General features: G+C 38.0%; 3 protein-coding genes across 6 annotated transcripts in view; all 3 read left to right on the top strand.

The window, feature by feature from the left end:
* LOC145990505 (voltage-dependent calcium channel gamma-7 subunit-like) overlaps positions 1-48,728 on the top strand; it is a 758,904-nt gene extending 710,176 nt beyond the window's left edge. Inside the window, exon 4 of the mRNA XM_083126201.1 lies at positions 48,079-48,728. Within this exon, the coding sequence (XP_082982327.1) occupies positions 48,079-48,728 (650 nt within the window). The remainder of the gene's footprint in view (positions 1-48,078) is intronic.
* Positions 48,729-100,757: 52,029 nt separating this feature from the next.
* Positions 100,758-142,559, top strand: LOC145989914 (U1 small nuclear ribonucleoprotein C-like). Of its 4 annotated transcripts, XM_083125420.1 has the most exons (5): positions 100,776-100,832; positions 106,641-106,703; positions 126,702-126,796; positions 135,152-135,238; positions 141,484-142,559. In XM_083125420.1, the coding sequence occupies exon 5, from the start codon at positions 141,503-141,505 to the stop codon at positions 142,031-142,033; it is 531 nt and encodes a 176-aa protein (XP_082981546.1). In that variant the 5' UTR covers positions 100,776-100,832; positions 106,641-106,703; positions 126,702-126,796; positions 135,152-135,238; positions 141,484-141,502; the 3' UTR covers positions 142,034-142,559. The 4 variants fall into 4 exon arrangements, with proteins under 4 accessions (XP_082981548.1, XP_082981544.1, XP_082981546.1 ...); XM_083125422.1 differs by lacking the exon at positions 126,702-126,796 and having other exon boundaries at positions 100,758-100,832; XM_083125419.1 differs by lacking the exon at positions 135,152-135,238.
* On the top strand, positions 100,766-113,633 carry LOC145989915 (protein cornichon-like). Its single transcript, XM_083125423.1, has 3 exons — positions 100,766-100,832; positions 106,641-106,703; positions 112,074-113,633. Exon 3 carries the CDS (start codon positions 112,131-112,133, stop codon positions 112,563-112,565), a length of 435 nt encoding a protein of 144 aa, XP_082981549.1. The 5' UTR covers positions 100,766-100,832; positions 106,641-106,703; positions 112,074-112,130; the 3' UTR covers positions 112,566-113,633.
* Positions 142,560-144,179: the final 1,620 nt, after the last annotated feature.

The raw sequence follows: 144,179 nt of genomic DNA, 5'->3' as shown, positions 1-144,179 counted from the left end.
AAGTTGGTTCTGCTCAAGCAGAGAGCCTAGTGGTTCTTGATTGGTCACCAAATAGGAGAGACCTCATTGGTTCGTCTAGTTATACCTAAAGTTGATGACCAGGTAAAAACAATGAATATTTGCAGAAAAATTACAATTTCTACGAGCGGTAGAAGAGATTCAAAGCGTAAAACATTTTCTATAACACAAGAAACACATATAAATATTAATTGAAGGCTAAAATTGGTTAACGATTTAAAAGTCAAAAAATTCAAACACCGTTTTGCACGTTAAACTATCAAATGTGCCATGCTTTATAATGTGGTAAACGTGAAAAGTGGCTGGTAGCCCTCTAAGTAGTTCAAAATGGCGTGTAAAGAGGTCGCTAGTGTGAACGTCCCTGCGGGAAGTGCCAAGCGAGGTTACTGAAATTCACAAACAATAAATTGAAAAAAAATATATTATTTCAGGGACCAAACGAGGTTTCACGTTGAGGGTGAGTGAAAATCGTAAAAGTTGTAAGTGCCAGATATGTGGAAAAACAGTCTTTTGCGATTTCCCAACACTTTCGCTTTTGGCACTTACAACGTTTACCACTTTTTGTCCTCAATTTTTCATTAAATCCTGAAAACACTGCAATTGTCGTATTACCAATATTATGCTCACTCAACATACAGTGTGTGCAGATCCTGCAGACAATGCACATCACAGATGGCACCTCATACATTTGTTAACCTTATTTGTAGGCTATATGTATTGTATTGGATTGTCAGATTCTATCCCTTCTACAAACTTTCTTCGTATTCTTCTTAAAATATATATCTACGTGCTGATTGCTCTTCTCATTTTACATAGCTATATTGTGCCCTGTTATTATTTGACTGGTGACTGACTCTTGCTCTATGAAACTTCGTTCTCATGCACAAGTATTTTCATAATTTACTTGAAACTTTTGGTATATAGCAACAACACATAAAGTCAAGAGATGAAACACTGCATCTACAATGTTTTGTTAGTCTGTGACCAGATTTTTTGTAGCTTGTTTTTCTACCAGAACAGAGTATGCAGCTGATACGCATGTATGTGATTATTCTATCGTTCTGATTTACATGTGTGCGAATTAAAGGCACTTCTCATAAGAAGGTGAACTTTCATTCTATCATATATCCAAATTGACTAATATAACAACAGAAACTAACATATTTTATGTTCTTTACATTAGTTTGCTCGAATCAGTTGAAACATATTTCATCTTCATCTTCCTTAACCTTTTTTAATTTGAAACTTTATTCTTTCTTCTGTTGTACTTCCCTCTGACCAATTCAAACTTAGCTTACTTCATCTTCACTGTGTTTTACACACTTGTTATTTCTGATTTTACTCTTTTCAAGCCATTTTGAAACGTAATTTCTCTTTGAAATGTTTATTCATTTATTCCCTTCTCTTCTGCTCTCACTTATTCAAGGAAATAAAACGTACTTCATCTTCACTTTGATACTCTTATTCCCCTCTCAAAATTACTTCACTACAAGCTATCCTCACTTTCTTTGAAACTGTTATTGTCCCTACTCTTTTAGACGATTGAAACTTACTTCATATTCACTTTCAACCTTCATTTTTCTCTACCTTTGCTTCCCTTCAAAAAGTTTGAAAGTAATTGACCTTCATTTCTTTAAAAAACTTTTATTCCCTTTTGCTTAACGCTTTTCCAAGCAATTGAAACGCTTATTCCCGCCATTCTCTTACTTTCTTTCAAATAATTGAAATATATTTTTATCTTCACTTTGAAGTCTCTTTACCTTCTTCAAGTAATTTTAACATGTTCTGTTTTCTTTGGTCCTAAACTATTATGCTTCCCTTCAATTCCCATTCCCTAGGAATGGATGATATTCAGCGAACAACTTCCCCCACAATTCATTGCGCGAAAGCACGCCCGCGGCCATGATTCCGGCAAACGTTTTGCAGCACAGACGGAACGCGTTGAAAACACGTTTGATAAGCATTGCGCTCACAGCTTTTGTGGCAGTGATTCAAGGTAGAAACATAACGATTTTAAACCAAATGTAGACTTTGACATTAGATTATACAGTATGTGGCATTAATTCTGGATACTTTTAGTAAAATGTTATTTTTTAAAAATATCGAATGTAGAAACTATATTCCGTATAGAAATATTAAACAAGTTTATATGACATCGTTCAGTAACTTCAATAATTGCATCTGAGTGCAGCATTGTAGTCTGATTATAATTGTTATTGTTATTTTCAATCAACAGAACGCTTGTGTGCGATTGTTGTATAGCAGGGCAACTTCCAACTGCTGCAAACACTGAAGCTCACACTTAACCCACAGTACAATACAGAAAGTACCAATAATCAGAGAACAATGCTGCAGTAAGATGAAATTATTGAAGCTACTGAACAATGTACAACAATGATGCTCCCAGTTGACCTACTATACAACAATCGCACACAAGCGTTCTGTTATTGAAGTTACTGAACGATGTCATTTAAACTTGATTAATATTTCTATACAGAATATTGTTTTTACATTCGAGATTGTTAACAAAATAACATTTTACTAATCGTGTCCGCAATTAATGCCACTACTGTATACCAAACGTAGACTTCAACAATGACCAGAGTATCTAAAAGGCTGCTATTTGCCACAAAACAACGTTGCATAAAGCTGTGTAACATACAAAAAAATACAGTACTATGGAGTCTGTTTCTCATGGAATCAATCGGACCTATCCGATAGTGCAGTGGCTATTGATATCCCCTCGTAATCGAAGGATCCGAAATTCGATTCCCGCTGGAGGGAATTTTAAAGAAACTTTTTAAAAAAATATTTTTATAAAAAGTGAATTAAAGACAAACTTTGTCTCCTGAAAATGATAATTTATAGAAATGTTCCGAAGTACAACATTGTGTACTATATTTATTACGGCCGTAACGTATCACTGTCACTTTTCGTATGGTATTGAGGTAGGCATAGCAGAAATGCTGAAACGTGTATACAAATATACGCATACTTCGAAAGCATTCGCTGATTGATAACCAGTATTTCCAATTTTCTGCGAACATTATTAGAGATCATACAACAACCACACGCGTTGCAAAGCATGCGGATGTAAGGAGTAGCATAAAAGTCATAACGCTAGAGTGCGCGTCAAATCTCCTGCATATGGCCTTGAACTGCTGAACAGCACCAGCGAATCACAGACGTGCGGCGTTGCCTAGTTCAGAACCTGTTTCACCTCGCCACTAAATCGTGTACCTGGCGCTCGGATATAAATATATTATTTCAAGTGTCAGTAGTTCAACAGATGGAAAGATAATGATTTTGCGAGTATGTACGAAAAACAAGCGTGATTGTAGCTTATACCGTTCCCTCTGTAGAAGCAATGTTATTATAAACGTATTGGCATTGTATCGTTTTTGTTCTCCCTTCGTTCCTGTCGCATTCCGAAACTTTCCGATTAGCGAAGGGAACAGAGCAGGTTCGTTCCCAGTGATGGTAGAAGGAGAAATTGACGAAGAGGATACCGTCACTGTTCGTTTTTCCCACGTCTTTAGTGTGTGTGTGTGTGTGTGTGTGTGTGTGTGTGTGTGCAGCATGTCGTTGAGTAAACCAAGTGGTAGTGATAGCGAGAGAAGAGAGAACAATGCAGTGTTGTACGAAGCCAGGCACGACAGGTGATTTTTTAGGTGTACAATTTTTTTAAAAAAAAAATGTTCGAGTGAAGAAGAGAGCAGTAGAATCGACTTTAAGAAGTGCCAGGCTCTAACAGCTCAAGCGTGTGGTGTGAATCAAGCTACCGTTTCTCGGATATGTTCGGGGGCAAAACAATGTGGATCGGGGCCTGCTCCAATGTTTCAATCACCTAGAAAGCACATTAACGTACCGAAAAGAACAACAAACTTAGATGACTTTGAAAAAGACGTAGTTCGTAGAACAGTCTTTGAAATTTACGATTGTGGCGAATTTTCTACTGCCAAAAAGATAACGTACTCTTCACGGGACAAAATATCTTACAAAGGCTGTACAACTTCCACCTTGAGAATATTGAAACAATTATGCAGTCCCTCTGGCATAATCAGGTATGTTCTTTTCTCCCATTAAGTTTATTATATGTTATATTATCTAATGTTCCGTGCTCTCCGTGACAAGGCGTTTCGCTCAACCACGCTGTCTCTTTTCCGTGTGAGATTTCGACATGGCACCGCTGCAGTGCGCTGCTATTGGCTATCGCCATATGCAGGAGATTTGACGCGCACTATAGCCATAAACACAGTACTTGCCTTTCAAATACGATTCATATTTCACCCCGGATTGAAAAACATCACGCCATCTTAACCACCGACGAAACTGCAAAAATATATATCATGTTCTCTCACAATTAATGCATAAAGAATGGCACACACACATACACAACGCATTAATTCACCAAAAGGAAACTTCATTTGAAAATATACAACAATAGTAATACAATTAAAAATGTTAAACTTCGGGTCATTTTCATGCACGCAGCATTTGCTTCGATTCACGCTTGCTATGGCTTGCCGGACTGAGTGCTGGAGCACGTGCGGTTTGGCCAGATTTCCCATCATGCTCTCCGCCGCTGACGTCACATTGCATATCCATTGTAACGTGTCCTATCTTCACGTCGTGTGAAAATTTCTGATCTTCTCACTTCACTTAATTTAAAGTAAAAGTATAGCTCACCATCTTCACCCTGTGTGAAATTTTATTCCCTTCTCACTTCACTTCCCTTTAAGGTTTTGTAACACGTTCTATCTTCACTCTGTGCGAGACTTTGATTCCCTTCTCATTTCACTTCCCTTAAAGGAATTGTAATGTTTTCTGTCTTTACTCTGTGTAAACGTTTAATGCCCTTCTAACTTCACTTCCCTTAAAGCAATTTTTACATGCTCTATCTTTACTCTGAGAAATGTTGCGCCTTTCTCACTTCACTTCTCTTAAAGGAATTGTAACGTGTTCTTTCTTCACTTTGTTCGAAACTTTCTTCCTCTTATTTTACTTCACTTCAAGCAATCAAAACTTCATCTTCACTTTCTTTGAAACTTTTGTTTTGCCCACATTTACTTCTCTTCAAGCAGTGGAAATTAATTTCATCTTTCACTTTCCTTAAAGCCAGATGCTACCTTGCATGTTGCATGGGTAACAAGAGTACCTCTGGAACAAGTGTTCTGAAATGAGAGAAAGTGCTCAAAGACTTGGAAGAGTTTTCTCAAATTGCACTTTACACAATTATTGATAATCCTATAAAACGCTACGATACGAGTATAGTTGGCACAATGCTCTGTACTTGAATTAATGCCGGATGCATTTGCATTAACGATTCTCCAGTTCTTCACGACGAAAGCTCAAACTGCTCAAAATGTAAATACTTTAATGCAATTTCGTGACTGGAGTTCCGAAAAGTCTTGCTGGAATCACTTTGGCACTATCCTTTCAAAAAAAGTGGGGAAGGGGTGGGGGGCGTTGCTCCCATCTCTTGTTGAAAGTTAAAGGGAACGACTAAAATTAGCAGTAATTTGACGCCTGGAGTTGAGTGTCGGGGAAAGTCCTTGCCTATTGTGCTGGAGGCATGTCTTGCGAAGTCTCCCATTCCGCCCTCAAGATTCCCAATTAACTCTAGGACTTAGGTGGTGGGGGAGAATTGGGTGGGAGGTGCTGGGATGTTGCTAGAGAAGCTGAGCATCGTTGTCTCTGCCCTTTGAGACATCGCGCTGGAGATTTTTTTCCCCTTATTCCTTCTCCATACCGATCAATAAGGTCCAGAACAGCATCCCTCCCTCTCCCTCCCCGTGTCACGTACCTCCCTTGCGCCTAAAAGGCATCGTAAAGTCTCCTGGCTATTTTTTTTATTTTTTTCTTTGCAACGTTACTTTCTCACCCCCACCAAAAATGCGTTTTGTCAGAAATGAGCAGTGCACGTAAGATGATAATTGACAGAAAACGAGTATATGGACTGTGCTAAGCACTCATTCATAAAATATGTTCCTCTTCAAGCAATGACCAGGCGATGACCCCTGTTCATATGTATTTTTTCCTGTCACTAATAACGCATTGCAGCTATAGAATTAAAGATTATGCATACTCGAGTTTGGACTACAATTATTTGGTTATTCAATTATGCGCTAATCTATATTTAGCAAATACTTATTATTACTTATTAAGCAAAGTTATATCGTCGTGAGAACAAAAAAGTGCTGTTTCTTTTTTGTTTTGTGAACGAGCCCTCTCTTTGAGATTCTATAAATAGAAAAAACTTGTGGTCCGATCATGATGGAATTTTAATATGTTCCAGGTAGAAAGGTTTCAGATACAATTCGTAATTTTCAGAGTTTTCAAGTTGGTCAAAAACCTCATCAATGTTCTGAAATAACTTTTTTCTTGGTATTGGATAGTCCTACAGATACGATCTTGGTGTTGTTTCGAAGCTCTTTGCAGCTATTTTTTAAAACTCATTACCACTGTAAACTCTCATTGCCAAACCGATTTTATACAGATTTTTATTCAACGTAGTAATGATGAACGTGGCATCACCGCACACAGCGATGTCAGTTGAATCGTGGAAACTGCGAGTCTGGTAGCGACAGTATGAAGTGGTGAAAGAGATGGTTGGACAAACACTGACGGTGTCATGTCTTTTCTTGCCCAGGATTCAAACTTAGAACCCTTGGCCACAGAGGGCGCCACCCGTAAACACACACACACACACACACACACGCATGCAAGTGAAGATACCCAAACACATTACAACATACCGTGAAGGCATAAGGGAGGGAAGGTTCAAGAGTCCCACACATTCACAATCACGGCCTTGTGCGAAAGTGGTGTGATCAGTACCACGCTCTGGTCACTTTTACCTCCCCAGGGTTCCAGGGTCTCAGGAACTGGTCTATACCAGTTTGGTATTTCAGTGAAAAACCAGGACTGCCCGGGCTAATCCCGGACGTATGCTAAGCCTAGTCATCTGTGTAGTACCAAAACTTGATCTACTAAGTCCCCTCTTCAACCCCTAGAAGTGTGTAATAGGAATTCTGAATCACCCTGTATATATGTACAGTCACGGACACTTCTGGGTTGTAATGACCTAATTCACTTTCAATGGAATCACTACAACGCAGAAGTGTCCGTGACTGTACGTAGTACGTATTTCAGGGTAACGATAAGAATCCCTGAAAACCCGGTCTTTAGCTCTCCCCCTTCCCTCCAGCGGTTCCTGAGTTAGGAACTTTTGTCATAGTTCCTGAATTGGGACGTCCTAAGTTGACACATCATCGTTTTCCCCAGGTACTCATTATATTGGAGGTTGAGTAAACCCAGAGCAGTTCCATACAGAGACATTTACTTGAAAAAATTCCAACCTGAAAACGTGCACCCTTGGAACAGAACCCGAGTCATCTGCGTGACAATCGGACGCCATACCGACTTGACATATACGTCTCTTACATGCCATACTATATACCGGGTGGTCCAAAAGTCCCGGAACGGTCACATATCATGAGAAATAAACATTGAATCGGAAAACGAAAAAAATCGTGTTAAATAAGTGAAAGAAAGCTATTCAATGATATCACACTTGATTCCCCACACTTGATTTAAACTCGCCATATCTCCGTTCCTAATTAAGCTAGGAGGGTGGTTGATAGCTCGTTGGACTTGGAATGATGTCCTCTTTCCGATTCTACAATACAAAATGGGGGTTCCATTTAAAATTTCACAGTTGCCACCTGCCCCACCCTCAGTGTGATATCATAAAATAGCTTTCTTTCACTTATTAAACACGTATTTTTTCGTTTTCCGATTCGATGTGTATTTCTCACGACATGTGACCGTTCCGGGACTTTTGGACCACCCGGTATTTGTGTGTGTGTGTGTGTGTCAGAGAGTTTGTTTAACTTAACTCATTTGTATTTGTGGATCTCCCTGATGGCGTAGTGGTGACGTCGTCGCCTTCTAATTAAGAGATCCACAGGCACATTGTGCAAATTTGTGCGTTTTGAATAGTGTTGATAATTTCGTCCACAAGATTTCAGAAGCACGTCAAAGAGGAATTTTTACTGTATAATTTCACCGGAAGCGTGCCGATGGGCTCATTATGAGTTCATGCAGATCTCTGAAAAGCCTCCAGCTATAGTCACAGGAGTGAAGAATTGCCTTTAGCAGCGGGAAATAACCGCCTCCCCCCCACACACACATTTTTTTTTATCTAACCGCACTTCCATTATCATCACTTCAAATGTTTGCTGTTCGCTTGTAAAAATTCGTTGGAACAACACGCCGAGCCAGTGTTGAAAAACACGAAAACACACGAAGCATTACGAATAAGGGGGAGAGCTGAGCCGAACTGTAAACTTTCAAGAGTTTACATGGTTCTTCTTTCGTATCATTTATTTGCTTTTCCCTCTCTCTCTCTGCTCAGATTTATCCGCGGTTTTCTGGAGATAATTGCTTCTCTGTCCCTCTGCAGAAATAGAGAAAAGTTTTATTTTTCCTACTGAAATAAAACAACTTCTGGTTCTTCGCATTTCATCCCCAGCAGCGGGAGTTATTAGCCTGCGCGAAACTGAAGAGAGGAGTGTAATGAGAATCGAAAATATAAAAAGAAAGTAAATTCATACAACAAACAGGCCTGTGGTATTGTCCGAAGACATTTTAATTCATTAAAAATCTCTCTTTTCCAGCCTCGATCTTTGAAAGGTGAAGTAAAAAAGCATTTTGTGTGTAAATTTACGAAAAGCAGGGTTTTGTTGTTAATGGTAATACATATGTAGGAAATAAAGGGATGAACACAGTAAAAAAGTATTTGTGCCTGTCTGCTTATTCTGTTCAGCTAAGATATATCAAATCAAGTGCTGCCATCTAGCGTGAACGTATCAACTCCCAACAGAAGCATTAGATCATTTTTCATTTTCTTCTGTGTGGTTTCGTTTCATTGAATTAACTTTCCCTCCTGAAGGTAATTTTGATGGTTTTTTTCCCGCTTGAGGTAGTAAATCAACTATTTAACGGAAGTAACTGATCTACCGGTACTCATTTTGAATTGTAACTCGCTTAAAATCATTTCACGTTTACACTTATTTTACAACTTCCAAATTAGTCATAACCCACAGTGTACAACAACAAATGTATTCTCTTCACACATGGCTATTAGAAAAGGAGAAAATTTCAAAAGAAATACTGCGTTGGAATAAGATTTATGTACAAATTCATTTCATTGCGTATTGCATTATTCCAAACTTTATTTATGTATTTAGGTATAGAAATATGTAAGTAAATAAATATGTTTTGAAATATTTCTGAAAGTAATGAAAAAGTTTTCTCATTACTTCTGCATAAAACGCAGTTGCGTTTTTGCAAAGCATATAGAATTATTCCAAAAATTATTGTTACACGTAGAATTATTCAATAAATTACTCTACATAGACGTATGCAAAAAAGTGGTGCGTTGTATGTAGAATTATTAAAATACAAAATACTGTGCTGCATATACAATTATTCACAAAATGACTCCATTACGTATTGAAGTATACGAAATGGCATTGAGTTATATGGAGAATTATTCAAAACGAATCTGTGTTAGATACACAATTATTCCAAAAAGTGGGCCCGTTACACATTGAAGTACATAAACGATTAGTGCGTCATACATAGAACAATTCAAAACATGTGTGTGTTACATTTAAAATTATTAAAATATTATTGAGTTACTTATGCAGTTACTTAAAAGTTACTGCGTTTATGTTGGAATTATTTGCAAAAAATATTGCACAAAAATATTTTGTTTCGTATAGAATGATTGTCGTCGCCTTGTAATCAAGGGGTCCCGGGTTCGATACCCGGTGGAGGCAGATAGTGTTTCGGATCCCACTCTAAACTGTCCCGATTAGCCTATCAGTGCATAAATTGAACTAAAAAACAAAATTTTTACATTCAAAGTATGGAATTGTTTTACGTAAACCATTCCTGCGTTAGTTTCAAAATATGATTTTTCACTAAGAGAACTGTCATTGCACACAATCATCAGGCCTTTTATGATTCTACCATTTTGGATGTCAGGTGACCTCCGTGATGTAGTGGTTAGCTTAACGTGCTTCAACGTCAGAGGTCTCAGATTGGGATTGCCACAAAAAAGTATGTTCCTGTACAGTCTGGATTGTAACGATCCAATCGAAAGTAAATAGAGTTGTTACAACCCAGAAGTGTCCATGACTGTACAACGAGGAGAGGCTAAAAATAATGCGAATTCTGGCGTCCAGTTCTTTGGTAGAAGAATTGAAAAGTGATCCTAAAACCGGAAACAGTGTGGATAACTCAAAATCGCGGAGTATGAATATCTTCATTTTGCTTCCAGCCCTTCAAATCCCAAGATTTTCTTATTATTCACTTTGTAAATCCTTTGGCGAAAGAGGCAGCAAATGCAGCCATTGGTGGCTCCAAATGGCATTCTTCCTCATTGGTACAAACCATCCCTCTCCATGAGACCATCTTTCTCTTCTTCACCCCCCTTTCCTCCCCTCCTCTTTTTCTTTCTCGACCAGGCTTTTCTTTAGGTTGTCACAAACAGGAGAAAGATTTCGTGAGGGGAAGATAGGGAACAGATTTTCTTCTTCCCCCCTCTTTTTCTTTGAATCTTCTTTTCACATCATCGTTTGCAAAGACAGACGGCTGTAAGGAAGGCATCTCTTGTTAGTTTAATTTACCCTAAATGCAGAGGGTGATTATTTACCTTCCGCTTGAGTTATGCGAGCAGAAGCAACAAATGCAGTATGCTTCCTGTGTTGCCAGGATTGTCGTCAACAATGCTGCCTTAATTATGTCACTAAGCTGCCAGACAATTGTTGAATGGAAACGACGTTTCCAGAAATGGAGTAAACCATTTACAAACTTAGGTTTCTCCTTTCTAGTAAGTGTAACTTACTTTTCAAGACAATTAACTACTACGTACTTACTTGTACTTTTCAAGACGTATTAGGTAAATCAAAAAGTAAGTTACACTCCCCTGTATAAAATAAACAATACACATTAAAAATTAAAAAAAAAATATTGGGCAAAAACGTATGAACGTATAATTTTTTTTCTACATGGTCACCAAGGTATTCAAAGCATTATGAAAAACTAAATATGCTGACCAAGGCAGTAATTTATTTTATTAGAAAACATAAACTAACGTAACGTTTCAACCTTCTAGCAAGGTCTTCTTCAGACTCTGTATCAAGTACAAAAGTAACCAGATACAACAAGAAGGGTAATATATATACACAAACATTACTCCCTCCAGACTATTTAGAAAGTTGTTTGGAACTTTCTAGCAGATGACTTTCACTTTCCAACTTTACTTTCACCTAAAAGGCTAAACACAATTACTTCCATATAGAATGTGGTTGGACTTTTTAATCTCACGCTCTTTTCCCTTCATTTTTCTTCCTTCTCCTCTCCTCTTTTTCTCTTGTCCTTTCCACTCTTTCCAACATCTTCTTCCATTCTTTGTTTAACTTCAGTCCCCCATTCCAGTTCATTGTGTCTTCTTCGCCTTTCTTCTCTATTTCCTTGGCTTCCTTCCATTTTCTCACTAGCATTCTCTTCTCCCTTCCTATCTGCTTAGCCTCATCCCACTCTATGTCATGTCCTGTTTCTCTCGTGTGTTTAAATATTGCATTTCTCTCTCTCTTAAGTCGTACATCATCCCTATGTTGTTTCAACCTGTCTTTCAGGCTTTTTTTCATTCTATATGGAAGTGTTTAGCCTTTTAGGTGAAAGTAAAGTTGGAAAGTGAAAGTCATCTGCTAGATAGTTCCAAACAACTTTCTAAATAGTCTGGAGGGAGTAATGTTTGTGTATATATATTACCCTTCTTGTTGTATCTGGTTACTTTTGAACTTGATACAGAGTCTGAAGAAGACCTTGCTAGAAGGTTGAAACGTTACGTTAGTTTATGTTTTTTAATAAAATAAATTACTGCCTTGGTCAGCATATTTAGTTTTTCATAATCATGGAAACAAGGCTTAATGGAGTTATATTCAAAGCACTTTTCGAATCGCACAACCAGTTTTTTTTTTATTCATTGTGTGTAAAAATGTCGTCCAATTTCAATTGAGTTGGTTTTTGTGTTTATCGGTTAACAAGCGCGGCACCCAGGGAGAGCACACTTTTCGATATACACAACTGATCGTGAATCAGCATAGGCACACTTTCGTAGGATGCACAGTCCTACAATTAAGTAATGAGACCGATTCTATATTGTCCCACGTGTGCATTCTATCTGTGAAGTAACGCGTTCGTGACGTAGTGTGGTCCATAATCTACAACCTGGCAACACTTCATGAACTTGTGATGGGCATGCTGGGAATTATGACGCCATGTTGTGAAGGAGGTGCAAGGGTGTCGTCACGTAATAGCAATGGAGCAGCGAGTGAACCTGCTTGCGGGAATAACCATATCTTAAATTCTATTGTTGTGGAGGACAAAACAGAGCACTTGCACTACGGTTCTTGTACGAACCGACAAATCGCTGAATCGAAGTCACTAATTTACCAAGAGGCAAAGAAATGCAGCTCCAAAAGCCAAGGGTGAAGACAATGTTGTTGTTTCTTAACGACGGCAAAGGCATTATTCATCATGGAATTGTTCCAGAGAGTGAAAGTGTAATTGGTTGTTACTGTCGCAGTGCTCATAATGATTATGGAAGAGAACTGACCGTATCAGACCTCAACATCCTGAACCTGGCAGTTGGTTCCTGCTCCACGATAATGCACGGTACCACATAGCAGTGCTCATATATGTATTCCTGGTCCAAAAACAAGTGAGAGTGTTGAATCATCGTCTCAACTCCACAGATTTATCCCCCTGTAAATATTTCCCGTTCCCGAAAGTGAAGCTGCTGCTGAAATTACGTAGTTTTGATGAACACAGGGCCATCCAATCTTCAAGTCATACCACATGAAGACTTGCAGATGTCGTATCGATCGTTGGCCAACCGTGCCAATTGCTGTATTGATGCAGGAGGGATGTACTTTGAGTAATAAACAGGCAATGTTCAATTATCTTGTTTCCTTTTCATCTGATAACGACTGTCTCATTACTTAATTCTCGGACTGTGTATGTTCAGTTCACCTGCAATCTCTTCAATTTTCACTCTGCATTCACACGGTCCGCGTTGTCGATAGTGTTCACAGTTGCTAGCCGCCAAACACGCGGTTCGTCGTTCATGTTCGTTCTTCCCTCTTCGAACATCTGGCACCATTTCCCGATCATATGGCGTGACATTGCATTCTCACCATACACCTCGATAATTTAGTGATGGATTTCATTCGGATTATGTCCTTGTGCCTACAAAAATCGAACGACAGAGAGCACCTCAATGTTGGACGCCACCTCAATACGACGCGTCATACTCACACGATGACTACTCGAATACTAAACCAGCTGCAGCACGGCTGCTTCGGGTACGTGGAGAAATCATTCCGCACAGTGCTGCCACCAAGTGTGATTATTTTAATTCTTTTAGTACAGGAACATGAATCTTGTGTAACTTTTTTTTTGACTAGCTGATTAACCGGCGTTGCCCGGATATTTATTTATCCCAATCTTTTAATAATGAATTCTACTATAGTGTAAAATGAACTTGCAGTTGAACGGCATTAAGAGTGTCACTATTCATCTTAGCGACCCAGAAAACTATAGATTCCACATTAATATCGGTCGTTTTCGATTATTTTTACGTCACCCCCTCCTACCCCCACCCAAGAGGTGTCAGGGGTGTCTTACCCCCACAGTATTTCTTTTCAGATTGTAAGTCATATGTGTACCAAGTTTGGTCATCGTGAATGTCACCAATTAGCTTAGAGACTCCGAAAACTATGGATTCGACACTAATCTAGGTCATTTTTGAGATTCAATTTTTCACCCCCTCTCACCCTCCATCCCGATAGGTGATGAACTTGGAGTTGAACGTATTGGGAGTGTCACTATTCATCTTAGCGACCCCGAAAACTATGGATTCCACACTAATATCGGTCGTTTTCGATTATTTTTACATGTCACTCCTCCTACCCCTACCCATAAGGGTGCCAGGGGTGTCTTACCCCCACAGTATTTCTTTCGAGATTGCAAGTGTAACGTGTACCAAGTTTGGTTGAAATCGATCCAAGGCGTTCGATAGTTATGCCGGAACAAACAAACATGCACACATACATCCATTTTTATATATTAGATTTGTTCACGTACTTGATTCTGAAGAAAATTAACTATAAATATGATTACTCTGGAAGACGTTCAACTGTAGATGTACATACTTATGAATACGTTTAGCCGTGGCACTTGAAGGGATCTGAGTTTGATCCCAATGCAGGTACAGTCATGGACACTGCCGGCTTGTAATGGACACATTGACTTTCAATGGAATTGTTACAAGCTGGCAGTGTCCGTGACTGTACAGTCACCTTCAGTAAAAATGGGACAACTAGAAAATACTGGCTTCCCTGCAAAGTGTGTTGCTTAAATTTACAGCGATGAGCAAACTTCAAAAGCGACTTCTCAATTGCAAGTGCTGCTGTATCCGTAGAGTTAGGCAACACGCGTGACATGTTGCAGGGAAGCCAGTATTTCAGGATCTAGATGTCCCATTTTTATTGCGGTGACTGTACATAGCACAGCGGTTCGAATCCCACATTAGATAGGTCCGTTTCCGATTAGCCTATCTGAAGCTCTAAAGAAACTATATGGGCCTCCCCGGTGGCGTAGCGTTGCAATCAAGAGTTCCCGGGTTCGATACACAGCGGAGGCACGTAGTAGTTCTGATCAGATTTTAAACTGTACGTCCAGTCCAGATTAGCCTGACTGTGCATTAGCGAACTTAAAAACAAAAAAATCACACAATTAAAAGAAACTTTGACAAAAACTTTACCGACAACTCTAATGTTTAATTACTTTTGAAAAACACTAATCCACTAATTACTCATACTATTAACTATAGATAAGGCTTCTTATTTTTTCAAGAATTTTGACTCTGTTATATATACACTTACCTTTAAAACGATTAACTTGAGTGCATTTTACTTAAAGTCGACGAACTGTAACTGTACGACTTTGAAGATGACTACAATGCCTTAACTTCTGAAAACGAATGATGACAATTTTATCCGTGTGTCACAGCTACAGTTACTGTAACGCACTTACTTTCGAAGGCTGTTATTTTTAATGGCATTACTTGCGAGAACTATTAATACTAACAAGTAATTGTTAGCTAAGTGAATTTAACAGCAACTCGTAATGAAATTGCATTTACTTCAATGTTACTTTTAAACATATTATGTCCAAATTTGAAGATAATTCGGAATGAAAGTTTAGAAAATTAAAAACAATGTTTACCAAGCAGTCAGGTTATCACAAATAATTTCAATTTATTTTCACCATTCACATATATTGAAATTTTGTTTCAATGGAGTGTCGCCGTATGGCCTGACTCCTAAATGTGATGATTACTTCATTGAAGTAATGGCGTGTGTGAATATCTTCTGTGCCAGTTACTCCTCCAACTGTACCAAGGAGTTTAACATCTGCTTTGGTGAAAACGATGCCATATGGTTAATTTGCCACTACTCATTTTCTTCTTGACAATCCTACCAATTCTAGTACGTATATAACGGAATACATTGGAGACTGTTTTTAAACATGGAAACGTGAAATTATTGTTTGAATAATACAAATTACAAAGAGACTTTTAAATTACAAAGCTGCATGTTTTCTCCCTTTTTCACCAACAGTCAGTTATTTCATTATTAATTTCATAATCTTGAATTTCATTTGTTAATTTCAAGAATCACCTCCATCTGTCATTGTCTCGCTCAACTATTCGATGTATTTTCATTTTCGGATTCGTATATGAGAATTCGATTTGGAAATAAATTGGAGAATGTACCAATTAGATCGCAGAATGCTGCCAGATATGTAGATATGCTTATGTAGCTTAAACTAATATAAAGCTCATTATTGGATTGATATACCTTTGACATATAGCAAAGAAATAAACAATGTAATAACTTTAGCAGAAACAAACAGTAATAAAAATATATTTTCAGTTGAAAATGAAATACTTTGTAATTAGATTTCCATGCACGAAGATAGAGATTTCTTTTGGACGAAATATGGTGGATATTTTGCAACGTCTCGAGTGACAGATATATAATATAACTCTTGTTAGTTCATTATACTTTATACACCAAAAATGCTTCTTGTGAATAGTGTATGCACTTTTGTGTTTGTTGGTTGGTTCATTTTGTGATTTAGTGTTTTAAGTCCACTTTGTGCACAGTAAGGCTAATCCGGACTGGGCCTACAGTTTAAAGTGGGATTCGAACCACTATGTGGCTCCACCGGGTATCGAACTCGGGACCTTTTGATTACAAGGGGACCACGCTACCACTGCGCCATCGGAGAGGCAATTTTGTGTTTGTTACTTTCTGAGCGAGCACCTTAGTGCATTTTACTGTTAACTAATTATTCTTTACGTACATGTGTGTGCCATGATATTCTGAGCTACCACGCTATATTCAAAAGCTGATATATTTCACACACCATCATATTAGTGAAATTACCATGATGGTGAATGTTCCCCTACTGACCATTTCCCATCGGGTCATTTCTCCAGCCCCATCTTGTTAACGTGGCCATTCCAAACACTTCTCATCCGTTGCGGTTAGGCACGCTCTGACGAACATAGCATCCCCCCACCCCCACCCCTAACAACAGAGTGGAAATATTTCGCTATGGCTTCATGTCGCTGACAAACAATTGTGACACTATTTTTCTTGTGCCCCATTCTACCAGCTTTCCCACACTTTAGCCCCGGTGAAAAACGTCCAAAAACACAGCCAACTGCTGGCTGTCTGTCCAACACACGTGCCGAAACTCTATAACCGTATATAAACAGCTCGTCCACTTGTTGGGTAACACATTGCCCCATTGTATTTGTAAATCAGGCCCCTAGTGGCCTTCATATTTCACCCTACGGCCGGCATTATGTTCTTGTGACGCTACGTTCATGAAGATGGAGGACTGAATCATCGCTCGCTAGATGTCACCAGCAGTTACAGTGGCTTTGGTTAGGCTTGAGAGATGGGCATTGTGGAACGAACACACTATGTTAGTTCCCGTATTTTACTTTTGGTTAACTTTATTTTGTAAAACTATCATATGCGGGAAATCGCTCTAACTCGTTCATTCTCTACTTTTTTATATTCGTACTTACCTATTCTGCATTGCGAAACATTGTTTAACAAGGGAATTCGCTTTTGTTTAACGAAATTAGTATATATTGTCCACATATCGAGTAATTATTGTTCGTTCTTTTCTCGCTTCCTGAACATGCAAAATGGCGGGCAAATCTTGACTAGCGTTGTGTTTCAAACGACAAAGCAGTGTTTCAACCTTCTTAACAGACAAATTCCCGCATGGCCCCGAAAACCTTTCCCGCATGGCCCCGAAAACCATTCCCGCATAGCCCCAAAAACCATTCACGCATAGCCTCAAAAACCATTCGGGATAGTATGACCATCCGCGAATAGCCCCAAAAACCATTCACGATAGCCCCACGCACCATCACGGTAAGGTTAGGTTAGGTAGCTTTAGGTTGGGCAATATAGTGAATAAACTGTGTGTTTGGAAACACTTACCGGGTATTACGTCATCAGATGCTCGCAACATCCGGTTCAAGTACATGGATGGAAATGCAAGCAACAGCTTTCGTGCATCGGACGGACATTATTATAAACAAATACATGATTTAGCGGCCAAATACATTGAAAAATGCGAGAAAACACTTCTACGTCCTTCCGAAATTACACAGAAACTCAATTCGGTAAGTACTTTCTCCTGTAAATTTGGAGAAATCCATTTCCCGGTTATGACATTCTTGCCCTTTATTTTACACGTAGATTCGTTTATGTCGTGGATATTGCGGCCGTTTTGTGTCAAATCAACACTCTTATTGTTAAGTTGCTATCACATGATATTTAGTACTGTTTTCCTGTTTCATGGTCGAAGTATAGCTTTTTGGACGGTTTTGCAAGTTCATAACTTCGATACAATTTTGTATAGGTTCAGTTAATACACTACAGTACTTAGTTCAGCTATTTATCTATTTCTTTATGAACCCTGAAGAATGATTAAATATTCTCCATAACGGGCCACCAAGTGTCTGGCCTTTCTCAGTTGTGATGGCTTACCGAGAAATGAAAACCATGCTCGCAAAAGGCAGTCCTTGTCACGAACCCGTGTCCGGCTCCTTTGGACTCCACAGGCTGAAGGTAACACCTTGTCCATTGCCAGAAGTTACAGGTCGGAATCTATCTGTTCTTTCCTCGAACAGATTTATATGTAATTGTCAAATTGTTATCCACAATAATTTGTATTGAGTCACCGCCTTTGGGATATATTTCGTCTCTTGACGTCACCCACACCTGCTTAGAGCTTTAACTTATCGATGCTGCTGATTGCTGTGAATAAATTAAATGTCTTGTTGGCGGTGAGAATTAGATACCCGAGTGAATACCCTTGGTTGCCTTAACTGCTGACGACGCTGGTGATGACCAAACGAAAGGTCCTGGTCAGGTTGAGGTAAATCCCTTTCACCCTTCCAAGTTTCCGAAAGAATCCTCAGACAGCGATGTCTTCAACCAACGAGTCAATACCCAGTTGGTGGGACAGTTGGGGTGGAGAGTCACAAGTAAATACCCAGTATGTCTCGTTGTTTCTGTGAAATTATAGCCGGAATTTGTTGATTGCCTTGCTATGCAGTATTCAACTGTCTGAGTGTTGCTAAGGCGATAATTGAGATAATAGCTCTTCTGGCTTTCCATAATTTATAAGTAATATTCCAAAATTATATTTTAATTTTTAGAAATCTTCCGAGATTATAATCTTTCTTAATTCCTACAGCGTTATTTTTAAGTGAAATATAATTAATATTCGCTGTTTTAATTTCGTCCAAAATGTCATGTTGAGAAAGTGGCCGTCATATAGGAGCATCCTGTATATTGAATATGGGAAGATGGCGTTCGTATAGGAGAGTCCTAACTTACTGATGACAGGAAAGTGGCGCTCGTAGAAAGGTACCTGTCATCCTGTAATTTGTAAAATACTCCTTAAGTCTTGCAGAATGGGGATTCTGAACAACTTCAAAAAGGTAGAGCGGGCCCAAGTGTGTTGTACCTTCCTATGAAGGTGTGGAGGTAAGGTCCCACACATTGGAATTATCGTTTTAAGTCAATTTTATGCACAGTTAGGCTAATCGGAACCGGATCTACAGTTTAAGGTGGAATCAAACCGCTGTGCAATCGAACCCGGGACCCGTTGATTACAAGGCGACGTCAGGAATGCCCCTGTAACGTCCCTCACATTATTGATCTTGACTGGTGTGATATAATGAACAACACGCTCCGGCCGTCTTTGCAGCTCGGTTTTTCCCCCAGGTAGCCATTGATTTCAGTGTTTGGTGAGACCTATAGCCGATTTATACAGAGGCCTTGTCAAAAAAGAATTACCATCCCTGGATTCGACCACGAGTCTTCCACCTGACACATACGTGACACTGATGAAGCTCTTAGTTCTATCTGGTTCTATCCTAGGAGAAAATTCTCTTCGCAGAACTTACATAGCAGACAATGTGATGTGTTTGTTTAACACGAAGCACATGACATTAACAATAAACTAGTCCAACATCGAGTTTCTTGGAAGCAAAAAAGATTTTTCATAATATCTGATGCCGTTCTCCGTGGCGGAATTGTTCGCACAGCGCGCTGCGACGCCAGAGGTCCCGGGTTCGAATCTCGGTCTGGGCATGGGTGATCTTTGTGAGTGTCCTTTCCTCATCATCATCATCATCAGAGACCGAATTTATATGTAAATACGAGAAATTCAGTTCTTATTTTCCATAGTTTTACATATTTAGTAATTTTTACATATCATTTCCATATTTCAGAACATTTCTCAACATATACTCCATATTCGTGCAATAACTACATGTACCTGTGTGACCGAAAGAGTTGGATGAATTTCTTGCGAATAACTGACAAATCTGAAATACACTCTTGTGATATTGAAAGCAGTTTTAGACAATATAAATCAATTTTAAGAGGCAACGGAGGTAATTTCAAGTTCGATCACTTACAAGAAAATCTTGTTATTTGTTTTGGTAACAGAAAATGAATAAAACATTTTGGTGTTATTTTACAATTAATTATGTAACCGTACTGTATTTTATGTAGCTTGTGTAGTATCTTATATTATTAAAATGGTAATTTTTTAACAACTTTAAGTTCATATTTTGATAAAACATTAAAATGCTGGCCCAATGCAAAATTTACTGTATAAGAAATATACACTGAAACCGTAACGTTTCTATCCTCTAACAGGGTCTTCTATAGACGAAGATTCCATTTATTGTGAAACAGTGTTTCCATATTTTGATGAAAATAACTAAATATGTAATTACATATTTAGCACACTTTTAGTACATTTAAATCCCTTCCCTGATCATCATGTAGTCACTTATCATTTCTATTAGCCAAAAGTGGCATAAAAGAGACACTAAATGCAAATAATCCTAATCAAAATATCTGAGCAAGAAGCACTGGAGGATGTGTGAGAACTACCTTGGATCATTTTCCTCATCTCAATACTTTCTCTCAGGTGTAATTGTTCTATCATATATTTTGCCCCCTCCCATTACTTTTCCTGAAAGAACTTCGGTCTTCTAGAGTACGAGAATCTAACAAAGTTACTCTTTTCTTTTAACGGTTCATTATTGCGTAAATTTGACGTTTGTATTCGTGAAGAACACCCCCCGCGAACACGTCCCGAAATAGCTTCACCCTCTGAAGAATTCAGATCAGAAACTGAGAAAATTGCAGTTTTTAGTATTCACGTGGCACTGTCCGGCGCAGGGGCGGGGCGCTGGGGATGAGCGGAGGGGGGAGGGAAGGCAGCCAGCATCGTTTGGGAAAATGAGGAGAATACCTGAGGGAGCATTTTGCCTTATAAGCCCCAAGAGTGTGGTTCCTACATTCCAGCATCTTCGACCAATCTCCCTTAGCATCACTCGGCTGGGATGCAATTCTGGAAGGGAGAGTCCCCTCGTCCTGTGTTTGGTTTGGTCTGGACAGGCTTTGTTTTGTGTGGGGAAACGCAAGTCTCAAATTATCCGAAGTGTGGATATTTTTATTTACTTAAGTTGGTAACACTGCTTTCTCGAGCCAAATCGGCTGATGGCTTGAAATGAAAGCAGCAGTACATCCAAAACACCTTAGTCTTCGAGGGCTATTAGAAATGACGAATTCCAATATAGCGTGGGTGTTATAAATTTAGCTGCAACGAAACCTAGCTTCTTGACTCGCCCTCCTTAGGGTACGGTACTTAAATGTTATTTACCACGGCTATAGAAATATCTTAATCTCGGGGAATAGGATTGGATTGGATTGATTTGTTGTTTTAACTCCACTTTATGCACAGTAAGGCTAATCGGGCCTGGACCTACAGTTTAAAGTGGGATCCGAACCACTATGTGAATCCACCGGGAATCGACCCCGGGACCCCTTGATTACAAGGCGACGACGCTACCACTGCGCCATAGGGGAGGCTCTCAGGGGAAAGGTTCTTTATTCGAGAATTCCAAATAAGAAAGCGTTTTATAGCCAAGAGAATATAGTTAAATGCGGATATATATTCTGAAAACTGTACACAATGTAGAGAAAAATATACAGCGATGCTTGTATGTACAATGAAATATATATAATATGTTGATTCAAAAATTACGTCGGTTATATATATATATATATATATATATATATATATATATATCATTGAAAGGAAAATCTTCTTTTTCATCTTCTTCAAATAGAAATGGATTATCCTTCCAATAAGAAAGGTTTCTTCTTCTTTTCTTCCTTCTATGTTTATACAATTGGATTACTGGAAACTTCTTCTTCTAATCAGACTAACGAAAAGCTTCTTCTTCTTTCATCCTTCTAGTAATTTATTAATGGAAAGCTTCTTCTTCTTCTAATTGGCTAATGGAAAGTTTCTTCTACTGTATACAATTGGATTACTGGAAACTCCTTCTTCTAATCAGACTAATGAAAAGCTTCTTCTTCTTTCATCCTTCTAGTAATTTATTAATGGAAAGCTTCTTCTTCTTCTAATTGACTAATGGAAAGTTTCTTCTACTTTATACAATTGAATTACTGGAAACTTCTTCTTCTTCCAATCAGACTATGTACAAATCTCTTAATAACAATGTCAATTTAAGCCTTCTTTCCTAATGCGGAAATATCTGTTTTATCTTTGCTACTTGGATCATCATTGTTACTTGGTTTGCAGTTCTCGTAAATGTGTTGGGACGATGATGATAATTCTATTGGCACCAGCTTAAATTCTTTCTCCTTCATGAGTATATCGCGTTTCAGACCTAACGGGTCATGACTTATGGCGGGAGGTTGTATTGTCTCTCCTCCTTCTTGTTTCCTTCTTTCAAGTATAAATTCTCGTACTCCTCTTCCTGTCCTCTTTCCCCTTTTCTTGGGCATGTCGGCCTAACCAAGATATACAAAACAAATGTTTAAGGGCGTCTAACTATGGAAATACAGCGCCACCTCCTAGGCCAATCGAGATAATAAAAGGAAAACCACAGATCGCTAACTGGAAGCGCTAGCTGTAGCCTAGTGCCGCTAACATGAAGCGCAACCAAGAATGTGCTTTGGGGCGACTAAATTATAGCGCAACCATAGACAGAAACAAACGAATAAAACTGACAACCTACTCCTTGCCAGTGGTAAAAAAACGTCACATGATTGTTTCCTCAATTATAAACTTTCCTTAAATTATATACTTTATATACTTTACATTAGTAATTTTCTATCTACAATATGTCTCTTGTCCTATTTATGCAATTTTATATTATTTCCACGTTTCTTTTCTAATTATTCTCATGTATACAGCCATCTTTTCCTTCATCCAAAAGCTATAAATTGTCCTCTCATTCACGCTCGGCGCACTGACATCTGTTATCACTCTCGTGAAACTAATTCGTCTCGTGCATAGTTTGTGTTTGCCTATCTGGCACGTAACATTCCTTTCCCTTATGCAATTCCACGGATATCCTTTCACCTTAGCATCCAGAGAAGATACATAGTTGTTAAATGTAGCCATTCCCGAACGTAACCAATTTTCAAGTCATCAATTTAAATGTGAAGTAACTGCTCATAACTTCTATTACTGTTGTAGCTACTTACTTTTAAAAGAAACCGGTTACAGTTAGAATTTTGTAAGAAGTAAATGTTACCTGTTGTTGTTTTATAAGTTACTAGTTACTTCCAAACACTACTCTGAGTAGATGTGGTTATGAAATGTAAGAATAGAAGTTGCGGATGTGAACCTGAAATGAATGAGGAGACAGGTGAGTGGAGAAGGTTACATCATTTAGAACTGCATAATTTGTATTCATGTCCAGATATCATTAGAATGATAAAATCAAGAAGACTTAGGTGGGCTGGCCATGTGGCGCGAATGTGAGAGGAAAGAAGAGTTTAGAGGATTCTTGTTGGGAGGCCTGATGGTAAGAGACCTGTAGGAAGGCCAAGCCGAAGATGGAGGGATAACGTTGAGATGGACTTCGGTAAGGATGGAAAGCTTGCCCAGGATAGGGTTTAGGAAGGCTAGTTACAGTTGTGAACCTTTGGCTTTTCCAGAGCGGTTAGTACAACGTGGTACAACCTTAAGAGCCCTGGGTTCGAGTCCTGGCCTGGGCCTCCTTTGTGAGGGTCCCTTCATCATATCATCACTCATCCTCATCTCACGATTAGCCAAAAGTGGCAGAAAAGCGAAGTAAAATTAACCAAATCAACCAACCCTTGGATTTCGTCACAATTAGAAGATCGACCAGACCAAGATTCATTGATTGATCGATTTGTTATATTTTACTTCCCTTTTTGTGCCACTTTTTGGCTAATTTACGAAGATGAGTGATGATATGATGAAATTGATGAATGGACACTCACAAATATCCATGCCCAGACCTGGCGTCGTAGCGCGATGTACCAGACCAAAAGTCGAACACGCTAACACACTGACATCTATTTCAATGCGCTATCCACTAGATAGGCTTGAGGGCCCTGTGGTCTGTTGCGATGACAAGATAATTGAGCGGTCGGGAGGATATTGAATCGTGAAGGGGCTAACACACATGAAACACATTCGATTCGGACCGTATGCTCTGACGTTCCCACGCCATGTCATATGTGCGTAGACGTGCATTAATAGAGGCGTGCTATTCGATTCTGACGTACGGGGCTGGAATAGACCATATGCATATATCCAATCATATGTTTGTCTGTACGTGTCAGCCTACGATGTGTTAGGAAATAGAAATTAGAATACTGATTGGTCACACACAAATACTATTGTGGATTAGCATAGTCAATACTGCTCTGCGTGTGTACTATTAATATTATAAAACACCCCTTTGTGGGTCAAGGCGCACAAATCGTTTTCGGAGGGTGATGAGTTTCCTATCGTTGGTATTTTCTGGCTTTCGAGACCGGCGCTTCCTACTTCAAATTTTCAAGTAGCTCCGAAATGTTTAGAGCCCCCACCGCGAATCGAACCCGGGACCTCTCGCACCAAAGGCTGGAGCGCTAACCAGTACGATAGTTAAGCAGGAGTTCCTATAATACTGCAGGAGGCCTTAGAAAGAGCGCTTCGCGGCCTAACAGCAGACTTCGCTCGCACACTGTTGCCGATACTCTCGTGTCGTCAGCTCCTCAGCCGAACAAACAGACCGAGGTAGCAAGAGGCAGAGGTCACACTCACCCTTCCAGAAGGGTGCAGCGAGCTAGCTGTGGCAAACAGGCTCGCTCATTCGCGGACCTGATTGGTTCTCGCAGACACCCCCCCCCCCCCATATTGTCGTCTGCTGCAAGCCCGCGAAGCAATCTTTTTAAGACCTCATGGAGTATAACATTATACTTTTTTCAAAAATAGATCCCGTCGACCCCCGTGGCTCAGTGGAGAGCGTATCGCGCTACGAAGCCAGAGGACCCAGGTTCGAACTTAATTTTATTTGTCCCATTATGCAGATCATCACTCACTCTCTTCGCCGTGATTAACCCAAGAGATAGAGAAGGAAAATAAAAGAGCCGAAAGGGTAAAGGTGGCCAGAGCCCTCACAAATGGTTGAGATTGGGAATGTGTGGGGCCATACCTCCACATTATCTGCACAATATCTCTTCACGGCATGTTACGATTGCATTACCCCTATTTTACCTTTGCAGTGAGCTGTGGTAGGTCTGTAAATAATAACTGGGCTTGTGTGTAAACTTATTCTTGTCCATTTACTTCAGTGTGATATTGTAAACGCTAAGTGTCAGTGTAGCATGGTCCCAGTAATTTCTAGTTTCCGTTCGTTCATCTATTTGAAAAAGTGTTCTCGGGTTACCAGCCAGGTTAATTCGGCTTTACAACATCAGGTAATGTTGATTGGAGTTTGGACTCTGACCTGTGATTGGTTCGCTCTGGATTCCGGTGTTTAATTGGCAAATGTCGTGCCGGCATCCAGAGCGAACCAATGACAGGACAGAATCGAAGCTGTGAACTCGGCTTCATACATATTTTACCTTATCTTCCCTCCACACCATCAAGAAGTACAAAAATCCGAAAAACAACCACTCCTCGCCCGCGACAGTTGTGAGGCGTCACTAAAGCGCCAATGTCTGAAAAGAAACGTCAATATCTTCACATCAATGAAGACAGGAGGCAAAGCCAAACAGCTGAAACTCCACATACAAGAGAAAAATCCCACAGATACAAATACAGATTCTCTGAATATGAGAGCAGTGTATGCGCTCGACACGTTGGACGTGAATGCCGATTATACCTGGCTGGTAATGCGAGAACACTTGTTCGAATCACGTCGTCAGAAATGTTACAGTTCATTTATTGGTTGGTTTCACTTCGCTTGTCTGCTACTTTTGGCTAATCGCGGAGATGAGAATGAAAGGTGATAAGATGAAATTTGGTGAACAATCACAAGCGTACATGGATAAGACATGACTTCAACTCCACTGTGTATTATAGTGACTGTAGGTGCAAACACTAGAGCGTTGTTTGTCTGCGGAATGCAGAACAGGGTGTACTGCGTGTGAGGGATGTTGGTATTTGGGTGTCCTAAGGAAGAGTCACACCCTACACCCCGACTGTTCGTTTAAGAATTGAGCACAGGTACCACAAATTTAGTTTCTGGACAGACAGTACCACTATTACTTTACTTGAGGTAAACAGCAGAGGACAGGATACTTTTGAAACACACTACACTCTCTTTTTTCACAAAGGATTATTTCCGACCCTTAATATCCGCCTGCCGTTACGCCTCTCCGGATCTGCATACAAAAATTTCCTCTCACTTTTGTTAAGTCTAATGGCGAACTTTTCTTCTTACTTCATAATTACTTTAGAGACGACAGGGGGGATTAAATTAACAAGTTGAAAAAGAGAAATGCGAAGGAAGGAAGAGAGCTTCTACTTTCTTCTTTCACCGAGCTTCTCCTTTCTCTCGTTTTGGGCGAAGACGCCTAGGAGTTAGTAATCTTCTAGTTTTCGCTTCTATGCACGTTTTGTGGGTAGAATTGTATGGAGGTAAGGCTTCTGCCATAAAGCAATGCAACTGAAATCTCTATTCTTACAGCAGAGAAGTTGTATGTGCTTGGAATATAGCTATGATATTATATACAATGTTATGTGATGGTTTTTTTTTCAAAACGGACTAGAATTTTAAAGGTGCATAATATTCGAAAACTCAATATGCTGACCAAGGCAGAAATTTATTTTATTTTAAAACATAAACTAATCGTTACGTTTCAACCTTCTAGCAAGGTCTTCAGACTCTGTACCAAATACGAGTACAAATGAAATAAGGTACAAAACAGGAAGATATATATAAATAACTCCCCTCTAGACACAAGATTATTAGAAAGTTGTTTATCTGAAACATTCCTTTCCAGGTGTTCCAGCAGGTGGCCTTCTCCTGTCTACTGTTGGTTCCCCTGACAGGTGATTTAGATAAACATTTCCTTTCATCTGGAAAGTCGTTGGACTCCTTATCTCACGCTCTTTTTCCTTATCCTTTCTTTCTTCATTCCTCTTCCTTCTTTTCTTCTCCTTCGCTCTTGTCCTGTACACTCTTTCTAACACCTTCTTCCATTCTTTGTTTATCTTCAGTCCTCCATTCCAGTTCATTGTGCCTTTTTCCCCTTTCTTCTCTATTTCCTTGGCCTCCTTCCAATTTCTCACTAGTACTCTCTTCTCCCTTCCTATCTGCTTAGCCTCATCCCACCCTATGTCATGTCCTGTTTCTCTCGTGTGCTTAAATGTCGCATTTATCTCTCTCTCTTAAGTCGTAAATTATCCCTATGTTCTTTCAACCTGTCTTTCAGCCTCTTTTTCTTTTCCCCTATGTACACACACTGACATTCCTTACACTTTACTTCGTAGATAATCCCTTCCTCTTCTCTATTTTCCTTTTTCTTGTTTGCATTCTTCGCTATTCTTAAGATGCTTCGTCCTCCCTTCCTGTAAGTTGTAATGCCCGCTTTCCTAAGTACTTTGCATATATTTTCTGTGGTCTTCCCCATACTCCTTATGCCAAACCACCTCTCTTTTTCTTTCTGTTCCTCTTTTTTGCTAGAAGGTTGAAACGTAACGTTTAGTTATGTTTTAAAATAAAATAAATTTCTGCCTTTGTCAGCATATTGAGTTTCATTTCACTCTATTGAAATTGTACTCAAAGACAAAAATGGTAATGGGGTCCATTTTTAGCGGTTTTGCATATACGAGGGTCGGCTGGAAAGTTTCTGGCCTGAGGGGGAAGGAGATGTGGGAGCGAGCTAAAGTTTTATGTGTGTTCTACATAGTCCATTTCTACTTGAATGCACTTTTTCCAGTGTTGCTCCAGTTTCTCTAACCTACTGGAAAAAAAAATTCGTCCTGGGTGTGTAACCAGTCTTTAACAGCATCCATAACATCGTCCGTGCGGAAAAGCTTACCCTTCAGGTGTGTCATCATGGCAGGGGTCGAAATGATGACACCATGTATCATCCTGAGTCACCATCCTGTTCAGAAAGTCTTGACGGTCTGCACGCATGCGTTGCAAATGTGCAGCTGAGAGCTTCACTCGTGTGCGGTTTTTTGTCAAATGTCAAGTCTCGTGGAACCCAATGCGCAGCCACCTTGCGCATTTCCAAATGATCACGAGTAATGACGAAATGCCTAGACGTGTTGCAATAGTTTTTTTGCGTCAGTCGGCGATCCGCCATGATCATGTCATGCACTTTTGTGACGTTATCACTCCGCGAGCGCCCGCTTCGAGGTTCATCACTGAGGGACTGTCGTCCATGTTTCAATTCATTCAACCACCAGTTCACTGCTGCATAGGATGGGGCATTGTCCTGTAAGGTGTTTTGCATGTCCTCATGAATCTGTTTGGCCGTGCAACCCTTCAGGAAGAGATACCGAATCACTGCACGATCGGCGATGCGATGCTCAGTCACAGATGGCTCCATCCTGGCTCACAATTCCACCTGCTGAAAAGGGACGGCTCAACATTACAACATGCAACCTCGTAGAGTATCCATATAAGGACTACTCTCTAACATACAAAAATTTCATGAACCAAAAATGCTTCCTTCTGGGTCAGGAAAGAAACTTTCCAGCCGACCTTCGTACACCTTTGTTGTTGTTTTTTCCCCGAGGATTTCCATTTGAAAATTTTCATTTTCACAAACTTTCAGGAGGGGCTGTAGCCCCATCAGCTCCTCCTGCGTACGCCAGTGTTTCATATTGTGTGTATTCCTCGTGATGTTGGTTATTAGATCTCACTGGTAGAAAAGTAGTTAATTTTGTGAATTTTTGTGTCGATAGAAGTTTTTATATGTGAGTGACGTTCAGCAAGTTTTAGCTTTGCATTTCCCGTGGATACTCCACTGTTTTGAAGCTGTCAACAATACTGTATTCATTTACTGCATGTACTGCGCAGGCCAAAGTTCAGGGATGATCACCACGCTCCGACCTCCTTATCCCTCCCTCTAGGATTGCCTCTACGTGCCTATTTATTAGAGGCCAACGAGGCTCTGGTGAGTGAATCCAAGGCAAATACGAAGTGTGGCAATAAAGTTTCCGGATTGATTTTTTTATTCATTTCAGGACACGTCGATAACAAAGAGCTGGGTAGGATACTGTCCTGTGGACTACCCTCTGCCTACGGACAAACCTTTACGCACATGCGTGTAGCAGCCTGGGTTAGAGGCTCCGTCGGAATCATGTTAAGTTCGAAAGTGAAACAACGTGTTAATGTCACAAAACTTTGGAAATCCGACACGGAAACTTACAAGAAATTTGTGGGGATCAGTGTTCACTTCGCACACTAGTTTTCGAGTAGTTTAAGAAGTTTAAAGAGGATAGAGAATGCGTCGGGCACGATCCATGATCAGGCCGCCCTTGCTCTTCGAAAACTCAAGTCAGTATCAAGAAGGTCGCTACAATTGGTCGTTGATTAGGTACCTGAAGATCAGAATGTCAATCAATTGTATTGTATGAATCATGGGGACCCTTGGTGAACGAGTGAGAAGGAGAACAGACATGTGGAAGAATGGCGCATGCATTCTTCATCAGAAGAATTTGGTAGAAGTTTTTGGTAAAACACAGCATTCCAGTGTTTCAATATCCACCGTACTCGCCGAACCTAGCCTCGTGCGACTTTTTCTTTTTCCAAAAGTCAAATCTGCACTAAAAAACCTTTTCGAGTCTGTGGACGCGGTGAAAGCCAAAGGGACGCAATTCTTGAACAGCATATTAGAAAATGACCTGCAACACTGCTTCTAACAATGGACGATCCGCATGGAGTAGAGTAGGGATCAAGGAGGGGACTACATTGAATTCTACATACAACATTTCGATAGTCTGATTTTTTTCAATAAAAAAGTTACAGCACGAGTCCAGAAACTTTTTTGCCACACCTCGTACAATCCTTTGTGGGTCACGTTGTCCTGTGTCCCCTTAACAGCCTCAGATTTTAATCTAGGTAAGGAGATTTTATCCTTTTAGTTGTCAACAGTAGTCTACAACAGTATTAGTTTCAGAAAATGATTGAGAAAAGTCTTGACATGTTTCTCCTGTCTGGGATCTGTTTTCAGTTTTATTCTAGTTGAAAACAGGCTCCTGGATAGCCAGATAGATACCGCTCTCGTTTTTGGTGCTACGGTCCCGGGTTCGATTCCAGGCGAGAACCCTCAAAATTAGTCTCGTGAAGACAATACAATTGGGGAGTTGCTTCAAAAGAAGTGGCGGCCTCCGGTCTCGAGAGCCAGAAAACATCGGTGATGGGACTCGATGCTCTGACCACCGTCACCCAATGAAAAACCCAATCTGAAAGGCCTTGAGCGTGGCCGCGGTGGAGCCACATAATGGTTCGGATCCCACTTTAAACTGTAGGTCCAGTCCCGATTAGCCTTGCTGTGTATAAAGTGGACTTAAAACACCAAATCAATGAATTAATCAATCCAATATAGCGTGAATGGCAACTATATTCTGACGCGCCTCACAGCGTGCTACGACGGCAGGGGCCCTGGGTTCGAATCCCGACCTGGGCATGGGTATCCTTTGTGAGTGTCCCTTCATCAATTTCATCATATCATCACTCATCCTTCGCGTTTATCCAAAAGTGACAGAAAGCGAAGTAAAATGAACTAAATCAATCAATTCTGGCGTGCCAATAATTTCAAAGCAAATCAATTAATTTATATCCCACAGTTAGCCTGTGTATCAATAGTTTCTCGGCTCAGTACACGAGATCAAAGAAAATCGATTTTCTTGTCTAGTTACAACTCACTTCGTCTCGTGACCGTACCACAATTGATGCCTGATGGGTGCGCTGGTCATCAGGCATTCCAACGAAGAAGCAGCGAAGGAAAAGCCGACTTCCAACAAAAAAAGACCAACGGTAAATCCTCCCCCGTCAGACAGGCAAACCGAGAGAGGGAAATAGGAAACCACCCACACTCTAACCAAGATGGCGGTCGTTTGTGTAGCGAGGGAGGCCATATCTCGGGACCATGTTGTGGAAAGCTAAGATCGTTGTAAATTCACGGAGGAACGAAATAGGAGTTTGGGACAGTTCCCTGGCTGAAGACGGGTTTCCGGCTGGTCCTCCCAGAAGAGCTGTGTGCGGGCGAAATCGCAACTTAAAGGAATGGAGGGCGAAGAAAATGGCCTCGACGAAAGATGCTTTTTTTTCCTCTCTCGCGCGAGGCAGGGGAAAAATTGCCAAGTTTTAGAGATAAACAGAATTAGATCGAGTCGAGACAACAGCTAAGGGTGGAAGGAGATGCAATAACTGGGATAGCCATGTTGGTTGTATACCGCACTTAAAGGAGCGTTCATTTTCTTCTCTGGTTTGTCCACTGAATGCTAAACGTGTAAGCCTTCCCACACTTTTGTTCTGGACTCATGCACAATAGCCAATCTCTTTTCGTGCTAGTATCAATTTTAGGAAACTTTTTAGTGATTCGCATTTGTTCATCAATATATTTGCATGCATCGTACACTCTATGGAATATCTACCCTACCAACAGCTGTTGCTACAAGTCTCTATGAGGCCACTTTAATGTCATGGTACAATCTTCACCACTATTGTTCTCTCACTCTCCCTACTTTAATTTTTTCTTGTTTCCCTACTTCATTCTCTCTGTCTGTATGCCGTGTCTTTATTTCTCTTTCCTTTCTGTCTGTTTTTGCCTTCCTTGTTTATTTCAATTCTTTTCTTCCTCCCCTTCCATCCCTCTTTCTGTAAGTGTGTGTGTGTGTGGGGGGGGGTGTTTCGGCTCTTCATTACCCTTTTCTCTTCTTCTAGTTTCAATTTGTTCAGGAAAGTGGATAAGATTGTGATACGCCTGTGTGCATGTGTGTACACATATTGGTACATGGTGTTCATAAAGTCCCAGTACCATTACAAAAGAACATACCTCGGAAACTACATGCAATAGAACAATAATCTTGATTGCAAAATGAGCTACAACTATCCACGTTTATATGCCATACACCTCAATGTGCTCCCCTCTAGTTGCTCTCAGAACATCAAGGCGGTAATCCACTTCTGCCCATACCCGCCCCAGCATATCACCATTAACAGTTAGGATACTCTCCGTTATTCTTCTTCGAAGAGTAGCAACATCTGGAACATGAGTGCGGTAAAAACATACCCCCAAAAGAAGAAATTCAAGGGTGTGATATCAGGAGAGCGCGGTGGCCAGGGAATAGGTCCATCATGGCCTATCCAGGGAAATGCCTATACAGAAGACCTCGAACATCCTTGGACCAACAGACAAACCGTCATTATCAGTGTTATAATACACATTTTGCAATCAATAGCATTGTTCTATTGCATGTAGTTTCCGAGCTATGTTTTTTTTGTGATGGTACTGGGACTTTATGAACACCCTGTATATTCAGTGTTTGGAATTAGTAGTAGTTATCACAACGCGCTACAACATCGGGGGTCCCGGGTTCGAGTCCCGACCTGGGCATGGGTGTTCATTGTGAGTATCCCTTCATCAGTTTCATCATATTATCACTCATCATCATCGTTGCGATTAGCAAGAAGTGCAGAAAAGCGACACTAAATAACAACAAGTTAGGGCAAGTCAAAAAGTAGTGTACAATTTTGAAAATTTGTGGTAGGGTCCGTGATATCTTGTCGCATAAGTTTCCTTAATTTCACACAAATTTTATACGGAACATTTTTTTGACTCGAAGCAAGAACATCTCAAGAAATGTTTCAACCTTTAAACCTTCCCTGGACATTCGTTTCTTCTTCAGACAGATTTCATTTCATAGCCGAATTTCCATCTGTTCTTGAATTGCTTTTGAAAACGTCAAGTTCTACGTGGATCGAGCAAAATGACCAGCGAGAATGGTTATTTTTCTACAATTGAAACCCCGGTTACGAAGAGAAAGCAATTTTCCCGTTGGCCCAGTTCAGTGTTTGTCTGTTCCTGTTAATTTTCGTCTTCAACAATACTTTCCCTCCCCCTTGACTCTTTCTTGATTTCTTCTCGAGTATTGGATGGCCCAGAACTGCCTGGTCCTGCCAGTTCTTTTGATCTTTTCTCATCTCGGTTTGAAACGCACGACGTCACGGAGTGATGAAAGAGCGGAAAAACTCCAGTGCTTGCGTCTGATTGGTTCAATACTCGTGGAGAAAGAGTGGCCATTGAAAGACGTTTCGAGTACCCAATAAATATGGCGGCAAATTGCAGGAAGGTGGAATTTATTTAAAGAAAAAAGCACAAAGGAATAGTTTGGGAAAAGAACGAACAAATACGGGGTGATTCATAAGAATTTAACTGTTTATTGGGACCTTTGATTTGGGTGCGACTGAGGGTGAATGAAGAGCAAGTAACGCCGATGTGCCTTATTAGTGTGCCATCTGGTGTTCGAAAACCGAAACATTGTCTTCAAGACAGGAACTTAAGAAACAGTTTTGAACCGGTTTAGAGAAATGAAACAGATGAAGACAGTGCCGAAAGAGGGTATTTGGGGTTCAACCCCCTAATATCTTTGAAACAGTAGTACTGATAATAAGTTGTAGGAATTACCTTGTCCACTTTTGGCGTTGTAACGTCTTACCATTTCTTGCTAAAAGATGGAGTAGAGGTGTTGCATAAATATATAACTGCTTTCTTTGGTAATAATTTTTAAAACAAAATTAAATTTTCTCCGGTGATAAGAATATATTTCCAGCAATCCATCAGCTCTTCTGTGATATATGCGAGTTTGATATTTGCCTTATATATGACAGGGGAAATGGCAACCTCACATATAAAACTTTTACACGTTAGTACATGAACTTGCAATTGCAACATTTTACATTAGGTACTTTTAAGCATTTCCTTCTTTATGCAGAATATATTTTCTTATTTTTGCAACACGTAATGTAACTGCAGGGCATGTTATTTCACCACTGTTTCATACAGACATGTCATTATGCATGTTGTTTCGGTAGGGGTACATTTTCAAGGTCATTTGAAGGTCGCTATTTTTTTTAAACGGAAACTTATTTTTTGTATTTACAGTAACACCTCGTTAATCCAAACTATTAGGGAGGATAAGTTGACAGGTTTAACGAAAGCCCGGGTTAACTGAAATAACCTAAAAGAACAGTAGAAAGTGCATTAAAACTCCGTTTATAGCAACAAAACACATTCATTATGTTGTATTTAAAGGGCATAGGCCTAAATACACTATACAGTACAGTACAAAGTCTGTCCGCATTACGCGAAGTCCGTCTTTTCGGGGTCCGGATTAACGAGGTTTTACTGTATTATTATTATTCCTCGTTCAAAAATAAACACGTTTTGCAGAAACCATTTTCTATTGAGCGCGTAGTTTAACAGATATTTGACAATAAAAAGTGATAACAGAAATTCATACGGTTTCATACCCTTCGAGATTTTTAGTAGATTGGACAAGATATTTCACTGTATTTCCAGTTGGAATTGAATCCAGCACCCTCCTAGGTTTACAAGGCTACGCCGTTAACTACTACGCTACACACAAACACCCTACTGTTGTAATTGTTCCTGTACAGGGTGAGTCCGAAATATGGCTACACGTTTGAAGTAAATGATGCGTGTTACTGAACAGAGGAGAATGGTGTATTAAACTTGAAACTTCATTTTATCGTCCCAGATACACGTGCCCGAGCTTACGTCATTAGTCAAGATGGCTCTGAACATGCAGCATCAAGCTACAGTTGCGGCGTGGGCAGTTCTATACCAGAATGAACATGAGACTGGCGAGACGTGATTTTAACGTAACATTGTTCCCACCAACTGTGCGAAAGTGAGGACTGCTTACGTCAAATTGTTGTTAAAGTCCATTGCTGTGCACACTGCCCTCACGATCATTCTAGTATAGAATTGCCCACGCTACAACTGTAACTTGCTGCTGCATGTTTAGCGCCATCTTGGCTAATGACGTAAGCTCGGGCACGTGACACTTATCTGAATTGACGAAAATGAAGTTTCAAGTTTAATACACCATTCGTCATTTCCTTATACATTGTACAGTAACACACTACATATACTTCAAACGTTTAGCCATATTCTGACTCACTCTGTATAATAACTATTATAATACACAATTTTTGAAAATTTTGAAAATCGTCTATCTTATTTATACGAACAAAAAGCTGTGGAACACTTTCATATCTCTAAAGCATGAATACCATAGAGCCTCGTACATTTAGAAGTGTGGTTTTCCGAACTCATTTTCAAGTATAGAAAAATCGGAAATCAATGAACCGAAATCTGTGTAGTGTCCAAAATTACCACCCTCACTTTTTTCATTTCCACATCCCACGAATACATGTCCCGTACATATGGGCAGGACTAATTTGACGAATGGGCTACACTGACCACAACATCTGTCGCCAGAATCCCCGCTCGCCTTGGCCGGGTTTTTGTAGAAAGAAAAAAAAAAAACAATTCCTTTTAAGTTTCCTTAACAGATGGCTCTCGCGTCGGCGTATCCTTCTTTCTAGATTACCCGCAATACCGATCTCTTGTCTTTCATGGGGAAAGGCGGGATGTCTACGGCAGCTGTTGCGATCCATTTATTTTCAGGAGTCACGTTTTGCTGCGAAATGTTGCGGTTGCAATGCTTCCCCCCTGCCCCCAAATCTCCCATCAAGTTTTGGTTGGTTTTTTTCTTAACCTTGTCGAAATCCTACTAGAATCGCTATTATCTTCATCTAGTTTGATTTCGTCTTACTTACTTCCTTCATTGAGCTAGTCGTCTTTAGTTGCCTCCCCATTTAGAATGTTTGTTTTTTAGTTAAAATTTTTGGGTGAATCGTCACTTATGTCTTCTAAGTGAGAGAAACCCCTCTTATTTAAAAACCATTACCAAGAGTTAGAAATGGGTGTAAAGAGCCCCTTGAGGAAAGTTAAAAGTAGGGTACGAATAAACGGGGGTGCCTGGGACCCCCCCCCCCACAAGAATGTTTATCCCAGGCAAAAGAAAATTGAATTAAAAGTATATTATACCATTTCTTAACTACGGAACGAACATAACTGAAAAACCATTCGCGAAGACAGTTAATTAACCTTTAAAACAACTGCGTGCTACTTTGCGTCTGAAGCTTATATTTTTATGCAGCCCATTGCTTCTTTGTTTACTACCTGATTACTCGGCGTTTCCCGGGTATTTATTTATCCCAATCTTCTATTGTACAGGAAAATAATGAATTCTAATTACACTGTAAAATGTAACCCCTCTCACCCCATGCCGATAGGTGATGAACTTGGAGTTGCACCGCATTGAGAGTGTCATTATACATCTTAGCGACCCCGAAAACTATGGATTCCACACAAATATCGGTCGTTTTCGATTATTTTTACATGTTACCCCTTCCCAACCCGACCCATAGGGGTGTCAGGGGTATCTTACCCCCACAGTATTTCTTTCCAGATCGTAAGCCATATGTGCACCAAGTTTGGTTGAAATTGCTCCAGGCGTTCGAGAGTTATGCCGGAACAAACACACACACATATACATACATTTTTATAAATATAGTTTGTCTTCGGGTGCATAGGATTTAGTACAAGCTCCCAGAGTAACGCCGTTGCTCTGCCTATTGTCAAATAAACTACCGCCATGGCAAGAGAGGGTTTCGTGAACTTCATTCGTTTTGAGGTATGTAGATCACATTTCTCGCCTCACGCCGTCATTGAGTTAAGTTTTTTCGGTGTGCTTCAATAGCTCTTTATGTGTACGGGCAAGGGTTTCTTGGAATGTAAAAATACTGGTTTATAAATTACGTTGTAGATGTTATAAGACTCAATGTCATAGGTACGTTTACTAACTGGTAGCATATACAATTTTGAATACCTAAAGAACCCCCCCCCCCCCGGACATGAAATCACAAATACGACACTGACTAAGCATCCTCCCCAAAGCAAAAAGCTTAATTCGCACAGTGGTTGAAGGTGCAAGGTTGTAAAGGGACCTGCACAGGACAATGCAATAAAAAGGTGAAGATACACTAGAAATCTTCCTCAGAGAAAGCAGAAGAAACCCGCTCTTCTCAGAAGCTAAAAACATTTATTAAAACACTGTTGTCATCCACCAACATGAATGATAAGCAGTTGGGAAGATTACAAGTTTGTCTGAAGAAAGTAACATATGTATACAGGGTGTCTCATAAGTAATAGCGCAGGCCTACCCGATGGCGCAATGGTAGCGTCGCCGCCTTGTAATCAACCGATACCCGGTGGAGGCACAAGTGGTTCGGATCCCATTTTAAACTGTAGGTCAAGTCCCGATTGGCCTTACTGTGCATTTAAGTGGACTTAAAACACCGACTCAAGAACAACAACTATAAGTAATAGCGCAATCTGACACAGGTGAAAGTACACGATAATAGAAGCCAAAAAGTGTCAGCAAACATGGGTCCGCAAACGAGCCGTTTTCGAGATAATCGCGAATGTGAGATTACAAGCCGCCACTGACTTCATTGTTTGTAAACGTCGTCATAGTTGGTAAAATGCTAATAATGTGTGCGAACGTGTGGTTACAAGCCGTCATTGATTGCATTTTGTAAACACCGAGTGCTTCATTCCTTGCGCGGTCCAAGGTTTGCTCTTTGTTTGCAAAACAAATCATTTCCGAGAGGTGGCGTTGTAAACAAACAGATCATTTCCGAGAGGAGGCGTTGCAATCAAACAGAACATTCGCACACATTATTAACATTTTACCAACTAGGACGACGTTTACAAACAATGAAGTCAGTGGCGGCTTGTAACCACACATTCGCAATTATCTCGAAAACAGCTCGTTTGCTGACCCATGTTTACTGAGACTTTTTTGCTTCGTGTACTTTCATGTGTCAGTTTGCGCTATTACTTTTGAGACACCCTGTATTCGATAATAACATGTCGAACACTTATAATTGCATTACATATAAGACACATTGGAGGTCCAGCCCTTGCAGCAAGGGTGAGACGGCTGTGTCCAACTAACCTCTTCCCTACGGGACGGACTGTATGAGGAACGCCATGCCCCTGACAACACGAAGCTTGTTGCCCGTTCCATCATCCCACTGGTCCTGCCAACTGAATAATGGAGCAACGAAACACATTGTGCAAGTCCCCGGATGCATTTCCCTGAACGGACATGTGGATATCCAATGGATATTCCTGGATATCCAGAATTTCGGGATTAATATCCATAAGATATCAATTAGATGTCTCCTTGATATGTGTGTGCTGCATGTGGTCTGCGAAGATATGGGCCTTGACAACAGCATGGCTGGATTAATGTATTGATCTTAAGTCAGATTATGATAAAATATTTTTTAAAAAATGAAATTATAAATTCGTTCTTTGATTGTTAAATTTCGGATGGACCTTTGCTCGACGTCAGGGCTTACGTAGCCACGAAACTATTGAGAATATCTAGACAACGGGGAAAGCAAACCACATGAAGATTTGCGTGAATGCTCTTGAAGGAATTCTAAGCAGATGCATTTTTTCAGATTTTGGAATGTCATACAGATTTTCTGAAAGGAGAGGTCCAACCAAGCCTTAAGCGCAGAACTTTTCGGAGCACCCTCGTAGAATACTGCACATACTAATGGATATTTTTAATTGAAGGGTTTGCTGCAAAAAGGAGGTAGCTCCACTTTTGGAAGTTTTAGTGTTCTCTACCTTATCGTGTGCAATAAAACCGCCGCTTTCAGTTGGTGCAAGAAAGATGTAGCTCCAAGCGGTAGTTCTCGCATTACTCACAAGATAGAGCTGACTGTCTTGTTCGTTTGCTGCAAGAAGGAGGTACCTCCTGATGTAACAACGCACCAGATGAGCCAGATATTACAGAAGGGGGATTGGATTACTTAAAAGAGTTATTTTCTGTTCTGACTTCATTATACAACTGTATTCTTATCTATTCCCAATACAACATTACACATGGTATCACTTGTTTGCACCACTCTTTTCCCTATAAATCAGAAGATCATCCGTTTTGTGGCAACAAAGAGGTAGCTCCACCAACAAAACACGTGCCAGGCCATCTAGAACATAGATTTTGGGTGAAGATATTGTCCCCATTCTAAAGGAAGACATACAGAATGTATTGAAACAACTTTTGTGCAAATAACTCTCCATTTCAGATTTCTAAACGTTTTTTTTATTATTTTGCCAATAATTTATCAAATTGGAGTTACCTCCTTTTTGCAGCAAACGCTTCAAATGTTGTTTCAAGTTCACCTTATGCACAGAAAGGCTCACCAAGACGATATACAGTTTTAAGTGGGACCCGAACCACTATGTGCCTTCACCGGGTATCGAACCCGGGACCCCTTGGTTACAGGGAGACGACGCTACCACTGCGCCACGGGGAGGCACGCACATACTAGTGAGAAACGTTGTTATGCACATCATATCCTTCACACCGAACAATCTACGCAAACAAGTGAACCGACCTGTAGAAAAGAGGATGGAATTGCTATATTCCCATTTTTCAAAAAATCCGAAAAATAAAAACTAGACTTTATATTCCGTTTCGAATACTGTTTCATCCTCGCAAAAGCTTCTTCTCCTTCCTTGGGTCCGCAATTTATCAAGATTCTCTGCCTCGCACTGATGTGCAGATTTCCGACACATTTTGGCAGATGTTCAGATCCGAAACTTGGCATAGAGGAGTCTAGAGAACATCGGGTGCCCCGTGGATGGATGGAAGAAGTTATTGGCGCAACCATTTTAATAAATGTCCTCCACTTCTTGAATTGTGGATTCTACTTGGATTTATATATTTTTTTCTTGCATGCATAAGTGAGAACGTGCTTTTCTGATACGAAGTCTTCAAGAAATGTGTTCGAGAGCTGCATACTTACGAATTTAAAACTTGGCACACTCCTGAGCAATCGGTCTGCAAGCGAGTAGACAATGCTTTGGTGTATTGTTTGAACTGAATTGTTGTTAAGTCCAGTTTATGCAAAGATAGGCTAATCTGGACTGGACGTACAGTTTTAAAGTTGGATCCGAACCACTGTCCACCGGGTATAGAACCCGGGACCCTTGATTACAAATCGGCGTTTCCACCGCCATCGTGGAGGCCCTTGCTATTGTTAAGTATGGATGTTTGAATTTTGTCGTCATAATTGATTATCAACATTCATTTTTGATAAAGTTGTTAACATGTAAAAATGGAATATATGTTATATATCAATTGATTGTTACTGTGAATCCTCGTAATGATCTTTATTCCAAGAAGAGGATACGTTTGTGTAAATTAATCTCTGTCTACATGCACGACAGTTATTTATTACTTAATTTATTTCTCAGTAACAAATAGTGGAAAACAACAAGAATTTCTTCGATAAAGAGACTACATGATAATGCTTTAAAATATGGTGTGGGTGGCTGAGCGCACTGATGGTCGTATGAACCATCACGACACAGAAGGTTGCGGGTTAGAGTCCCTGCCTGGGTATGAGTATTACATTGGGACTGTCTCTTCATCAGTTTCAAATCATCTTCAACGTCACGATTAGCCAAAAGTTGCAGAATTCATTGATTGATTTGGTTTATTTTACTTCGCTTTTTGCTGCCATTTTTGCATAATCGCGAAGATGATGATGAGTCATGATATGATGAAATTGACGAAGGGACACTCACAAAGAACACATGCCTAGGCCTGGCATCGAATCCGAGATCCCTGGCTGGATTAACGCTGGACTAACCACTCCTTCACTGATGTGGACTTTTCTTGGTTTACGGTACTTAACTTTTTAATATGGTGTTCAGTAATAACACCATACTGAACAAAAAATTTCACCCTTGTCTATAGGCAACCCAATCTACAACATGCTTGTGTGGGATTGCATAAGACCTAGGATATAATACACAAAACTGTAATGGAAAATATAGGCGCAAACCGAAGTTCAGTTTCATTTTGACAAATGTACAACGAAAAGACAAAAACTGACAAGGAGAGGGCACGGATAATGAAACTGACTTCGTGTAGTGGTAGGGTACCCCATAAGTACTGATATGCCACTACCCAGCCATTTCCGAGAAAATGCACTTCACAGCATCGAAGCCGATCGCTAAACATAATATTTTATCGAATGTAACACGTGGATAATTTTATATGCAAATGTTTGTAAAATGATGACAAAATTAAGATAAACATTAAAAATTGAGTATTTTTCCCCTTAAAATTTAAATAAACTTTAATTTCTTCAATGAGTTATTAAATAAAATGTAATAAACAGTTGCTTGAGTTAATAAGAAAAATATGGGCAAATACTCTGCCACGTGGTTTTGTGTCCAGGTGGTAGACTATCAGCTTCATGTGCTGGAGGTTCTGGGTTTGCTTCCAAGTGATACGTATCGCTTGTCTTTTGTCGCGTGTCGCTTCGGTCTGAAATCTGCCTTAGATTTTATACCGAAGCGACACGCAACATATATCTCTATGGAACGATCCAATTAAGAGCAGCGCCCGACCCTGTGGCCGAGTGGTTAGCACATAGCGCTGCGACGCCAAGGGTCCCGGGTTCGAATCCCGGTCGGACTTAGTTGTTTGTGAATTTTCATTCATCAATTTCATCATTTCATCACTCATCCCCATCTTCGCAAATTAGCCAAGAGGCACAAAACGCGAAGTAAAATAAACTAAATCAATCAATCAATCAATCAATCAACCAATCAAGAGCAGCGTTTCACACCGTAGCTGCACGAGAGCCGCACAAGCCTGCATTCGATTGGCGAAATCTTCAAGCGAATCGTGTCGCTTCCGGGTGAAATCTCCCTTAGGCTTTCGTTTTACTCATCTGAGTTCCTTGCTCGCTACTATAGGAGAAAAGGGTACTTTCTTTCAGTGACGTCATATCCTTTTCATTAAGAAAGCTTATCCTGAAGGAAAAGCTAACAGTACCGAAAGCAGAACGAAAGGGAGAAATGGAAAAGGTTGGTAAATATGTATATAAAGGGACAGAAAGACTGTAGAGGGAAGTAAAGAACAAAGAAATGCGATGAATCAAAAGAAAAACAAGTGTAGATCGTTCGAATTTACTAATGAAGCCTGGATAGAGACAAAGGCTTCGACTTAGCTGTAACCTTCCAGATTAGTTAGGGAATACATTCCTCCAACCCAACCTAACGTCTCAGTCCCTTTACGCTGTATCTCAGCGCAGCACTTCGGCGAATCTCTCCTCCTCTCAAGGGTTGATGAGAGAGCTATATTCCTTTTCCCTCCCACGATACCCCCTGGAGAATGGGATTTATATCCGTGTAAGATGAAGATAAAGCGCTCGGGGTAATAGGAACAATTAACCCTTTAGTAAGATTCTATTTCTCAGTTTCATCCTCCCTCCCCCTGCACTCTTTCCCCCCGAAGGATATGACCTCGAGGATCTGCAGAATTAAATGTATAATATATGAGAACCATTCTTCAAGCCGGTTCTCACCCATCTAGGGGTTTTTTAAAACTTCCTTTGGAAGCTGTGATGAAATTTTTACGTTTCGGGCGTTACGATGGGACTTAATTTCATGAGAGTTGTTCGCCCTTTGGTGTTTCTTTGGGTTATCGGTGCAGCTTTGTTTCTGGAGGGAATGCAAGTAAGTAATCGTAAGTAGTTAAATCCGGCGCATCTGTGCCATTGCGTAGGAAGAGTTTTGGAGGGAGAGCGAGACTGAAAGAGAAAGATGAGGGAGAGAGAAAGAGAGAGAGAGAAGGAGAGAAGGCAGGGAGGGGAGGGAAGAACAAAAGGGGAGATAGAAAGGGAGAGAGAGCGATGAAGAAAGAGGTAAAAAGAGAGGAAGTGAGAGAGAAAAGGTGAGCGAGGGAGAGAGTAAAATTAGGGAGAAATGGATAGTGGGAGTGAGAGAGAGTGAAAGGAAAAGGTAAAGAGAAGATGAGATGGAGGGAAGGATAAAAATGGAAGAGAAAATCAGATAAATGGACGGATTAGAAAAAGAAGGTAGAAGAAAGAAGGGAAAGATAGAGACAGAGGGGGATAGAGAAAGAAAGAAAGAAATGAAAGGGAAAGGGAGGAAGTGATGGGGAAGAGGAGAATGAGATAAATTGAGGTAGGAGAGAGAGATGGAATAGAACGGAGGGAGGAGAGAGAGAGAGATGGAGAGAGGAAGAGAGTGAGAGAATGGGAGAGAGACAGAGAAAAGGGGAGATTGGAGAGAGAATCGGAAAAGAATGGAAAGGAGAGATAAATAGATACGAGAGATGAAAGATGAGAGAGAGGGAGAGAGACAGGTAAACATGGAGAGAGAGAGAGACAGACAGACAGACAGAGAAAGTGAGAGATGAAGGGAAGGAGAGAGACATAGAGGAAAAGACAGTAAGTGAGAGGTTGAGGGAAGGCGAGAGATAAGAGAGAAAGAGAATGGAATAATTGTAGAGAGAGGAAAAGTGGCTCTTTCTGCTCAAACAATCTACCATTCTCCAGTCTAGTGAAAGGGACACTGTCGTATGGACTACACATTTAACGCAATAAAATAAAATAGCTGCGTCTGGATTTAGAGACGCCAAGAATGAAGAAAGAAATCAGATAACCAACAGTTTACATGAGGGTACTTCCAAAAACAGAAAAAAACACGACTTCGAGCATTTGAGCCCCGGACCACCATTAATTCGAGAATTTGAGCCACCGACCACCATTAATTCAAGAAATTAAGCCCCTTACCACCATTAATTCGAGCTTTTGATTCCCAACCACCATTAATTCGACCATTTGAGCAACCCGATCACCATTCATTCGACCATTTGAGGCCCCGACCACCATTCATTCGACCATTTGAGGCTCCGATCACCATTAATTCGAGCATTTGAGCCCCGACCACCATTAATTCGAGCTTTTGATTCCAGAAAATTATTAATTCGAGCATTTCAGCCACCAGACCATCATTAACTCGAGCTATGAGTCCCCTATCACCATTAATTCGAGCACTTGAGGCACGCAGCCTCCATCAATTCGAGCATTTCAGCCCCCGACAACCATTAATTCGAGCAGGAAGCTTTAAGCACTAGCCAGTCCCTGACATCTGACGCTCCAACGGGTAAGATTTGCACAAGGGCGTGTATTTAAACTTTCTGTCTCTAACAGTGCCTATGTAGTTGGTTTCAGGGGGTTTCATGAAACCAGGTTAAAGTGAAGAGAACTGTCTGTAAATGAAGCAAACTTTGCAACAATGCGACAAGCCATTGTTTGAGAGATTCCCGCCAGTTTGGGGCGTCGCTTCACGCTTCAGCTGTGACGCTTGACAACGGACCGGCGGGGTGAAGGAGTTTTGATAACTAATTAGGCAGAAGACAACAAACAGCTTCTTACGGCTTAAACCACCCTCATTTGGGGAGACGGAAGATATTTGGTCGTGACAGCATGACGTCACGTTATTGATGGGAGTTGTTTTACTTCTCAAACCTTCCACATTGAAAACAAAACAAAAAAAAGGCTTAAGCTGTTATATTTCATCAAGTTTTCTTGCTTTTGCAGTGTTGCAAACCGGCCTTCAATTTACCCAGCATTGTTGATAATTGATCAAGCAAAGTTGCGCTTGTGTACTTCGACTCATCTTTATATTATAAAATTTACGACTAACTTATCTATATATATATAAGAATGGATGTATGTGTGGGTGTGTATATTTGTTTGTTCCGGCATAACTCTCGAACGCCTGGAGCGATTTCAACCAAACTTGGTACACGTATTGGTATCTCGAAAGAAATACTGTGGGAGTAAGACACGCCTGGCACCCCTAGGGGTGAGAGTGGGAATGGGACATAAAATAGCATTCTGTTGCGAGACATTTTCGTGTCACATCCTGCAAGTTATGCTTCCTGCTACACAGCACGGCGGAGTTGGTTGCCTACGCAGAAGGTGCGATATTGCTATCTTGGAGCAATTTCAAGCAAACTTGGTACACATATCACTTACAATCTGGAAAGAAATACTGTGGGGGTAAGACACCCCTCGCGCCACTAGGGGTGGGGGTGGGAAGGAAGTGACATGTAAAACGACCGATAGTAGTGTGGAATCGATAGTTTTCGGGGTCGCTAAGATTAGTAGTCACACTCCCAATACCGTTCAACTATAAGCTCATTTTACACTATAGTTAGAATTAATTATATTCCTGTCTAATAGAAGATTGGGATCAATAAATAACCGGGCAACGCCGGCCAATCAGCTAGTATACACTAAGATGTAATAGTTACATAAAATAATCAACTTGTCTGATGAAACTATATTGCTGTTTAAATAGTAGTACATTTTTTAGTATGACTAATAAAGTTACCGATAAATTTACTAATATCCATGTTTATGGTGCATAATTTCACAGGTAATATATTCACATTTACTGCAGTAGTAACGCTGTTGAAAGTGACAACTGAAGATCGTTACATTGTTGAGTGATATATTTAATATGAACAAGATACTGTACAAGAGGTTCCACGAAAAGCGAATTTGTGTAAATTGGGGTATCATAGCTCACGTTACGGAAAGGATTTTTTTAAAAATACAAAACAGCTTTGCCATTTTTGATTGTTTATACATGTTTTGAATGAATTGTCCTGTTTTAGGTATATATGTAATAAAATATATATCCTGTTGCTATTTTGAAATATTTTTGTATTAATATAAGTTACTGTTTCAGAATTTTGCATTCACTAACAAAAAATTTTACATGCCTCTACATACGAGCACCGAAAGAAGGGCTTTATGAGGAGCAGCCCCTCCCCCATTTCTCTTAATTTTTTGAAGAAAATATATTTATATAATTATTTCCCTCCACTTGTATACACTTACTTGCATTCAATATAATTTTTCAGCAGATGAATTCCTTTAAAAACTTTCTGGTTTTGTCTATGTGATTACTACTGCCAGTTTTCTTGAGTTTTTTTTTTTGTTTTGAGTCCACTTTGTAAATACATAGGCTAATAAGGACTGGGCCTACAGTTTAAAGTGGGATCCGAACCATTAAGTGTGTACAGCGGATTAAGCACGGGATAATTTGGTTACAAGGCGAAGGCGTTACCTTTACAAAAAGCTTTCTTTGTTGTGAAATTAACCAATCGCACCCCCAAAATACCTGTTATTTATGTTTCTTTGTGAAAATACAAATCAGGTAATGGTAAAAAAAAATATTTAGGGTCGCTTCTATGCCACTTTTCTGTGACTAATCGCGGCGATGAAGCTGAGTGATGATATGATGAAAATGATGAAGAGGCTGGGATTCGAACCCGACACTCCAGGCGTCGTAGAGCGCTTTGCTAACCACTCCACCACGCAGGTAAAAAATTAATTGCAATGCGTAATGCAAGCTGTTTTCAGGATAAGGTATGAGCTTTAGGAATTTGAAGGTCATGACAACGGCAATTTTTATCCTCACTGTACACTTTTCACTTTAATTATAAACTCTAATACTGAAAATTATTTATGAACAGGGAAATGCAGATGTAGTCATCGTCATATCCTTTCCATAGAATACCGACCCTGAGCCACCTATCTGCTTGAAAAATTGCACATCAGAATCATGTAGATACGAATTTTCTATGTAAGATCATAAATGGAAGCTTGTAATGAAACATTCCACTTCACTAACTCTCCCTCAGGGGCCTGGACATAAAACATGGAGCAACGAAACTTTCCACATTGCAACTCCCAGGCTCTCACTCATACAATTTTCAATATTCCATCCGAATCAGCTCACCAACATCTCAACCCAAACATATTTTCATCTCCTTTTCGTCTTTTATCACCAACCTATAAAAGAAATTGTACATACGTAATTGTTGTGATTGAGGTGTATAATAGTATGAATAACTATTATATAATCAAGCTACGAAGAAGAAGAACAAATATTTTCATTAGTCTGTTGTTTTTCGAATAGCGTTGATTTAGTTTTTCCTTGAGCGCCATTTTGTACGTATTTTGAGGGATTATTATAGCTCGGTTTGTGTTTTTTGTACAGTGTGTATTTAAATTCGTCTATTCATGTTTTTGTATATCGCCATTCATAACTCCCAGAGATGTTTTAGTGATGCTCTGTTTATAATGGTACTGTTTTGTTTTACTGTTTTATTATTATTCTATCCGGTTTTATATTATGCTGTACTGGAAATTTCAATAAATATAAAGTTTCTTGCTCTTGTACAGTGGGATACACAAGTATTGCTCGGCTAATTGTCCATGGCTATTTTCATTACTTTTTCTCTTGCATCCGTACGTTTATTTACAAACCCTATAGTGCTGAAGAACCTACAGCCATATTTGGCTCCTGATTGGCTGTCTTCCGGAAGTTAATGCAGTGTTCCTTTAAAGTAACGCTAAATGGCAGGGTTCAAATTGACAGTGTAGATTTCAGACATCCATCCTAACATGATTTGAAACTCCTTTAAACTCAGATTGATTTTTGAGCACATTTTTAAAATTATTACACAAAAATTGTATTATTTATCACATGTCAAGTTATGAAATTTCTCCTATACTGCGGTAGGTAATCACTTCACATACGTTACAAGCGCTTTCAGAAATATTCAACATCATTGCTTTTCGAAGGCATATTGATGTGTATAGACAAAAGAGGATTCAATTGCATTTTTAGCTTTTTCCATACAAATATATATTTCTTATCATAATTTCGCCAATTTGATTACAAACTTTATTACTACATAATCACGAGTCTATTATTTTCAGTAAACGACCAGGCAAGAAAGGAAGGGCACGGAACATAAACACTTCCGGTGCTCACAGCCAATAAGAAAGCGTTATATACCTCTGGTTCTGCAGCACTGCAGGGTTTGTAAATACGCCATGTACAGAGGCTGTCAACAGCTTCTTTTGGGTTTTGCTTCAATTCTTGAACACTTTGCTTGGTAATATGTATGCATCCCACTGTATCCTTCTCTAATTCTAGCTGAATCCTAACTGAAAGGTTTGTTCTTCCACAGGTCTGTCTCTTGGCGGTGGACTGGTGATCTTCGCGTCGGTCCTCAGCGACGCCTACATGGACAGACCCCGACGCGAGAGCGCTGGAGCTAGCAACTACGGTTACGAGTACGGATGGTCCTTCTTCACAGCCGGAGCGGCCTTTTTCATAGCGGAGCTTGCTGCTCTTTTGTCTATCATGGCCTACCTGAAGAGGTTCCCCACGGTGGAGGACATGGTGCGGATAATCCCCGGCGTCGAGAGGCGAATGAGAGAGCAGAGTGGTGAATATCTAGTTAGGAGGACAAAACCCGAGGTTCTGGTGGCCAGCGACAACGAAGGGGTTGAAGGACCCTTGCTGAAGAGGCACAGTGACACCCCACCGGACGTGTGCAACCAAGGTGACGAGGGGATTGTTATAGGGGCGGGTTCGGGAGCGGCGTTGGGGTCCGAGCCCTCGTTGCCCAAGAACGGTGACACCGAGTGCGTCGAGAAGTGCGACCCTGATGCTCAATCTCCGAAGCAGCCGATGTTCACCGAACTCAGGGCCAGCAAGAGTGCCCTTGTCCAGGCCGGGGAGGGAAGGGGGTCCCTGAAGAAGAAGAGCGTCACCATTGGAACCTTCACCACCATGGACACGTACGAGTCCAGCAACTTTTCCGGGGCCGTATGACAATCGGCCGGCACGCGGTTGTAGGGCGCGGAGTGCGGGTTTCAGACCTTTGGGAAAACCCCGAGGAAGAACTGAAACCTTACACCTGGACATTTTGCTACAACCGTTGTTGCCATTCCTTCTCATAATACACAATGAAAAGACATTTTAATGTAGTTATCTCGACGTAAAGTGCTACGAAAAAACAGTATTTTTTAAATGTATAGGGTGGTCCATAAGTCGGTTGTCAAAATGCATTATTAATATAAACAAACATAAAGCCATACAGACAGCATTTTTTACACCAAAATAACCTTAAATAACTACTGCTATAGTCAAGTGACTACTAAGCTAGTCATTGAAGAGGTTAATGCTAATGTCAACTGGCTTATGGGTCACTTTTATAATTCTCCGTCTAAAGAACGAATCAAATGGACTTGACTCAACAGAAATAGTTACTTCTTTATTAATTTAAGCACAGTTCGTCCATAGATATGCAGTATATTATTTTTTGGCACATGATTTCTGCAAAGCATTGACGCTCTCGGCAATGCTTCCATTACACACACTACATTCTTCCAGGAAAAATTCCAACGCAACGGCTAACATCAGAACGGGCCAATAGGATTTCTTACAAGTCACATGTATTTGATTCCATTGAAATAAGAACTTACTCGTTTAACTGAACTGTATCCTTTTGAATGTTGGTTACTTTATATCAAACACAAAGTTTGATGGGAATTCGAACGTAGAACTATAACTTTGGACTGCGTTGTGCTAATCGGTACACAACGGAAGCCAAATGAAGCCTAACATTAGCCATCTTGTTGGCAGAGCATTTGGTGTCCAACTCACGATATCGTCTTCAAAAGTACTGGGTTTATATACCAGTGGGGACATGGGTGTTCTTTTATGTATATTTCAGATAATTATTCATCGACATTCATTCTTAAGATATGATAAAACACATCAATAAAATACACCAAAGCATTGGTGAATAAATAGTTTAATTGTACATACTAGGGAGTAGGAACTTTATAACTAAGATTTCAGTAAATAGGTTACAAAAAGTGAAACATATTCTCAACGACATTATTACTTTTTACTTCTAAAATTCTGTTTTCTTTATAGTTTTAATATTTATATAAAATTAAATAACAGAAGAGAAACAAGTTAAAACCCATGAAATTTGAAAGCATGTAGATCTATTTACCTTCCTTCCAACGCCAGTGCCATCTGTTGGGATATTTTGCACACTTATTACTACTTTATTTTAAGAGCCCTGGGTTGAATATACATATAATAGCTATTTTGTGCAGATTTTTCAAATGTAAATGAAATCCTGTTGCCATCCAGCAAGGCATTGTACAAAGAAAGCTTCTATCTACTTCAAGTGACAGAAGGGTGAAAATGTTACACACTTCAGAAATAGCTGGGAACAAAGGAAAGTAGAGATCATCAGAATGCCAGTTATCACTATTTCTGTTGAACCCTGTAGTATTTTGTGTGTGTTAAGATGGCCAGACGTCCCTTATTAGCCGAAACAGTCCCTTTTTTTGAGTCTCTCCCGATTTTTAACGTAAATATGTTCCTTTTTTGTGACGATGACTTATCGACATAGAACTACTGCAACACCTTCTATACTATGAACTATGGCATTGTTGGGTAGAAATTATTTAGCATTTTAATGTCAACAATAGAGACATATTCCAATGTTCTTAAAATATTGGGGTTCTTCTCTGTTTACCTCGAATTAACGCCCCCACTGAACGAGTGTTTTCGTACATGAATGATTTGTGGACAAGCAACAAGAACGAACGCTCTTGCAGTACAAACTTTGAAAGCTATGTTGATTAACAAAGTGAACTTCAATCACACGTGTGTAAACTTTTACGACATGTTATTTGAAAAGAAGGATGTACTGAAGAAGATCCATTCATTGGAAATACACCGTGTATCAAAAAGAATCATCCGATTTAAAAGTTCTATTTTTAGGAAACCAATGGACATAGAACCTTGCAGTAAGTTGTAAAATACATGTTGGAATATGAAGTTTCACTTACAATACGTTTTACGTTGTTGCAGGTAGGTACGTTCCGAAAGTCTTAACGAAACGAATTTAACGAGAGTAACTTTGCTCGTCAACCTGGTGAAACGAGTTATTTTACAGACTTATGGAACGCTCTAGACGAAAGCGCAGGCGCAGCGTCCTCGTGGCGTCGAGCGGAAGGCATGTCCTTATGGCAGAAATAAACTCTACTGCTGACACTGTTACTCATCTTAATCACATTGTAAGAACAGTTGAGGCACACTCGTCTTACGCATGTTGCTTCATATGCAGTTTAAAGCCATCATGCACGCGCGTTGCCTGCACGCAGCAGACGATTCTCACCGAACAAACCAGTCTTCTGGCCCGTGCGTTTGGTGAATCTCGTTCTTGCACGAGAAGCACGGAAAGTGACTTTTGGGACAGCATAACGAAATGCACGAGAGCACTTATGGGACGGACATTTACCATAACTCGTTTAACGCGTTCAACTCGTGCGACTTTCGGAACGGGCGCCTGGTGCTGCTTACTCTTTAGTCCGCTTCAAGATGGCATCCCAACAACCGAAAGCTTTCTGCGTTCTCCACTTCAACAAATGTGGTCCGTTACAGTTGTGCAGTGTGAGTTTCGTCGTAAATACGGTGCTGCACCACCTACTGCTCACAGTATTCGACGTTGTACGCAGAATGCTGCCGGTTGCTGGGTTGCCATCCTGACGCGGACTAAAGAGTGAGCTGCACCAGTGGCACCTACCTGCAACAAAGTAAACCTTATTGTAAGCAAAACTTTATATTCCAGCATGTATTCTACAACTTACTGCAAGGTTCTATGTCCATTGGTTTCCTAAATATAGCATTTTTAAATCGGATGATTCTTTTTGATACACCCTGTATATAAATGAATAACTTCTAATTATTAAAGACTTCTTGGTTAGGAGTGCAGTGCATATCACAATGTTATGGACGTTACTTAACGGAGTATTTATTTATTTTCACGCATAAGTATTCATGACGAAACAGTTTCTCTATTAAAATGCATACATTTGCAGTCCCGTTTCGACCCGTTTTTCCTTCAAGAAAACATGAAAACTGTCCCGTTTGTTGTTTCTAAAAACCATGATGTTTTGAAAAAACAAATACCAATGGCATAAATAATAGACTGGAGACGCTACAAAATTCTCATTTTCGATTCTTCTCTCTGAACCGACAGCACAAATACAGTTCAAGTCATTGAAGACAGTTATCAAAGCAGAGAAAATTACGCTGTATGAAGTATATTTTTTGTTACATTTGGCAGAATGATGAAAGGTCGCATAAATTTAAGCGAGGGAATTGGTTGTCCCTGGATTTTGGCCATATTCCAAGTCAGAGTTCTTCTTTTCTAATCGACCATAGAGCTTATTTCTTTCTGATCTGTTCGTTTGTATCCTACAGCCCTATGCAGACAAAACAAGGTCTCCAAACTTCTAATCTGTATTTAGGTTTATTTAGATTTAGTGAGCCTTTTTCCAGTGTTCTTCTGTATTTTTTTATTTTAGTCTACTTATTTTAGGCTAATCGCAATCAATGATGATTATATGAAATAAATACAAAGGGTCCTCGCAAATGGGAGCCCATAGCTAGGTCAGGACTCGAAGCAGTGCTTCGAGCACTGTCGTACGAAGGGGGAGATTAAGGGGATACAGTCTCCTCCGAAATTTTGAGAAAATAAAAAAAATGCAAATGAAATCAGTCAAGAACTCTGGAAACCGAAAGTGCAACCTTTAAAATGATGCCAGGTTACCATTTTTGTCTTTGAAGAACTTTTAAAACGAAGGAAAAAAATTGTAATTACGAAATATTTCATTGTACGGGGTGTCCAAATTGAAATGCTATATTGGCAACTGTCTGTAACTCCACATGTATTTGATGTATCAAAATAAATTATACACCAATGGATATACATAGTAATAAAGTTTCTGTGAGCAAAGTAGTAATTAGTACATTTAGTAAATGTTTAGTACATGCGCCCCAGGAGTCGCACTGAGGATGTCCAGCGTATTCAACCAAAGTGACAACTATGATACAGCTTCGTGCAAGCATTGCAGTTGCCATTGGGACAGACCACACATGCTACAGGCAAAATGGCGGGAAATCGCATATCGACTGGACTCGTGGGACGCATGTACTAAATGTACTAATTACAACTTTGCTCACAGAAACTTTATGACTATGTATATCCATTGATGTATAATTTATTTTGATACATCAAATACATGTGGAGTTACAGACAGTTGCCATTATGGCGTTTCAATTCGGACACCCTGTACATCGCGTTCCACCTAAAATGTAGATATGTAATTTTACAAGGTACAATTCCAGCGGCCTTTAAAAAAATACGTACTCTATGGCACCGAGTTTGAGTCGGCCAAGATTAGGAAGAATATTTTAATTCCTTTTTTACAATAAGAAAACTACTAATTATAAATTACGTTCCCTGGCAAACAGTTTGTGACAAAAACTACGTAATTAATTTGAAAATTTACGTTCTGTATGTATTGTTTCTTTTTCGTACGGCTAAATGGGCATTGTCAGAGATTCGTTGATTCATGTACTTGGATAATGGTCTGAGCGAATACAGAAGAAAATGAAACTTAGTGAGCAAATGCAAAATGAAGAAATAATTAAAATTAATATTGTTATCGAAATCATTCTTGGAAATTCGAAGCCACTCAAGCAGAAGGAGATAGATAAAGCCAAAGGCAACCGAGTTTTTAGACATATATATATATATATATATATATATATATATATATATATATATATATATATATATATATATAATTGAAAACTTATTATGCAGAAAAGCAAAATTACTTGTTGTTGCAGTTGAATTTCCTGACGAAAGAGCATCGAGTCTAAGAATTTCATCATAATTTTATCGCCAGGAAAACATTATGTTCTTTACAATTCCATGTCAACAATTCAACGAAACCTGTCTTTCCATCTCGCTTATTTCTACCCATTGTCTAATGGTATATCTATTTAAGAGACCTTGTACTTACTTACCAATTATCTGGCACGGATCTAAATATTGGTTAACCATTTCAATGATGCCCGTCAATTTGTCATGTGTTTCCTTATTCGTTTCAATAGGGTCTATTATCTTCTAGAATAATCTATTGTAAGCCATCTTCATCATGTTCTCGCTTGTAATAATTTTCTCTGAATCCATACGCGCCAAATATCTTGATCAAATAATGTTTCTTGTAAAAACATTTCAGCTGTTATTAATAACGATAAATACATAACTTAATGTGCTTCTCGTTACTATGCATTATTGGTATCTCTAATGTGATATATTCCAAATGTTCTTATTTTTTTTCCCACATTGTTGATTGTATTCATACAACGAATTTAAAGAATGTTCAAGAATGTCCATAAATTTAGTAGACTAATTTCATGTGTTCTTCAACTAGAGATCTATTGTTTTATACATTCTTAAGAAAAGCTTTTATTATATTTCGTTATTATTACCTGAAAATCAGATACCTTAATAATAATTATTACTGAACCTTAAAATTAGACCCTTTATGTATTTTAACCCATATCAGGATGTTTATAAAGGTCAGATTAATATAAAATATGTAAGATTCTCCTAAAAATATGACAATTATTAAGATAAGAGTAGTTTTTGCCAGGCTGCCGCCATATTTGATTACGTCATAGCAGAATGGAGGAAGTTCATCCAAACCAAAAATACTTATTACTCAAATTTTCGTAAAGAATTATAGCCGAAATGATATGATTAATAATTTTAGACAGAAGTCTCAATATCTGCATATAACTGGTTTAAAAGTAAATACATTACGTTTTTGTAAGAAGTTAAGTTCACCCTTCATCAACGAATTGACTAGACTAATAAGATTTATTTGTCTCTTGCTGTAGATAATCATGCAGTTGCAACAATAATCTGGCACTTTACGTCAAGATAAATACTGTATTAATTGTACAATGACAGTGACATAAACTATAAATACAAACGATAACTTATTGCAAGGCCTATCATCCACTACACTCAAGAACTGTTAAGGAAAATTCCTACATAGCAGTGTGATTTCGTTTTTGTTAATATTTAAATAAGATGATGTTATGAAGTGCAAGTGCTAACATGTATGAGCGTGTGTGTCGAAAAGGATTACTGCCAGTGTGTTTTTCTTGTAGCAATTTCTTGAACAATTATCGATTCAGTTAAAGAAAGTTTGGTTGTTTTCTGTTTCAATGGAAGTATCAGTATTTTACGTAAGTTAATACATGAAATTTCTAAAAAATACATTTGTTTCAAATTCGCAAGTATGGGTATGCTATAAATATAAACTTCAAATTCTAAAAAATGATATAATTTATAATGTAGTGTTTATATTCTTCTTGATGGTGCGCATTGTGTGTTATTATCAATCATGCTGTCAATACAATATAAATGTTTAATTCACATGAGTTTTAAGTTGTAAAGTTTCAGCTTCAGGCTTATTTGTGAAACTTTCGTGAGATTAATTATTTTAAAATGGTAAGTTTCCACAGGCTATAAGGCATTTCAAAATAGCTGTTAGACTAAGAAATTCAAATTTTGAAAAACTGTTAACATTGCACAACGTATGATGCCTCTTGTGACCATCTTCATTTTGCTTGTTCAATTTATAATGAATTAACAGTATTAGTATTGTTTATATCTGAGCGATAAATGGTGCAGTAAAGAACGGCGATTTCATACTAATCAACGTTGATCCTTGTATTGCCTGACTTAACACTAGGTCAAATATCAATTTAATTTTGAGGAGGACTGAATTGAGTATCTCCTACATTCTGTTTATTTCATTTAGCAAAGTTCAAGATGCATACATACAGGTAGGCCCACGGCCACATTTTAGCTTTGGGGAATTTTCGTGTGTCGTACATAGAAAGTCCTCATGACATTGTACAAAATGGGCACTAGAGCTAATTTCTTTCAGCGTTTCAAACGATATTTCAACTCACGTTTCGCAAAACTGTTAATATTATAATATTGTTATGCTTCAGATAGTCGGAAGCGTCCTTGACATCATCTAAACCAACTTTTTTGTGGAATGTACTAAAAGGACCCACTTGTGTGAATTTACAATGAGGAAAGTACATCATGGTATTGGATTCAAACATAGATTATTTATTTAACAGTGGCTGTGGTAGTGTGAATTTTTTTTTCAATGTGTTATCCAAATATATTTTTTCATTAACTAATTGCTTGTTATGCAGAATTTATGTACGATATTTTAAGGTTGCACAATATATCCGTCCAACCTTGTTTCTTTGCCAAATTTCGCACTCTTTACTAGAAATATTTGGTGTACAAGCCTAACAGACATCTACAGAAAAGGCGAGAATATTTTGGTGCAGGTTCTTTCTATTTAATTAATTTTGCACATGTATTCATCAGGAGGTTTGATTACCTGGTGTGGTAAACAAAGGGTTTCCCGGACAAACAGGGGAAAAGTTGTTTGGAACAATCAAAAACAGCTTCTGGTATGCAGTTTCTTCACCAGAATCAAATTTGTTTAGTATTATGGCATATTTGTTTTGTTAATTCAATCACAAGTAAAGTATATTTTGTCATTAGACTTTCCTCCAGTGACTGCTATACAATATCCATTATGAAACCATTGATATTGTTATAACGTGATGTATATTTCGGTTTGCCCTGAGGTTATTCTGTCGACGTTCAGGTTAAATAAATATTTTCTCCCATATTTTCTTCCCCAAAACTATGTGTTACCATGCCCTAAAACTTCCCTAATACATGGTAAAAACGACAAAGAATACAACACATAAAAATTGAAAAGTGTAATGTGAGTGGATGTATCCTGCTTCTCAATTTAAGATCAATGTACTAGAGATTATATATATATTTATTGTGTGGGCGGGTGTGCATGTATACAAGATGGGTAGCTAGGGGAAACCATTGAGGGGGATAAAGGGGGCGGAACGTGGTGCTAATCACATCGCCTCCAGAAAATGGTCGAGATTGAGAACCGCACATATCTGGCATGGTGCAAAGTGCACGGCGAACTTTGCCTTACCTACTTATTTACACATACGGTTGGGAAAACTCTTAGGATAAATGTATTGAATTCTTAAAAGGTTATATCATACCTTTGTATATGATAATATGTATTTAAATTCTCGAATGCATTGATGTTAAAGTGAGAAGCCAGGTACATTCACGGACACTTCTGGGTTGCAATGCTGTACATCTATTCACTTTCAACTTTTTTTCTTGGGTCTTCTAGAACAATTGCCGTTTCAATGGAGTATTAAAAAAATTAGGGCGTGGTAACAGGGTTGCGGTAATGAATTTGAATGTGCTTCGCGCACACACTCACCCCAGTATGGTTCTTTAAGAGTGTGGGAATGTTTCATATTGATTACATTTAACTCCTGTTATTCAATAATTGCATAATTTTAAAAAGGTATGTCTTTGTGTTCGTTTGATATTTAACACTGACTGCAAGGGAGTTTTAAGTTATAAGGCGCTTAACAAAATAGCAATTAAAATTTTCTGAATCGATTAAAAATACGAATTTGATAGTTTGTCTTGTTTATATTTAAAAAGGCTTCAAATTAATATGAATACGTTAAAAGGAAACTCTTTGTTCAAATGACAATATTTCTTTTTTTTAATCAGCAAATGTATAATAGATCTTTTCGGAAGCAAATCCCTTCATTAACTACATTGACAAAGCGCTATTTAGAAAAGTTGAAAAACTATGCATTTGTTTTGACTCGGGATAACGAACTTCATAGGACAAAGTTCCTGTGTTCGTTCTCACAGATTGAAATAAAGTCTTTCTTTAATGAAAACATATCGAAGTGAACAGTGCCGGATCTACACATCTTGGGGCCCCCCGCAAAATATTACCAAAGGCCCCCCTCTACCTACTTACCTTTTCACACACACACATATATAATGTATGTTTGTGTGTAATTCTTGATCTCATGTTGACAAAGTCATATATAAGGGGCTAGAGGGTAATTCAAAAGTCCCTTAACACCCCCTATAACACCCACATCTCCTCCAAGATGATCAACATTGAAAATATGTGGGGCGCTACCCCCACATACCCTAAATGTGCCTTCATGGCACATGCACATGGAACTTGACCTTTACCTGTATTTATTGTATTTGTTTCTGTACCCCTGAATAACTACGTTTAATTTTTTGCATACGCATGTACGAACCCTCTACCCCTCTGAGAGCCCCTAACTGTTTACTTGTCTCCGCCCCCTCCCCCCGCACTGTGGGGTTTTGCGGCTTGTAGATCCGGCACGGGAAGTGAAACTAATACGCCTTTTTTCTTGCAAATAATTGCGAGATAGCACTAAAGAGAAAGTCATGATTATTCGATTCTCGATTCGAGCTGTTTTGGGAAAAAATGGCGCTGTACAGGGTCAACGAAGTTAGTAATATGTTGTGTTTTATACAGCGTATACTGATACACCTGTAGATTGAATTGTATCTTGTGCAAATATGCTGTATAAAGAAACAAACTGCGCGAGTACTAATTGAGGCGAGTGTACGTGTTATACAACATGCGGTGTTCTATCGTAATGTGGACATTAGTTATCTTGCCTAAATGCAAATTACAGAGATTTCTCAACCAGGAGATTAAGCATGCTGAATTACACGTGATAGACCGTGTATGAAGAGCGCCCTGTTGTATAATGTACAATAATTATTTTGCACTGTGGCAATGGAGAAGTTACACAAGATGAATGTTTCTATTTCGCACATTATCAATTTTTTTGTCAAATAAAGAGGTGTTGTTTACTGAAAATGTATATACTTTGTTTAACACATTATTTTAAGAACACTCATTGCTTTGGAAACCAACAATTTTTATGTTTAATGCTTGCTCAAACATAACATAAAATGTGAACACATTTTATGCCATCATTTCTTTGCATTCGAACCATAATTCGCATGTTTTATTGGTGTAATTATGATGGTTTTTCCTAAGTGTACTGAATTACACGTAATATTGAAGTAAGTGAAAGACCTCTGTGGCATTACAATGTTATTAATATTTATGGATTCATATTACGTAACCTACTGGGCATAAGTATAGAAAATTGTCTCATAACATTTGCTTTATTTCATAACGAGTATTTTAGGTAAGGAAAAACATAAGTACAGTGTGTAAATTATACCTGATGGAATGAAATGCATTTGTGATTTTGTTTGGATTCCTTTAAATACACACAGCATGGATATGTCGTACAAACTTGACAATATGTCCCATTCTTTATCCACTGCAACAACGAAGTTAATGTAAACAATACCACGTGATTTCTGAGAGAGAGTTCCTTTCCTCTTGTGTTCCTTTGCCCATGAATATTTTGTTCGTGTGTTGTATGTGACGTCACGTTCCAAGATTGAGTCCAAACAAAGTAATCACGTGGTTTTAGCCTATTGAAAGCCATTGAATTTTCCATCGGAAAGGGTAGCTTTAAGAATTGTGACAGCAGTTATGAAACAAAATTGTGATGCGTATCGTACATCAATGTAAAGATCAGATTTCGGAGACGTATATATAACACATATCTTTCAGAACATAAGGTAAAGAACAAATGCAGTAGGAAATCGAGAAAAGCGAATGCTCCTAACTGCGTCCGATCCGGAATCGCAACCAGAGGGCGGCGCCGCTGAAGTCACGTGAGACTGCTGGTTTCCCATCATTCATAGCGGCAGCGTGACTACACTTGAGACCGACTGAGCTTCGGGCCGGCTTCGGCTGTGCTTGGTACTTGAATGTCTAGATTTTCATTAAAAATGCATGATTTTTCTTACTCCAGTTATTATTTACCTTATTCCTTGTAAGGTATGTGCGATATGTACCAAGGTATTCTCCAAAATCTCATCTCTTCATGGATGTACTATATACATCACAATTTTGTATCATAACTGCTTTCACAATCATTAATGCTACCTTTTCGATGGAAAATTCAATGTTTTAAATAGGAGAGAAACATGTGTTGTACATTTGTTTGGACTCAAATCGTGCTGTGTCGACTGCTGTGACGTCACCACTAATATGGTCCGTTGTACAGTTGACAATATAAGGTCCCACAACTTCAATATATCAGCCACGTTGATTGGTATCACATGCACCATAGTCCTACGCGGAAGATTCATGGACAGCCAATAGAGTTTCACTGAGACCACGTGTGTATGTTTACATTGACTTTGTTTTTACATTGGACAGATAATAATAATTACTGGCAGATACTTTTTGTGGCATTGTGCACGTGCTAGTGCCTGTGTATTTGTTGATGCACGTGTGTTTTTGTACGAAGAATACGAGACTGCAACAAACATTTGTCTTTCATTTACGCATTTTCTAAACATAAGATAACACATGTAAACTGTTCTTTATATATTATGCAGTGTGTTTTGTGCAGCGAAGAATGTGTGTGCGTGCCTGATCTTCTGTTGTAAAGGGCTTTGTAATATTTGGAAAAAAAAAACTTTAGTGTGGTTCACATGAGACAGCAATGCTTTCTAACATGTATGTATGCATGTGAACATGTGATTTAAGTGCGTAGCATCTCTGTGTTATAACAGAGATTGTATTTATAAGTAAGTCAAGTACTAAATAATATGTAATAATTTCTCTAATCATATAATTTACCTGAGAAAACAACATTCCTTGCTCAGGATAAACATATCACAATGTATATGTATAGGAAGAATTATGTAACAATATCAAAAAAATAAAGTTAACAATCAGAAAAAGTAACAATGCACGCAAACTTTTGCAAATTAACGATCTGAAAATAGCTCAACAATGAAATAACAATTCTAAAGAATATTACGAAACGAAGGGTTTTTTCGATAGGTTCAAGTATGTAACTAAAATGAACATTTTCAGGTAGAATACAGATTGTTGAGAGAATGTTTGTGCGTGTGTTTGATGAACTTTGTTGTTTTCTAAACCTATGTGTATTATTGGTACAATGAAATGTTACTAAGTAATTAATAAATATTTAAGATTTTTTGCACTCTCAAGTTACTATTAAATGGACCCCTTTCTCAGACATTTTTGTACTGCAGTGTTATAATTATTTCTTGCACGGAAATAAAAAAAACGGATTTTCCCTCTAATTAAAAATTAGTAACTATTACCTTACCTATAATAATTTCGTTTTCGCAGGGGTATTCTCATGGAAATTCAACATGTAAAATTCATAATGTAGTTATCAGTGTTAACTATGCTGGTTTCATGTGAGGCGATTATCATACAGATTAGTCATTGAATGATTGTCAATGTAATCTAATCTTTATATATGTAGCCTATATACAGGGTGTTGCCGAACAACAACGACAAGCTTTCACAGTTTAGAGATGGCAATCAGAAGAAACCTTGGGATGATAAAAAATGACGGTATCAGAGGGGTGTGGGGAAGGTTAACCCCCTCTGGTTGACAGGTCTGTCGCTGTTACAGCTTCCTAGATAAATAAATATTCTTTTATCCCAAACGTATTTCTTTGTATGGTACAATTGTGGTATTCCCTCCCAGAAAATATTACCTTCAGCTACCGTCGCTGTGGATAACTCTTTGTCTTGTTTGGATTCTACGAGCCATTCAAAACTGGCCAACCTCCATAACGGAGTGGTTATCACAGCACACTACGACATCAGGGATCCCGGTTCGAATCCTGACCTGTTCCTTGATAGTGTCCATGATTATCAATCATCGAAGTAAAATAAACAAAATTAGTCAGCCATAGAACGAGCGAGTTTTGTTTGTATCCGCTGTTATGCACAGTAAGGCTAATTAGAACTGGACCTACAGTTTAAAATGGGATCCGAACCACTATGTGCCTCACACCGAGTATCGAACCCTGGACCCCTTGATTACCATGCATCAACGTTACCACTACGTCATCGGGAGGCCCAAATCAGCCATGGTATATTTCTCCAGGCCGTAGTGAGGGTAGAATAAGGGGGCTGAAGCCTAAGGCGCCAATCAAAGTTTGTCTTTAAAAAAAAAAAAAAGAACAAGATCGAAATCAGAATATGCGACAGATAAATTTTCACTGGGCAGAGGTAAGGGCAGACGACGCTAAGACATAACTGAAATAAAATATGCAAATATGCTAGCCCTCCCTTTAACGTGAAAGTATGAAAGTTCTGTGTTGCACGGCGGCACTTGGTGCATGTAATGATACACTCCTCACAATAAGTTTGGTATTTTGTTATATTAGGCACAAGTTTGGAATATTACGAGACAATAGCTAGGTGATAGGCACGGTGGCACATGTTGGCGAAAACACAAGGACGTCCAGTAAAGACAGATACCATGTGTTGTTGCATTCCAAACAAGGCTGTACCTATCACCTAATGCCTAATATAACAATATTTGAAACGTTCCGAGTGGTTATAGAATGCTTAGGTAATGAAAACATGGATAGACACATTCTGCACATAAAATACAAACGAGGTTTAATAACTTTCAGCATGTGTAGAACATGGCGCCTGAGGAATCTGAACTAACTCTATTGTAATCAACAACAGACTATTGGACACATTTGTTCTTCTTCCTCGTAGCTTCATGATTATACATAATATAATTCAGCATCGTTATTTGCAACTGGAGCAACACTTTAAGAATGAGATCTACTTGGGTGAAGATCAACCCAAGGTAACTTAATATACAGGGTGGCTCAATAAGTCACTTAATACAAGGCAACTGCGGCATGGATCGTGAAAATGGCGAAGACCAATCGTTTCCAGGCCAAGGGGGGGGGGGGGCTACATTGACGTCACCCGCATGGTCGGGAGCCATCTTGATGTCCGCCATCTTGAAATCAACTTCAGAAATTTAAATTTGAAGGTTTTCGTGCGACATATCAAAATGGGCTAGAATTTCACCAGGAAAACAACTGTGACATTTGTTTTCACCTAACTTTAATTTTTGCACAGTTAACAATAACACAAAGTTATAACACATGCTCAATATGACGTCCCTCTTGCGCAACACACACGTGTAATCATCTCTCCCATGACCTTACCACATTCTGAAGAACCTCAGGAGTTATTGCAGTACAGGCATCCACAATGCGTGTGCGCAAATGGGCCAGATCCCTGATTTTCGTAGCATACACCATGGCTTTCAGGTGCCCCCAGAGGTAAAAGTCCAATGGTGTCAGTTCAGGTGAGCGTGCAGGCCATTCCACAGTCCCTCGGCGAACAATCCAGTGGTGAGGGAATTGTTGATCCAGATACTGACGGACTATCATCCATAGTGTGGTGGAGCACCATCTTGCTGGAACCATTCAGGATAGCTCCCATCCTCGGACAGTAAGGATGGTAAGATCTGCTCCCGTGGCAGAAGCAAGTAGCCCTCTGCATTTAAGTTGCCCTCAATGAAAAATGGACCAATAAGTCGGGAACCCCAAGTACCACACAACACCATTAGCTTCCTGCCTCCCTTCACCTTGCTGGGATCTGTCCAATGTGGATTTTCGGGTGACCAGTATCGCAGATTTTGCTTATTCACCTCCCCCGACACATAAAAATTAGCCTCATCACTGAACAGAATCTTGCTATCGGCGGCAGGGTCACGTTGCAGTTGTGATATAGCCCACTCACAAAACTGCAAACGCCTGTCTGGATCGTCCTCACTAAGGTGCTGCTGCAGCTGTATCTTATACGGATGCAAGTGGTGGTCACGTACAATCCTTTGAATTGAACCCCTGCTGACACCGCTTTCCAGCGCCAGTTTCCGTGTGCTACGGGTTGGGTTGGGGACTTTGCAAATGATGCAAACACAGCTACAGCAGTACCCTCATCCGTGGCTGTTTTCGAACGTCTATGTTGCGGCTTGTCGTCCACAGATCCAGTATCTTGAAACTTTGCCAGCAACTGGCTGACGGCCACATGTGACACCGGTTGTCTTGCAGGATTGCGGTTATTGAAGTCTGTGGCAAGTCACGCGTACATCTCTCTCCTGACATTAATATGATGGCAATCCGTTCCTCACGTGTTAGTGGCATTTTCGTTCAGATCAGTGAAAAAGGAAATGTGCTACTCTTGACACGATCAATTCACATCATCACTATTTTAAACTTTTATGTAAAGACAAAATACAATCGTAATTCCCATGTCAACGAATACTACAAGATATGTACCGGTAAGTCAATATCCGGACATTTTCAGTGATTGGTCTAAACAATAAATACCACATAATCACATACTAACGATAATTTGAACAATAAACATTTAAGCAAAAAGGAAAGGACGTGTCAATCTCCCATGCGGGAATCGCCCATAAATTTAAAGTTAGATGAAAACAAATGGCAGAGTTGTTTTCCTGGTGAAATTCTAGCCCATTTTGATATGTCGCACGACCCCCTCCCAATTTAAATTTCTGAAGGTGATTTCAAGATGGCAGACATCAAGATGGCTGCCGACCATGCGGGTGACGTCAATGTGGTTCCCCCTTGGCCAGGCAACGATTGGTCAGCGCCATTATCACGTTCCATGCCGCAGTGGCCTTGTACTGGGGGTGTTAAGTGACTTATTGAGCCACCCTGTATAAGGTAACGCCATCCGAAGATTACCGAACATGCACGAGCGTGTGACGTCTTATGAGAGGCTCAGGACCCCTTCGGTTATGCTCGGTGCTCCTTCGGTTATGTTCGGGGCTTGGCCGAAGCAAACGGCCAATATAATGCTCAATCACAACAATATTCCATACTTTTTGTGAAGAGTGTATAACTTTCATATGAGAAAATTGTTATTGTCAGCTGACATTTTGAGTTAAAAGTAGAATTTGTGTGAATAATTTCTCATTGGATTCCTCATCATCGGTAACGAGAGCAATTACACCTTTTCTTTTGAAGGTTTGCAGAATCGTAGCTTTGAGCTGTGAAACTGAGCGAGTGTTTACTTGCAATTCTTCAGCACTTGTAACAGTTCGTACGCGTCAGAAAACCAATTTAAAGTGTGACTGTTTCAGCCCAATTCGTCAAGACTGCATATGGTATTTGCATCAAGGGCCGTCCACTTTATGGTTATTCCAACCTCCCCCCGCTCACAATCTATCATGGGTGCGTTTTCCCCAGGATAATAAACTGTTAAAGCCAAAATTGGTTCACGGCTGCAAGCAAATTGATCCGAAGTAGGGGGTTGGGATAAGCCAATGAGATCTGCAGAGAAGATTATAGCACTTTTCGATATTTGTAACATCGACTGGTAGATATGGACGAAGTTGAATTTCCGAAAATGGACGCCAACGCATAAAGAGGCTCTTTTTGTTGACTGAATTCGTGTGGATGTTTGGTCGTAAAGCGTCGCCCGAGTACGAATGCTGCACTCAACCTATCTACGAGCAGATGGATAATAGTGCTCCTTCAGTGTTTCCAACTTCGTCATTTTGCAACTAAATCTGGTTGGTTCCTCTTTCTCACTTTTTCCTTCCCGAAATGCTCGAAGGGGCTTTTTAGTTGAAATCTATTAGCTTAATTTCAATGTTATTAGGGGCCTCCCAGATATCACAGTGGTACAGTGGTAACGTAGTCCCTTGTAATGAAGGTTAACCTCGATACCCGGTGGAGGCACATGGCACAGTGGTTCGGATCCCACTTTAAATTGTAGGTCCAGTCCCGATTAGCCTATCTCTGCATAAAGCGGCCTTAAAACAACAACTCAATCATATATCAGTACTGAACCGCTTCATGTTTCTTCTGTCATTTGATTTATGTTTGTTTTCCTTCGCTTTTCTTCCACTTTTGACTAATCGCGACGATGGAGATAAACAGTGATAAGATGAGATCGTTGAAGGAATATCGACGAAACAACACAAACCCCACACAGGATTGTTCAGGTTGTGAGTTCAGAGCCTAGTAAGCCTGCAAGAAAAGCAGCTCAAAGTGTGCTAGGTTGAAGAGAGGTTGACATAACTAGAGGTTATAACTACAATGCCACACTGCACGGATACTCACGAATCAAATGACAAGAGGTTCCTACTGTACAAACGCGACCTACGAATCTTCCTATCTAGCTCCTTCCCGCCCCCTGACAATGCTACAGTATCGCTGCTCCCTATGCACTTCACACGTGCATACGCTCTTGCACAAAGAGAGCGGGTTGATCAAGCCTGGCTTACCACTTTTACACATTGGAACCACATTATGCTCAGATATGCTGATCGGGACTGGACCTACAGTTTTATGTTGGTTGGTTGATTCATTTGGTTTATTTTACTTCGCTTTTCTATCGCTCTTGGCGAAGATGATGATGTGACGAAGGGATACTCACGTTCATACCAGAATTCGAACCCAGAACCCTTGTCGTCGAGCACGCTGTGCTAACCACTCCATCACGGAGGTCTGCAGTTGCATGTTGGATCCGAATCACTGTGAAATGTGGGTACACCCATGATCGAACCCGGGAGCTCTTGATTACAAGGCGATAACCAAACCAATCTTCTATATTTATTTTATACATATAAATGGATGTACGTGTGTGTGTATTTGTTCCGGCATAACTCTAGAACGCTTGGAGGAGCAATTTCAACCAAACTTGATGCACGTATCATTTGCAATCTGGAAAGAATTACTGGGGGGGTAAGATATCCCTGGCACCCCTAGGGGTGGGAGTGGGAATGGGACATAAAATAGGATTCTGTTGGGAGGCATTTTCGTGTCATATCCTGCAAGTTAAGCTTCCTGCTACACAGCACGGCGAAGTTGGTTGCCTACACAGAAGGTGGGATATTGCTATCCTGGAGCAATTTCAAGCAAACTTGGTACACATATGACTTACAATCTGGAATGAAATACTGTGGAGGTAAGACACTCCTGGCACCCTTATGGGTGAAGGTGTGAAGGGGGTGACATGTAAAACGACCGATATTAGTGTGGAATACATAGTTTTCGGGGTCGCTAAGATTATAGTCACACTCCCAATGCCGTTCAACTCAAAGTTCATTTTACATTATAGTTAGAATTCATTTTTTTCCTGTCTAATAGAGGATTGGGATAAATAAATACCCGGGCACCACCGGGCAATCAGCTAGTGAACTATAAGGGAGGCTATGGAAAGTAAAGGAATGTTATTTATCTGATAAGCGTAAGTATATTCGAGCAAGATCCTAGAAAAGCGTGCTGCGTTACATGCTCGATCAGTCAATGTGCAGCCAGTTTATATTACGAGCCAGAACTCCAAGCTTCAGAACATGCAATGATCGTATCAGTATACTAAGATAGCACACAGAACACAAGAAGTATAAATTAACTCAAAATATCCATACTTTTTCTCATAATTAAGTGATAAATAAAAGCAGATAACGCTGCAACTATTCGTCCACAACAAGTATGAAGTGGATGTAAACAATCCCACATGATTAGAAAGAGATCTTAATGAATAGTTTCGACTGCAGTCGATAGACATGAATGTAGAGTGAGATCCATGAGTATTACCGTGCAAATTGTCCATGACTATTTTAATTATTTTTTCTCTTGCATCCTGTGCGTCTTTAAGCGATGGATTTTTATGTATGCTGGTGCAGAAATTGTCAACATCTTGTTTTGAATTTCTTTTAATTCTTGAAACTCTTATTGGGTCAAATTAAGTGCACGAACATAGTGATGAACAATTTGCACGCTAATACTCATGGATCCTACTGTACAAGCTGAATCGAGAATTAACCAATGAACGTTCTTGCAAGTTACGTGCTTTTGTTTACGCTGAATTCTTCATTGCTAGAGTACTGCATGAGACCACTTTTGCTCGCTCATACTCGATCGAATGTCCCATGCTCGAATTACAGTGTGACAATAATCGTACAAATATATATATGTAAAAATCTGTCCTGGTAGTTTCAGTCCATATTCATCTATTCATTTTCATATATTGTTATGTGTTGGTAAAATAGAGTAAATTATACCCTGCTCCACAAAACTTAAGGAACTCCAAGGGAACAGAAGGGAACACACACAAAAACAGAGTTCACCCTGTGTACCATTTTGCAATGTTGCTGGTCATTTTCGTTGCATGGTGCACGTTATTGGTGTTCCCAAGCCCTGATCAAGAGCATCCCAAACATGCTCGATAGGATTGAGGTCCGTTGAGCATGCAGGCCACTCAATCCTGGTGATGTCTTCTGTTTACAGGAATTCAGACACAATACGTGAGCGGTGCGGGCGAGCATTGTCATGCATAAACAGGAACTCCGGAGCAAATGTTCCACGGAAATTGCGAACATATGAACGCTAAAGGTTGTTTCTCTTAATTTCGGAGGGAGCTGTATCGTCATGAATCCCTCTCTGCGTACGCCAGTGTAGCGTGACAAAGCGTAAATAAACTTGGGACGATGGTGTGCAGAAAATATATTTTATTGGAATGTTATTCTCAAGATTTACAATACTCTCTAATACTCTACTTGCTTTCATAATCCCTTGGCGTTCCTTAAGTTTTGTGGAGCAGTGTATTTTAACATGGGGATGATGACTGTGTTCACTTGAGTTTCAATTTCACTGCGTCTTTCACTGCACGATCAATATTTGAAGGCCCACTACTACAGAAAAATTACGGTTATACGTGAAATAGTGGGCTTCGAACGTATACCGATTATTTGCCTGTTTGAACAAGGGTGCCCGCAGGATTTTTTTCGAGGGGGGACAGAGTCATAGAAACGTTTATTATTACTATTATTATTATTATTATTAGTTACTACTGCTACTACTACATTACAAATCTCAAAATTCAAATTGGATTGAAAATATTTTGGCGTTGTATACAAGTTCAGACTCGAGTATACTATTTAGATAGAAACTGTTTTCGCCTTGATTTCTTTCAATAAACATCTAGCCTATTACTTTGTTGATGAACGAACAATTCTTTTTTTTCCTTTTGAACTTTTTCACAATGCACAGATATCAATCAGAGTCGGAGACCACTTAATCTACTGTCCTTCGTGGTACCTCTAATCCATGTTTTTACATGCCGAAGGGTACTGTAAAATAACAATAATAATAGTTTCTGTAACTTACAGCAAGTCACAGAAAACAATATTTTTTGTTAAAAAATATCGCTACAATTTCACCATTCGAATTATAGTTACTCTTTCCAGAAATCTCAGGGGGGCAAGCGTCCCCCTCCTGCGGGCGCCCTTGTGTTCGAGCGTTATTCGCTCGAGCGAAGAAACTGTCAATATCGTTAGCCATCTAGCGTTATCCTTGCGAACTATTAGACGATCGAGAAAAAGGCCTCGATAGTAAGTGCCCAATCCTGAAGGTACTACTTTAATACATTGTCTCGCAATAACCACTTTTCTTTGTTTGATAATGTTACAATGTAACATGTAACGTTTCTCACAAACATTTTTGATCATTTTCTACAGAAAACGTCTGTAATTCGTGTGTCTGTCTCATTTAAAATAGGTGGTTGATCAGAAATATACGGTGAATGAATTGCTGGCGTGCGGTGTAGTTGGTACTACTGGTTGACGGTCAGGTCAGTGAACCCCAGGTCTGTGTGGTTATCCAGACGTGTAGTTTGTGGGTACGCGTTGTGGAAGTAAGATGCAGTGCAGCGACGCTGTTATGGATGAAATGGAGCAACGTACGAACGTGAAATTCTGCTTCAAACTTGGGAAAACGCCAAGGGGATGTCACGCCATACCACCATAAACGTGCAGCAGTTCCTGGCACGTAAGGGGGTTGTTGTACACCATCAAACAAACCCCCATATTCACCAGATCTGGCCCCTGCCGATTATTTCCTTTCGCCTTGCTTGAAGGAACACTTGAAAGGACAACGGTTTTCGGACATTGCCGACATCATCAATAAAATAAAATCAAATCCAACGCAATGTGAACGCTGAACTCAACCGCATCCCACAAGCTGCCTTCGCCCAAAGTATTCGAGACCTCTACACGCGTTCTCAGAAGTGCATTACCATTGGAGGTGATTATCTTGAAGGACAATAAGCTGTATTTCTGCATACATGTACCGCCTTTCGTGCAAATAAATCATGAAATCAATCATTCAATCTTTCACCGCATTTATTGATCAAAGGTTGTATATTAAAATAAGGCACCCTTAAAATGATAAGAGTGGGACATTACACTAATATCTAAAACATTTTCATCGATAAATAAAATCCAGGGTAGGTATCCTCTGGTAATTGGCATTACGATAAGACAACCAGTGGCATCATGAATGCCTCCTCTGGCGTAACTCACTCAGTGCCTTTACAACTAAACTATTGCTTGCCAGGATTTTTTCATTTTAATAAAAGATGCCGTTTTTAGTCTATTTGTCAAGCATTTTAGGTAGACAAAGAAAAGTTCAAACAATTATAACCATCTTCAAATGTTGCTGGTCATTTTCCCTTCCACGTTTCATCTACTTAAAATTAGAATTAATGATACGTATCAGCAGGGACTTTATAACAAAAGAGAAGAGAATTTGTGCTGAGGAAAAAGCCTAGATAATTTAAAAACGAAGCCTTACGTATAGTTTCCATTACATAATACTGGTTTCACCTTCGTAAATTTTTCAAAGTGATTTTTAGTTCCTATGTTAGTTCTCTTAAAGAACCTGGTTCGGCAACACTGTCAAATATGGCTTCGGTCGGCAAAATGTGTGAGTAGGAAAGGATATTATCGTAGAACTTGATGCGTATTGGCCAAAACAAGAGCACTTAGTGAAGAAGGACAGATGATAGAAGTATTAGAGGGTGGAATTTTATGTGGTTATTTCCTCTCGCTTTCCCGAAATGTGAAAATTAATGGTTTTTTCGGGGACAGTGTCAATCAGTGTGTCCAACCACGTTGTTCTTCGAAATTAACACAAGGCAAATGTTGATGATGTGTTAAACAAAGAGATTCTATTTTGTGTGACACAAGACTAGTACAAAACAAAAATTATAAACAGGATTTTCTCCACATAACGGTACAAGAGACAAACGATTGATTTTTTTATTAGTTGATTTAGGTTAGACAACAAGTGGATAATGGATAGAAACCCCCTTCTAACATTCCAGAAATATGATTTTGAGGCCTGACACAGAGGATGATCTGGTGGAAGGGGTGACCATCTTGCAGACTATCGAGGCTCTGGCGTCTGGGCTCACATCCAGTATAATCCTCTGTGGGATTATTTTGTCATTTTCATTTTCTCATTGTCCCTTCATCCATTTCATCATATCGTCATTCATCCTCAACTTTGTGAATAGACAGAAGTGGCAGAAAAGCGAAAATCGGTCAATCAATAGCAGACGATCATGAAGTACTGAACATTTCAATATACAATATTCTGTACCATACCGGGTGACCAGAATTAAAGTTACCTAACTCGGAGCCCTCTGTAGCCTGTTTGAGTCATCGTAGAACTCTGAAATTTCGTGAATCCACTATTCAGACCATGGGGAAGAGGGTGGCCATAAAAAAATAGTTCAATTTTCCGCCACCGAGTTGAAATGTTGCGCTGTAATAATGAATAATAAAAAACATAAGTCACGTTAAGTGATTTAGCTGAGGTATTAATTAGAATGACATTTGTTAGTGGCTGGAAGTTGCGAGAAAATAATACGTTACTATTGCAACGTAAAGGCAAATCCATAATCAATTCGAGCAGTTTACGTCATTATTATAACCCATCATGGAAGTACAGCGCCACATTTCAAGCTGGTGGCGGAAAATTGAACTATTTATTATCGCCATTCTCTTCTCCATGGTCTGCATAGTGGATTCACCAATTTCAGAGTTCTACGATGACTCAAACAGGCTACAGAGGGCTCCGAGTTAGGTAACTTTAATTCTGGCAACCCGGTACATAAAAAGCTATCACGAAAGTGTATTAATTTGAGTTATAAACTTTTTTATACTGAACAAGAAACAATACTAGTTCCATAAACAAATAATATTGATGATTTTTATTGCCACATACAATTATAATTTTTCTGCAATACTTATGGTTGAAGCAGTTGTTTATTATCTTAAGATCATGAATAATGTTCATAGTCACAGATTCAAAATTAAGAACGCTTTGTCACGATGAAAGTGTAATAGTATAGCACAGAAGAAAAAGTGACGAGCTTAATTTTAAATTGTGTAACAATTAACCACAATATAGGCAACTTTAGGTAAATGAAGCTCATATATGCATAAAACCTATTTAAAAATAAATTTTAAACTGGGTCAAAATCGACGAAATACTTGAAATGAGATTCTATGTTTAATTCATATTAATGTTTGTTAAGGAAGGAAACATGTATGAAAAGAAATGCGTGTAAAACTCGCCTTCTAACAACTATTACTATTGTTATCTTATTATTGTTCAGAATTGCATGATAAAATAAAAAAGTATTGGCAAATGTTTGAGAATAATTTTCATTCCTTCTATTTAAATACTTTTCCAAGTTCTGCCTCTTTCAATTCAGTTTCAACCTCTAAGAACTGTTACTCTCCCTATAAATACATTTTTCCTTTAATCAGTGATTTGAAACATTCGTAATGTCCAAATGATATAGAAATAAGCAGAAAAGCTTGAGCAATGAAAGACCACGTATTAATACTTGAACTTCTGTTATTGTTTGGTTATTTAAAATATATTGTGCTAAAAAATAAAAATGTAACATCCGTAAAGAAATATTTCGATAAACAAAATCCATGGTAGGTATAGTCAGGTAAGTTGCATTGCCGTCAGGCAAAAATGACATTATGAAGGCCCATGTTACGTAGAACAATAAGTTCTTTAAAATTAATCTATCACATGCCACAATATTTTTATTTTAATAGCAGAGCCAGTTTTTCTCTATTTGTCATGTGTATATACATAGTGCTGACATTTCAAATATTATTAATACTTAAAAGAAAATAAATATTAATATTTTAAAATTATGTTGCTGTTAAAGCACTTAAACAATTTAATTTACTTCTGTGGTATTTTCAAAATGTACAACATCGTACCGTTGAAATTCAATAGTATACCTGAATTAGAAAGAACAGGATACAACCGTTCTTTTTCAATTGGAATATTTTTCATACATACACTGATTATAAATTACAATTGTGTGCAATATAAATATATTATAAAAGCTTAATCATAAAAAATACATTAATTAGGTTAACTGTAATGTCCGGCCAGTGGCGACGTTTTTGCCACTTTTGCACATGAACTATACTAAAACTTATCTGCCAAAGGAAAGTAAACTGTCCTTGCCCCCACCACCCCCACCCCCACCCAAATCGCTGCCACTGTGACTGGCAAAATTTAAAAACGACAATGATTATTTTTTTTACGATAATAATTGGATGGTATCGAAATAACGGTCTTAGACCGCCATTTATCCAATCACTTTTTACATATCACTCTCAAAATATCAAAAGATAATTCTCAATGTACCTATGTTCCTCATTTTTTTTGCTGTTACTACTAACAATAATAAAAACAACTACATTGTGCTCTTTTTAATTCGAACTTGGATTATTCGAATTATTCGCTAATTCGAACAGAAGTTGATTCCCCTTGAAATTCTTATTGAAATCAATGTTAACAATTCACATGTAATTAGAATTTTCGAACCTTTTATTTGGATAATTTGAAGGCAGCTATCCAGACACAGCTGTAGCGAAGAGAGAGTTTCCGTTTGCTGGTATGCAACCTCCACCCTGTCCTCAATAACCTTGGATTGCCCACCCCTTTTCTGTGCAGGGGTTCGTCCTTCAACCCGCCACTAGTCAATGATTTGTGCAAGACTTCTTATCAGTTGTGATTAGTCAGCGTACTAATCCATGAGTATTACCGTGCAAATTGTCCATGACTATTTTCAATAATTTTTCTCTTACATCCTGTGTGTTTTTAAGCGATAGATTTTTATGTATGCTGGTGCAGAAGTTGTTAACAGCTTGTTTGAGTTTTCATTTAATTCTTGAAGCTCTTATTGAGTCAAACAAAGTGCACGAACATGGTGATGGGACAATTTGTACGGTAATACTTGTTCGTAATACCAAAGCGTAGTGCTTAAGATTAGAGGAAAATGTAGAAACACGCACAAATTTTGTACAACTATTTTTACTCTAAGGTTCATTATTTTTGTTTATTCTGTACTAGTTTTGTTTTAATGGTGCATGTTTTGTCTCAATTCGAATTTTAGACAATTCAAACTTTTGATAATTCGATTTTTTGATAATTCTAATTTTTCGTGTCCCTCTGAGTTAAAAAGAGTCAATAGTGTAAGCATTGAAACTTGCCTCTGCTCAGCATTTACCAGGTGGCGCAAAAGTCGGTTCACCCAAAAAGCACATTAATAATCAGGTGCCTGCAGTCTCGTATCACTCCTTGCTTTCGTTTTGAAGCCAGTGGGCGGAGATGGCGTAAGTTGGCAGCATCTACTTCAACCAATGACATCAACAGACAGAAGAACATCGCATCGGCTGCTGCAAGCGCACGCGGCTGGAAGGAGCATGGAAATAGGCTCCGACTACAAACGCAAACTCGAGGTTTACTTTACACTTAAATACTACAAAACAAACTATGACTGGCGTTATTTGCTTGTGGAATATTATTCCTTCAGGTTTCCTGTCGCTTCTGTTAGTACAGCCGGGTGTTGAGCAGGCACCATTGCTTCCTAAATCTTATTAAAATTACACAAGATTACATGCTTTCTTACGGCGTCTTCGAATGTTTTGGTCTGACTTCTCCGGTTCTGTCACGTGACCCGGCTGCAGAAACAGCTCGCAGGGCTTATTTCTCTCCCTTTCTTACCTCCATGCTAATAATAGTATTACGATAGTGTATGTGCTTCTTGTACTAAGTAATATTTTTTAGATATACGGTTGGGAACATTGTCGTGTGATACTGGCAACAGTGCACTCGTTATTCTTTTGTAGACAGTTGAGTCTCTGGCTTGTTAGATGACATATTTGAAGAGAGGATAGGACGCCGTGGTAGCATTGATTGGCCTGCGCGTTCTTGTGATGTGACGTCATGCGATTTTGCTTTGTGGGGATATCATCACTGGTAGATTTGGATGCACTGAAAGACTCAATTATCAAAGCGTTTCATGTCATCAACAATGATACAAGTTTATTGCATCGTACTTGCAATTCTGTTGTTGATCGTTGCACACAATGTATTGCAAGCAATGGAGGATACATCGAACAAAACCATTGAAACTGGAATTTTGTGTATCTACTTGTATTTTGTATGTACCACACTTGAATTTTGTGTATAAACTTGAATTTGTGTATGGGTAAACTGACTTTTGCGCCACCCTACTTCAGATGTAAGCTCGGAAGAGTGGCCGTATATCCGTCTAAGGTGCTAGAGCAAGGTCTACCTTTGTCTGGGTCTGACGTTAACGGCAGACAGCCGGCGCGAAAACTTGACAGAACAGGGCAAGAGGTTGTTAATATTTCAGATATGACTTGTCTCAGACTTGTCGGGTGCCATGTGGTACGCGGGAAATGCACCCTGCTGCTTCGTCTTGGAGCGGTAATAGCTCAGAAGGAAAAAAGATTACAAGGAGGTATTTAGGGGGGTCAAATGGGGTTCGGATATACTTGTTAATGGAAGGGTTATTTATTTCTGCCGAACTTATTGAAAGGCAAAGATTATATTGGAATCATACGACTTTGAATAACAGCAAGATTTATTACTACTTATAATAATATGCATAAAATATTTCCACGAACTTTACTTTTCGTCAACTGGATCTAACATCCTTTTTTGATATACTACAGAAATATTCAATTCTTTATCTATTTGATATTAATTTCCAGGCCAGTTGCTTTCTTTTTTACAAATTTTTCCGACTTTAACTATACGTAAGGTAGATAATGAATAGGGTGCTGTTACAGTCTTTTTACCTATTAATGTAATAAAATATATTATTTAATTTGAATATTTTAATTAATATTGTTATTAATTTTAATTACTTTAATTGATTGAATATACTTAATAATAATAATTGTAATTACATTATTTTTTAGACACTTGGTCTCTGAAATGTATTTGTAGATACGTGCTTGAAAGTAGATACCGTGGAAGAAAATACCTGAAGATTTGACACAAAATGAAGAAACTTTAGTTTGAAAGAACTGTATGCGGAAGTGAAACTGTAGGAAAATATCTATTTATTTATTTATTAAAATTTCCAGTACAGCAGAAGCCATTTTAAACCGGAAAGAAACAACAGTAAAACAGTACACTAGTGTTAAAATGAACACACGAAACAAGATAAAATAAAATAAAATAAACAAATATAAATATAAACATAAACAAGTCGAGACAGTTCCAAGATAAACAGATGTGTTTCACAAAAGCATTACTTATATACATTTTTTCTATGTTGGTGATAAAAGATGGATATGAACTGAATATATCGGTTTGGTTTGAGATTGGTTTGGAACTGATTTGGTAGCCTATGAAATAGTGAACGTTGAATGAGTGAGAGCCTTGGAGTTGCAGTGTGGAAAGTTTCCTTGCTCCGTGTTTTGTGTCTAGGCACTCTGAGGGAGAGTTCGTGGAGTGGGATGCTGCATCTTAAGTTTCCATTAATTATCTTATGTAGTAATTTCATATCTGCAACGTATCTGCGTGATTCTGGAGTATTTATGTTTAAGTTTATAAGCAGATCTCTCTTAGCTAGATGTCTCAGGGCCGGCACTCTATATCGAACGATAGAGAGGAAAAAGCTGAGAACACGCTCGATCTTGGAGGTATGAGAAGGGGCAGCCATGTTCCAGATGGGTGAACAGTATTCTAGAATGGGGGACACAAAAGTTTTGAAGTAAATGGAAAGTGCTTTCGGGTTATGGATTTCGGTGAATCTGTAAAGTAAGCCTAGCATACGCATTGCCATTTTTGTGATGGTTGATATGTGATTATCGAAAGTTAGTTTAGAATCTATGAGGATACCTAGATCTCGGTGTTGTGCTTCTTTTGCTAGAGGAAGGTCGGTCAGTGTATAATTAATTAGCTTCAAGAATGTTTTGCTTCAATTAAATTGTTTTGTAAGAGCATTTCGAAGGGTTTGTGGTCAGTTTCCATCGCTTACACCATTCAGAGAATCTATTTATGTCATTTTGGAGAAATGATGGCTGTTTTATTTCTCTCATAATCTTGCAATCATCAGCAAACATTAGAATTGTGCTTGAGATGGGGGAATTAAAGAGGTCTGTGAGATCATCCAGATATAATACAAATAACAGAGGGCCAAGAACGCTGCCTTGCGGCACACCAGATATAACAGGAAGCCAGTTAGAATTAGTTCCAGGAAGGATAACACGTTGTTGTCTATTTCTTAGATAGTCTTTCACAATTTTTAACATGTTTCCAGTTATGTTAAATCTGTTAGCTAATTTATGCAGTAAATAATGATGATCCACTGAATCGACAGCTTTGGATATATCTAAGTACACAACATCCAACTGATTACGATTAGTAATTGCTTTTATGGCATAGGATTGCATAGAAGACAGATTTGTAAGGCATGAAGAATTTGGAAGAAATCCGTGTTGTGCTGGGTTAATGTAAGGGGATGTGAATTTCAGAAGTCTATTTTTTAGAACCTTTTCACACACAATAGCAAGTGTGGAAAGGAGAGAAATGGGCCTGTAACATGTAGTATCGTTTGCATTGCCAGATTTAAAAATTGGAATGATATTTGCTTTCTTCCATTGAGTGGGAAAGCAGCCTTCAGAGAAGCACCTATTGTATAATATTGCAAGAGGAGTAGCTAGTGAGTGAGCTGTTTTTTGAAGGAAAATAGTAGGAATATTGTCTGGTCCAGATGCTCGGTGAGAAGAAAGGGAGGTAAGGAAGTACAATACTTCACCTGGTTCTGTAAAGACGGTAGAAAGAGAGTGAGAACAGATAGTTTTGATAGGCGGGTGATCTAAAACATCATTTGAAACAAAATTATTTTGAAATGTTTGATTGAATAGTTCAGCTCTATCATTACCAACAGCTGAAATGCCATTGTGTGTTGCTTCCAAAGGGATGCGTTTGGTTTGTCTCCGTGACTTTATCAATGTCCAGAATCTCTTCGGATTAGTAAGGAGTTCATTTGTGACTGTGTTTACATATTCTGTGTATTTCTGTTTCATAAGGTCTTTACTATGCTTACGAAGTGCCTTGAAAGTGTTGTGTGTGTGGGGATTGGAGAAACTTTTCCACAGCTGTCATGCTCTCTTTTTGTTGTGCAACAGATGCTGCAACTCCTTATCGAACCACGGGGGAAACTTTTTACTTTTCATTGTTTTATGTGGCACATAGTCCTGAATTAGGGCATGAATAACGTCCGTAAACAGTTCGACAGCCTCGGTCACGGACCCTTCGGAAAGCAGGTTCCAGTTGAAAAGGTCCATGGCTCGACGGACGGCGTCCCACGGCGTTTTCTTCCACAGCGGAATCTTATGCCTGGGGGGTGCAGAAGGGAAGCCGCCCGCTTTCGCCGGGATTTTGAAGGTAGCGCACAGCGACTCGTGGTCCGACTGAAGCAGATTCAAAGAGGGCGTGACGTCACAGGTTTCAAACGAGGACAATATGAAGTCAAGGTTTTTATCTTTTCTCGTATTGTACATGTTGTGTTGAAGAAGACCCAGTCCATGAATAAAATTGTCTATGAACCAGTCTTCGTCTCCAGTGGTTGGTATGCCATCTACAGCATTATTCCACTTTATGTGCATATTAAAATCCCCACACAAAATAACTTCGTGACTGGACAGAGCTGCCAAAGTGGAATCGTAGCAACACTCTAAGAGTTCTTTGGGACTCCGCCTATCAGGCCGATAGAAACAACCTATAAGTATTTTTCTACGGTGGTTAGTACTTACTTCTATCCAGAGTAATTCGCAGTCTCGTTATGAATCCAATCGTATCTTGCTGTGCCACTTCTTGTTCACACACACCATAACACCACCACCACTACGCATTTCACGATATTTACGGTAAACATCGAACTGCTCATAGAGGGGAATTTCAACACACGAGATATCAGAATTGAGCCAAGATTCACTAAAGCACACACAGTCGTATTCGGAGAACTCAGTCGTTATTAATTCACAGTCCAAAAACTTATTCTTTAGACTCTTCACGTTTTGATAATATAGGTGAAAGGCACCATCACTTGTTGTTATCCCAGTAGATGTCACTGGTCCAGGCTGAAGTTCGACGTCTCCGTGCAGCAACAGCAGGAGGAAGAAGTGCTGGAGCACGCACTTCCTGGCGGAGGTCCCGGGCGAGGCTTTCTTCGAAGCGTCCTTTCACGCGCTCGCCCCTCGAAGAGAACAAAGCGTTGGAAAAGCACTCAGAGTTTTCAAGTATCTGTCATAGAACTGATCTCCAAACTTATTCCCATCGTTTACTGCAATTTCACAAGGCGGAAAACACTTTTTTCACTACGCAAATTCGCACTAGTACTAGCGCAAAACAGATAAAGAACGGAGCTACAAATTTCGCACAACCAGCACTGGGCGCCATATTTTTGTGATTTGATTTTTATTTAACGTCGCTTTACTGCCACTTTTGGCTAATCGCGAAGATGAGAAGTGACGCATGATGAAATTGATGAAGAGACACTCACAGGCCGGGAATCGAACCCGGGAGCCCTCGAGTAGTAGCGCACTGTGCTAATCATTCCGCTATCGATGTCGGCAAACAATATGAAATAAAATTTTTGGACGGTTTCTTTTAGTGTTTGTTTATATCAGAAGCGCAACCAAACGTTTTTTTGTTAATTGAAAAATTCAACCTAAACTTTTTGGCAAATTAAAGAAAATAATTTCTTCATGCGTACCGATGTAGCCTTTAAAGTCCGCTCATATCGGTAGAGAAGGTGAGGAAGCGAGTGGGATAGCAAACCAGTGTGCGCTCCTGCAAACGGCTGGTAACTGCAATCGCGTTTTCTCAATTTTATCACAATTCACCTCTCGCGCGTTCATTGGTTAAACCCTCATGAGTCACAGAAACTAGTTTTCGTTCGCTTGCCCCACAGGTTCCCGGAACAGACTGTAGATCGAAGTCGGCCCTATTGAGGAGCAAATCGAGCATTCGCCCGAGCCCCCAGGCCAGATAAAAAATAATTGTTTATGTACGGTTTATATGACGCTAATGTACAAGTATTCAGTTATGAAGCCATCTCATGACTTCGACATTCATAAAAATTTCCAAAGTTATTAAAATCATATTCTGAACAAACTACTGCATAAAAACCGTGTTCAAAATTTTCAGTCAGAATTAGTTCAACGTATTTTCGTTTAATTACATAGTGATAATATTATTTTATGTGAGACAATGTAAATTCACTACAGCGTCAACATTTAATGAAAAGAAAACACAAGAGAATTATGATAGGAAAATTGTTTTGTGGGATATGACGACAATTTACCACTATATTAGAGGAGAAGGTCTAAATATGGCCGAAGGTTTAAGTATGGGTTTTGGAGTTATCAGCGCTCCCGGGTGCTGCAGCCTGGCAGAGGCTATTGGAACTGGTTATCTGTCAAGGACAAAGGTTGCGGCGCCAATTCTCAAGAGAAAGTGGTGGTTAGTTTCCGCCTTGGACGCTGTTATAGAATTGCGCCCTCCGAAAACTTTTTGCAGGTATGTTTTCACCCAGCGTTTTCTGAATTATCATCTGCTTTGTATTGGTTATGACATTAGCGGTACATAAAACAAATGTGGGCTTTTATAATGCCATGATTTGTTTGTGAAATATGTACCACAGAGAGCGAAAATAAATTGAAGAAGAAAAATAGCGTGATGGTCTAAATATGGGATATCCCATGAGGTCTAATGCTGAGATCACATTTTCAACAAAAAATTTGAATGTTTCTCTTAATTTCGATTTTTCCCATTCCGCGTGATTTTCAAAACAACAGATTATTCATAAATATGAATTTTATAATGTTTTAGCGATAAGTGACTGTTTTTTTTTAAATTTTAATTGCTTTTTGTGATATTGCCACTAGTAGCCCATATTTAGACCACAGTTTTGAATACATCATTTTACCATTTTTTTGGAAATTGCTTTTCTTAAAAAAAAAAAAGAAAGAAGGACCTTCTGTACTTTAGCATGCTATTACATTTAAGTATATATTTTATATATTTCATAGATATGCATTTTTAAGACAGGTGTTTGATATATTCATTTTTTCCCTCCGAAAATGACAAAATAAAAGAGGGAGCCCATATTTAGACCTTTTCCTCTAATAGTTTGAGATCGAATGCACCGAGCTTTGTAATTAAATTTAATGAACGTCGAAACAATGGCACACCGTAACTGAAAGGAAACACCAATTAATTCTTGGTTCTTACCTTCAACATGTTCTGTTTCTTGCTCTTAAGTAATACAGTAAAACCTCGATAATCCGGACTAATGGGGGGAAGGGATAAGTTGACCGGTTTAACCAAAGTCCGGATTAACTGAAATAACCTAGAAGAACATTAGAAAGTGCAATAGAACTCCGTTTATAGCAACACAACACGTTTATTATGGTGTATTTAAAGGGCATAGGCCTAAATACACTATACAGTACAGTAAAATGTAAAGCAATACTGTACATACAATGCAGTACGAGGGTATTCCAGTGTCAATGCGGCTTCTTCCGAAAGCATTCTGCTTTTATTCCTGTCCGGATTAAGCGAAGTCCGGCTTATCGGGGTCCGGATTAACGAGGTTTTACTGTAATACGAAATATATAAATTGATTGTTTATTAATTTTAATAGTACTTTAATATTGTGATTGTATGGGACACCTGTACTTCAGGGTATGTCCCGGGCCCCGCACTCACCTAGCACCGGCCCTGGTACAGATTAATTTCTATACTCTATCCCGGGAATTTCTAGAGAAAGGTTGCGCATAACGGCAGGGAAGGGGAGAAAGCTAGAGGGTGGGGCGTAGCAGAACACGATCCTGCAAACCGCTGTTAGCTGCAGTCCCTTTTCGCCCTCCGCTCGATCCCGTTACCTCTCGTGCGTTCATTGATGGAGCCCTCTCGAGTCGCTACTTGAGCAGAGACTTCGTTCGCTCGCTCCAGAGATTCCCGGGACACAGTATAGGTGGGTTTCATGTGACGTCAGGATTCGCACCGCCGACATGTTTGCGGCAAAGCTGTTTGTCGTCTGCAGGGAAATACCAACCACACAGTGTTGGTTACACCTACGCCGAGTGCACGTTTGTTGTTAGTACTGTGTAAAATGACGGTAACATTGCATAACAATGTAACGAAAAGGCCAACTCTAGTTCACCCATGTTTATTTACTTGAACCAGCTACATGGAATCAGTTTGTTTTTGTATTTATTAATGGTTCGGATTCTGGTTGAAATATTTACATCCAGTAACTAACGTATGTTTCCCGCTCGGGGTGGGAGAAAGTGGTAATCGACGACCTTGAAAATTCCAAGACTCGGCCATTATCTTCTATGTTTCCTTTTAATGTTTGTTCAAGCGCAGTAATTTGAAGTGTTGAGTTGTTCAAAAACAGTAATTTCACTCCTTGCTTTAACAATTTGGGATATGCAGGCATCAGTGACGGAGTGGTCAGCACAACGCACTACGATGCTACGGATCCCGGATTCGAATCTCGGCCTTGGCATGACTGATCTTAACGACTAGCCAAATATAGCAGAAAAACGAAGTAAAATAAACCAAATAAATCAATCAATTTGAGATACTTTGATATATCATTAATATGTTTTATTTGACCAAGCAGTGTTTTTTTCTGACAGTACGCAAAACATACTACCGGCATCTTTTCTCATGCATAGGATAACAATTAATAACAGTTTGTGTTAATGAATGAAATACAAATAATCAAGTACAAGCGTGCAATTATCAAGATGAATTTAACTTTAAATATTATTATCATTTATATCGTCAAACTTATCAACACCTTTCTGCCAAATAAAACAATAACAAAATAAACGCTACTTGCAAGTATGATAAAAAAACACCAGTTCAATCCATTTGCACTAAAAGTTACAGAGAAATGCGATATATGAACTTACCTGATATGAAATGTTCGCCCCACCGCTCTGTACTGTTTGTTTTGTTCATTAATGTTGGCACGATTTATTCTCGCCATGACGGCGCATTCTAATCAACAATTTGAAAATTCTGTGCCGTGAATTGCACCTTCTGTTCTTTCTCGGAAAATTCTAGGATAAACGTGAGTGCCTGTTAGACCTAAACGACCTAATATTGCCCAAAGTATACCATTGTAAACAAGGTTCAAATCCCCCGCCCGCCCCGCTTGAATTCCGAATGTTTACAAGAACCCGCCACAATCATGGCTGCCCGATCCCACAATGCAACAGTTTGTGACGTAGGTGAAACACACCTATAAATAATCGTCTCCACAAGGAGCTTAGTAACGTGAGATCGCGAGATTAAAAACAATTTATGCTCGCCTTCCACCTCTGTCTGAACTGTCTGTGTTATACGTATTTACCTACTTGTCTCACGCACAAAGCGACCCCTTGCCTTCCCACACACGCATGCTGATACATGAGGTTGTTCACGGTTCTCTCGTATCAGCTAGTCAAATGCAAGCGGATTGGATTAACAAAACAGCATAGCTCTCGAGCAAGAATGCCTAGCCACTCAAAGCGACTGCCTGTCACAAAAGAGGTCCTCGTGTCACCTGATGTTTGCGGGGAAATGCGATCAAAGCGCGCCCTTCCGGCTGAAGTTGAAGTGTTTGTGTTCCACCGAATCTCACCCGGTTTCATGTTTACGCAGTATAAGTACTTCTGTCGGCCCCCTCCCCAGCAGCCCGGAGATCTTTTCTGACCGGAGGGGGGAGGTGCGAGAGGGAAAAGGTGGTCTCGCATTACAAGAAGACCCTCAAGCACGTAAACCTACGGCAATCGTGTCTCAGGTTTCGGCGTAATGAGATTTCTTAGCCGTGAGATCGTCAAGAATACGTTTCGAATTCACCGAGGACTACAGAAAAGATATGGAAATTCACACTCGCACATTTAGGCCTAAATCAGCAGGTCTGTAAATTTTCCAGAGCCGTTCTATACACCATCCCAGCTAACTGTGGAGCAGGCAAACGAAAGCAAGTCTCTGCGCAAGTAGTGACGCAAGATGGCTCCACCAATGAACACTTGAGAGGAACAGCATTGCGTGGAGTGGGAGATAGCGACTGAAGTTACTAGCCTTCTCATCAGCGTCTACTGCTTAGCTCTGGCCAATAGATTTCCCTCGCTTCTCTGACGCTATGCGCGACCTTACTCCACAGTTAGCTGGGACAGAGTATAGTATTTCCGGCGCAAACCCTCCCCTTTCAGCTAGTGTTGCGTCACTGGGGGGAGTAGATTGGTCACTCCCTGCGCGCCACGGGGACTCTGGTAATAGCGAATCAGATGAGCATTTTCTTGAAATCTTTCCGCGCTCTTATGTTATTGGAAGCTAAGAATAACGCCAGGCGCTGGAAACAGGCAATCAGACGAGCATGTTCTTGCAATGTAAGAAATGTTACAGATTTGCACATTCAGCAGCCATATGCAAGGATAAAGCTAAGTGTGCTAGATGTGGAAGAGAGGAACATTGAAAATTGTAATGAAACTCTGAAGTGTTTAAATTGCGGAGGAGAACATGTTGGTAATGATAAGTCATGTGTAAAATGGGAAATGGAAACAGAAATCATGAGAGTTCTGGCATATGAGAATTTATCCCGGCAAGAAGCAAGAGAGAAAGTAATAACAGGTAATGTTCCAAGCAATTATGTTTTTACAAGGCAACTCATATGCTGATCAAATAAAAAACCATATAAACAAAAGTCAAGTAAGTGAAATTAACACAAGAAAGACTGGTGTTGTAGGAAATAGCATAACAATACAAAACAGATTTGAAGCCATAAGTGATTGGGGTCAAAGAAAATCAGATACATACTTGAAATATGTTTCATGGAAAAGAGTTCCTCCAGAAGGTCATAGAGACTATTACAAATTTGAAAATAAATTTGGAAAAAAATTCAGACTAAATTCCTATTCGCAAACAAAACATTATTGTGATGGAAATTCTCAAGGAGAATCAAGTAAAGGTTCTCTAAAGAAATTACAAAGTAATCAAAAACAATTAAATGGAAAGTCTACAGGAATTGTAATTCAGACAAGGAAGAATGAGGAAGGTGTGGATAGTACAAACAGAAGCATGCAGGAGGTGAACATCGGAATCTACAACAACGAAGAACAGAAAACAATCGTGTACTTCCCTCACATAACATCTCAGAAGGATCTCATGTATAATTTGTTACAATTAATGGTGAAACTTATGGCGACTTTAACTAAAAATTCTGACTTATTAAGCATGAAAGAAATACTAACAGAATGCTCACAAATAAATGGCCAGGTGCAGAAAATTATTGAGGATTTGGAAATTTTTGGAGAGACACCTTAGGGTGTGGAAGAGAAAATAATGGAAAACATTCGTGGGGGGTACACTGGAATGTAAGATCATTGAAAGGAAGAAAGTAAAATCTGGTGAAATTAATAGATGAATATAGACCTGAACTTTTATGTTTATCGGAAATCTCTGTAAACCCATCAAACATAATTTATTTTAATGTAAATCATTATCACATAATTTATGAAAGGATTAAAGATGATAGTAAAGGAGTTGCAATTATGATTCATGAAAGCATTCCAATTGAACCTATATATTTTGATTACACATTGTCTATATACGACACATACAAAATTGAAGTCGTAGGATTTAAAATTGCTTTTATGAATCAAAAAGTTAGTATTATATATATATATATATATATATTATATATATATATATATATATATATATATATATATATATATATATATATATACATACATACAGGTGCAGAGTCACAGAAATTAACGACAAATACATTATCGCAAATGTTTCAATGCATAGAAAAGTATTTTATTATAGCCGGGGATTTCAATTGCCATCACACAATATGGGATCAGGATGAAGATAAGTTGGGGAAAGTGTTAGTAGAATGTATAGATTTGTACGACTTTACTATAATTAATGACGGGTCTGCTACGTATATAGAAAGATTAGATACTCGGCCAACAGCTATAGATTTAACGTTAATGTCAGATGATGTATGTGGTGAATTTCAGTGGGAAACAGACAGTGATCAAAGAACTAGTGACCATTATTCATGTTTCTTTTATACTGATACTAATTCAGTGAGATCCTTCACTATTCTGCTCAGAAAATGGAAACTTAACGAAGCTGATTGGAATACATATTCTAAATGAATTACAATCTTATTTAGAAATACAGATTTAAATAATATTGATAAGAGTACATATGATTATTTTGTAGATTCTGTTAGTATTGTTATGGACAGATCATGTACAAGGGCAAAAGAGGAAGTTGTAAAAAAAGTATCCAATAGTACACTGGCGGAATAAAGATTGCCAAAATTTTAAAATACAGAGAATTGAAGCTACGAAAGTTTATAAAACAATACCAAATCAGGAAACTTGGATTAATTATAAGAAAGCAATAGCGCAGGCCAAGAAAAGTTATATCAGTGCAAAAAGACAATCATGGGCAAAGTATTGTGAAGACATAAATAACAAGGAGTGTATCAGTACCGTGTGGGCTAAATTTAAATCAATCCGCAAACCACATACCCCTCGATTAATACCACTCAAAGAAACCTGGAAAGATGAATTTATTATGACGGTAACATGTAATAATAAACACGAACCAGCAGATGCTCCTGATGAAATTTTCTGTTTCAATCCTAAAGATAGACATTCACAAGGATTATACACCAATACCATGATCAATGAAATAAGAGACATAATAATTAGAGCCAAGGACACAACTCCAGGAAAAGATGGAATATCATACTCGATGATTCAAAATTTGCCGGAATGTGGTATAATATATCTTTGTAACTACAACTATATAATGAGTTAAGGAAATGTACCGCAATCGTGGTACACTCAAATGATTTGATTTGATTTGATTTAGTTTATTTTACTTCGCGTTTTGTGCCTTTTGGCTAATTTGCGAAGATGGGGATGAGTGATGAAATGATGAAATAGATGAATGGACATTCACAAACAACCAAGCCCTACCGGGATTCGAACCCGGGACCCTTGGTGTCGCAGCGCGATGTGCTAACCACTCGGCCACAGGGTCGGGCGTACACTCAAATGATTTTACCAATATTGAAACCTGGCAAAAGTCCACATAAAGGAGAATCTTATAGACCGATAGCTTTGTCTTCAGTACTGGGGAAAATGTTTGAAAAATTAATTCTAAAGAGAATTGGTTGGCATATAGAGGGACAGGGTTTATTTTCAAGGCTTCAAGTTGGATTTAGGAAAAGGCATGGGGTGTAGAGATTCGTTGGCAATGTTATCATAAAAAATTTATGATACAATGAAACGGAAAAGTAGTCTTGTTGCTGCTTTCTTAGATATTAAAGGGGCATATGATAATGTAAATATAAATAAATTATTAAACATTCTACAAAATCTGAAAATACCTTATATGCATCTAAAAATAATTTGGAATCTATTAAAAAATCGTTGTTTATATTTTTACTTTTACAATAAAGTTGAGGTGTCCTAGATGGATAACAAGGGGACTTCCACCGGGAAGCCCTTTAAACCCTTTACTTTTTAATATGTATTTAATGGATGTTCAAAGAATATGTCTTGAACCATTTGGATTTATACAATATGCAGATGATTTATGTATATATGAGAGTGTCAAGCAAGTAGATAAAGGAGTCACTAACATGGAAGCGAAAATAATAGAGATAAAGAAATTTCTTGTGAATAGGTCTATGAATATATCGTCAGAAAAATCAAAGCTAATTATATTTAGTAAAAAAGGAGCTCCGAAAAATGTGAATCAATACACAAAAAAGTTACACATTCCCATAGAAAATACAGTAAAATATTTAGGCGTTATATTTGATAATAAATTAACATGGAAACCTCATGTAAGAATGTTAGTGAAAATGGCAGAAGTAATTTACAATGTATTTCGTTCTAGGGCTACAACAAAATGGGGAAGTCATCCTAGTACCATGATGAATTTTTACAAAAACTATTACAAACTAACAATAGAATACGGGATTATAGGCTTTAATACAGTTTCGGAACGTGTATTTCGACCTTTGGAAGTAATGCAGAGGAAAGTTCTTCGAAAGTGTCTAGGACTGATGAAGAGTACTCCCAATGTTGCAGTATACATGGAAGCATGCGAATGGAACTTAAGTTATAGGAAAAGAGAAATGTCTATTAAATATCTGTTAAAAACAATGTCAGAAGTTAATCATCCATTTAACGACATTCTATTCGACTTGGTTGAATTATATGATACAGGCAAAATTAACAAATGCGAAGATATAGGATGGGTGCAATTATATAAGGAGTACTATGAGGATCATCAAAAATTATTGAAAGTAAGGAGTAAGCCCATATATACTCTACATTTTCCTGTTTGTGAATATAGAGATATTTATTTTCCTGAAAAATATACAAAATATGATTACATGGAAAGATGGAAAGATTATTACTTTATATATACAGACGGTTGAAAAAGTAGTCAAAATGTAGGATGTGCTGTTTATGATGTACAGAAGAAGGAATCAAATATATGATACATTTACCAGAAGATTTTTTCCATTTTTACAGCTGAAGCTTTGGCAATTTACCAAGCACTAATTTATATATATAAATTGCAAGAAAAAAGATATTAATATTAACGGATTCCAAAAGTGTATTATATTCAATTCAGTTCAATTACGATTTATTATTTAAATGCTCCCCATATATTATAAACTGTGTAAAAACTTTACAAAATTTAAGGAGCAGGGGAAATATAATTTATTTAACCTGGGTTAAAGCACATTGTCAAAATATAGGAAATGATATGGCAGATTTGTATGCAAAACAAGCTAGGGTAATTCAACTTCTACTGGAGCTGAAAACCTGGTACACAGACCTTCTACCGAGTGTGAAGAAAAAGTTGAAGTAAGATTGGAAGGAATGGTGCAAATGTGAATTTAAAAATGCAGGCAGCTTTTATCAGAGGATAGCTAATTTCATTATAATAAGGCCTTGGTTTACAAACGTTCAAGGTACAAGGAATGTGATAGTATTACTAAATCGTATTAGGTCAGGACATACAACTACTAAAAGTCATTTACAAAAGATCCGGATTGTACAAAACTCAAACTGTACATGTGGCATCAAAGAAGATATACACCATATCATATATGAGTGTAATAGATACACACAAGAAAGAGAGACATTCTATAAAACTCTTATAAACTGTGAAATTCCTTTTCCTCAGTGTTTGGAATCTTTGATTTGTGAACTTGACCTTACAGTTGGATATACGCGTATATTGTTATCTTTTTTTAGAAAATGTGGCTTAACTATTTAGTAGAAAAAATATTGATAGTGTCTTTTAATAATAATGTACTAAAAATGTAAGTTCATGTACAGTACAGTGGGATCCGTGAGTATTACCGAGCAAATTGTCCATCACCATGCTCGTGCACTATATTTGACCCAATAAGAGCTTCAAGAATTAAAAGAAAACTCAAACAAAGCTGTTGACAACTTCTGCACCAGCATACATAAAAATCCATCGCTTAATAACACATAGAATGTGAGAGAAAAATTAATGAAAATAGTCATGGACAATTTACAAGGTAATACTCATGGATCCCACTGTACAATAGAAATGGAAAAAAACTGCTTAGCGGTAATCCCAAGTAAAATGTAAATAAATCTCTCCTTGGTGTAGCGGAAAACGCAAGGCTCCCCCATCCTAGGTGGTGTTTCTGTATGCTTTTAATTTCATCAGCTTCGTACATACTTTCTCATAGTTTGGTTTCAGGAATCTTGAAAGATGACAATCGTCCTTCTACGTCATGTAGTACAGTGGGATCCATGAGTATTACCGTGCAAATTGTCCAGAACTATTTTCATTAATTTTTTTCTTACACCCAATGTGTTTTTAAGTGATGGATTTTTATGTATGCCGGTGCAGAAGTTGTTAACAGTTTATTTTGAGCATTCTTTTAATTCTTGATGCTCTTATTGGGTCACATAAAGTGCACGAACATGATGATGGACAATTTGCACGGTAATACGCATGGATCCCACTGTACAATAAACTCATTACCACAGAAATTAAAAATTGTAGTTTGTTTTGTATTAGATAATAAAACTTAATTACCGACCACAGCTGATATGAATCAGATTGCAAATTCAAGGACTTAGGAGTATTAGCAAAGAAATATTTATATTAACAAGTTAAAAAAGTATTAACAGGATAGGCTTTACCAGATAAGATATTAAAATACTAATACAAATAAATGTTAATATCTTTTGTAAGATTTTATTTCCAACGATTCTCAATTTATGTTCTTCTTTAGTCCTTTGACAAGCACAAGATATTAAACAGATCACTAGCAATAAATGTTATATCCAATTTTAACATTAATTCAATTATAAAGCACTAATACACGCATCGACACTCCATGATTAAAAATTAATAGATGAACATATATCTGAGAAGTAAAATAATCATGCATATGAATCCGAAGCTTTGCGCAATGTGGCGCCTCTTGATTACAAGGCGAGGCATACCATTATGTCCTGAAAGACGAAATATTTAGTATAAGCAATACTTACATTGTGTCAGCAGACAAACTTTCACAACGTATAGATGCCATTAAGGTAAACAATTTTTCTTAATTAATTAATTAATTAATTTTATTATTATTATTTTATTATTATTTTTATTAGCTTGACATCTTGTTTCAACGCTACGAACCCTCGAAATACGGAATTTTATCCTGAAAATATGAAACCAGCCAGCACAGGCTCACACTTGTCACTGATGGATTGCCTTTGCAATTACGATAAGCAAAATATGCGACTTACTTGAAAAAAATCAGCAAGATATCTGTTTGGTATGTCTGAATATGGCACATAGTAATGTATTTTAAGTAAATTCTTCAAATATGACACCAAAGTTTCGACGGTCTTCGTCTCGAAATTTGAGTGGAAACAGAGACTTGTCTAATCTCAATGCTATCATTATTTTTTTAAAAAAATCTCTTTCTAATAGGTTTATATAGTTTAAGTGTAGTATAATTTTCCGAACATGGATGTGAGGAGGATTTTTTCCACGGAGTGGCAAGCATGGTGATTTTTTCCCCAGAAGGATCATTTTCCCCCATATCAGCGTTACCTCCTCAAAATACACGCCTTCAGTCTGAAGTTAAGGGCGTTACAGGAACACCATATTATAATTAACATAAATTACTGTCACTGAAATGAAATTATACGTGTATAAAATATGTAATTTTAGTTAACAGTAGTTTTCCAGGGGAGCCCTTCCGGACATCCATGTTTACGAACACCCTCTGACAAAGTCATGAAAATAATCGATGAGCTCTCTCAGAAAAACTGGAGAAATAACTTTGTGTAACATATATCGATGGTAAGGTAAGGAATCTAAGGTACCTAGATACGCAGTTACATAATCTATTTCTGCATCAAACTATACGTCTTGGCAAGGGCTATATGAAACTTTACAAGTATCGTTTTCGCCAGAAGTGGTCGATAGCGGTTTTCTGAAATAAACGAATCAATTGATATTTTCATTATTCCAAGTATAACTAATAATAATCGGGGAGGTACTTAGTTTCGGAAAATTCCATTTGCAAAATTCAAAAGAGAAGGAGGCTATTCACCGAATGAATGTTTTGAAAAAATAACATGGATTTCAAAGGTGTATAGGTAATGTCTTAAAGAAAAGGCGACATGGCTGTTGGTTTCAACATGAGGTCGGGAACGAAATTTTTTCTCAAGTATCTGCATCGTTTTCTGACAGACCTGTTGCGGAAAAATCAGTGGATTCAGGCAGTAAAGCGAAAAGACTGGGAACCAACACGAGGGATTCGGCACTTCATCGCCGGTAAATAAACCCAATGAAATATTTTACGTGATTTAAAATTAACGCGAATATGTTGATGTAACTAATTAAAGAGATGTAACTGTTATTATGTCAGGCAAGGTGTTAGCAGTGGTGGAACTAAGCCCTCTCCAGGACATAAAATTATGGGGGCTGTGTTTGAATACACAATTTCGAAAATTATCCATTTTACTTGTAATCGAAGTATTTCAATGTTAACAATTAAATGCACCCCCCACACACCACACCACACACACATATTATACATACATATATCTGTGCATACATACATACTTGTAGATAATAGGTATGTGTACTTGGCACGTATCTAGAAATATATGTCTGGGGGTCCCTGTCCGCCGAACCACTCTTTGATGGGAAATTGTTATCCCATTTGAATACATGGGGAATTTGATGTTGAACGTGCTGCTATTACTTTAAATTGCAAGTTTAATTTCATCTTAACCTTAGAAATTATGTCGGAACATGATTTAATTAATCAGTACTGTGAAACTAAGAACTTTAATAAGACGATCGTCAACAACAGAAAAGATATCGGAACTCAAAAAAAGCCTTAAAATTTGCGCAACTGTACTTTTATTTTTATAGTTGTTATTAATAACTGACTCCTCTTTTTTACGTGATATCATACTTTTCCTCATGGCTAGTAAATATGGTTCTCTATTTTATACATACACATTTATCGAGAAGAATAGCTATTCCAAAAAATATTTTATATACTGTTTCATGTCTCGCAACCTCTAGGGCTTTCATATTTACAGGAATTATAATTTTAAAATTGTTGTAATCCAAAACAAAAAGGACGAAAATGTCTGCTTAATACAAAGAAAGCATATGCATTGTTAATATTAAGTTATCGTAAAGAGCATAGTATATAATAATAAATATCATGCGCTTACTCACTTAATACATTTTTTCTTTGTAACATGGTGCGTTTCTCAGATTCCTAATTCCTCCGTTGAAATTACACATACTCGCAAGTCAACAAGAGGAAACAAGAAAGTGTAGTATAAAAATCTTAAATTTTTGTATTATAGACCCATGGCAGCTAGGGACGACCAAAATTGCGTCAAGTTTAGTGCTCTTTGTGCAAAAACATACTATATTTAGCCCTTCTGAGCTAACCTGCCGTTGCGCTGTAATATATTAATTCTTAGATTCAGGATAATGTAATTTTCGGAAATTTATGACTTGCTACTTAATGTTAAAGGTTTGCTAAACGCATTTTTGTTATCGATTTGAACGAGAAATTCTTACCTTCGTTGAAAGTAACGTTTGAATAGCCATCCTATCGCTCTCCAATGTAAAGCTTAGGGCAACCAGATGACGAACGAAATTGTTTAGAGACACAACAGGGATAGCGCCTCTACCGGATAAGTTTGGCAGTGAACAGGCCCATAGCACAATGTAGTAGAGTCAGTGGCGGCGATTGGGTTCCAAAACCGGAGGGCAAAATGCCAAAACTGGGGGAGGCAAATACAGTATATTTCCCTTTGCACATAAGATTTAGCATGGTGCGGGGGCAAAAGTGGAGGGCAACTGCCCCCCTCGCTCCCCTAATCGCCGCCAATGTGTAGGGTAGGTTTACAGTGGTTTGAATTATTTGGGAAATGAAAGGTAATGTTTGCAAACAATATAAACCTTTGTGCACAGTGTGGTTTGTGTTAAGCTATTTAAAAATTGGTTGTTAGCAGCACCTTGCGTCTGTCAAATTATATGAGAAGGAATAAGTGGTACAACTAGGATCTACGATTTCAATCCAACAATATTTACCTAACGTCCGATTTGACCAGAGAGTGAATGACTTGGCTGGAGTATTTGTCGACACGACACCAATCCTGCTTTTTTTAGTATTGTGGCGTGTACTGGCTTATAATAAAATATAACTAATGGACTTTTAATAAAAATATATATAAATATATAAAAGTATATATAAAAATATATACGTAATTAAAAATAATTCATGAGAGGAAACATGATTGGTCATCTAGAATAGGGATCGTGAAACAGATCCGGATCCGGATCCGAGAGTTTCGTATCTCAATCCCATTTTAATATTACCACACCTTAAAAGGTATTATGATCTTCGATTACAAAGAAATTTTTCATTAGTTAGTCCTACAAGAATTTTTTTCAAGTGTTGTTAATAAAATACTTTGCTACGCATCGGCTAAGACACTCATGCACAAAAATAATCTAACTTGTTTAACGTAAAATGTCAGAGGTGATTTTGTAAATGCCAGTGAAACGAATATGTATTCATTCGAATGTATTGGAAGTGGAAACACACATGAATTTGAGACATTCCATTCCATGATGAAACCTTTAACACATATAACAAGATAGAAATGTTATACAAAAATTATACAATTGTTCTACAGTTACAGTTTTACAAATTAAAAAAGAACATTATAATATATGCAGTGTTATATAATTACAAAGTGTAAGACTAACAAGGGAGGTTATCTAAGTGTCCCCCTCCGATTTCCATGAAACTTGGCAGGCGTATAGTGGGGCCGAAAGGAAGAAATACGTTTTTTTTTGTTTCAGCTAAAAAACTGTTTTACAGGGCAAAACCCCTCAAATGTCAAGATAAGGACAGATTGAAGTGAGGATCTGACCCCTGTGTCCCTCCGATTTCCATGAAACTTGGCAGGTGTATAGTGGGGCCCAATGGAAGATATACGTTTTTCTTTTGTTTCAGCTAAAAAACGGTTTTAGAGGGCAAAACCCCTTCAAATGTCAAGATGAGGACAAATTGAAGTGATGATCTGACCCCTGTGTACCCCTCCGATTTCCATGATACTTGGCAGGTGTGTGTATAAACGGGCCCAAATGAAGAAATACGTGTTTTTTTGTTTCCGCTAAAAAACTGTTTTAAGGGGCAACCCCCCTCAAATGTCAATATGAGGACAAATTTAAGTGGGCATTTGACCTATGTGCCCCCCTCCGATTTCCATGAAACTTGGCAGGTGTATAGTGGGGCCCAAAGGAAGAAATACGTGTTTCTTTTTGTTTCCGCTAAAAAAACGGTTTTACAGGGCAAAACTCACTCAATTGTCAAGATGAGGACAAATTGAAGTGGGGATCTGAACCCTGTGTCCCCCTCCGATTTCCATGAAACTTGGCAGGTGTGTGTATAAACGGGCCCAAATGAAGAAATACGTGTTTTTTTGTTTCGGCTAAAAATCTGTTCTAGGGGGCAACCTCCCCTCAAATGTCAAGTCGAGGACTAATTGAAGTGGGGATCTGACCCCTGTGTTCCCCTCCGATTTCCATGAAACGTGGCAGCTGTATAGAGGGGCCCAAAGGAAGAAATTCGTGTTTTTTTTATTCAGCTAAAAAACTGTTTTACAGGGCAAAACCTACTCAATTATCAAGATGAGGACAAATTCAGGTGGGGATCTGACCCCTGTGTCCCCCTCCGATTTCCATGAAACTTGGCAGGTGTGTGTATAAACGGGCCAAAATGAAGAAATACGTGTTTTTTTTGTTTCGGCTAAAAATCTGTTGTAGGGGGCAACCTCCCCTCAAATGTCAAGTCGAGGACAAATTGAAGTGGGGATCTGACCCCTGTGTCCCCCTCCGATTTCCATGAAACTTGGCAGGTGTGTGTATAAACGGGCCCAAATGAAGAAATACGTGTTTTTTTTTTGTTTCGGCTAAAAATCTGTTCTAGGGGGCAACCTCTCCTCAAATGTCAAGTCGAGGACAAATTGAAGTGGGGATCTGACCCCTGTGTTCCCCTCCGATTACCATGAAACGTGGCATGTGTATAGAGGGGTCCAAATGAAGAAATACGTGTTTTTATTTTGTTTCGGCTAAAAAACTGTTTTAGGGGGCAAAACCCGCCTCAAATGTCAAGATGAGGACGAATTGACTTTGGGATTATCTGACCCCTGTGTCCCCCTCCGATTCCCATGAAATTTGACAGGTGTATAGAGAGGCCCTGAGCCCCCTGTTTCTTCCTATGCCAAATTTACGTGGTTTCAGGGTCAGATCCCCACTTCAATTTCTCCTCATCTTGACATTTGAGAGGGGGCCTCTATACACCTGCCAAGTTTCATGGAAATCAGAGGGGGGACTTAGATCTATGCTTAGATCTCCCTTGTAAGTGTATTAATTAATTACAAATCGCGCACGCGCACACACACTATATATATGTGTGTATGTATGTATATTATATATATATATATATATATATATGTATATTAGCATGTAACAATATGTTATAAACACATTCTTACTTTCCAAAGAAGCGCATGTGGGATGGCAAAACGGATCCGGATCCGGATCTGAAAATTCCGGATCCCTTTTTTTTCACTCGTCTGACAATTAAGGGAACGACTACTACCATATACTACGCAATGTTATGTGTGAGTATATGTTTAATAAAGGAATCATCTTTGAATCCTCATACTGGTTCCGTGCCGTCAATCGTGATTATCAGACTCCAGCATTTGGTGGAATATTCCAAAAGTTGAATGCCGATTGGAACTCTCTAAGGAATTGTTTGCTTGTTACGACTTGGCAACATTGGGAAAGGAAGCAACCAAGAGAAAAGAGCATCATTCTAGTCAATTGTCGACAATTTTTTAATATATTTGGTAAGGTATATATTGTGTTTAATTATTTATATAAATGTTTATATTTGGCTGAAATAGATTATACCCCTTTGAACATTTAAATCAGTGAATTTCATATTGTTTCTACTCGTACTAAAGTTGCCGCACCTCATGCGAGTATTTAGGCATGGGCTCATGATGCCGCCGCCTTTTTTACTATTTGCAATACTATGCGTATTTTCTAACCAATCACCCTACAGCCTATGTGTTACTGGTGTTTCTGCAAAGTTCACTAAACGTGAAATTTACTTTTTAAAGCCAAAAGCTGTAAGTAATTAAAAATGTGAATACGATATGAAGTGTCCGCCGAGTGCAGGTATCAAATTTATTGGATTATGTAAATCAGTGAAGGCATTCTCCTAACCGTAATAAGCGAATTGTTAAGAGAAGACTGGGAATTTAAAATGTAGTTACTGACATAGTAGGAAATATTCATTTTGGTTCATTTGTTAATCATCCACCAGTCTACACTATTTTTTGCATGAATCTTAAGGAGGTGTTTGGCTGAAGAGCATTAGGGTTTCCTTGGTAACAAAGCTTGAATACCAGGTTGTGCTCGCGAGTTGGGTGGCTCAAGATAAAGGTTCTATCCCACCACTATCCCTCCTTCACAGTTGCTTAGTTTCAGTGTTAACATTTTCACTAGATCTGTATTATGTGTAGGTTATAATTACAAAGTCGAATAACTAATTTTGCATCACACTGGAATATGTGATACTTAATTCTAAAACTTTGTTACTATAGAATGTCTTGTGACCATTCCCTCCCATTTGCCCAGAACATTTTCCACAATTTCTCAGTAAACAACCACATTTTGTGAGCATGGAAACTTGATGAAATGCAGACATTATTGAGTGGCGGGGTCTTTTGACAGTCTGGTTGTGGCCCTTTGCAGTCAGTCATGGAAGAATCTTATATCCAGTTAGTAGGGAGACAAATTTATGGTAAATAAAAATTGAGGAGAGCGGTAAATAAAATGTTAGATCAGCGGTATATACCAGCCGTGGAAAAAAAAAATTGGCACACACATTTTCATCATGAGAAGAAACAACATACAAAAGAGCTATAAATTGATAAACTACTTCATTTTTATATACTGTACACATACACAAGTACTTAGCTGTCCAACCAAAATGAAAACATCAACACAAAATTACTTCATTTCTAAATTGCATATTCCGGGGAAGAAAGGAATGCAGCTTGACAGGGAGCGAAGTTTTCGAACTGAGATTATGTGCATGGGAAATCCCAATTTGCGGTGTATTCCTGATGTGATCGAAGATAAAACGTTCTTCAGCTGCAAGTGGTAGGAAACTGTAGGCAAACGTTTCGTTACAAATCGAGAGTTTGCCGGTTTTTGCGTGTTTTCTACTTAATTTGATGATATTTCACGGTTATTTTGCGAAAAAGCGTTCATTTCGTGGAAAAGCACACATTTTGTATTACTTCGCGAATAAAACTCATGCATATTTCATCATTGGGGGTGTAGTTACGTGCAGAATGTTCAAAATTGCATCTTTTTTCCACATTTCGTGATTTCGCTCATCGCGAAAATTCAATGTCCCTACCAGTTAGCTTTACATACATTCGTAAACTCCAGCCAAAGATGGCTATATCTGTTCTAGAACTCAATCGAAGTGTGGCCACCTCTGCCCACTTACTTCCGGTTCCATGATATCACGGTGACTTATCTGGCTTACTTGGCTCATGAGATTTGAAAGCCATTCTCGATGCGATGCGTTCTCGGCGATAACTAGCAGAAAACTCCACACAGCAGCTTTCTTTCAATGGCTGGGGCAATAATATACTTGTTGCCTTCGTAACCATAAGTCAGAAAACAACGAAAGGAAAAGGTGCAATTAATATTATTTTATAATTCTTTCCGTAGATATATGTATGGGAAAAATATGCAAAAACTGGTATCCAAGGAAGAAAAAGTAGGACAATGAAAAAATGTAGTTTTTGATCTGAACTGCAATGATAGGATCACTGAAATATTTTTTAAAACTACTTCATTTACCTTAATACAACGTTGTTGGTTGGTGTTAATACACAATACATTAAACTAAATTCACCATACACTAAAATACTACAAAAATAATTATTTTCAATATGTAGCCATAAAGTTATTTGTGCCAATTTTTAAAAGTTATCATAATGTTCTATTAATGTAGGCGAGATTTTGTCCCATTTATACCTACCCATACTTCTTCCAAAAGCAAGTTAACAGCTTTTTAAACAAATAGAATTCTCTGTGGTCAAGCAGACAATCTACTATGCTGTTCGTAAGACCTACACTGGAGTTTAAGAACACTTTTTTTGAACTGTATTCAACGTAAAGTTTTTTTTCGTCCCTCTAAACAATCCCACTGACTCCATCAAAGGATTCTACTGGACATTGGTAGAGTAATTATAGGTTGTCAGCACTGAATGGCAGTGCATTGAGGGGATGGAGAGGAAAAAGGTCATAGTTACAAGCTGCTGATTGTTAGGGGATGGAAAGCAGTAGAGCATTGCTTTCACCGCATGTTAAAAGTAACAATTAAAAATAGACAGTATTTCAATGTACAATGCTAATATTTGATATGATGATACCACTTTATTGGTAACAATTTACAATACCGGACCCCTCTCCAATTTTCGTAATATTTCGCATACTCACTAATTGAGGCCCCCTAATCACGAATTTGAAGTTAAAATTTGGCGGTCACATCTAGAAATTGCAAAATAAGTGAAATTGAGTGGTCTGCGAACGGCACGATTGCTCATTTTTTACCGGAAAATTTACAATCCCGTACCCTTTTGTAATTTCTATCCTACTTCTTATACTCACGAAATAATTAGTCGGGATGATTTATCTGTGGTTAACATGTAGGGGTGACCTCTAGAAAATGTTTATTAACATGTAGAAGTTGTAAAAGAAGTTCTTCAATTCTCGCAATCATTTTCCATGTACAAGTATGGAAACCATATTTGTTGATATAAACAATTGACGTTTGATATCACTTACTGTGTCTACAGCATTGCCACAGTGTTGATTTAATACTTAGAGAGCACTCATCTGTTAGAATGGTGGAAGAGAGCAGTAAAAAAGTTCTGAACATTGCACAGATCGTTAGATGGAGTGTGGAGGAGGATGAGTCGAGGACAAAGACAACTAAAGTGAAAGTGACAATCACGATGTAGAAGAGGATGTGGAATGCAAACTGATTTCATTACAGGTAAGTTTGGAAACAGTGCATGGATCGTAAAATTGCAGGATACGAAAATGGCATCTTCGGTGAGTAATGTTTGTGGTTAAAGTGCTACGAAAATCAGATTTTTTTATAGGTTTGTTGCTGCAATTACCAGAAAACCATTGACGGATAGCCACACTGAACATTCCCGGTAAGGTTATTTAGGGAAACATAGTTAAAATTGGGGGTCGTAAAACTACTTATGTAGAGGTTGCTCCACACAACATTGGCTCCGTGGTCTACTAACCCACCGTTGATTTTGCAAGGATTTTTTTTCTTTTTATGAAGATTACGTGTTACTAAGTGTGAAGAAAGAAATTCTGGAGTGCGGAAAGTAATTTTTGGAGTTCTACGTGCTACGAAACTTTCATTTTTTTAATATTTAAATTCCTTACCAACATATCTATAGTATAGACACAAACTGGTAGCCGGAGCGAAGCGGAGGCGTTGCCACGATAGCGGTTGCAGGCGGCAGGTTAATTACCCCAGGGGCAGAGCCTGGAATCGGCAGGAAATTTTGACAGCAGTTTTCATGACATTTCTTGGGGTACAGCCATGAAAAACTGACTTCGACATACATCGATCGGTACGGTTGCTTCGAAGTTCGCATACTCACTAATTGAGGCCTCCCAATCATGAATTTGAAGTTAAAATTTGACGGTCAGGTGTAGAAATTGCAAAATAAGCTAAATTGAATGGTGTGCGATTGGCACGATTGCTCATTATTTACAGAATTTTCCGGTAAATAATGAGCAATCGTGCCAATTGCTCATCACTCAATTTCGCTTATTTTGCAATTTCTAGACGTGACCGCCAAATGTTAACTTCAAATTCGTGATTAGGAGCCCTCAATTAGTGAGTATGCGAAATGTTACGAAAATCAGGGAGGGGTCTGGTATTGTAAATTCTCTGCTTTATTTATGAAGCTGATCCTTGCTATGAATGCTTTGTTACATGTTCATAGGGGTACTTTTGTATGAGGTAGTAAGTATGTAGTTACATAATTTTAACTTGATACTTGTTATTGACTACACATGCTTTTTTTTTCAGTGTAATAAGTGGATTCATGTGTCACTTCCATGAGTTAGGCAGCCAAGAAGAATTGCACTGCAATAGATTATACCCACTGATTGTATAACAGCAGAGCGTACTGGAAGTTGATGTTAGACTGCTGTCTTGTACAGCAGTGAAAGTAATTTTATGTACAGTAAGTTGTATTTGTATTTTTCTAATGCTTTTTAAAAACATGAGCTGTGAGGGCCATTAACTGACTACTTCCTTGAGAATTATGTTTGTTTTTTTTTAAATCGATAGTTTTCAATGTTCTGTGTATCACACAATTAGTTAAAATGAAAACTCTTATATTGGACTACTTTCACAGTTTTTATTCATAAAAACCTGGTTGTATACATACTCAAAAAATAAAAGTTGGGGGAGGGGGATAACTGTTCCGAATGGTTAATGATTTTTCGCAAGTTTTATTGGAATATTAGGAAGTGCCGTAGAATACTTGAATGATTGTGGGAGTAATTTTAGAAGCTTGAAGAAACACAGTTAAAATTTTAACTAAGTATTCAGTTACCGAAGAAATTATGATTTGAAATGTAGCTTACACGAGCAGACATTCTTGGTTCCCAGTCAACTAAGACACTAGTTTTCGCGGATTTTCATATGGGGGGGGGGTTGTTCGTGATCGAGACCAGATATCATGTGATCAAGTGTTTAAAAGCATTTAGGGGCGTTATTTTGATGTTAAGAACACTTAACCTAACCCCCCCCTAACGTAAGTAGATGGCAGCACCATTCTGTGTCGAAGATGACACTAAACAAATGGTTGCTAGCAATCACAGAATCGTAGACTCCAAGGTATGCGTTAAGAACATAATTAGAAATCGAAGAAATGCCTTTAAATTCAGAATTAAATAATCGGAACTTTGGCTAGATTGGGCCAAGAAAAGAAACCAAACCTAACCAGACAAAAACATAAATTACTATGAGCAAGGTAGTTTTATTTAAATCAGATTTTTTTAAGTAAAACTCCGATTTAATTCACTTTAAAGAAATAATTTATAAAATAATGTACATGAGGATTTTGTTGATATCAGGATCACTTTTGGTGGAAGTACATAATCTCATAATCATTGAATGGTGTTTATTAGGTTCTAAGAATGGAAGAAAAATATATGTACTGATGGGGTGAAGCTCATACGAAAGGAAATGTAATATGCTGTAAATACACTTAAATTTCTCTGGATTTAATATTTTTTAAGGCAAAAACGGCAAACCTTTAGTATGGAATAATGTACAAAATACTAATCATGTTAAACAGTAAATAGTGTCATTATCATTAAGCTGTAAGTAAACATGGCAGCTATTTTGCAACCTGTCGTTATAAAAAATCGCCAAAATTCAGCTACAAAAAAGTATTAAAAATATTTTAAGTTACAGTTATATAGAACATCCATTTTGTTTAATTTTCACTGGAAGATAAGTTACTGAAATAGTTCCATTAACACACTCAACAAACATTTCCATAGTAGGTTCATATATAGAGTATCAGAAACAGAAAAATGTATATTTAATTACATATAATTTTTAATTTGCTTTAATCAAAATGTTCAAATATTTTACAGGGCTGTTTACCAGAAAGAAACATATATATATACATACATACATACATACATACACACACACACACACACACACACACACACACACACACACACACACACACACATACATGTATGGTGACAAAAAGCATACATGCAATTGTAAGCCTGTTTTTTTTTTGTTGTTTTTTTAAATAAAAGAGTGACATGATTTTTATCCACCGTGACAAACCTAACCGAACATCATAAGACTATTAACACAATTAAATCTAATACACCTAACAAAACAAAACCTGTCTTATCTGAAAGGAAGCCATAGTGAAGAGATATGTACAGTAGAGTCTTGCTTATCTGACATAAACGGGCCGGCAGAACGTCGGATAAGCGAAAATGTCGGATAATGGGGAGGTGTTAAGAAAAATCGTATTAAACATCAAACTAATGTTATAATTTTACACATTTCGAACCTAATACAGTAATCATGTTTTACAACAATACAATACAATACGCCATTCTGTACTTGCGTAAATTTCAACTTGTAAACAACACAACAATGTGTGCCAAATTACACAAGACACATACGCATGTAACAGATGATAAACCGATCCCCATAACTGCACTGCACTGAGTAGCGAATGACAGACACATGAGTCATAGTGTAGGCAGGCATGCCACGCGGTACAGTTGGGAGAAACTAAAAATAGACTATGCTCACAACTTGCAGTTCTTGTTGCTGATTGATGTTTTTTTTTTTTTTTCGGTGGTATGTCGGATAATATGGAATGTCAGATAAACGAGACACTACTGTATACACATGTCTTGAAAATATGCATTTTCTGCTATATGGTTGAAGGATGGAATGTGTCAAGTGGCACACAAATGATATACTACTTTCAACGATTTTTATTTGTAAAAACTGGTTGTATTCACAATCTAATCGTGCAAAAAATATGTGCAATTTTTAATTGATGTAATTCCATGTTTTACCTAACATAAAATTTCTTTCAGGGCATAGACACCACAAATAACAGCATATTTAATATTAAAAGTACCAAATAAAATCACACATTACTTCACTGTAACTCCTCTCAATGAGCTAAAATGAGAAAACATTCAGAAAAAATATAATCTTGATAAACCATGCAGGAGTACAAAGGGTTAGGGGTATCTGAACTATGTGCTGGGTGTGTGATTCCATTATAATCATTATACTCTTTTCAGCATATTACTATTTTCTGGTACACAACAAATATCGAAACCCAGGATCCAAAACTCGGTATTGGGTAGCCAAAGCACGTTGAATACTTGTTGGGACAATTGTAGTCTCATATACTTCCATATGGGCCCAAGTTCCTTTTGTTCATTTGTGATTTCATAATGCTAAGGATGCATTTTTTACATTGTTTGATTTCTATTTTATCTGTTAATACCTATTGTGGAGTTTTATTGATTACTTACTCCATGTTTCCTTTGAGAATGTTTTTTTCACTTCCATATACTTCTATATAATTCTTTACTTACCACCAGTCATTCATTTACTGTCGTCTTCGTTACGAGCTTTTCGTTCTAGTGCTGTATTTCATCTTCTGACAAGCGCGGAATGCTTTGATTGTTAGGTTAGGCTTGTTAGGATTTATTTCTTTACATAAGTACACAACATTTAACCTACTAACAACGAAAGCATTTAACCTGACATCAGAAGACGAAATACGGTGCTTGACGGAGAAGGTGTTTTACTTACATGCGATAAGTGAGACCCTAGGTACATGTGAATGACTGTACTAGTCTGTGCGAAATGGTGATGCAAGTTTCTTTTTTTCCTGCCATAAATACCTGTTTCTGGAAATCCAAACAGTGCTAATTATTTTCACGAAGGTTCAAAGTTAGCGTGACAATCACGATCACAATTCTGCGATATTTAGTCTTTATCCTAGGAGGCTTTAAGAAAATCATTAAACAATTTGAACTGTTATCTCCATATGTGTTTTTGAGTAAATGGTAATATCATGTATTTCTGTTCACTGTTGGTGAAAATTTGTTCTTGCAAAATCCACCAATAATTTTTACACATCCTGTGTAACGAAAAATGTAAAATCATGATTTTTATGTAAAAAATCATTTTTGTTGATTTTTTTATGTATATCGATTTTTAAGTTTTAAAAAAAAACATGCTTAAAATTGCTTGCATGGTTTTTGGCACCATGCACATACATACATGTTTTTTATAGAAAGGCTTTTTCTAGTAAATGGCCCTGAAAAATATTTGAACAGTTTGATTAAAGCAAATAAAAAATATAAGTAAACATACATTTTTCTGATACTGTAACTACTATGAAAATATTTGTTGAGTGTGTTATTGAAATTAATAATATTTTCAGTAACTTTTCTTCAAGTGAAAATAGAACGTTCTAGATGTACCATATAATTATAACTTAAATATTTTTATAGTCTTTGTAGCTGTAATTTGGAGATTTTTTTAATGATAGTTTGAAAAATATCAGCTGCCATGTTTGTTTACAGTTTAATGGTATTGACACTATTTATGGTTTAACATGATTAGTATTTTGTATATTTTTCTGCACAAAATTTTTGCTATTTTTGCCCATAAAGTTATTTAATTTTAAATCAAGAGAGATCCTGTGTTTACATTTCCTTTCGTATGAGCTTCACATCATCAGTAGGCTGCATATATTTTATTTCCTTTATTTTCCTATCTTAGAACCTAATAATCACCATTAAATGATTACTAGAGTAATGTACTTTAACCAAAAGTATTTCTTATGTCTACAAAATCCTTATGTACATTATTCTATAAATTATTTAGATCAATCCACCCTGACAACATGTAAACAGAATAACCATCATGCATCTCCCAAGTGCCGTTTGTCCAACACCAAACATTTTTCAAAGCAACCCTGCAAGTTTGCAAACATTACTGCAATTTTATTAACACATTGGGCAACATTTGCATGTGTAGTGAACTTTCGAACATGAGTTCCAGAAAACAAAGCACACCATGTTGCAGCTGGTGGACCACTTCAACTGCCACTCACGCATGAACTGAAATAATGTTCGACAACATACCTGTCACCAGGGTAGTCACCATGGCATTCCAAAATAACAAGTACAGCATATATTGTGTATCACGTGTAATTTTAAACTCTACAGCGATATGGTATTAGAATGTATTGTATAGTTATTTATGGTGTTACTTTTAATTCAGTCTTGTATTAATTAATTATTTAATAAATTTTAAGATCGCATTTCAAAATGTGTTGCTTTATCTTAGTTGAATTCATGGTTTTCGTAGACTGTATTTGCACACAAAAAATTGCTTTTTTCTGAGGAAAAGGGCTGGTGCCTCAATTATTTTAAGTTTTGTCACACTGTAGCTTCCACTTCCTCGCTTCCCACACTACCAACAATGTACAGTGTTGCCATGATGTAGATTGAAATGTTGCATTCTTATTTAACTTACACATATTTTTCATGTATGTGTACATAAATGGCATTATGATCATTGCATGCATGTTTCCAGAAATAAAGTGTATCTACCTAAAATAGTTTGTGGGAAGATAATAGCAATTATTTGGAAACTGACAGTGGTAGCCAGCCATTCACGCAACAGCAATAACTTGTGGTATGGCTGCCTTTACTTATTTTTCATTGGATGTAGGAATCCTTAATGTAATCTATTTGGATAAGAAAACAGGATATTATTCAACGTTTCTAGAAGTTTTCATGGCATAATTACATATTTCACTTCATAAACCAATTCTTTTACAATTACATAATATTGTTTGTATATTTGCGACTTTGGAATGTGAAAATGCTAAGTGAGTCTCCAGTGGCATGGTGGCAATGTCAGTCACCTTCTAATCAAGGGGTGCCAGTTTCAATACCCAGTGGAGGCACACAATAGTTTGGATCTCACTTTAAACTGTAGATCTAGTTCCAATTAGCCTAATGTGCATAAAGTGAACTTGAAAGCCAAACTGAAAATGCTAAGAATCGTCTGAGTAATGAAGTTGAATTGGTTGCCTAGTGGTAGAACATTGCCACAGAATGTCAGACTGAGATTAGATTACTGATTGAGCCTCAAATTTTTGATAATTTTTCAGTAAATTATTTTTTTTTCCTCTGTGTGGTACTAGTGTGAAGGCTTAACTTCCCCCATGAATTAAAAGAGTTTTTAACTTAATTTCAATTCTTGCATGTGGGGCATTTGAAATAATATGAACAGAACAGTGATATGTATAATGTAAAATACATTGTAAATGTTGTTGCAATGAGCACTTAATATGTATCTTAACCTGATTTTAAATCTAAAGATGATGAAACCATAATCTAAAAGTTTTAACAACATTTCAATATATATTCTTAACATACTCACATTTTTCTTTTAGGCAACTTCCACGTTACATAAGATTGGATCAACATAGTCCCGGGTGCTGTTTTGATAGTACAAGGTATGTGACTGTCTTTATGTAGATATTATTTCAGTTTTGTAAGATTTTTTATTTCACTTTCACAACGTAGTGTATACTTTCCTTTCGCCCCATGTTGTTACTTTGGAATTAAAAATTTATTCAATCACACAAGTGATTCCCACTTTGTTATTACTTGTCATTCATTTCTCTTGGTTTTTTTCAACTTATCATAATCAGAGGAGGGAGATTTAATCATAAATGAAAGTTAACAATGTTTGTCGTACTTGGTGTGGGTTTTTGTTTAGATACACTTGGTATTTTGTTAAATAAATTTACAGTGGTTAAGGGAAATTTAATAGTACTCGAAACACACATTCTAGTGTGGATTTTTCTATATCAGTACACGTGGTGATATATTCGAATTGTAATTTGTTTATCAATTGTTAATCTGGAAGTAAGGGTTTTCTTACGGTCGTTTTTCATCAGCAAGTTCATACATTAATTTAGCTATGGGGAAAACATAATCTCTATCCTCCAATGAGGAACTGCATTCAGTTCCTTTTTAAAACATCAATTTTGAGTTTTCCTCCTGTGTATGTGTGGAAGGGTGATTGTGTAACCTACATTGTGCTTGCTAGAAAATACTACTTCAGAGCTCCCACATAGTCAAGTGGTTACCACTCTTGCCTTTGGTTCAAGCAGTCCTGGGCTGAATTCCAGGTGGGAGCTGCTTGAAATTATACTAGTGTGCAAAAGTTTTCCATAAATTTTCCACTAGCAATTGCCAAAATGGAGTTACAAAATCACATTTTCATTGAAATTCATGGATGATTCCCACACTAATTCTTATCCTACATAATGATTGCTGCATCCACACACCACAATTTTACTTGTGGATGAACCTGCCCATTTTTTATAATTATTAATTGTTTGCAATAATGACATTATATTGGTGTTCTAGTTCTCGTGATATTCATGCTTCCCCAGCCTCATTGTGTGCTTTGAAGTCAGGGTTCATAGGTTTAAATCTTTTGTAATACACAAACTTGGAATTAGTCATTAAATATTTTTACAAGCTAACTTCAAAGAATGTGGTCACAAAGACACATTTCAGTCCCAACAATTTTTATTCGTAACTTTGCACTTATAACCAAACTGTTGAACCTTGTAGTTCATAACAACAAGAGGAAGGAAATAATACAAACAATTTACCTTCAATGTCAGAAAGGACAGTTACACCACATATTGTCTGACCTGAATGGTAGAACTTAGTAAAAGTGATTAAGTTCAAACTGATGCTTGCCTGCCTCACATACCGTTGGTGTCATCCATAATTAATGCATAAACAACAGTTGCAATTTATAATAAACTATAAAAATACTTTAATTAAATGTCCGTGGCCATGCGGTCTAAGGTGCTATGCTTTGGACTCTGACTGTGGGATAGCATGTGTTCGAGTTGGCCTGTGTATAGGACCGGTGCCAACCCACCATCGTGAGGAAATTGGAGAGCTATGAGTGAGTAGCATAACCCGGTCTCGGAACTTCCTATAATGGCTGAGGGTTCAACGTGCTGACCCCACGTCACCCCATTACCGGTTGTAGATCTCCACACCTCTAGGTAGGATTGAAGATAGGCCAAGGGCTGTTGACCCATGGGGTTATTGTTACTAATACAATGAATCACACTGACCTAACTGAATGACCTTGAAAAAAAAAAAAAAAAAAAAAAAAGTAGATCCAACATTGTATTAAATTACTTTTGAGTGCACTGAGGGTATGCATTTTGAACTTGGAAAATTTCATTTAAGACATCGTGTCCTCTAAAATGAGATTGATCTGGTAGGATTTTTTTTTTTTTCAAAATATAATTGTTTATGTACACTGAGTAGTTGCAATTAATTACTGCGTAGTGGGTCTTTCCACTTTTTAAAAAATAAGTAAAGTTTGTCTGTATGGTAGTGTGTGTTACGCCTCTATACATGTTTTGTTCATAGATGAAGGCTTATTTATCAAGTAATCATTGAATAGGTAAGCTGCAAGCAGTAGTTTCAAACCTTGTGGGGTATTGTACGATGCATGGTGTACTGTATACACAGAGTGATTAGGCATTTCATATTTTATTACATTTCTAATTTATACCCAAAAAAAATGGGGAAAAGGACAAATTTAGAAGAGTTTCTAGGTATTTTTTTTAAGAACTGTATACTGACTGACTTTGTATGAGCTGTAGGCTGTTGTAATCTGAGATATGGTAGTGTAGAGGGAAAAGAGGCTTGCAAAGGATGGTACCGATCAGAACACTTTTATTTCTGAAGCCTTGCTGATGGCATAGTTGTAGCACTCGGTCACCTTGTAATCAAGGAGTTCCAGGTTTCGATACCCAGTGTAGGCACATGGTGATTTGGATCCCACTTTTTAAATGGTAGGTCCAGTCCAAATTAGCGTATCTGTGCGTAAAGTGATCTTAAGAACAAAACTCAAATTTTGTTTAAGGCCTAGAAAGCTTGTTTCTTGACTACCTTTCTAGTAAGAGTTAGCGTACATAAAGTAATATTCTTTCTTGAATATTTCTAAAGAGACACTGTATTTAGACACATGAATTTTACGTTTATAATATGTAGAGACAAAATGGCAGCATTCCTGTTCAATGGCCATATATGTTATACTTGAACCACAGCCAAAAGAGCCTGCAAAGACCCACGACTCCTGTGCATCCTACTCCCACTGGATGCGAGGGGTAGAGTGGATGCTCCGAGTTGAACCAATGGAGGGGAAGGTGTGCGGAGACTTTTGTCCAAAAGTTCTTTTCCGTGTAGTCCCTCTATAATGGTCAACTTTCAATCTCACCATTTACATTTCTGGGTTTGAATCCTCGCCTGGGTATGGATGTTCGTTGTGATTGTGTCTTCATCAATTTCATCAAATCTTCATTCATCCTCATCATCATTGTTACTGAAAAGTGGCAGAGAAATTATGCTAAATAACAAGTATACAAATGCAAAATGGCAGAATTTTGCGTTATTACAGGTTATTTATAGATATATCAGATTGGTAAATTATTGCTATTTTTACCAAAAACACTATTATGCTGGTTTAAAACTTATTAGCTTCTAAAAGGGTAGGGATAAAATAAAGGATTTTAAAGATCTCAGGCTGGTGCCTTGTATGTCAAGCTGGGTGCAGTGAAGTTTAGTCTCTGACAAAGATCTTTTTAAATAATTGCAAGAAATATGCTCTAAAATTACGGGATGCTTTCTGGAAACTTGGTCTTCAGGGTTTTTCCTATGGTGGGCAATTTGCACATTCTATAAGGTAGTGATGGGTTGCACTGTGCCAGGCATGTTCACAGAGACAGTGGTAGCTTTACAAATAATTAAATGGTTTCTCTTGTTCAAATATGCAATAATTTACTATACTCTTTATTAGGGATGGGACCGATTAATCGGTACGCTATCGGTATCGGCCGATATAGGCATATCGATGTATCGGTTTATCGGTAAAATTACCAATTTTACCGATCCGATATATCGATAAATATCTTATAATTTAGTGCAAAATTCTGCCATTTTGTTGTAATTTTTATGGATAATCTCCATGCCCTACTTTCTGAAAAAGTAAATGTCTAAATATTCAACTTCTTTTGCATTACAATCAGCTCGAAACACACATTTATTGCGGAGATCAATGAAAATTTCAAGGTCTTCAAGGACCATTTCTAATTTTATATCGGATCGGTAGAATATCGGTATCGGTAAATTTTATATCGGTACTGTATCGGCATCGGCCAAAATTTCATATCGGCCCATCCTTACTCTTTATGTATAAAACAACACCAGCATGGGTAATTAACTATTCAAGAGAACACTGACAAGTTCTGAATTGAGATTAGGCACTTCAACAACAAATAAGCATAATGAACAAAACTATTACTTTGTTTATAAAAAATCACAAGAATTGCAATTTACCCCTTCAAATGCTACTCATAGCCATTTTTCATTTTGTAAAAGAGCTGTTCACAGACACAGGTGGAATTGAATAGAGACAACAAACAATGCTTGATTATGCAGAGACGCTCTCACATATTTGGAGTAACATCTCATCACGTACACATTGTTAAATTTTTCCCTTAGTTCAGTAGTACAATATAATTCGATAAGTTCCATTACGTGGAACATCTTCGACATCTACACTGAAAAGGGTGGAGAATATATTAAACATGTTCTTATGCGACCTGGGGTCTTGAAATTTTGTGGCGAATTCAGATCTTAATGCTGAGACAGCTTCAGCATACTTCTTACTTTTTTGAACCACCACTTGTGACAACACTGGGAAGTGTGTGAAGTTCCAATTTTTAAGCTGATTCTCCCACAACAAAGATGACTTGGTGAGCACTGCAGTATAATGTAGCTAGCTACATGTAATCAGTTTGTCACTGGATTGCATTGCTTTCATTTATTTCATTAAAGACTTTAGCGGGCCACTAAACTAAAGCATGCGGGCTGCAGGTTGAAGACCACTGGTCCAGAATATTCATCCTGTCACATTCCTAACATCAAATACCACATGCATTAGCTGTTACTCAGTAAAAAAAATCCATGAGACAGCCAGGCACCGTTAACAGCCTGTCACAATGTGAACTATTATTCCTATATCCGTAAATCCCTTTTGCTTTCTCTTGATATTTGAATGGTCTATCTTTGTAACTAATGAAGTAAGTATGGTCTACAATAATGAAGTTCTGTTTACATTTTATATAGTGTCATGATTTTAATATTGCATTAAGTTAGTCTAAAACTCACATTTTTGTATGTTTTAATATTTCCAATACTGTTTTTGAATTAAATATACCACTCTGTAGTGTAGTGGAACCTGCTTAAGATGACCACTTGCTGTTCGCAACAAAAGTGGTTGTTTTGGCAGGTGTTACCTAGTTTACCTGTGAGAAATTGTTGCTCCCAACATTTTCTGTAGGTGCTATTAATCCGATTTCAGTAGGCAGTTTATCAGAAAGCTTATTTTGTATAACTGAAGCATGACTTCATAATATGTTTTCTATTGCTTACTGAGTAGCATAATCTTTTGTGTACCTTGAAGAAGGAGCTGTGTGTGTCCGTGCATGAGTGTACTATACATACTATACTGTTAAACTTTTTTGTTACTCCATAAATGAAGGTTCTTATTTTTCATCTGGAGTAAACAACAGGCAAAGAAAGTAACATATTGTTATTAAGCAGGTGTAGTTAATTGAAATTTGGTTCGTGTGCACAAGTTAATGTAAACCCCCTTTGGAACAGATGGTCAACAAAGCAGGTTTCACTATCATGTTAGCGTATATTTTTAATTATTCTCATGTACAGTGCATAATAATATACTTGCATCCATCTTTTTTTGTCTTATTTTTTGATAGCAAGGACTGGAGACACGTGAAATATCAAAATAAAAGTTGCTATGCTCAAGAGCCAAGATGTCATTTAACTTCTCAGCCTTTTCGTACATTGTTGCGCTGATTGTTGATGCATTCTTAATATTCTTTGCAATATTTCATGTAATTGCATTTGATGAGTTGAAGACAGATTACAAGAATCCGATCGACCAGTGTAATAGCCTGAATCCATTAGTACTTCCTGAATATCTTCTGCATATATTCTTTAACATTCTGTTTTTGTCGTCCGGTGAATGGTTTTCGTTGTTTCTGAATGTACCTCTCATTGCGTATCACATAAATAGATACCGCACCAGGCCTGTAATGTCAGGGCCTGGTTTGTATGATCCAACGAGTATAATGAACGCAGACGTTCTCACAAAATGCCAAAGAGAAGGATGGATTAAGTTAGCATTTTATTTGCTTTCCTTTTTTTACTACTTATATGGAATGATATATTCCCTGATTTCATCATAAATGTTAAAAAAAAAGACTGACTTGTGAGCTGAGAACAACAAATATACCAGATAACATATTTTTTTTTTGTAACTGTAAGTACATGGCACTTTACCTTATAGAGATTCCATAGACATATTGTAAATATGAAAACGTTTGTGCATGTTTTCTTATGCTTCAGTTAAATTTTTGGCCTAGTATGTCTATATCTGACAATTTATACATGAAGAATGTGCTCATTACAATTCCATTGTAAATTACAGTGTTTCTGTGAGAAATTTCCAAATTTGTTACCAAAAGTACACACTTGTCATTATTGTGTGTTTTTTTGTGAAATTTGTTGTATTGACTGTTCACTTATTATTGTGAATGTACTTCATAGAAGTTCTTATGAATTTTCTTGGGGTATTTAACATGAGGTTGTGTGTATCTGTGTATATTTTATGATTAGCAGGAAAATTCATGAAGGTTAATTCTGTTTCATACATGCATTGTTCATTTTGTATTGTATTGTATCTTTTGTCTGATGGTGTGATATTTTTCAGAATGTAATTACTTGATATTCATTTGCAATTTGAATAACACATTTCAAAATGTCATAGAATTCATGTATCATTTGGTACATTAAGTGTATTTTTAACATCACAGATGAAGTTATTGATCAACAATTGAATTTATCGTCAACCACATTTATAGTAATTTGAATGTGTGAAACTATTGTAAGGAAAGAATGTATTACCATATCCCTCCTTTTTTTTTGCCTCGTGAAAAAAATGACAACAATGTCAACGAAGAGGAATGTTGCATTTTGAAAATGCTGTAGAATTTTTCAATTGTTGTGTTTTTCTTATGTAGGACTTAGTTGTATTTTGGAATTTATTTATGGTTGTAAGACTTTTCTCCTTGTTAACATCAATTACGAATAAATATTTCTGTTTAAATTTCATTTGAGTTAAATTTATTATTATGTAAGTTGATGGACTTCAGAACGGTGCAAAATAACTTTGGTAAGATTGCACGTCTATATTTAGCTGCACTGGAGCCTTATTGATGATTTTCTATTCTCTAACTTCCCATTGATGCATAAGAAATGCATTACTCTACTCTTGCTAAATATGTTTATATTTTTTTGTAAAGTGAAATCTGCTTGAATGACCATCTGTTCTATAAAACATACATTATTTCACTCAAATACTAAGGCACAATGAAAATCTGAGGGGAGCTTTCTCATTGTTATAACATATTCTGTTCCTTTTTTTTTTCATGTTACTTGATGAATATTCAGTGTTGACCGTTGCCCTACATTTGAAGTGTAGGAATGTAGTGAATCAATACCATGCGAAATTATCATAATATAATTTGGAAAAATCTCAATTAAACTAGTATACCCCAGACTTGGAAATTGTGTAGAAAAGATTGCAATGTATGACTAAATTGAAATTGTAGATTTGGGATTGAGTTTGGAATAGATAAAAATTTGCATTATTGAATAATTTAAATGGAAATATCATACTCGCATAGAGTTCTGCCATTTTTTATTATTCAACTTGACATGATGAACTTTCCCATTTTGGTGTCACTGAATCAAAAAGAAAATACATCTTCATAATAAAATAGTTTAAGGTCCACTCAATCATTAAGAAACACACAAAAAGTATAAACTTTTTTTCCATTTTCAAATCTGAACTTCCTGTTTTAGATATTTACAGTTAATAATATTCTGAAAGTTTTAACCACGAATGAGCTAAATTGTAAGTTGTTTAATATTGCAATTTGTAATATTTCATTACACTTTTTAACCCTTTAAGTGGGTTTGATGGGTATTTTCATCCTTGACATTCTCTAGCTCATATCTGCTGCATATGATGAACTACAGACCTGTTTTGTTCACTATTGTTCTGGTTAGTTTGCATTTCCACCATGCGTTATCACTCTTCAGAACATCCAGAGTATTTAACTTTGTAATAATCAGAATGAGATGGAGACACTGCTTACACTTTGCCACTCTGCCAACTGTACTTATATCGCAAGGTGCATGCCAATTCAAGACCTGCGTAAATATTTTTCTTGATTGATTTATTGAATTAGGTTATATTATTAGGTTGCTTTTCTGCTACTTTTGGCTAATCGCGATGATGAGTGATGAAATTGATGCAGGAACACACAATTCCTAGGCCAGGATTTGCATCCAGAACCCCTCACTTCTTGCATTTTGATGTCTTGTGTTTTTCCACAACGGCTGTAAGCAGCAAAAGGAGTCTTCTATCTTGGTTAGGGTAACCATAATAGTTGGACTCAAAACGGGACATCCCGAGGTCTGTTTACCCCCCCCCCCCATAATTATAAAATTATTGCTATCATTAACATATTGTTGTTCCATTATTTATTAAAGTTTGGATCACATAAATTATACATCGTAAATAATAAATGAAATATGATCTCCTGTTGTCAAGAGGTGTTAATAAGTATAATCTGGTATGTCTTAAAGTGGCCTCTTCTTATCAACCTTTGATGTTGAAGTTGATTAGTGCCAGAAGAACCAATGTTCTTGAGAAAGACTTTATTCATCAACAACCGTTCATAAAACTCCCCACATTATCTGATACACGATGCGAGATTTGCCTTTTGAGAATGTGCAGGTTGAAACTACATGTACACTTCTTGGCCATATTCATTGCTCTACAAATAACGGAACACGCCTAAAACAATACAATTAGCTGCTCGAACATTCTATAAATTCTAAAAACTCCATCAACATTTTTTTTAACATGAAATGTCTCTCAAATTTACATTTTGTTTTCAAGCTAACTCCTGGAATTTTATAAAACCGGACAAATTGAGGATTTTAAATATATCTGCGGAACGACCGGGACATGCCTCTGAAACAGGACTGTTCCGGTCAAAATGAGAAGTATGGTCACCCTAATCTTGGGAGTATATTGTAATTTTTTAAAATACCTACTACGGAAGAGGTTTGGCATGTGCAAATTACCCATGTAGGAGGTTAAGTAAGAATTTATAAAATCCTACAAATACATAAAAAAAAAAACAAAAAAAAAGTGAAGTTGCTCTAACCTTATATAAATATGTCATTTCATTTTACAGAAGATTCTGTTGCACACCCGTACCTCGATTTTACATTTTTCAAGACCAAGGCTAATTAAGGAAAATGTAAAATCCAGAAACATAAAATCGAGGTTTCACTATATACAGGGTCCAGCATAAGTTGTTACCCCAAAAATGCAAGATGCATACTGAGATAATTTAACTTTTACACAATACTACAGGCTTACCTGCAACTGCAATTCTCAGTTAATCAAGCAGGAATGTCATTGCTTCGCGACCATCAACTCAATGCCAATGTTACAGCAGGGTAGCAACTTATGCAGTTCACTCTACATACGGTTCTGCAACAATTACAGTGTTTACTTTCAGTGAAACTATCATTGGAAACATTACTTATTTTTTTACATTCTGTCATAAGTTAAAATATGAAAATAGGATGCATCCAGTCTGATTTTCTTTACAGTTATTGACAGAATACAAATTCGTGTAATCAATAGTATACAAAGTAAATCATTCTGTAATTTCCCTGTCCTGAAGAGGACTTGGTGCTGTTGAAACATCAAAGTTTATTTTTGAATTGACCACTACAGTTACATTATATTGTTATGAAGGAAGGATGAAATGCAAAGAATTTTAATAACAAACATTTTGTGAAAACATATATTCATTCGTCTCCTTAATGTGATCATGATGGATCCGGAAATGTGTGCACTACTTTGAATTTATTTTACGAAACTCAGTATATGGAGTTATGACCTTGCAAGAAATAATAATGGCTGAATTGTGAAGTTATTTATGCAGACTTCCAATATACGTTTGAATGGTAAAATTAACAAGGATATTTCTGTGGAGAAAAACAGATATTTGAGAAAAACAATATTACTCTAAATGTGTATATTCTTGTATGGAAATTTATCATGCATCTTGTCCCAGAATTGTTATTACGTCAGCTGTGGATATATATGTATAATAAAATATGAATAAGGTTCATTTGAAGAGGTTTTCTTGGGATACCAACCAGGTGATTTCTGGATAGGCTTCTAAGCTTTTGAGAGCTAACGTCACTCTCATTGGCTGTTATGTTAAGTTTTATGGCCGTTCGCCAGCTTAAACTGCTTGGCTGCGAGAGGTTGTAGTTATAAGTGAGGGGGGGCTGAAGGGCATCTACGTTGGGCACTGCTCAAACCTCTGTGAGGGTCCACTCTACGGTGCACACACTAAGGCTACTTGCTTCCGACTCTCCCGGCGACCTCTCGTCACCAAGGAGTTGGCTGGTGTTTGCTGATTTAGCATTTAATATCGGCTTGTGACAGTTACCTCTCAAAAACTCGGAAGCCTGTCCGAAAACGACCGGGCTGGTATCCCGATAGGAAACCTCTTCACCATTCGCCACCAGAAAAGCTTGAAGAATTGCATGAATAAGGTTCGTGGTTTTTTTTTCCCCTGGCATGGATATACCCTCCCCCCATATGTACCACACACTTAAACACAAGCAGCATGCAAAGGATGTGATGTTAGGAAAGTGTCAACGTAAGTAAAGGAGCATCCACATCCAGCTGCTAACACTTTGCGAAAATTAGTTTCTCAACATGCTTATACCAAACTTAACTTTCCTAACTAACTTGCATGCATTATTTACGCAATTAGAATTCTAAGAATACCTACACTTTTGGGTTAAAAAGCCAGGTTTAGAGCAGTTAGCATTTTCGCAACATGTTAACAGCTGGGTGTGATTCTCACTTGACCTGCCCATACTGTACCTGAGATTTGGACCAACAAATCTCTGATCTTATAGCATCATATGCCTCCAATTCACTGTGAAAATTGTTGATTTCAGTTCTTGACCATAGTTATTTCATAATCAAATAATCGTAGCAACTCTGTTAATGCATCAACCAGGATACGGAACTTGTGGTTCCGCCACCCAAGATATTTTTTAGAAGTCAGGATTGTAGTGGAGGAAAACAACACTTGATAACAAATATACAAATAACATTGCTTGGATGTAATTATGTACTTTGCAATTATGGTAATTTTTAAAGGAACCGTTTAACACAATTTTTGATGGAGTTAAAAATTCAGGTACTTTAGTATTATACGTACTACCTCATTTCAGAGTTTTAGCAATTACTTAAGATTTTGTTCAATATATGCTTTTGTGGTTAGGTCAGGCAGGTCAGGTTTGGTTCTCTTAGTATTAAAATAAAGTTCCTAAATGACTCATGTTTGGGAGGGGAATATAATTTAATGCAGACAAATAAGGTAGTCCGATTAATACTAAAGTACCGAAATTCACACTTATATCAAGATATCTACAGTCTGAAATTGTATTGGGAATTACCAGGACTTAAATTGCTATACTAACACCACTTATGCATCAAAATTAGTTTGGACTTGAAACTACCAGAACATAGCCAATATTCTTATACCCCTTGTCACTGCTACTAAAAATTGCCAAAATGAAAGTACATTAAAAAAAAAACAAGCAGAGGAATTAATATTTTTGCAGCTGGGAAAAAATGCAATATGCTCCATTCCAGTCACTGTCTGGAGCATCAAGGCAACTTTGAAAATGGAACTTCATCTTTCAGTGAACAGAAAACCGGCACAAGTCTTTGTCTAATTGTCATACAGAAAGCAAGTTTTGTCTTTATCTGTGAAACTTGCAGTTGATGTTTACTTAATTTGGTGACTGCTGCTAGTACAGTTCAACCCCAATTTTGTTTTCCCGGATTTTACATTTTCTCTGCACAATACATTCAAACCACACGGTCCCAGTAGAGGAGAATGTTGTACCAGTAGCGGCTCGTGCCTAAAATAACAGGTGAAGAAGTATATTTATAGGCAATGAAAACAAATAGTAAGTGCCAGTGCCCCCCCCCCCCCAATTTAAAACGTCTTTTTTGTCTTCATCCGTCCATCTGGAAAATGGTGTCTGCAACAAATTACACACTAAGTCATTTACTGGGTTCATTGTAGAAACCACAGCTCAACACATGAACACAACACACGATAGGAAACGCGAAACACACACGCGGAACAAGATCTCGCGAGAACGCGAAGATTTTGCCACAAGCACTGGATGCGATGTTTTCTCCGACGAGAGAACTGCTTCATCTAGAAGGCGACACCCGTTCAAGGCCAACGCTAGGTGACGTCACCGTTGCCATGACAACCGGCTAAGTTTTCCGCAACCTAGCGGTGTTTGCTCTTGGGTTGGGACGAACTCAATACGTGCGTAGCGCCGAGCGGCGTGTTATTTGAGTATTATCGTGTGCGTTCTGTTGGGAAATAGTTAAATTTAACAAGCAAATGAAAAATGTCAATATTAATTTGAAAATTAGGTGAAAACATCTGCACTTGTTGCACTTGGCCAGCCGCCACTGTGTTGTACCAGTAAACGTTTTCTGCATTTTACAATTTCCTGTATTTGAAATTCCCCCTTTCAGTCTTGTTCCCCTGAAGAACATAAAATCGAGGTTTCCTTGTACTGGTCGGACATCTCTACTGCTTTCCTGCTAGGTGTACTCCCACATCCAGATCATTATCTACAACTGTTTTGGTTTGGATTGTTGCAGTAAGAGTATACAAATATTCATGTGCATGTCCATTATCAGCATTTAATTTAGCATGCACTTGGTTATGTTGTCGGTGAGTGTGTGAATTTCATTCATTCTCTAACTAAATGGCAGTTGCATCTGATGCTTTGCCAGACCATTGTTGTCTGGAGGACAGTTCTTACCACCAATGGTTGCAGTTGATATCACAGCGCAGCTAGCAGCAAAACAGTGGAAGTCTTTTGTTTTGGACCGTGCCAACATTATTATTATTATTAATAGTTTTGTTATCATGGTACTTGACCTTCACTAATGGCATGCTCTGTATTTATAACACTTGTAAACTTTAAAATATAGACACATCTGATAAAATATTCATTAAACTTTGTTTTCTTTTATAATGTCATTTGCACTGCATTTTGCCACACAACACTAATACTGCACATGCACCAAAGGAAAAGAAACTGACACTACATTATGGTAGCTGCACTGGCGGTGAACTGAGAAACAAGGATGTTGATTTCACCATCAACATTCCTCCACTTGACTTTCAATTATTGGCATTCAAATTGTTTTCATTTGTTTCTTCAAGGAACAATTGCTTATATTCGAGCACTGTTACGTGACCTCGCGTGGCTTCCTTTGCAGTATGCCATACAATTTTGAACTCTGGTTTTGAAACAGTATAACTTACTGAAAATAGGGATATGATGTAAGAAGTAATTTAAATACTTGATACACTTCTACCTTCTTTCATGAGATAAGCAAGTAAAAGGACTTGACATGTTGTTTTATTTTTCTGTTACAATATTAAGGAATTTTAATAGTCGATGGTTATTCTCACTTCTTCCCTGTCAACTTCTCATTTTTGTGCAATCCCTAGGCTATAGCCTATTAGCAATTCCCCCCCTGCCAAGTAGTAAGGCAACACTTGCTATGAGGATGGTACTAACAGCCACAAAAATTAATTGAACACACATAAGCATCAGTGGCGTATGCTGGGTTCAAGACCTGGGCTGTCTCATCATATCATAGTATGCGAATGGACAGATATTTGTTGGTGAGGGGTCTCTTTTTTGTTCATTTATATATTCATTCTTATATTGAAGTGATGTGACATTGTGATTATAAATATTCACTTCAAAAATAATTATGAAAATGTACGTTGTATCATAGGCCGTGGTGGCTCAGTCGGTAACGAATCTGACTACCATGCTAAAGGTCCCGGGTTCGATCCCTGGCCGGTTCACATCTGGGAATTTTTCTAACGGAAGCGGCCCCGGCACCCACCCAGCATCGAATGACATGGGTACCTGGGGAAACCCTGGGGGTAAAGGTGGTCAGGGGCATGATGCTGATCACATCTCCCCCACTCACGACCGGATCAAGAAAGAGTAGGACATTGCCCCCACACCCCCTCTAACACTTCATGCCGTGGTGCCAAGCACAGGGGAGCACTTTACCTTTTTTTTTACATTGTATCATTAAGAGAAAAAATAAGGAAAGTATTTCTTGCTTATTTATAAAAATATAAGGGCCCATATTGTGAAACAGTTATGCAGATCTACTAGCGAAAATAAAGTATTAACAGTAATATATAATAAACTTCTTACCTTTAAAACTTCATTTCGATAGGAACTCCATTCTTCTCTTCTTCTGGGTAAATTTCAATGTCACTTTCATAAAATGTTTTTTCGGACCACACTTTCATTTTCAGAAGAACACTTTTCTCAATAGATAGAACAGCTGTGTTGTCAATAGATCCTTAATTATGTCACTCATTTTAGTTCACTAAACAACACAAAAATATAATTCACATATGAACTACCCACAATACACGCACGACCTTTAAGAAAACCCACGCACTTAGGAAACAAACTTCCTTCAACATTCCCGTATGAGATTTCCAATCCAACTACCCTACTTGCCTCTGCAGTTTCGGTCAGCTAACAAATCTCCCAATCTTCTGGTCACCATTGTAATGCAGATACTCTGGTTGTTTCAGAGGTCAAGGGCCTCTTGTGCTCGTTTGCAACCTCTTCATTGGAAAGTGATGTCCTTGCCGCAGAGGGAAGTTTCTCAGCAACCATTTTACCTTTCCTCTAATAGTTTCGCTCCAATATCCCACCCTTGTAGGGAAGATGCCACACTGGGAATAATGAGTTTGCAACACTGACGGTATCAAAGTAAGAAGACTGCCAAGCTCAACGCACGCAGCTCCCTGCAAGATAACCAACTCCCAAGAAACAACTTCTAAGAAATAAGTGTGCCAACTCCTGAAACACCATCATCTTCTCATTGAAATGAACAATTTATGCATGTTTTGTGATCGATATTTTTCTTCTCTTCTGAGCCTGGGCTTTACAGATAGCCTAGATCAGGCCTGTCAAACCTTGGCCCTGCGTATAATTCATGCATGCAATAATATTTATACATTTGTGATTATCCTGCATTTTCTTATGTCGAAAAACAAGCTCCGACTCAACCAAACTTCCCAAGATTGACCTATTTTTCCTGGGTAGATACATTCTTGCATTCCATTAAGGTGTAGGTGTGGTATCGACTAAGCAAGTTGTTTGACAGTTTAGTCCTGATGTGCAAGAATATCTTGCTGGTTGGGAGATGGAAGCCTGCATACTTTCGGTTGCCAATGAGTCAGTTCCTCCATTGTGAAGGGTTTACCTTGATGGAACGTCAATTTTTTTAAAATAGTTTCAGACAACCATGTCGATTCGTAAGCCTTGTGGTAGTCTACTTTCCATGTGAAGTAAATAGTTAAGAGCGTGTAAATTTTGTGCCCTGATAAGTGAATTCATTCAGAAATATTCCTTTCTCACTAAATACAGTTGTCAACCTCCATGACGGAGTGGTTAACACAGCATTCTATGACACCAGGTGTCGGGTTCGAATCCCAGCCTGAGCATGGGTGTTCTTTTTGTGTCCCTTCATCTAATAATTGCCCATCCTCGTCGTCCCTATTAACTAAAATTGGCAGAAAAGCGACGCTACATAACAAAATTTTAAAAACAGAATCGAAAATACAGTTGAGGAGAGGATTGATGACTTACCAGGCGATAGCAACAAACAATTGAAAGTGAAAATTGTTGGATTTGTTGCATTTTCGCTCCCAATAGATGAAAGTATATGGACGTCTGTGGGGTAGCTCAGTTAACTGTATTTATTCGTGGATGTGATTCTCATCTAAATGTGACAGAATATCTGATTGATATAATTTCTCTCCGTAACACAACAGAAGATATTTTTAAGGAAGTGGAGGACAATTTGCAAAGTTACGGTCTTCCTTCATCTCAGTTAGCAACATATAATTTATAATTGCAGTCATTTCCTAACTTGTCAGGAATATCAGTGGTCAATCTGTGAACTTCATTTAAGTCAATACTTGTCCAAAGTAAATATACAACTTGATGAATTTAAAAAGAGGTTTCAAGACTTCAAAGAGTGCGAATGGAAATTTTCTTGTTCACTGCTCTACTCTTTTCTCTTTTGATGCTGCGAATCCAAATCAAACATCCAAATGGAATTTATTGAATTACAATGTGACACATATTGATAGAGAAATATCTCAGGGTGGTTGTTTCTAGATCTTTCTCAAATCTCCCAGAGCAGTAACCTCCGATTAGAGATTTTGCTGCTGGAGTTTTAGTAATTTTGGCATCACTTGCCTTCGTGAACAGCTGTTCTTCATTATGAAGATTTATAAAATAGCCCAACGATAAAGAGTCTTCATTAAGAGTTTGTTGCTCACAAAAACATAATGCGGACATTGAGAAGCTAGTTTCTAAAAAAATGTGTCAAATCTCAGGGAACTGAAACTAGAATTATCCATAGGAGGCTTCTTGCCAAAACGTTTGAACAATTGTAATCAATTTATACATATAAAATAGTATCACAGACTACGAACAAATATTTTAAATTAATTTATTTCAATTATGGATTGTATTTAAAATTAGGGAAGGGACTGATTAATCGGTACTCTATCGGTATCGGCCAATATAGGCATATCGGTTTATCGGTAAAATTACCAATTATTTTACCGGTCCGATATATCAATAAATATCTGATCATTTAGTGCAAAATTCTGCCATTTTATTATAGTTTTTGTAGATAATCTACATACCCTACTTTCTAAAAAAGTAAATGTCTAAATATGAAATTTCTTTTGCACCGCAGTCACCTCGAAGCACACATTTATTATAGAGGTCAATGACCCTTTCAGGTTCTTCAAGGACCATTTCTAATTTTATATCGGATCGGTTATCGGTATCGGCCAAAATTTAATATCGGCACATCCCTAATTAAAATATATTTACTACAATTACACACACACACATATGAGTACAAGTAATCGTGCAGATATTCACTTCTAAGAAGGGTGGTACTTGAACAGGAATTAAGCCTTGTGGTTTTTGCATCCCCTGCGGTTGTTTATTTATGGCACTTAGGACGGGGGACTGTGAATATTTTTTTACAACACATACCGATCCTGTAATAGTAATCACTGGAATCCCCCCTGTCAAGGGCGACTCCTTAGTTTTGGACTTCAAGGGGTTGGGGTTCGAGATGTGTGGCCCGGCGAGTTTTGACATTAACGTCATGCGGCCCTACTAACGAATTGAGTTTGACATGGCTGGCCTAGATAGCCTGAAATATACGCCTCTGATAAGCATTTTCTCATATAAAGTGAGAACTTGCTTTCAGTATACTAGTTGCTGTTGAGTGACTGATGAATATTTCATTTAAAGCAGTACACCCCAGCAATTGCAGTCTTGCAGGCCAATGTGACTGCCATCTGGACCTACAGCTAGTACAATCATCTGTAGGTTGGCGTTTTGTCCTTATATTTACTGAGAGGCCCTTTACAGCCTCAGCTTTTTACATGGGTAAGGTTATCTTAGTCCTCAGAGGCACATGTTGATTTTAGCTACGGTAAGGCATATAATGTGATGGGGGCAAACAGCCTAAGCACTGATGCACCCACAATTTTAATTTCAATCAAGCAATATTCCATGTACTTATTTCCAGAAGTGGATCCCCAAATTTAATATTTTTGCAGCTATAATTGTGATTTTTTTTTTTTTTTATGTTTTCAAAATTCGTAGTTCTTTCTCAATACTGAACCCTTCCATGTGACTGGAACCACACCTATAAAATTAATGTGGGATGCAGGTGCTGCTTGTTTTGAGCACTTCCTGTGTATGTCTCTTCTTGTCATTGTATTTAGGATGTTCTTCTGTCAACTTTTATCTGTATCTTGGTGACACATTTTTTTTGTCTTCAGATATAGTTTTGTTGCTGGTTAAGGAACTCGTCTTCATGTAATCGATATTTATATTATTGATACCAATCAGTGGTCAGCTTTTCATTTTTGTTACCTGTATGCCTTCATATTTTGTGATGTTTCTACTATTTATTCAGGTGTGATTGGATTTTGCATCCAACGTTTTGAGAACTGACATATCCCTTCAGGAAATGGGAGGAAGAGACCACACTGTTGGAATACATGTATGCTGTCGATATTTGGAACGAGACCCAGATACACTGAGAGAGAACAAAAAATAGTACAATACAGAATTACTAAGATGTTGATGGTGAAGTGGTACTGTTGCCTTGTAATCAAGGGGTCCCAGGTTTGATACCTAGTGGAGGCACCCAGTGTTTCGGATTCCACTTTAGCATTTAAAGAATTGATAGTTTCATACAAAAGCACCCAAATGATGCACTGTGGGATCACTGGTTTCCAACGAAACCACTAGCACATGTCAGCAATTAACACTTCATTAACTTTCATTATTGGGAGGTAAAATGTATAAATTTTACTTCCACTAAGATTCCTGTCATTCTGATAAACAAAAATGATTTAATATCTCTACGGCAATTAGTTTTCTTGCTACGATTTTTTCGTACATCGCTGCAAGTTTGAAAAGTACATGCCTGAAAAGTTTCCATCTGGAGAGGCTCCTGTCCACTAGAAATTAAATTGCCTTTCTGTTCATAAAATGCAGTTAAATACAAACTCTAGTCAACATTTCATTTCCTTTTTCAAAGTGCCAGTTCTTTCCACTGGTGTTAAACAAACTTTAGTCAACATTTCTTTTTCAGAGTTCTAGTTCTTTCCACTGGTGTTCGCATTGTAAAATCTTTGAACATTAATCATATAAGTTTGTTGGGGTAACCCCATGTTAAAAATGCTTAACACACTTCTTGTGTCGAATGGCTGAAGTGATAGCAGTTTTATTTTTGTCGTATTTTCATGGGTTTTAGTGTAACTACTGCAGAATCTTTTGACAATGTAAATATAAGTTCTGAACTTAGCAGTAATCAATTTTGAATAGTGCAGGCCTTTCCAGAGCTGTCGAAGACAGATCTCATCCCAAATCTCCACAGCATACATATGCAATTCACAGTCCAACGTTTAAGTAATGAGACAGTCATTCATCAAATGAAAAAGAAACGAAATACTGAACATTGCCTATTTATTACTCAAAGTACATATCTCCTGCATTGCTGCAGCAATTGGCACGATTTGCCAATGATTGAAATGACATGTGCAAGTCTTCGTGTCTTATAAGATGTGATGCTACAATCTGTTGGATGTTCCTGTGTTCATCAAACGTATGTAATTTCAGCAACATCTTCACTTTCAGGAACACGAAATAATTGCAGGGACATAGGTGTGGAAAATTGAGAGGATGACTGAACACACACACTTCTTTTCCAAGTAGGAATAACTGGACAACCACTGCTCGCTGGCGCAGTACATTACATTATTGTGGAGCAGGAATCAGCTGTCCAGTTCACAATGCTAAGGTCAAACATTGACAGTTCTCTTTCATTATCACTCAGAGCACAATAGTACCAAGTCAATTACAGTTTCACCCTTTGGAACAAACACATGATGAATAGTGGCTTCACCTTTGACTGCATTTGTTGCCTCTTGGTAATTTAGCAACTTCCATTCTGCTCTTCATCGTTTTGCAGGAGGACCATTGCAAAAATTCTGTGCAACATTGCAATTGAAGCATTTTTTTTATTCTTGCAAGCAGTTTTAGTATGTCTTCCAAGGAGCTTGATGCCCATTGTAGATTGTGGACCACACTGCTTCACATACAATTCATACATGGGACAACATAAAATTTGTCTCATTACTTAATTGTTTGACTGTGTATTCCCATACCACATAGTCTCTCTGTTCATTTCCAATCATCCGAGAATATCTGTTTGAACCACAATATTGTTTGTCCCCCATGAACATTGGTCTCCAAATGTTATTGGCAGTTTACGTGTCCCTTTTAATTTTTTTTAAGTAACGTGTTCTCAATAAATTCTCAATAATTTTCTTAATTTCTCCCAACACAAGCATAAAACATGACAAACCATCAAGGTAAGTGTTGCATCCATTTGATTTACTTTCATACAGGTTTGTGTGGGAATAATAGGTTCAAATCTTAAAGATTAATGTGAAATCTCTTGAAATCTGCAGTTGACTGATGTCACTCAATTTCTGTATTTCCAGAATGTGGCAAATGATTTGGACTCATCCAAATATATGTAGGGAAAGCCATAAACAACACTGCTGAACGTGATGGTCATCACATGCACAAGAAACTGGTATAAGTGTTTTAAGTTAATTCTGATCTTATCTCTGGGGTATGTTTTCTGTTTTTCCCTGAGACGGTTGTTTCGTTTGAATTTGTCAAGTCATTCTTTCATGCACAATGGTGGTGATGTTGATTTCTCAGGTTTTGACAATATAAGTGGTGCCAGTCAATATATTGTCCCCAATTTGGTGCATTTTGTGGTTTTTGGCCAGGAAGAAATTGATTTTATAACATTCCTCTGTATCCAAACAGCACTAAAAATACAGCATCCTGATAGACTTCTGATTCATTCGGACTCTACACGGTTCTCGGGAAGATATTGGGAGCTATTGCAAAATATAACTAGCAGGACCATTGAAGTTCATTTAATTGACAGGCCAACTCATGTATTTGGCCAACGTTTAAGCTCGGTGTATCATGCCGTGGATGTTGTTAGAATTTTGGTGCTTCAAAAATTTGGTGGCATTTACCTTGACACCGATACTTTCCTTCTTCGCTCTCTCGATCCGTTTCGATACTTTGAGATTACATTGGGGTGGCCGGTTGGTGGATATATCGGAACACAAATTTTAATAGCTCATCCCAGTGCCAGATTTCTCAAATTGTGGCTGCAAAGCTATCGGAAGTACCATCCTAATATGTGGTATTATAATGCCGGTCAGGAACCAACGGAACAGATTTTGAAGGAAAGACCAGAACTGGTACACAGGGTCCCAAAGCTTTTTGGAGTGGATAATCTTTCAAAAGAATTGTATGGTAGTGAGGTTTGGTCAGACTGGAAGAGTATGTATGCAGTACATCTGTTGAGTCGGCACATATCGTACTTGGTACCTGAGAGTGATCTCTTGAACTTTGATGAATCTTCAATAGCAAATTCCAATACAACATTTGCTGCAATGGCTCGGTGGAGTTTGTATGAAGTTCCCCCAGTTTTTCATGTACTTCCAAATATATAATACTCACTTCTTTGTGAACGTCTCCACTCTTTGCACAAGGAATTAATTCCTTTATTGCTCTCCTTAGTGGTTTCGATGAAATTTGCATATCTGATCATAAAGTGAACTTTAGATTATGTAATCATGGCAGTTTCTCAAAATTTTCATATTTCAAGGGTCATGGGGGAAAAGCAGGTAAGTCAATCTTCGTCAAACTCCAGAAAAATAAATGTTAATTGCAAGATGTTACTGGACATGTACATGAAAAGGTAGAAAAATGCAGGCTTTGAAAGAATGAAAGTGTCAAAAGTATCTTAATCTTTGATCGTATGACACCGGTACGTCACTTACGACAGGAAATTGACTTGTCTGTTTTTTTTTCTCTGACTCTTCATTTAAAATGCAATGTTGAAATAGATATAAAACAATAAAGAGGAGCAGATGGGGTGTACTGTTCATATTTTAACATATATATGAGATATTCCTCTTCTGGTTTACAGTTGTTTAACACATTGAATCCCATGCATGTGCACAGTCTTCTCATTGAATGGAAAGCACATTCATTTCATTGATTGGCCTATATTTTCATTGCTTTATCATCACTCACAAACACACACACACATATGCACACTTGGCCATGGGGGCGGGGGGCTCGACGTCCCCTTCCTGGCTATTGAAATTTAGTATGCTAACATTACTTTTTATGTTGATGACAGGATCCATTTCAGTACACCCTACATATGGAATCTTGAAGAGCCCCCCCCCCCCCCCCCCCCCGGAGAAAACTCCTATGGGCACCCATGCACTTGACCAATGTGTTTACTTGAAATATCGAAAGAAATGGAACACTTATTTATTTACTTGTAATGGGTTATTTACTTGCACACCGCCTGTGTTTCATACTAAGGGTAGATATGTTTAGTATTTGAAGTACGGACTTTTTCATTATATGAGAAACAAGGACTATGTTGAACAATTCTCTAGCACACGCAAAATTTGATTTATTTGGTGTTTTAAGTCCACTTTATGCACAGGAAGGCTAATCTTGTTTCTTTTTTATCGTGTAGACAAAGAAATTGCCTTTATTTTTATGTATAACACATGTATAGTAACACCAAAAAATTAATTGTTTCAGATCATTGAAAATCACATAAAATGCCCGGGTTTCGGAGTTATTGCCAATTTAAATACCCTGGGATTCAATATGTTAAGCATTTAAACATATTTTTTGATGTAATGTTTCAGGAGAGCACACTCTTCCTTCATGAGACATTTATTTATAGTCTTATCAATGTTAGTTATAAAAATAGGATAAATTTAACAAAAACAAAAAAGATGCAATGAATCTTGCAATATGTTACATTCTTGGAGCCTAACCAGTGAATTAACTGTTAAATGAGCAACAATTTTTGAATGACTGATCGAACTACAAATAAATGTGTGATATGTTCTAAAATGTGTTTCAATGTTTGGAACAACTGCAAATTTGAAGAGGGTTTCAAGAGTGCATGCAATACATATATGCAAGAAGAGTCATATGAGGTAGAAAGACAACACAATACAATCTTCATCATCTGCTACTCCTTAAATATTTATATCTATTGACCTTCCTTTCAATTAATGGCCAAGTCTAAGCTTCTTTTCACCTCCTCAGGAAGATAATAGATCTTCATTAAAAGATTGAACTTTTATGTACATGTCTGTGTCGCTCAAGATTTACTATCATGTTGGTGACAAGAGACATGAAATATATGTTGTTTTATTTAGATTGTATGTTTTGTTATCCAGGTGGTGTTACATGTAAGGGTTGGATATTTTATTTCCTTATTACATTTCAAGAGCATACACATTTATGACACTACTTCAACATTGTTAGCCTAGTGTATATACATGACAAGTCAACTTACCCACTGGACATCTTGAATGTGTCAAATGCTGATAAAAAGGGCCTGGATTTTGATTACTTAAAAATCTTTGAAAAATGACCCAAAAATGTGTACAAAACTCAATCTGCTTATTGAAAATAGTATATATATTCCAAGACAAACAATTTAACAATTGCTTCTTCACCTTCACAGACGGTGAATAAGAAACTGGACAATGTTGCATTTCGCAATTTTCAGACAGGCTTCGTTGCGCTGGTAGTTAAACACAGAGTAAGTACCGCAAGATAACATTCAGACAAAACAGAAATTGTTGAACTTCTTATGTTTCAGCATGCAATGACACAAAATTTTTTAAAAAAATGACGCAAAATTTTAAAAAATGACCTAAAATGATGCAAAAAATGACCAAAAAAATTACATTTCTTCAACCTGAGGAGGGTGTTCAGGATTTGCGTACTAGTTAGCAATGTCTACGTTGCACCAGATAAAAGATGAAATGTGATCAAAATCCAGACCCCTGCTGATAAAAGTTTGCATGGTTATGGCTTCCAATCTGGACTTTCTCGTCAGGGTGTGGGCATGTACAGGTAATATGCAAATGCTATTGAGATGAACAGAGATGCCAAATGTGAAGGGAGTTTTGCAAAATTTTCTAGATTTCTTTTGTTTTTCTTACGTACTCCTTATGCTAGGTTTATCCTAAAAAAATGGTCTTGTATATCTTGGGAGCAATGGAAAAACATTTCAACATGACAATTTTCTGTTAGTTCTTGAATTTGTGGCATTATTTTTAATAATCTTCTTCTTTAGTTATTTCTTAAGCCTATGGTGCATTTCAGCCATAAATATAAAGTACAATAATATAACCTGCAATGTAAACATATTAATGTAAAGGTTTGTACTTATTAATGTCAGGTTTTTCTATCTTTACAAATGTTACATCTAAGAGGCAATATATATTTTATTATTGAAATGAAATTGATATGTAAATAAATTAACAGATTGAATAGTAGCCAACAGACTTTCATAAAATAAAGTTAGCATAATAATCTGTTGATATGATAAACATTGTGAAAACCAGTGAGATAAGGGAAGTAAATTCTGAATACATTTTAAATAGGGAATGTAAATTATGATTGCATTTTTAAATAGGGCAAGTAAATTATGAATGCATTTTAAATAGGGGAACTAAAATATGACTGCATTTTAAATAGGGGAAGTTAATTATGACTGCATTTTAAATAAGGGAAGTAAATTAGGAATGCATTTTAACCAAGAATCAATTTCACTTATGAATTGTAAAAGCAATATACACCGATGAGCCATTACATTATGACCACCTACCTAATACTGTGTATGACCACTATTAGCCCGCAGAACCATAGTCACTCGGTGAGGCATCGATTCAACAAGTTGGCAGAAGGTGTCCTGGGGTATCTCATGCCACAAGCGCAACAGCAGATCCTCTAGTTGGCACACAGTGTGGGGTGGTGGTGATGTAGCACGAACCTGCTTCTCCAAGTTGAACCACAAATGTTCAGTGGGGTTCATATCCGGACTATTTAGGGGTCACTGCATTAAAGCACATTCACTGTCACGTTCCTCGAACCAGTCATTTACAATCCCGGCAGTGTGGCACCGCACATTGTCCTGTTGGAAGTGGCCGTCACCAGCAGGAAACACTGTTGACATGAATGGATGGATTTGATTCACAATAACGTCCATATACCAGAGAGCCGTCAGTGATTGGTGTACTGGAATAATGGGCCCCAGTATGTCCCATGAAAACATCGGGCAGACCATCACACCTCCTCCACCGGCCTATCTCCATCCAACCGTGCAATCATGCCATAGCCTCCGATGGAAATCGGCATACACGCGCTCGGCTGTCGATGTGATGAACCAGGAATCTGGTTTCATCGGACCAGGCAACCATTTTACAATCATCCACAGTCCAGTGTCAATGATTTTGTGCCCACCTCATGCACTGGTTTCGGCGGAGTGCAGTCAGCATTGGGGTACGACTCAATTGTCCGATGCACAAAGGTGTTCGATGAACTGTGTGCTGTGAAGCGTTGTCCTGGTCACCACTATTGTAACTGTGAGTGATTTCTTGCACTATCGCCCAGCAGTCGCTCAGAACAATGTACGACAGCTTCAACTGGCCTCTGGCATCAATTAACCGCTGTCCACATGGCTGGACGACAAGTCGTTTTTTACCCATCGTTGCACCACTTTCGATACCTGCTCACAACAGTGGCACGAGAGCAGCCAATGAGCCGTGCCGTTTCAGATATGCTGGTACCAAGGTTCCGTGCCATGACAATTTGACCTCTATCAAACTGGGAGAGATCAGTCGGTTTTTCCCATTCTTACACCGGAGACACTACTAACAGCGAGCCTGTAGACCTGCCTATTATATACCATGCTGCCAGAGTGTCATGTGTTACTCTCCATACTCCAGGCGCTAAATGTTTTCGGGTCGGGGTGATCATAATGTAATGACTCATCGGGGTATGCTACATTTGATTTTATAAGAGCATGAAAAGTACAAAGTGTTGTGTTAGTTCCACCAGTGTAATTTGTTGGTGGAACTTTATTCTTATACCAACAAATGAATCTCTTTAATTGGAGCTATTTTTATTATAATTTAGATACATATATTTTTGAAACAACTTGTTTTTACAGTATTTTAACCATACATTTGTTAGCAGTATTAACGTAAATGTGAATATCTTTTTTTGGGTTATTTGTCATTATTTACATGAGTTTGTTCTTTTGTTACTGTGAATATTAAGAAAAATATAAAAAATAATACATTTAGTCTTGTAACAGCAGTATGGAAAAAGTTACCTTCAATGTTAACAAAAATGTGGTTCAAGGTCTTGATGTACTTAAGTATTATTTTTTTATCTTCAGTCATTAAAACATTAAATGAATAGTGCTTTTTGTTTTAATTTTCTTTTTTAGTTTTCCGATTTAATAGACTGTAAAAAGAATTGCGACAATATTTTCAGATGTTATTTTGTATTAGTTCAAGCTTTGGAAGTTGCAACTGAGTGAACAATTTGGCCATTCTTTCATGTTCTTATGGACATAACAGTTTTAATACACATGAAACATGCTTACGTATCTGCATACCTGTTTATTTTATTCGATTAATATCAGAGACCAATGTTATCATCCACATCACAACTTGTAGTTGTACTGTTTTGTAAAATCAATTTCTAAATTTGATGTTTCTTCTAAACCAAATCAAATTGTGATCACATTACGGAGACAAATGAATCTTTAATGTTTTTAATTAAATGTTTGTTTTATAATCGATTAGTACACTTTTTATCAGTGCTTTGTAAGAATTGGTAAAAATAGGCAAAATTTCACATCAGTTCCTAACATTTCCCAATTTAATATTTCAATGTATAGCCTCTAAAGTGGTATCCACACTTCTGCTGTTTTGCTTTTGTGTTTTATGTTCACTGTCCTTTTATTGAAGATTAGGCACACACAGGAGATGTACTACGTAAACATTTTCAGCAAAAAATGCAGGCTCGAGCAGGACTTGAACCCGGGTCTCTGGCATACCGTGCCATTGCTCTACCACTGAGCTACTGAGTTGGCCTGGCCTCGCCTGATTTTTTGCTATCGCTGTTTTACCTGCATGGAATTGTCTCTGCTTGTGCTGCCTGTGCTACCTGTCCTTTTATATTGATTTCCTAGACACGAGATCCGTACACTATTGGTTGTTGGTTTGTATTATATCAGTACTTTATCATTATCAGTAAAGATTTCTTTATCTGTTTGTTTCTTTGGAGAGTAATAAGTTTGAGGCTGTATGAGCATCTTTGTGTTTGAATACCAATTAACTTGAAACTTAATGTCATCATCATCATGGTTAATAATATAAATTCAGCTGTGTATGGAAGTGGAGAAGGACCTATTCGTGGCATTTAATCTTGGTCCTCAGCTTTAATGGTCCAGAATTTTGCCTACAGATACTGGCAGTGTGTGGCTACATGGGCATACACTTGTATGGCAAAACACAAATGTGTGCTCAAATTTTACTTTCAGTAGTAAATTTTGTTGTACTTGCACCCGCAACACTTACACCCACCGCAAAATGACTTCGGACCTCATAACAAAAGCACAAGAAATACAGAAAATTCATGTGAATAGCTATTCCTAAGCTATTAGATACAGCAAAAAATGCCTATAATTTCCTGCATGGAGCAACTTGACAATAAGAAATATAGAAAATAAATATCTCAATAGATGAGGCTTCATAATGTAGAAAACATGGTGTAAATATTGTACAGTTTCCATGTTATAAATGATCACACTACGCTGTAGCATATAATGTGCTGGAGAAAGTCCCCCCCCATTTTTTCCTTTCTCCATTTCTTTATAAACACTCAATATAGAGATGTATCTCTGCCAGAAAGTATTTTGAATTGAATAATGAGTATCAGCCAGTACTTTCTCTTAAGTCTAGATATGCTGCGAGTAATGGAAAAATCCCCAAAAAAAATGGATTTACAAATATTTCAAGCCATGTAATATTTATAACTGCTCTGAATAATTTTAAATTCAAGTTTCACCATCATCAGAAATTTCTCTTTCTGTAATAAGCGCAATGGGCTTCAATTTGGCTCAGGCACTTGAAAAATGTAATTCAGCATATGGATATGGTTGCTAGACATCAAGTTTTTTAACCCTCAACTACAGTTGTGACGTCCCACGGACCGGAGCGTTCCTTTTGTTTGTTACCCCACCATTAGTTTTCACCTTGAGGCTACCTCTCTTTCAGTACCTTCCTCAACTTCCGTGTGCTGTGAAAATGTGAAGGGAAAGGTTGCATTATTTGCTTCTGTGGTGTTCTATTTATATACTGCCGTCCCGCGAATGTCATGACTGTGTTTGGGGGTTAAAATCCCCGTCGATTCATTACGATCAATAGACAAGAGAATGGCAGATATTTTTATTTGTGGCTATACTGAATAGAGGGACCCGTGGTTTTGAAGAATGAATGTTAAACAATAACTAAGGACTAAGTTCATGTTGATCAGCTGTATTTTTCTGGGGGGGGGGGTAAAGGAGGCATATTTTCCCCATAATAGTGATATCCCCCTTAAAAACAGATCTTCAGCCTGAAATTATCATGTTCCTTCAACACACATGTAATAATTAACCTAAATTACTGTGACAAATGAAATTATATGTGAAATATATAATTTTTAATTGAACATTCATTCCCCCCCCCTTACGGACATCCACGTTGAGGCTTGTGTAACTTAGTGGTTAAAATGACAACAGGGATGGGCATTCAGCTTTCCTGGAAGCATGCATGGCATTGCCAATGTGGAGTGAAAAGCCAATCCATCACAGAGTGCTATGGTTCATGAAGGGATTCATATGTGCGCCATTGTCCAAGATCGACTACTTTGTTGATAGGAACAAAATTGAAGAAGAACTCATAACAGGAAATTCCTTTCTCATATCAGTTTTTTGTCTGAGACTTATGTCATGTTTTTTTTTTATTTACAGAATCTGGCAAACATGCATATACTCAGGAAACTTACTTCAAGCTAAAAGTTCAAATTTCTACATACTACGGCAGGATCAGATTAATTGGTACTGTGTCTAATAATTTTACCAATCTGTTATATGTCTACAAATAGCGTATCCTGCCAGTTTGATATTTTTATTGTAAACAAAAAGTATAATTCTAAATACATAATTTACAAGGGGTTACTAAAAAATAACCAGAATTGCAATGTGTGCTGTGTAGTTCTGGATCGCGTCAGTGGCATGCCCAGGATTTTCAAAAGGGAGGGGGGGGGAGTTACATTTTTTTTTTAACAGTCAGTCCTCATCTTGCCATTTTGTCCTGCCTTTGATGTTCTTTTTAATAAGACCTGCTTGGCCAAAGGGGGGAGGGGTTATGACCCCCACCAACCTCCCCTTGATCATGTCACTGGATCATGTCCCTAGACATCCTTGACTTGGAGTTTCCCATACCAGTCTGTCAAGTGGTATCATTCCATGTGGTGTATATTTGTAACATTCAGCAACAAGATAGAGAAAACTGTTGTAGCTCCATGTGACTTTATTTTATTACCATGGATGAAAAACTCTGAAAGGGAAACAATTCAGTGATGCGGATTAGGTGGAAGAAAATGTGCTGGCAGCTTTGAACTGTATGGTATGTCAAGAGTTCCGAAATTGTTTCCAGTAGTAGAAGAAAATGTTGAGGCAAGTGCATTGACTCATATGGAGAATACTTTGAAGGGGACTAAAAATATTTTGAATGTAAAAACTTGAATACAACTGCATTATTATTCAACATACTGTCCAGCCATATTCAAACACTGGTCTTGGCATGGTTCAAGTCTTCTGTATTCCTTCACCATAGAATTCTTCTGCTATGACTGAAGCCAAGCTCGGTGCTCACTCAGTGTTCACTTTATGAATAACTGCGAGATATCTGCAGGAACTCTCCAGAAAGCTCTAAAATGTGAATATGCGGTTCTGTCAAACCAGTTCATCGGCCACCTCTTTACTCACCGTGGACATCTTGTCTGCCCATTTTTTAACATATGGCACCATTGTGTCACCACCCTCACGTTATGTTTGTTGGCGAAGACAAATCTTATCACAGCATATTTCACGACTGTGAAATTGCAGCACAACTGTTGAAAAAGAGCAACACAACATTCACTCTGCCACAGCTTTGTGCATATAGACTCACACTACACTGTTGCCAATCATGGTGTTGTTATCTCACTATTTTACACGCCAGATGAAAAGGGAAGTTACTTAAGATAGCTTTCACACTTAAAAGTTTTGACACATTAAACAAGTTTTTGTGCTGGGCATGCAAGATGTGTGTAATATAACTCCTGGGTTATATTACATAGTACATATTACCCCTATATATGTGGCATATTTATTTATTACAACATATGTATTTATTTTTTTACATTATAACATAATTGGGAACTTTTCATTACATTATAGTACATCGTTTGCCCCATGCGCTGTCGTTCGTGCACCCACACACATGTCACTTGCCGTTCCTCCACACTGTAACTATGTCCGCTCACATCAGCCATGGTGCAACAACTGACATACGAAGTCAAGCGAGTGTTTCATGATTCAAAGCAGGGATGCCAACCACAAAAACGAAATCATTCCCAAGGAGCCAAATGCAGGCCAATTTTCAACCCCGTTGCAATAGGATACATGAAAGTATCAGAGACTTCTCAGACATAGTGTACAAGAGTCATGTAATTCGAGACGTCTTATATTCGTTCCACATCAAATCACTGATCCTGATTTTTAACCTTTTAAAACTTGCACCTTTTTGCTTACTTCATGTTTAATAGTTTAATAGTATGCAAGAATAGGGTGTGCATAAAGTCCTTCCCTGATTTCAAACATTACGCAAAAAGTATGATAAGTAGAGGCATGTGTTTTCGAAATGTTCCCCAAAATCACAAATTTGTTGTTTTATTGATAAACTTCAAAATGTGTGTAATTTGTTGCACAGAGAATGTCTAAATTATACTCAATATCTCTTCGCATTTTAGACAACATCTCAGTCACCATAGCTATAGATCTCACACGACAACTTGAGCTCTGGGGAAAGTTGAAAATGGAGGGGACCATGTTGGTTTTGTCAAGAAAAAAGCAGGCTGGTGCAACAAAATTCCAATGTTGCAACCTCCGGTTGTGAACAATATCTGATCCCTCAGTTTGGATGTATTTTTTAATAATTGCGAATCCAGGCAAGAAATGTGCAAAGAAAAGCACAAACTCCAACCTCAGCGGCGGAGAGGTTATCACAGCACGCTACGACACCAGGACTCCTGGTTTCGAAGATATTTTTTGTAAGTGTGTCCATTCATCAATCTTGTAATAAATCATCGTCATCTTCGCGAGTAGCCAAAAGTGGCAGAAAAGCAAAGTAAAGTAAATGAAATCAATCAATTCAGAACCAACAATGCCATTGAACAAACCCAAAAGAGAGCCGCTGGCTACTCTTAAAATGATTAAAACAGAATTTCGTGAAATCAGGGGAAAGTTTTCAACTCCTGAGAAATGGAGAAAATGTGTAAGAAAAGCTATAATAAACGATTTTGATAAAGGGACTATTATGAGGCTTGCAAGAGATTCATACGTTGTGAACAATACGGAACCTACATTTTTTTAAAGAAGCTGCGAGAGAAAAAAAAAGTCAATTTTCGATTTGGGACCACATTAATGAAATGTTTACGTGATCTTTGTTTCCTTATCAAAGAACTGAATCCAATAGGAAAGTTTTGATGGAGAAACCAGATATTGTTGTATTGCGTGTGGATTTCTTGAGATATATTCATGACTGCCGAAAGACTGTGGACTTACGCAAGTAAAATATTTGGAGCCCATAGTGAAAAATAAATATATATATATATATATATATATATATATATATATATATATATATATATATATATATATATGTATACGTATTGATGATATCAGAGGGCGAAACGAAGAGGGAAGGAAATGGGGAAGAGAAGCTCGCAGCACTGCGTACAAAGCAACCGTGGCTGTACTAGGTAAGGTTAGAAGATCTATATACTTTTTTTTGTCAATTAAAACAACATACTCTATGTATGCAGCTTTGTTAAGAAATGCTCTTGGTTATCAGGTGTTCTGGTAACATTTATTGGGAATAGCAAGAAATTGGTGCGATTGCAAACACTGTTTTGAATGGGGGGAGAACTCATTATGAGGGTTGTCACTGTCTCTGCGGTCAACTCGAAGGCTTTCTCCTCAGAGCTCAAGTTGTGGCGCAAGACCCATAACACTTCTGTTATCTTTGCCTTCAATGTTTCAACATGTGAAACTGGTGAACTGTATGTACACTTTATCCTCAGTGAATCACCACTAAAAAGGTGACTATGTTGCACTCCATTAAAGGTGTTTTAGCCATGATTACTTTTTCAACAAGTATCCACATTGCAGTTTAGATATTCGTCGGTACTTGATTAACAGACTTCCAAGCTGCTGTATTGGGAGGGGTGGTCCAACGTTATGGCGTCCAACTTTCTCCTAGTAGTACACCACTAGACTTATTTCTGTAGTGATACATTAAAAAACAAAGTGTACAGTTCACTAGTTCCAGATGTTGAAACGTTGAAGGCAAGGACACCAGAAGTGTTAGTTATGATGACTGAGGAGATGTCTAACACATGGAGAGAAATTGAGTGTCGTTTAGATATTCTCCGTGCAACAAATGGTACAAATATTGAAGTTTATGACTTAATAATACAACAAACTTGTGATTTTGGGGCACATTTCGAAAACACAGCATGACTCTGTCTAACTTAACAAAAAGTTTTGGTGCCACCCTCCACCCCCCCCAAGAAAAAAGTCTCTTCCTAGTGTATTTTTTGTGTAAGTGTTTGAAATCAGGGAAAGACTTTATACTCATCCTGTATGTTGGGATGACGTGTTTTCACATCAAAGAATTTGTAAAAAAAACTGCAGAAGAATATTTATCCAAAATGGGGAAGATATTACAGTAGAACCTCAATTATACATTTTTCATGAGCCTATGGCTAAATAACATATATAGCAGGAAAATATACAGGGTGTCATTTTAATGGCGCCCACGGACCACGGAAACGTATAGAGGACATCAAAACAAACAACATTTCTCAGTAACATTTTTCTCGTTGGTGCATCATTTCTGCGCTACAGTCGTTCAAAAAAGACCGTTTTGCCGCCTGAATGCTGGCAACCACACACAACATTTGATTGCATTTGTGACGTCATATCCCGTCCTGAAGCGATGCGTTCCAGGGTTGCCAGGAACACTCATATTCTGTGAAAAATGACATAGCTACAATCAGCCACATTATGTACCGTAAAAGAAAACGACAAAACACGTTCTTTAACCTAACAGGAAGTAAACAAATGTCACGAAAACTAGTAGAAAGAAAACAGAATTCAAGTGGAAGTGGTCATATCGAATTTTGTATCAGCTTACATTTCAAATATTTGCAAATCTAGTTACCAAGTTGGCATCTACAATTTAGTCTATCCACTTCGTCCTTCTGATACTAGTTTTCTGTGACACACTGAACAGATGACAAAATACTAGAAATGAAAGAACTCAAAATCCCAAAGGTAAGCAACACATAATATAATGTATATTCAGTGCATTATGAGACAAGTGACAAAAATGGTTGAAAAAACAGGGATATAAGTAGTAGTAATACAAGCTCCAAGCTCTCCGACGACTGTGTTTATCTATGCACCGGATATACATGTAATGTAATAGTTTGCAACTATGAACAGGACAGTATATTCACTACTGATTCATAATTAGATTGTTACTGTGGTTGTACATGTTTTAGCCGTAATGTAACAACGTGAACCTCGGATACTTCCGTTATCAGCACAAAAGTACCACAAGGCATCTGGACACAAACCTGTAGATACCAATCTTGCAACGAGATTTGCAAATATTTGACATGTAACTGGGCGCAAACAGCCACATGTAAGCTGTAAGTCCAATAAAATGTATTGTTGTTGATATTTGACATGTAGGCTGAGACAAAATCCGAAATTGACACTTCATTTTCAATACGTTTTTACCATTTCTCATATCGTCGGTTCACTTTCCCCTGAGATGACTGCTGACCTTCTGGCTGGTAGACTATGATGTTCGGTCTACTGGACGTGTTTCTCGCTTCGTTTTACACCTAATCATGTGGTTGGTAGTTTGTAAATTTTCACAAAATTTGTGTGTCCCTTGCAACTCTGCCGTGCGCTATTTCGCCGCAGGAAATGCCATCACAGATACGATCAAATGTTGTGTTGGGTTGCCAGCATCCAGGCGGCAAAACGGTCTTTTTTGAACAGCTGTAGCGCCGAAATGATGCACCAACGAGAAAAATGTTACTGAGAAAAGTTGTTTGTTTTGATGTCCTCTATACGAATCTGTGGTCCGTGGGCACCATTAAAATGACACCCTGTATATGGTGGAACCATATAATCAAGGTCCTACTGTATTTTGGAATCTGAAGAAGCCCTACTGTATTTTGGAATCTGAAGAAGCATGTACTGTACCCTAGCATTAAGGCTTGGATGGACCTTTGGACAACTTCAGGGCAGATGTTTTTGAATTTTTCTCTCCATCCAAAAACTTCTATGATGTTCCAAAATATGATATTCACATATGCTTAGAATTCCTTCTGGAGCATTCACGTGAATCATCATGTGGTTTGCCCGACCCTGTGGCCGAGTGGTTAGCACATCGCGCTGCGATGCCAAGGGTCCCGGGTTTGAATCCCGGTCGGGCTTGGTTGTTTGTGAATGTCCATTCATCAATTTCATCATTTCATCACTCATCCCCATCTTCGCAAATTAGCCAAGAGGCACAAAACGCGAAGTAAAATAAACTAAATCAATCAATCAATCATCATGTGGTTTGCTTTCATTACTTTAATAGACTTATGTAGATATGAAATTATTGAGAATATCTGAGAAACAGCAATAACAAACCACATGAAGATTCGTGTGAATGTTCTAGAAGGAATTCTAAGCGTATATAATTTTGAGATTTTGGAATATTCTAGCGAGTTTTTGGAAGGAGAGAAAATTTGGAAACATTCGTCCTGGAGTTGCCGAAATGTCCAGCTGAACCTTAAGTGTACATTTTTTTTCACACTTCAGACAAATAATATCCCACACTCAATGTGGCAAAGAATTTTCCACATTATATGCGAAAACTACAACATTATGGAAATGAACTTTTCATGTGATTGCATGAAATATGTTCCACGTTTGTCATTTCATTACAGTGTATGTTGTTTGCATTACAGTACCATCACCTGAGGTAATATGCCGAAGTACTACTGTGACTATTGTGATACCTATCTTACCCACGATTCTCCATCGGTAAGGAAGACACATTGCCAAGGGAGGAAACATAAAGAAAATGTGAAGTTTTACTACCAGAAGTGGATGGAAGAACAAGCTCAACATCTGATCGATGCCACAACAGCAGCGTTCAAAGCAGGAAAAATTGCGTCAAATCCGTTTGCCCAGAACAAGCAAGGGGCAGCCATACCTCCGCCAAACAACCTGTATCCCCCTCGTGCTCCAGGACCAGTCCATCCTCCTCAGGCGGGCCCTCAGCCAAATCTCGTTGCCCACGGTCCACGGCCCGTTGGACCTGGTCCAGCACCAATGGCACCAGGGCCCATGATGATGGGACCACCAGGACCAATGCCACCGATGATGACTGGCATGCGACCACCGCCACCTATTGGAGGAATGGGACCTATGGTTCCCATGGGCCCGATGGGTCCCATGGGACATATGCGAGGACCTCCTGTAATGGGTGGTCCACCAGGTGGTTTTAAGAAATGATAGCCGTGTGCTGTGATAATTGCGGAATTATTGTCATAATAATACACACTTCCTTCTGTTTTTGTCGAACTGATAACCCGAATTGACATTTTTCCTAGACAAAGGAGGGGAAAGCGTGTGTATTTGTGTATTGAAGTTATGTATCTATGATAGATATATTGAACCTGACACATTTCCAAGATTTCCATGCACTTGGGATACCATATTTCTTCTACAAAAATATGACATGGAACATTCAATGGACAGTGAAAAAATTGTGTTAAAATTTATTTCCCCTTTCTGTTGACAATGTAATTTTGTATCTTAGGACCCAAACTCAAGTTATGACAGCAGTTGTGGAAAAGTATTGAGAAAAATGTGTTTACATTTATGTTTAGGTGTGATTCAATAAATGAAATATTTACTAAAAAATACATTCTTCACTAAACCAACAATTAACTGTAAGTTTTGCATACTGCTGAGCATTCTGAAATATGTAGCATGTGAAAGCATAAATAAAGTAATTGGTTTAGTTTTGAAACAAAAATATATCTTTGTTATCATTCCTCGAATATGAATTTTGTTATCTTCATTGTAAAAAATGTACAGTTTAACAAAATGGATTTATATTCGTTAAGTTGTCCATACACAATTCAATTGGCATTGAAACCATGTTCAAGACACAATCAGATTTATAACTGAGAGACATTTTACAATGTTGTCATTGGAAAACTTGAAAGGTCCAAAATTTCACTGAGATATCATGAAAGATAAAAGTGACAGCACTTTCACTTTTTATCAAAAGTAGGTAATAGGTAGGGAAAGAAACTTAAATAAATAGATTTGGCCCAACATAGAAAATAATTTTCTTTCAAAATGAAGACGCATTGGCAACTTGAAAGAAGTATGATATACCGGGTGTCCGAGAAGTCTTTGTATGAAAACAAAAATTAACTGTATCTGCTATATGCAACATAGACATGAAAAAATGTTTAGGAAACTATTCAAGTTTTATTGGAAATAGCAAAGAAATCAATAAATCTCCACGTGAGCACCCTTGGTCGCACGGAGTACATCTAGTCGAAATTCAACTTTTTGCCATTCATTTGCCAACATCACAGGAGGGATTGATGACTTGGGTTATCCGTTGTCGCAGAGTTCCAAGATCCGATACAGGAGTTTTGTAGACATTGTCTTTCACAGAACCCCATAGAAAAAATCTAAAGGGGTTATGTCTGGAGATCATGCAGGCCATGCTGTCCGTCCATCTCGACCAATCCATTTTCCAGGAAATGTCTGATCAAGATAGGAACAAACCTCCAGACTCCAATGTGGCGGTGCACCTTCTTGTTGAAAGATAACATCAGGGTGGTATTCTAGCAATTGAGGAACAGCAAACAATTGCAACATGTCAAGATACACTCCAGATGTTACGGTGTCCTCACAGAAAAAAGAATGGTCTGATTATTCTGTCATGCAGCAGCACCCACCAAACATTCACTTTCCTGCTGCCCATGGTCGACTCCCTCACCTCATTAGAGGGCTCTTCACCCCAGATACGCACATTGTGTCTATTCACTAAACCACTGACATGAAAGACCGCCTCGTCTGAAAAAGCAATACATTCCAGATAGCCATTATCAGCATCAATGCATGATAATTAGAGCCCGGAAGTTTGGCAAAATGCCTCTTTTTATTTACTGCATATATTGATAAAAAATTTCCGGATATACGTTTTTTATGTTGTTTCGAATGTTTTAGAAGCCTTTTCATTTTGCCTATTTGGGACCCCACTGCCTATTTTTAATTATAATGCCTTTTTCAATGAAATTTGACCATTTATTTTTCTTCCGTTTATTACGTGAATAATTTTCGCCTAAATTAAGTAATATTGAACTCACGCATGTTTCAACATTGCTGAAGGAGAAAAGTGTGAGAAAAAAGTATTTCATGCTGAGTTAGGATATTGCCTTTCGGTTAACATTTCCTTGTGCATGATTGACTGCTGAAGTGGAGAGGTTGATTTCGAACACAAAGAAGATATTTCTGAAATCTCCCTCTCGAACCCGAAAATTTCAGGAAGTTATGCCTGAGCTTAGTTTTCCTCCGCAACCAGTCTTGACAAGATGGGGAACCTGGATATCAGCAGCTACATATTATGCTAACA

Source organism: Lepisma saccharinum, chromosome 7, assembly GCF_977018435.1.
Source record: "Lepisma saccharinum chromosome 7, izLepSacc3.1, whole genome shotgun sequence".
In the NCBI taxonomy this organism is placed as follows: Eukaryota; Metazoa; Arthropoda; class Insecta; order Zygentoma; family Lepismatidae; genus Lepisma; species Lepisma saccharinum.
This window is presented reverse-complemented; position numbering and strand designations above follow the sequence as displayed.

What these genes read in the sequence shown, in the direction of transcription:
- LOC145989915 (XM_083125423.1), top strand. Translation starts at nt 112,131, where the DNA reads ATGTCATTTAACTTCTCAGCCTTTTCGTACATTGTTGCGCTGATTGTT.
- LOC145989914 (XM_083125422.1), top strand. Translation starts at nt 141,503, where the DNA reads ATGCCGAAGTACTACTGTGACTATTGTGATACCTATCTTACCCACGAT.